At 46.9% G+C, this 144,179-nt stretch overlaps 1 protein-coding gene across 1 annotated transcript; it reads left to right on the forward strand.

Annotated features, from left to right (window-relative positions):
* The first annotated feature begins 7,816 nt into the window (after positions 1-7,816).
* On the forward strand, positions 7,817-119,431 carry LOC138527554 (acyl-coenzyme A thioesterase 1-like). Its single transcript, XM_069638809.1, has 3 exons — positions 7,817-8,488; positions 112,472-112,674; positions 117,984-119,431. Exons 1-3 carry the CDS (start codon positions 7,924-7,926, stop codon positions 118,602-118,604), a joined length of 1,389 nt encoding a protein of 462 aa, XP_069494910.1. The 5' UTR covers positions 7,817-7,923; the 3' UTR covers positions 118,605-119,431.
* The last annotated feature ends 24,748 nt before the right edge of the window (positions 119,432-144,179 follow it).

Genomic DNA, 144,179 nt, shown 5'->3' on the forward strand with positions numbered 1-144,179 from the left:
GAGATGTGGGCAGTGAAGGAAAGTGTGGAGTCAAAGATCACCCCGAGGTTCTTAGCTTTGTAGGTGGGGGGTAGGAGGAGGGCCAAAGGAGGCTGGCCAGAGAGTGAGGGGAAAGGATGGGGAACATCTATACCTTTGATCACAACAAAATCCCTCAAAAATCTTAGAGGAATGGGCACATGTGCTGGATGTGGTCCTTCTCCATATCATCCTACAGCTTTGCCCATTACTCCTTTTTAATAGGCCTAGGGCAGATCTGAAGGTTAACTAATTTAGAGGGAATGGCCCGAAAGGGGACTAAGGACAAGGAGTAGAGTAGTCCCACTGGTGAGCAACTTTGACTTACTGTTTCACTTCCCCTTTCCCCCATACTTAAGAGACATTCCACAGCAATAGTCAAAACAGTACGTGGATCCAACCTAATACTTAAAAGCATAGATTTGGCAACACAGCTTTACCAAATTGAGCTTCTCCAACCCAATCGAACCAGCATGCAGGGAGGTAATGTAGCAATTACAGAGGAAAAAGCCCAAATAGGCACTTTGCATACAAGGCTGACAGGGATGTACAGATCCGAGGTCCCCACCCCAAGCAAATGTATACATATTGTAGGTGGAAGAGTGTAGAGGCTAGGCCAGTGTAAAATGCACACAAAAATAAGCTCACCAGATGTCCCCAATTTTTGGTGACTGTCCCCTATTTTCACTTGTAGCCGATTACTGGTTCCCCAGTTTTGCAGTACTTCCTGGACACAATTATGCAGAAGCAAAGACTTAATACAATCAGGTCCTCACCCTGGAAATTCATGGACATCTGCCTTTACAAATTGCTAGAAGATGTAATGATAAGCTAACTCTAAAGAGCACTTTCAAAGCACAGGTAGGAAGGGTATGTCTGCCTTTTGAAAAGAAAACAAGACATTTTGATTCAAGACAAAAGTAGCCACGCAAGTTAATCAAAACCATTTCTGTTCCGGTATCAAAATATTTCAAACTAATAGACAAGCCTGGGCATAGGTTGATAAATGGAGTCCTTCTTTGCAAAAAATGAAACATGTCTATTTTTCACATTTAAATAGACCTAGCTTTCTACAGTGTTAGGAACTTTGGTGTCTTGTTGAGTTTCTGGTACAGCTGTGTTACACGATTCCAAGGATTATTTCTAGGTGGGACTGCACCATTTGGTGGTGGCCCGTGCAGCAATAGCAGCCCTCTGCTTGGACAGACAGACAGAAAGTGCTCCAGGACAGAGCACATTGGTTACTTACAAACTGTGACTCCACAATGGGTTTTTGTTTCTGTGGGTTTTCAGGGGACAATGTTTCTAATTATGGGAGGCATAAACATCTTTGTGTGATAACAATATCCATGAATAAGTCACATATATTTCTATATTCTGTAAAAGTCTGTGTTGTTACAAGTACTGAGGGACTATGTGGAATTTATGCACTCTCAAAAACCTGTATTTTTATGGAGCACTGGGGCTGACCATGTTTCAAGACATTGAGGTGACTGCGACCCAGAAACGCTGGCTTACTAGTGTCTTCGGACCAGATCCATGTGCTACCTGTCACGTTGACGTTCCCAGGACAACGGGGGCGGGAGGGACCAGGAGGAGGAAGGGAAGTGAAGCGGGAGGGCGGGGAAGGGAGTTCAGTTCACGTGTGAATTTAATAAAGCAAGAAGCAAGTTGGTAACGCTCCGTGTCCGTGTAATTATTTGTGCGCCACGAACCAGGCCTGGAGGGAGGACAGCACAATGGCGACGAGGATGGGATCCGGGACAGCCCGCTGCTCGGAGTAAGAGCGATGCGATCTGGCCCCCCCACCCCCCACGAATCCCTCAGAAGGAGGCAGAGCGCTCAAAGGCGCATGCACGGAAACCCGCCGCATGTCCTCAGGCCAAGGCAAGTGAAGCGCGCAGGGGGAACAAGGAGCCCCGCCCGAGCCCCACGCCTCGCCTGGGCTGCAGCGGTGAGACAGAGCGGAGAGCCCCGCCCGCAACAGTGATTATACCAGAGAGGCCCGAAGAGGAGCAAGGAGCCCCGCCTGCACGAGGAAGCCCAGAGAAAGGTATGGCTGCATCAGAGAGCATGTGTGTCACGAGGAAGGCACAGACATTGCCCAGACCCGCTGAGGGAGGGAATCCACACCCCAGCACCACAGGGAGAGGCACCAGTGACCCCAGGTGGCACCCCGGATCCACACAAACTGGGGGAAGGGAAGGGCAGAGAGGGTGTGCTCCCCAACTCACACCAAAGGACATAAGGCACAGCAGGTGATGCTGTAAACACCCCACAGAGGGAACGGAGAGGTGGATGGTGCTTGTGCCCTACCAGGCGGCCATCCAACACCTGTGAAGGAGGACATTTCAAACAAATTTGAACCCCTGAAACCGACACATTCCCATCAGCATGTCAAACCAGGATGGTGGGCAAGGAGTGCAAGCCCCAGGAAATGGGCCCCCAGGGCCAATCGCCCCCACACCCGATCACGTACCATATCAACTGCCGAACACCCTAGCAGCCCAAATGCCAGGTGCATTTGATGTAACGGACACGAGCAACATGGGTCCCAGATGGACCAAATAGATCAGGGATTTTGATCTCTACATGGGAGCCACAGGGCCAGTCGCAGACGCGAGACAAGTGTGCTTACTGAAATTGGCCGTCGGGTCTGCCACCCGCGACATCATCGATGAGATGCCCCAAGATTCCATAGACTCAATACAAGATCTCAAAGACGCCCTGGCGGCCTATTTCGCCCTGCACACCAACGTTGACTACGAAAGACACCTGTTCCACAGCAGGAAACAGGCAAAAGGGGAGACCATGGACACCTATGTGATGCAACTACGCACTAAACTGAAACACTGCGACTTCGCAAACTATTCAAACACGGAAGCCCTCAGGTCACAAATCATATCGGGGTGCGAGTCTCAAGTGTTCCGCAGGAAACTGCTACAGAAATCTCGCACACTCGAAGAAATCCTAGCACTGGCCAGGGTCGAAAGGGCTATTGACTCTCAAGTGGAGAGCTTCGGAAACACCACTGCCGAAGAGAACCTAAACAGACTGCAGCAAGAAAAGAGGTCAGAGGAACTCTTCTGTTACAAGTGCGGATTCGAGTATCCCCATGAAGGAACATGCCCCGTCGTGGGACAACGCTGCACATCGTGCGGCGAAAAAAGGTCACTTCAAGGCTGTGTGCAGGCTATTCCGGGACTGAGGGAGAGAGCGACCCAGAGACAGCACATCTCGCACCAAAAGTCGATATGGGGGGCCGGCCAACATCAACTCAGCCCCAAGCACCTCCAATGCACAGACTCAGCCCCCAGGTGAACAAAAGGACAGAGACTCGGGGGAAGATCGACAGAAAAGGAGAGACAGAAGGAGATTCGTGATGCGAGCGCGACCTGAACGGAGGTCAAGATGGCACGTACGCTATCTGGTAGAGCAATCCCCTACCTAGTCTGATCCCAGCTCGTCAGGGAGTAACCACAAAAAGAAGGCGTACGTCTATGCCCTGGGGAATCCCATGGTGACTGCTCACAGCCCAACCCTCATCATCAAGCTACAAGAACATCCAACAGAGTTCCTAATAGACACTGGTGCCACTGTCAATGTGGTAAGTGAAAAAATATACTCAGAACTAATCCAGAAGCCCAAACTCCAACCGGCGATGGTTGACATATACGCCTACGGAGCCAAGACCCCCCCCTGAAATGCCTAGGACAATTTAGTGGGCTTTGCAGATACAAGGGGCAGGAAATGAGGGTTCCGATACACGTTCTGGCCACCGAGACTGACAGCGGATGAGTTCTGAGCTTTAAGGCAGCCGCCGACATGGGCCTGATACACATACTTTACAATATAATGGTCCATAAGTACATAGACCCAGTGGAGATGATAAATAACCTCTACCCCAAGATATTTAAAGGAATTGGAAAGCTCAGGAACAGGCAAATCAAACTCCACATGGATAACTCCATACGCCCAGTAGCCCAGTCATACCGCAAAATACCCGTCCACATTCAGAAGAAGGTAGAGGACGAGCTACAAAAGCTACTAGAAGAAGGCATCATTGAGAAAGCCACTGGACCCACCACGTGGGTCCCTCCAATAGTCCAAGTCCCAAAGAAGGGTTCCGAGGCCATTAGACTATGCGTCGACATGAGACACCCATATCAAGCCATCAAAAGGGAGAGATACCCGGCACCCCGAATCACTGACATGATCCATCTACTGAACGGGGCGAAAGTCTTCTCCAAATTGGATCTGCAGAAGGGATACCATCAGCTGTACTACATCCCGAGAGTTGCAACATTACCACATTTGTAACTCATGTTGGCCTATTCAGGTACAAAAGACTAAGTTTCGGGGTGTCCTCGGCAGCGGAAACATTTCAAGCAGAAGTCCATAACATAATCCAACACATCCCGAACTGCCTCAATTATTCAGATGACATTCTAGTCTTCGGAACCGACGTGAACAAACACAATGAAACCCTCATGAAAGTTTGAAAGGCCCTACACGATGCCAACCTCACGTTAAATAAGGACAAATGAGAATTTCGGAGAAACACCCCGAATTTCTTCAGCCATGTCTTCACGGAATCAGGGATGATCCCTGACCCAGACAAAGTATCAGTCCTGAATGATACAGCGGCCCCAACCAACTTGTCCGAGCTACGGTCCTTTCTGGGCCTCACCAGTTACTGCAGCCGATATATCAGGGACTCTGCTTCAGTCAGCGAGCCGTTATGGAAACTAACCCATCAGGATGAAAAGTTTGAGTGGTCCAGTGACTGTCAGAAGGCCTTTGAAACTATAAGAGAGAGGGTCGCGAGTGCAGAGAACATGGCGTACTACGACCCCAACAGGAAGATGGAATTAACAGTTGACGCCAGCCCCGTAGGGCTGGGAGCCATCCTTGCTCAATACGATCCACAAGACCCCTCACTGAAGCACATAGTGGCCTACGCCAGCCGCAGCCTATCCACCACCGAACAGGCGTACTCCCAAACGGAGAAGGAGGGACTAGCCGTTGTATGGGCATGCAAGCATTTCCATCTGTTTCTGTACTGAAAACCATTCCAAGTCATCACAGACCATCAAGCATTGCTCTTCCTCTATGGCAACCCGCAAGCCAAAATGCCTCCGCGGATCGCCCGATGGGGGTTAAGACTCCAGGACTACGCCTTCGACATTATCCACAGACCAGGGAAAGGCGACAATCCTGCCGACTTCTTATCGAGAAGACCAAGAGGAGAGAGTACACCAGAACCATCAGTGGCTGACCGATACTTAAGGTATCTGGTCCATCAGACCACGCCGGAGGGGGTCAACTTGGAGGAACTCGCCAGAGAAATGGAAAACACCCCGGCCTGCCGCATCATATGTGAAGGACTAGAGTCTGAGCAGTGGCGAAGAGCCAGAGAAAGAGGGAGGGTGGCGGGAGGCCAAGTAAGGGAAAACGTAGAACGGCTCCTGTTGGTGAAGGAAGAACTGGCGGTGTCAGACGATCGCCTACTACTGAAAGACTGCAAGCTGGTGATCCCCGAGATCATGAGAGCGAAGGTTATCAAACTAGGCCATGAGGCTCATAGAGGCATAGTCTCAACTAAGCGCATGCTTCGACAAAAGGTGTGGTTTCCGAACATGGATGCCAGGGTAGAGGCAGCACTCAAAGCATGTCCCACCTGTTCCCTGATCACACCAAACCGACACCCGGAACCACTACGCATGTCAGAACTTCCGCAGAATGTTTGGGAGGCAGTTGCCACTGATTTCTTTGGACCCATCGAAGGTAGGAAGTATGTGTTAGCTGTGATGGACGAATACTCACGCTAACCTGATGTGCAGCTGATCTCTTCCATGGCCGCCCACCATGTCATCCCAGCCCTGGACCACATGTTCTCGGCCTATGGAGTACCCAAGGTGCTCAAGACTGACAATGAGGCCCCTTTCTGCAGGCATCAGTTTGCCCAGTTTGCGGAGTATTTAGGATTTCATCACAGGAAGATTACTGCGTTGTGGCCCCAAGCCAATGGGATGATCGAACGGTTTATGGCCAACCTCCAGCGGGCCCTGCAAGTTGCTCGCCTAACAGAACAACCATATGAACAAGTGCTGAATCAACTGTTGAGGGACTATCGGGGGACGCCTCATAGCACGACGGGTAGGACCCCAGCTGAACTCATGTTCGGACGAAACACTCAAACACATTCCTCAAGCTGAAGGGCTCAACCCGCGGACAGCGATGGACATGGAGGTCCGTGAGCGAGACGGGGCCGCCAAGGCTCAGATGAAAGAATATGCAGATAGCCGACGGAGGGCCCAACCGTCCCCGATCGCAGTGGGTGATGTGGTAGCAGTTTGTCAACCAATGACACACAAACACACCGCAGCCTTCAGCGAAGAGCCCCTTCTTGTCACGCAAAGGAAAGGGTCAATGATCACAGCGCAAGGACCAGCTGGTTCAGTCACTCGAAACCCGTCTCATTTCAAGGAACTTCCCCCAACTGAGACGCGACGTCTGAGTGGAAGAGTGCAAGTCCCCTTGGAATATGAGTCCGATGACCAATGCGCAGGTGACTTGTGGGACCAGGCTGAGTCTGAATCTGGGGAGAACAAGGAGATGCCGAAGGTGGAACCTCGCTGAGACCAGGACCGACACGACCGCAGCGAGCCTGGAACAGACCTCATCGGTGGATCGAGGAAATGGACTAGAGGCTCACCAGACCGCCGCCTGTTGCAAAATGTTTGGTAACTGTTTAAAAAGGGGGGAGATGTCACGTTGACGTTCCCAGGACAACGGGGCGGGAGGGACCAGGAGGAGGAGGAGGAGGAAGGGAAGTGATGCGGGAGGGCGGGGAAGGGAGTTCAGTTCACGTGTGAATTTAATAAAGCAAGAAGCAAGTTGGTAACGCTCCGTGTCCGTGTAATTATTTGTGCACCACGAACCAGGCCTGGAGGGAGGACAGCACACTACCCAAAGGGGATTCAGAGTTACAGAGACCCCACCATTAGTCCATACCCCCATATACAGAAAGCCAGAAGAACCGCACCCCCGTCATAGCATTACCCTCCTCCCCCTGACTCCAGTATGCCAGTTGTATAGGGAGTTGGTGGCAGATGCATGTCAGCAACCAGGGAAAATGACACCCGCCACAAACGACAGCACCATTTTGTGGCACACTCTAGGAAGATCACCGCTGGTGGTAGCCTATTACAGGAGTGTAAACACCAAGAAACCTTGCAGATGTTTAACTTTACTCTGTCAGGAAGATCCTAATTGTCCAGTGCGAGCATCGTGTTTCCCAATGTACAGCAGGGCCGCTGAGCCGCAGGAGCCCACGCATGAGTTTACTAGCAGAATGGAGTATGTGGTGCCGCCACAGACTAAAGCGGTAAACCAGGGCCCAATATGGGGTCCCATATGCCAGAGGGTACCTGAAAAAAGGTGCTTTAAATTGCGTTTCGGTTGTCACTTTAAAAAAATATGATATAGGTGTACGCCCATTTTAAATGTGCTTTGACTGTCATGCTACCATCACTTGCGCTCTCGTCCTAAGACTGGTGTCCCAGATATTCTAGATAAAAATAAGGTAACCTTAAAAAATTTGCAATGTTCATCTATAAAAAAAGAAAAAAGCATGATCCAAAAACAAGCAACACGCCCTTGTTACACTTAAAGACAGGAGTTCATGCATATTCTCAAAAACATCAAAAGAATTGCACAAAGCGAGCAAAGGTCTCATCCCCCAGTTGGGGGAGGTCTATGCTTTCTTTACGCCTGTTCTGGCAGAGAGCCTAGCTGGTGACCGTCATGTCCCAGCAGCAGCTCCACTCGTAACTGCCCCTTGATCCCGTCCCTCGGGCCGCCATTGCTTTTCCTGGGGTGGGGTGAGGTGCTGCGCACTTTATGGTTATGCTGCTGCTGCTGAGGGGACGTGCCGCCGCCGCCGCACGGTTCACTCCACGGGCGGCTCGTTTCTTGAGGAGGGCTCTGGCCCCTGCCCGTAGGGCCCACATGGCCTCCGTGAGCCTGGACATCGCCCCCTCCCCTAAGTGCCTGTTTGATGACCCTGTCCGCATCTCTGTCAGGGGTCTCTCCCCGCTGCAGGCGGTCACGCTCCGGGCTTCTCTCACTGATGAGACCGGGGTGCTTTTCCGATCCTCTGCTCAGTACACCGCAGAGAGCAGCGGGGAGCTGGACCTGACCCGCTCCCCGTCCCTGGGGGGCAGCTACACGGGGGTCGAGCCCATGGGACTGGTGTGGTCGCTGCTACCCGAGACCCCTTTCAGGCGGCTGGTGAAGAGGGACGTCTGCAGCCCGCTGTACCTGGACCTGGAGGTGCACGATGCCCATGGACCCCCTGGGCAGCCCCTGGCCAAGGCTACCAACGAGCGGGCCTTCATGGGAGAAGGGGTGCGGAGGATCCCGGTGCGGGAGGGCAAGCTCAAGGCTACCCTCTTTGTACCCCCGGGTGAGTCGCGTTTGCAAGAATGCGAACATGTCACATTCCCGGGCAATGTTCGCAGTTTCCGTGTCCGGCGAGTGGGGTTCATCAGTGCCCTTTTCTGTGGGGATTCTGGGACTTTTTGTAGTGCATTTATAGAATGGAAAGATAAAATGAAATGCACCATAATGCTAAACATTAAACCGTGCATGGATGGGCTAGTCACTCTTGATATGGGACATCTTGAGACCCGCGTTACATGATGATATTCACTCCTTCTAATTATTCCTGTTTGTGGAGGTCTGCTTAAATGTGTCTTTCAACGTTCAGATGTAAAACGTTAGTAGATTGACCCGACGACTCAGGATTCCAGACCCGTCCTTTTATTTAATACAGTTATTTATTGTGCCAATTATGGATACTGGGGTTTTCAACCAACCTAATTGGGAGTAATGTGTGGAGTACACTGGTTTGCAAAAAATGACTCGAATCTTGACTTGTACTTTGAGGGGAGCACACCCTGCCCATAGCGACTTTGTGTTGAGTGGCCAAGTTACCAATTTGGCCAGTCGTGTTCCCTTTTAGCCAGCCGCATTTGGCATCCGTGGGCTTGTATGGCCATGCAAAGAAGGGGGAGGGAGAAACTACACATCCTAGTATGCAGAGTGGTAATAGCTGCACAGAACGCACAGACCGGTGCATAAACAGGCAGAGGGGACATACAATGGCAACAATCTTCAATAAACGGTGCATTACCAAGTATCGAAGGCATACAACTATGCCAAAAAGCAGAGTAGGCATAACGTTGCTTTTAAAGGCGTGGAAAGCAAAGAAAGGTGATTATTAAGTGATGAGCTGTGCAAAAGACATAACGTGCACCAAGAGGCCTAAAAAGCACTCCAAGCCATAACCTATGCTATACACCCCTGGGATTGAAGACATGGAAAGGGTAACAAGGCATAGGGGGGGCATAGAAAGGTGTGGAAGACACATTTTAATGGTGCATTGAAGGCACAAGGGGAACAACGAGGTGCACTAAAAGGCATAACAAGGGTGCAGTTAAAAGTCATGGTAGGTATTAAGCGGCACAGAAGGCATTCTCATACTTAGAAGGAATTAAGTCTAGGAAAAATAAAAGTGCATTGGAACTGTAGGGCATGGCAAGCTCATTAACAGGAATGGGAAGCTTAAAACGGCAAATGGTGCATCGAAGACTTAAAGGCACACAATGCAAAGAAAGAGGTAGGTTAAGAAGTATGAGAGAGCTTGCATAAAGAAGCATGGGCAGCTTTAGAGGCTTAAAAAGGCATGGCACACAATAAAAGTACGGAAGACGGGCACAGCCAAGTCTCGCGCTCCCTTCCTGATCTCACGCAAGGCCAAGATACTCGGATGACTCTGGTTTTGGCACTAGGCTGCATCCCTTATCTTAAGCTGTGTAGTATTTGCACTGCTCCTTGCAAGCTACTAACTAGCCATCAAGTCACTCAAAATGTTTACTATTCGCATACACACAGCACGCCATTTTTTCCTCACCAAGAGTCAATTCTCATTAGCTTATGGCAGGGATTGGAATTGAGATTTGATAAGCAGGCGCTAAAAGCATCTCCTGGGTATCCAGCATTAATCAGTCATCAGGAGCTACCAATGGGGTACCACAAGGTAGTATGTGGCGTTCTGCAAATCGAACTGCCACATAAGAGGGAATGCTATTACTTTGTCAATTATTTATGACCCCTTCTGCTTTAAATGTCATATCAAAGGGTCCTATTGTTTATCAATTGCCAGTAATGCGCAGAGTTAAAGTCACATAGGCGTGTTTGTTCAGCATCCGTTGGCCTGGGGCGCCAATAGTAGCTCATGGTATCAAGCTAACAGGCTCTTCTAGGCTACAAGCAGGAGCTAAATTGCCCCCAGCTCCACCGCTATTTCGAACCCTGTAATGGTTAGTGGTAAATGCACCTTTTGAACCCTAGCCAATCGCTATGATAGCTGTATTGTAACCAGACTTTAGTCTGCAGATGGGAACGAAGGAGGCTTGGGGACTGAGATGGTGGGAAATGGGGTTTAGACAATGAATGTCACATTTGGGTGTGGAAAAAAAACTCAGAATCAGGGGAAGAGAATTTGGTTGAGGTAGTGTGGATGGATGCTTTTTTATCTGTGTTATATCAGCCATTGTGAGAGAACATTTCTATGATTTCCAGCTAGGTTTAAAGCACGGCTTTACATTGAAGGAAATATCTAGACTGGACAGTGCTAGATGTGATGGCTTGATGGACTTTGGAGCTTCTCAAGCGGGCCCTAGTGGCAGGCTGATGATGCCGTATTCATGAATCGGTCTTCTCTGGCATTGAAACTAGTGGAGTGTTAAACACCTTTTATGAATAACCAGGGACTGACCCTGAATACTGTAACCTCCAATGTTATGCACTTGGCTGTAAGACCATTGTCGAGCATCACAATTGTCTGGAGGCAAACCGCTACTAAAGTATATATAACCCCTATGATTAGCCAGATGTACTTGCCCTGGAAACACAATATTCAGCTCAAAATTATACAGGCAGTGGGAGGAGTTATATGCTCTGCTACCAGTCTAAAATATTATCTTGTCAATCGGATGCTAAGGATATAAAAAAGCAAGTTTATGTGTATGGTTAATTATGGCACAGGCAAAATAGGGAGATTGGACGCCAACGGATGCCCTGAAAGTAGTCGAAAATTACTTTTCTAGAAAAATTCTGCGTATTTCTCACTCAACGTCACCTTTTATTAGATGCACATGAAATTAAATTAGCTGACACTCTACCAAATAATTACACATCTAGCATTTAATTACACCTCAAGAAATGTGGGTAAATATCTGCTCCATTAAACAAGGTTAAAAATTAAAGAATTGATGAGCAGGCAACAAAACCAGGTCCTGGGTGTTGTGCATCACACCGCTAGTTAGTGGCTACCACTGGGAAGCAATAAGCAAGTACACGGTGCATCGCAAATCAACTTCCACATGAGATGCAAACTTCAACCTTTTGCCTGTTATGTAATGTATTCTGGATGTCTCTCAATTCTTTATACACAGTTAATGTCACACAGGCATGTTTGTAAAGCACCAGTTGGCCTGTGGAGCTAAATGTAGCTCCTGGTTCCGGTTCGTGTCAAACTAAGACCGCTTTCTTAGGCTAGATCCAGGCACTGAATAGCTCAAAGTTCAGAGCACATTTTTAACCCTGAACAATCACTCAATAGGCCAGTTTGATTGACATAAGAGAATTGGCCATTGCTACAGAAATACCATGGCTTTATTATATGTATCCTCAATTTTAAAGACTGGATTTTAGACTTTGTATACTGACCCAGGGAGTATGCCAAAAATGCAAAGTACATAATTAAACCCTAGCGAAAGTGGGTATGGATCTCGGAGCAGCAATGGTGGAGAGTAAAGAAAGGTAAGGCCCTACTCTTCCTGTCCGTCATACAATACTGTACCTTTTCATTTGCTTTGAGTAGTGAACCATAAGCACAGAGTAGTGTTTAATCGCCTTGGCAAATTACCGCCTAGGTTTTTATGAGCTTGCGTCCACAAGAGAATGCAGGGGATGAAAGCGTCCCTTCTAACCCTACATTGGAACTGTTGCGACTGGCATTACACCCTGAATGTACCCAAGCTACGGGGAATTAAATTGCAAATTGTTGAGCAGCTCCTATTTTTAAAGCATCGCCCAGTTATGGTAAGCTAAGCAACCATAACTCGCGCCACCACCGTGCACTGCTAAGACTAACACCAAGGACATCAAAGTAAGCTGTCTTCCTCCACCTCATCGTCCTTAACAAATACTGTAACTACACAGCCTGATGTCTACGGTCATTGGGGTGTTATAAATAAATAAATAGGGTTACGGGCCATTATCATCCATTGCAGCCCCTGAAATGGCGAATAAAGGCCATTAGCACCCTAAAGCGGGAACCCATGGTGTAAAACATAGATTTTTCTTCCTATAGCGGGACACCTGCGGCGTCCCGCTGTAAGAAGGTAGGAAAATCCTTTTCTAAGACAGCCAACATGGAAAGAGAAGGCGGGGCTCCATACACAGCCCCTCTTCCCTTGCCATGGCAGCCGCAAAACCCTATGAACATATTACCACAAGCACTTTCAAACCTATCCTGCCTTCGAATAACTTTACCAACTTAGAGAAATACAAAATATAGAGAAACATAGAACTTAGAGAAACATAGAGAAACACAGTCTTACGCCCCTTCAATCAGCACTGGGAGACCCTGGCCCTCATAAGATAGCTGTTGCCAGCCCCGCTCAGAGGACAGCGCTGCAGGGTGCCGACAGAGCATCAGGTTCCGTACACTCGCTCTTGCGCGAACCAAGTCCACGGATCGATCTCCCACCTGATCCATGTGGGCATGCATTTTTGTAATCTCGTGCTGTCAGTCCATGACGCACAGTTCCAGAACTTTCCCTGTGCAAAAAATAGGCTTGCTCATGGAAAAACCCAACTCTCTCTGAGATGCTCCCTGCTCGCTCCTACTCCTCCCTTGGAGCCCTCTCTGCGAAAGCACTGGAATGTCCTTATCAGCGTGTGGGCAAGGCCGTACCAGGCCTTCTCAGGGAAACAGGATTTGTTTACGAAGCAATGCAGGGCTACAGTTAGAAAGGCAGAATATTCTAAGAGAAGCCGAGATGAATTAACCCGATGTGAGCAAGCTCTAAAAGGCATGCACTCATAGCTTAGTGTTCATAGCGCTTAAGATTGGCTATCTAAGCGCTATATATGTGCCATAATGCTCCAAACACTCCAATAATGTCTCTATCAGCTACAGAACTGGGGCCTTCGCCCTGCCTGTCTATCTACAATGCATAATGTGACCTACCACCCCTACTAGGCCTGCATATTCCTTGTAGCTCACTACTGCGTGATGGAGGTGGTACAACAGACTATTGTCAGAATTTAGCACATGCTTTGAATAAACTATGGCTTTCAGCGGCTAATGCTGTCATCTAAAGCCCTGATTGGCAAATTTGCATTTTGTGTATCACAACATTCCACCCCTATTCAAAGTGTGGGCGACAATGCTGGCTAATACCCATCAACATAGTATGTAGTGCAGTGATAAATGAGGTGGTGAAAGACCTTGGGGCTTTGCAAGAGGTTTAAGCAAACTATCTTCTAGCGGTTAGTCAGCGTGGCATGCAAGGTTAGTAAAAACACTACCTAAACAAAAATACCTACACAAAGTGAACATGGACATTTACTCTAGCCAAAACCTGGCCTACACATAAATACCTAAATAATTATCGTATAACTGATTGTCAGTTAAAAAGCAACATGCAGTTAGAATATCAAGGCAATCCGGTGTGGTCTAATCTACAATGCACTATTGCATTTATGTATGGTTACCAATTCTAAACCTGGCAGCCTTTCACTCTAAGGGCCTACCCTCGCCCTGATCCCAGGGCATTCAAACGTGACTATGGGCTGTGTGATTAGACACTTCCCCCATGTATGTGGAACCCAACCAGAAACCATCTAATTTCATGAGCAAGGTGAACCCATGGGCACCAGGTTATCTAAATAAAAACAATTCTACTAATTTGCATCAAAGCATGGCATGTGTTATTCATGCAATCAAAAGCAAGCGGTTTAATCCATATGTTTGCTGGTAGCTGTAGCTCTGTGTGCCAGTGGGTTGAGGATGGTCGCCCCCACTCGGAGCGAAAAGCCAACACCTGTGAAAACAGAAAAATAATATGAGGCCGGGAAGCCCAAAAAGAAACACACCAACACAGGTAACAAAGAAACATACAAGTGCTTTATTTCAAGCTGCAACAGTTACCAAGTCAATTGACAAACGGATAGCTATTCGGCTCTCAGTATAACATAACGAACTTCAACGAGGGTTCGATGTGTTAGTGAGAGAGAGCGCATATTGGAATACCCGGGCCTTTTATACAATTTGTCCAGCCCTTGGCCAACCCTCTTGCGGGTTAACCATTCTGCGAAATATTTAATTCTGGTCTTAGGGTTCCTTGCCAGGTCAATCCTTTAATATATGCATTTCGATTAGTTTCGCTGAATAAGCAGTAAATTTACATATAGGTCAACGGTACGACAAGGTCTCAGTTTGCGACCCCGACAAGTGGCCTGCAGGCATATTCATTATTCAGTTGTACGGAGGTCACAACGGCCAGAATCTTACTCAGAATGTCATTTGGCCTCCATTTTGATGTTCAGGGTGATTTCTACTTAACAAGAGAACCTAAAATGGCGGCTCAATCCAAGATGGCGGCTTACATTGGTTTCTCTAAGGTCAAGACCTTGCCGTGGAGTTTGTTCGCACATGATGTTTAGACAACTTGGCATAGGCCAATACACATACAATTGTTACAATAGGAGGCATAATATTGTTTCTATTCCGACAAACCCTCCTTTTGGCCTATGCCAAGTGCTAATACCATTTCTCATGTCTTTGTAAATAACTCCATACATTGTCGTCCATACATCCTGAATCGTTATCTGTAATATCTATAGCCATTAAGTCGTTCACCAGAACCTCTTGCAACACAAACTCTTTAGATGTTGTATCTGGTGCATACATTTTGTGCCCTATCGTGCTCACTGCCTGAGCACAACATCCCCCTAGCATTGCACATATACTAGGTAGACATCGGATACAGCAACAAAGGAGTAGCAGGATTCCCAAAATAACCAGCATGACAGAAAGCACCTTCCAACCCCAGGACCGTAGAGAATCCCAGAACCAAGCATTAATACTCCAATTGTCAGTAGCGCTCTTGCCCTCGTAGTGAAGCCGAGGAGTTCTTCTCGCCAATCTACCGAACTATTCAGTACAATCAACAAACAGAACAGTTAATTGGCGGAAAGATGGAATGTCAACGAAGAGTCCAGAACCCGATGGAATCAGGATACCGGAGCAGGTTCTCTTCTCAAGGAGTACAGGCAAGACCCCCAGACAAGTGCACTTCGAGCAAATATCACATAGATGCCATGTATGCATATAAATGCAGAAAACAGAATAGAATCCACCACTAACCTGAGTAGTTCTTCAGAAACTCCCAAGGAGGAATAAGAAGGAAGGTAGAATCCAACCCAAGATCCAGGTACAAGGCAAAGTAAGCAGCAGGAGAAAATCCACTCTGACTGTCCCAAGAGCACAACCTAACCCGACGGCACGAGGACGCCTACAAGGTACAACAAGGCAGTCTCTAGTCCATGTACCAAAGATGACGAGTTCCAATGCAGGTGGACAATCCTAGCAGGTTAGGATCGTGGACGATCCGAGGTCGAAGAACAGGGCTGGCAGCAAAAGTACAAAGGAGTAGCAAAAGCAGGTCCGTGGGCGATCCGAGGTCGAAGAACAGGAAGACAAGGCAAGAGAGGACAAGATTCTGGAATTACAAGAAAAGGCAAGCCGCTAGAATACAAGATTCAGAAGCGCCGGCAAAACGAACAGGCGTGGCTTATATAACAGTCACATGATCATTAGACGTATACTTAACGTGTAGAGGGAAAAAGGACCGACGTGAGAGGACGCCATCGTCTCCATGCCAACTTCCAAGATCCCGGCAGACGAGAACTTAAAGGGACCGTAACCACCGTTCGTTGGCGAATACGAGAGCCACACGTATTAGTTCTCGTGGAAGCCGGATAACTAAGGCGACCCAACACAGATGATCTCTGCCGATTCTTGACAGTTTCCTTCCCCAAAGAGGCCCCCACACGCCTTGATCTCCAGAAACGGGACAACAAAACCGGGGCATGTACGTTTTCGCATGGCTCCCAGGTGCGATCCTCTGGACCATAGCCCTTCCAGTCAACATAGTAGAGTCTCCTACCGTTCCGAACCTTGGTGTCCAAGATGGCCGACACCTCATACTCCACAGCACCCTGAACCCTGAGAGGCGGAGGATGGGAGGGAAGACGGGTGTTAGGACGGCACGGTTTAATCAAAGACACGTGGAATACTGGGTGTATTTTCCACGACTGGGGAAGAACCAGACGCACCACTGCCGGGTTGATGACATGCGAGATGACATATGGCCCAACAAAACGTGGGAGCAACTTCCTCTGACCAGGCAGGCGTAAATTGCGAGTAGACAACCAGACGTTCATGCCTGGGAGATACACTGGAGCAGGGGTACGATGCCGGTCTGCATATAACTTGGTCCTGTTCTGAGCCTCCAACAATTGTCTCATAACCTGGACATGGGTGCCGGAAATGTCCCTAACACAGGCAAGGGCAGCAGGATTGTGAGCCGGCAGGTCAGGTGCGAGAGGCAAGGAACGCGGATGCTGCCCATACAGGGCAAAGAAAGGAGAAACCTGTGTAGCAGTGTGGAGTGAATTATTGTAGGCAAATTCGGCCATAGACAGTACCGAGAGCCAATCGTCCTGACGCTGAAAGATGAGACATCTTATGTATTGTTCCATAGTGGCATTCAGACGTTCGGTCTGGCCATCCGTCTGCGGATGATAAGCACTCGAAAATCGAGCTTCGATACCTAGTGCAGCCGACAAAGCCCTCCAAAAGCGTGAAGTAAACTGAGGACCGCGGTCGGAGATGATTATAGAAGGAAGACCAAACAACCGAAAGACGTTCCGTAGAAAAAGATCCGCCAGTTTGGGAGCAGTAGGGATCCCTTGACAAGGTACGAATAGTGCCATTTTGGTGAAATAGTCGACTACCACCCAAACAGTATCAAAACCGTCCACCGGAGGTAGTTCCACAACGAAATCCATGGAAATGGAGGACCAAGGATGGTCTGGACGAGGCATAGGTTGGAGCAAACCCACGGGTTTGCCATGTGATGACTTACACTGAGCGCAAACTGAACAAGTATTTACGTAATCAGTAACATCCTGTGATAAAGACGGCCACCAACACCATCTTTTCAGTAGCTCCACCGACTTCCTAATACCGGGATGAGCAGCCAGAGAGGAGTCATGACACCATTGTATAGCAGTACGTCGCGTCTCTGGAGTAGGCAGGAATATCTTACCCTGGTAGTAGGGCAAGGAATTTATGTTCTCCAGCTTGTATTTTGTTACTTCCGACGGATCGTTTCTAAGCCATTCCTGTATACAAGACTTAAGTGACGGACGTAAAGAACAACCACAGACTACCTGTGTAGGTAACAGAGGTACACCAGTGGCGTGAGAGGATTTGGCGGGTCCATGTAGACGAGAGAGAGCATCTGCCTTAGAATTCTGAGAACCAGGACGATAGGAAATAGTGAAATCAAACATGGAAAAGAATTCATGCCAACGGGCATGTCGTGCAGTAGTGCATTTCACTGACTGAAGGGCCAAGAGATTCCTATGATCCGTGAACACCTGAACCGGCATTTGGGAACCCAGCAAATGATGCCTCCAAACCAAGAACGCGTCCCTGATAGCCAGCAATTCGCGCTCCGTGATAGTATAGTTCCTTTCATAAGGTGTTAATTTTCTGGAATGAAAGGCTACTGGATGCAAACCCGCATCGTCTGGGCAGGGTTGGGACAGGATAGCCCCCAAGGCCATATCCGAAGCATCAGCCTCGACAATGAATGGTAGGGTTGGTTCTGGATGCTGGAGCACAGGTGCCGAGGTAAAGGCGGACTTCAGAGAGTCAAACGCATGTTGAGCCTCCCCATCCCAACGGAAAGATCTCTTGGAGCTAGTCAGAGCCGTAATGGGACAGACAATGGTTGAAAAGTCTTGAACGAAACGCCGATAAAAGTTCGCAAAACCTAAAAAGGATTGCAACGCCTTAAGATTGTTGGGAACCGGCCAATCCAGTATAGCAGAGACTTTAGATCTGCTCATCTTGACTCCTTTGTTGGTGATGTTAAAGCCAAGAAACTCGACCTCTTGTACGTGGAAGAGACACTTTTCCAGTTTGGCGTATAAATGGTTGTCCCGCAAACGTTGTAGGACTCTACTGACCTGGACAACATGGGTTTCATGGTTGGGGGAGTATATCAAAATGTCGTCGAGATACACGATCAGAAATTGATCCAACATGTCATGAAAGACTTCGTTTATGAAGAACTGGAAAGTGGCGGGGGCGTTACTCAGGCCAAAAGGCATTACCGTGTATTCATATAGACCGTATTTGGTTTTGAAGGCGGTCTTCCATTCATCCCCTTCTCGTATGCCTACAAGGTTGTACGCCCCACGTAAGTCTAACTTGGAGAAGACCTTGGCTGCGCCGAGCTGATCAAGCAAGACTGATATCAGAGGAATCGGGTATTGGTTTCTGACCGTAACAGCATTCAGGGCCCGATAGTCGATACAGGGGCGAAGGTCCCCCTCCTTCTTTGGAACAAAAAACAGAGGGGAAGCTGCCGGAGAACGCGAATGCCGAATGAAGCCGGATTTTAAGGATTTATCAATGTATTCCTTGAGGATGACATCCTCCTTGGGTGTTAACGAATAAATCCTGCCAGATGGTATCTTGGCCCCAGGAATCAATTCTATAGGACAATCAAAAGGCCTGTGGGGTGGAAGGATCTCTGCTCCACCTGCGTCAAAGACATCCCGATAGTCTCGATACTCTGAGGGCAATTGCGTGTTAAGAACCGCTCCTATCGTAGAGGCGGCATCCATGAGAGCATGGCTTGGGCTGGGGTTTTTCTGAACTGAAGTAAAACAGAACTGGTCACAATGTTCTGAGAGGAAGTTCACTTCCCCCGACTGCCAATCCACCAATGGGTTGTGCAGTCTCAACCAAGGAAGTCCCAGGATGACTTTAAACTGTGGGGCGGCAATCAGGTCGAAGGTGATCTCTTCAGAATGCCCACATTCCGTCCTCATGACCAAAGTAGCAGTACGTTCAGTCACTAGACCAGAAACCAAGGTTGAGCCATCAACCGCATTCACGACCTCGGGGTAGTCTTTGGAAACGATCTGTATACCCAACTCTCGGGCATAGTCACCATCAATATAGTTCCCCGTAGCTCCTGAATCCAAGACTACTGGAACCACCCGTCTACCGAGGGAGGTGGAATAGAGAGTGACGGATAAACAATAAGGTGTGGACATGAGGGGGTTGCGGTAAGAACCACCCGGCAACTGTACCCCTTCTATTGCCGGGCTTTCGCGTTTCCCTGTTTCTTAGCAGGTTTCTTAGTACATGATCGTAGTAAATGATCTGATGACCCACAATAGAAACAAAGGCCGTTCTTTCTTCGGTGTTCTCTGGTTTCTGCTGACAACGGTCCCCGCAATGCTCCGATTTGCATAGGTTCTGAGGACCCGGTGGCAGGACTTGACGTGGCGGTCGTGAGAGGAGGAAGCGGTCGCCGTTCCCCCCTTCTCTCTGCTTGCCTAGAGTCAATTTGAAGGACCAAATCAACCAATTCAGAGAATGCTGTAGGGATTACCGGTACCGTAGATAGGGTATCTTTAAGGGAGTCAGACAACCCTTTGTAAAACAAGGAGGCCTTCTTCTCCTGTGGCCAGTTAGTTTCGGCAACCAATTGATTAAACTTGGCTAAGTAAGCCAAAAGGGTAGATGTACCCTGCTGTAAGGCCAATAACTGTAAGTCGGTGGCTTGCGTAGCATAGCGGGTATCAAAAACCCGACTCATAGCCTCAATCAAGGCGTCACAGTCGTACAAGAGGTGACTGCCCTCTTCCAATAGTGGATTGGCCCATGCAGCCGCTGTACCACCCAGGTGTGACAAAAGGAAGGCTGCTTTAGTGGTTGGATCCGGAAACTGTGCTGGCCTACATAGGAAATGCAACCTACACTGGTTAAGGAAGGTTCGATAGGTCTTAGGGTCACCTAGAAACCGCTCTGGTGGAGCCAAGGGAAACTGAGCAGTCATGTACACTGGTCCCGTATCAGAACGGGCGCGAGATAGCCCAGAACCCGAGGCCGCAGTGGGTGAAGACGCCCCAGCACCGGTGGGTTGCAAGCCAACCTGCAGCTCATCAATGCGCCTTTCGGTGACAGCATGGGCATGAGCCATTTCACTGCGTAAATCCGCCACCAATTGCATTATGGCCGACAAAGACTCGTTGGCATCCATTTATATAGAAGGCTTCTGAATATGTCAGTAGCGCTCTTGCCCTCGTAGTGAAGCCGAGGAGTTCTTCTCGCCAATCTACCGAACTATTCAGTACAATCAACAAACAGAACAGTTAATTGGCGGAAAGATGGAATGTCAACGAAGAGTCCAGAACCCGATGGAATCAGGATACCGGAGCAGGTTCTCTTCTCAAGGAGTACAGGCAAGACCCCCAGACAAGTGCACTTCGAGCAAATATCACATAGATGCCATGTATGCATATAAATGCAGAAAACAGAATAGAATCCACCACTAACCTGAGTAGTTCTTCAGAAACTCCCAAGGAGGAATAAGAAGGAAGGTAGAATCCAACCCAAGATCCAGGTACAAGGCAAAGTAAGCAGCAGGAGAAAATCCACTCTGACTGTCCCAAGAGCACAACCTAACCCGACGGCACGAGGACGCCTACAAGGTACAACAAGGCAGTCTCTAGTCCATGTACCAAAGATGACGAGTTCCAATGCAGGTGGAAAATCCTAGCAGGTTAGGATCGTGGACGATCCGAGGTCGAAGAACAGGGCTGGCAGCAAAAGTACAAAGGAGTAGCAAAAGCAGGTCTGTGGGCGATCCGAGGTCGAAGAACAGGAAGACAAGGCAAGAGAGGACAAGATTCTGGAATTACAAGAAAAGGCAAGCCGCTAGAATACAAGATTCAGAAGCGCCGGCAAAACGAACAGGCGTGGCTTATATAACAGTCACATGATCATTAGACGTATACTTAACGTGTAGAGGGAAAAAGGACCGACGTGAGAGGACGCCATCGTCTCCATGCCAACTTCCAAGATCCCGGCAGACGAGAACTTAAAGGGACCGTAACCACCGTTCGTTGGCGAATACGAGAGCCACACGTATTAGTTCTCGTGGAAGCCGGATAACTAAGGCGACTCCACACAGATGATCTCTGCCGATTCTTGACACCAATCTCCCACGGGAACATGCACTTCTGAACCAAGGACGTGCAAGTTCTGTATTGCTTTGAAAATTGTCGGTGAGGAATCTGGTACGAAAACACAACAAGCGGACCCCACTAATTTACATACTCCACCACGTTCTGCCATAATGACATCTAATGCCATCCGGTTTTGGAGCGCTACCAATCTTATTGCTTTCTGTTGCAGTGTCATACTGTAGAGTATATCCATGGTCCGGTTGATGGTTCTCTCCAGTACTCTTGCTAGCCCTCTAATATTTTCAGAATTTGCTATCTGTCCCCAAAATGGCACAACTGATTTCGTTATATCTCCCAACATTTGCCCTGGGGTATCTCCATTCTCGTCCCGTCGTGGGCGAGCCTTAGAAACTTCCAATGTACTAGCTATGAATACCCCAGGTAACAGGATTCCTAAATAACAGGTTCCCTGCCAATCCTTGGGCAACCAGGGAAACGCTGTACTACCGCAAACGAAATAGACAGGCCCCCCTACATACAGAGGCCTGTTCTCTCTGGTCAAATTTACAATGTTCACACAACCTTCAAAATCTCCCATTGACCGAGTGCCATTTCTTTGTACACAGAAGGGGACTGAATTGGGGCTATGGTTAATGGAGTAGGAAGGAGGCACAGCGTCCTTATTGCCTATCGGAGCCATTTTAAAGGAAATTAGAGTTTGGAAAGGAAGAGACAGTTTATCAGATGGCCTAATAGAAGCAACATTAGGCTTACTTCTATTTGCAAAAAGCGAGCATCCCAGGGGAGTCAATTCACGTTTCTCAAAATTATTTAAATTAGTTCCATCAAAGTTCCCTGAGATGCTGTCATTCCAACGGCCAAAGAATAATGCTCTAAGAGAGGCATAGCAAGCAGTCGTTAAAGGTAAAGGGTGAATATACCATCCTAGCCCCTTGTTCTGATGTTGCGGTAAATGGGTGCAGATCCAGCGATTACTCTTATTAAAAATGGCATGCGTTGAATTCATTATTATCATTAAAGTGTTATTATGGTACTTTCGTCTATGCTGGGAGTCCCTAGGTGACAGAGTATGAAGGTGTACAGAGGGAGTCAAAGCAGTAGGTACAATTTCAATTGGCAGAAGAGGCTCTAGAGGATACATTTCTTCAAAGTACCAGAGTCCCACGGCAGTAACTATACAAATTACTATTATCACAACACAGCAATACGTTTTCGGGGCCCAGGCACATTGTTCATTGTCCGAGTTGGTCACCCCTTTATTTACAAGTCCAATGCAAGCAGCAGCGGTGGAGGTGGCAGGCATCGTAGTTTCTCAATCGACGACCCCAATGTTCGTTGCTGGCGACACTACGGTCGCGCGACTTCTTAGTCCTTCCCCAACCCTAGCCAGCAGAATCCCTTTCTTTTCAAAAACTTTCTTTTGCAAGAACAAACTCTCAATGACTCTTTTCTTTTCCAGATGCGCAGGCAAAACCCATGCCGCAGTTCTATTTTCTTCATCGAAGGTCGTACCTGGTGATTCCCAGTACTGTTTGATCCGGAAATAAGGTAACGTCACTTCCTCAGGGAGGCAACGTATCAGAGGCGACGGAAGTCGCAGAACTTGAAACAACGTTTTCCGGAAGTGACCTTTCCAAAGAGTGTGGAGACAAAATGGACTGTTCCCCAAGCTCCACGGGCTCAGAGAGATTCTCCGACACACTCAGCGCTATTTGCTACTCCAGGATCTGAGATTGTAGCATCAGCGAGGGGTTCTGCTTCTTCTGTAACGTGTGGCGTCGGGTGAGGAAGTTTCTTGACATGCGTCGCGTGGATCCAATGCTTCTTTCCAGCCACCCGCACTGCTGTCTGGGTGACCAACAGCACCTGGTAGGGTCCCCGCCAGCGAGGCACGAGGCAGGAAGACCTTTCGTAGGCCTTCACCAGGACCCAACTTCCAGGCTGAATATTGTGTCCTGGGCCCGTAAACCGTACAGGTAAAGCTGATTGAACCTGATGATATATGAGATACAGATTTTTAGTCAACTGGTTACAGTAGTACAAGCAATACATTCTCAACCTCCCTCAATGCTTTAGGCTTCGGAAGACCCCAAATATTAGCAGGTCTCCCCATCACTACCTCAAATGGAGAGAGCCCAGTCTTAGTTTGAGGTGTGGCACGCATGGCTAACAATACAATAGGTAAAGCGTCCAGCCATTTAGTTTGGTGCCGGCGCATGTTTTAGCAAGCTTATTCTTTAGGATACTGTTATGTCTCTCTACCAACCCAACACTTTGAGGATGTCTAGCCGAGTGAAATCGCTTTTCAATGTGTAACGCTGTGCATATCTGCAAAATTACTGCTGCAACAAAATGGGGATCGTTGTCTGACCAAATTACTCTTGGCAGCCCAAATCGTGGAAAGAATTCCTTTACCATAGTCTTCGCAGTGGTCATGGCAGTAGCATCCTTAACGGGGAAAGCCTCAACCCATTTACTAAAAGCACAAATGATCACAAGGACATATTTTAGATTGTTACACCGTTCCATCTCAATAAAATCAAAGTGGATGACCTCGAAGGGAACAGAAGGAGGCCCAAAACTACCCCTTGGAGTTACTGTCCCCTTCTCCACATTGTGCTGTAAACATATGCAATTCTGGACATAGCGCTGCGTGATCTTCAAAATTTTATCATTTACCCAGACTTGTTTTAACATTTTCGTGATCTGCTGAGCACACACATGCGTAGGACCATGTGCCATTGTAACCATCGCCAGCACATATGAATCAGGGAGCAACCATTTCCCTTCAGATGTATCCACCCAACACCCATCTTCATCTAGTTTCCCCATCCCTTCGGCCCACTTTTTAGTCTCTTCTATCGTGGCATCAGCTTGGATATCTCGTACAGACCCAATACCCTCATCCATTACATAGGCATCTTTTGTTTCTCTTAGAGCATACATGTCTGCGCTAAAGTCTGTGGCCGTTTGCCTGGCTATCTGGTCAGCAAAAGTGTTCCCTTTTCCCACATCATCTATGACCTTACGATGCGCTGCACATTTCATGATCGCTAACTGACTAGGGAGCGCGAGTGCCGAGAGCAATTGCACTATCAGGGGGCCATGCTGAATCTTGGTCCCATGTGAGGTTAGGAACCCTCTTTCCGACCAGAGCCTCCCAAAGTTGTGAGCCACCCCAAAGGCGTACTGGCTATCAGTATATATGTTTACTGTATGCCCTTCGGAGAGTTCACAAGCTCGGGTCAATGCTATAATCTCTGCGGCCTGCGCGGAGTTATGCGGAATTCTCTTAGTTTCAACAACCGTACTCAATGTAGTAACTGCATAGGCAGCTGTAGATGTACCATCCGGGAGTTTGAAGCAGGAGCCATCACAAAACAGCTCCCCTTCCGCATTGCCCAAAGGAGTATCTACAAGGTCTATCCTGCCCTTTGTTTCCTGTTCAGTAGTATACAGGCAGTCATGTGATTCTTCGTCACCGCAAACAGTATTTTGAGGGAAAGGTAGGAGTTCAGCCGGATTAAGAACACAACACCTCTTAATTTGAATGTGAGGGGCAAACAAAGTTAATTCATACCTCGTCAGCCTTGCAGAGGTGAGGTGCTGTGTTTGGGTTTTATTCAATAGGATATCTACAGAGTGAGGTACCATCAGGGTTAAATCATGGCCTAGGACCATTCCCTCACTCTGTTTTACAGACGCGGCAGCAGCAGCGACAGCTCGCAAACATCTTGGCAAAGCGCATGCGACAGGATCAAGGGCGGAAGAGTAGTAGCCGCACGGTCTATTCTTCCCTCAGTGTTCCTGTGTTAACACAGCCAAAGCACATCCATCACATTCATGCACAAACAACATAAAGGCCTTATTGTAATTTGGAGTACCCAGAACCGGTGCAGAGCATAACGCGGCTTTGAGAAGCTCAAATGATCGTTGATGTTCCGACTTCCATGGCAGCGGCGAAGAAATGCCCTTCTTCGTCAAGGCCAACATCGGTTTTATCACTAGTGAGAAGTTCGGGATCCACAGCCTACAGTAAGAAGCCATACCTATTAAGGCTCTGACTTCCTTCTGTGTATTTGTAACAGACATGCCAGAAATGTGTTTTATTCTTTCAGGTGTCAATCTTCTCCCCTCCTTTGACAGGTGATAGCCTAAATAGGCGACCTCCTGACAACAATATTGAAATTTCTTAAGCGAAGCTTTATGACCATGTTCAGCCAAATGAATAAGCAACAATACATTGCCTTCTTTACAAGCACTTTCAGAATCTGCAGCTAAAAGTAAGTCATCGACATACTGAAGCAGTGTACAAGTAGATGGCAATTCAAGGTTGTCAAGCTGCTCTTTCAAAGCCCTACTTTAAATGCTTGGACTTTCAGTATAACCTTGAGGTGCACGAGTAAATGTGAACGAACGTCCTCCCAAGGTGAACGCGAACAAATATCTACTATCCTTGTGTATAGGAATACTGAAGAAAGCATTCTTCAGATCCACAACACTAAAGTGAGTAGCTGTAGCAGGGATCATCGTTAGTATCGTTGTCACATCAGGCACAATTGGAAATTGTGGGGCGACAACTTTATTAATAGCGCATAGATCAATTATGAAACAGAATGGGATTGCATTGTCGCCTTTCTTGTACACGGGTAAAATCGGGCTGTTACATAAACTACCTGCAATCTCTTCGATCACTCCTCGATGCACAAAATCAGAGACAATGCACTTCAAAGCACGCTCACCCTCAACTGATATTTTATATTGCGGAATGCGTGGTAGTTTAACTCCATGTTTCAAAACTATTTTAACGGGTTCAACCTGTAGTACCCCGACATCATTGTCGTCAACCGCCCACAAACATTCCGGGACAATGCTAAACTCAGGAGGCAATGGTCGAGTCAAAAACTGAGAACTGGGAAGTTGCTGTGGTGAAACCGTCAGTCGCACTCCGTCAGAGGAACAATGAATTACTGCATTTAGTTTCTTCAACAGATTTAACCCCAGCAAATTCTCTCCACAGTTTGAAGTCAAGAGGAATGGACAATGGTCCGTAAAGGGACCCAAAGAAACAGGCACCGGCGAAGAAACCGGACAAGCAACTGATATGCCAGAAAACCCTACAGAAACATTAGTTTGCCCTGACAGTGGAATGTTTGGAACCCGAGAATGATCAATGGAGCACTTCTGTGCTCCAGTGTCTATCAAAAACTGATGTTTCCTATTCCCCACTAACAATTCAACGTAGGGACCTTTTTGACTAACGGGAATAGGTGAAGGTTCCAAACCCTGCTTCGGGCAATCCTAACGAAATAAAATGTCATCAGAAGGAAGCTCTTCAGAAAGGTAGGCAGCAGAAGGGTGATCAAATATGTTTCTCGTGTCCACACTCGAAGTCTGATTATCCCGTGAAAAAGGTTGCTGAGGATCTTGCGAGAACTGACTTCTATCAGGGCCCCCCATTCTGGGGCAACCTCTAGGTCATCTACCCATACACCCAAATGTGTTGTTTGACCTCTGTCGAAGGACGGGGCACTGTGCACGCCAATTACCTTCCTGGCGGCAACAGGCACATTGATTAATATTCACAGGACCCAAGGGGACGTTCCCTTTCGGAACATACTGACCTCTGGTCTGTGAATTACCTCCTCTAGGATTTCTAACAATTTGCTGTAACAATACTTTAGTCTTCAAATCTCCTTTCCTCTTCTCTATTCTCTCTTTTTCATTATTAACACAGTTCTCATAATACTGTACCATGTGCAAAACTTCAGATTGGTATTTCGCCTGCCAAGCGCTCTCAGAGGACATAATCTGTGACTGGATGTCAGGCAGCAATCCACGTACAAATTTGTCCACAAACAACCTTTTCCCAGACTCTGTGCCCAAGTCCTGTCCACTGAAGTCAGAGAATACCTGTTCGAATCGATTAAAGAATTTGGTGGCACCTTCAGATTTTCCTTGAACACAGGCCGTAAACTTGTCCCAAATAATTATTTTCTCAGGAATTATGGTTTTCAATTTTGCGACAATTCTATCAGGCAAAGTGAGTATTACCTGAGGTGGTTTCTCACCAGCTGGTCTTTCCCCATCAAACCTAGTTATGTTAGCTCACGTATCTCCCAACCCTGGCACATCGTCTATTGTTCGAACCTGCTTCCATAAATCTACGGCCAGGAGTACAGGGAATAGCAAGTCAATATCACTTAGGGTAAACACAGAGGACTGTAAAACAGACTCTATCTCTTTGTAGAATCCTGTCGGATTTTTCCTAATATCAGGAATTGATTGTCTAATAGTGTTCACTTCCTGTCGCGAAAACGGAACGTGAACAAATTGTGATACATAATGTGCAGGGATGTCCACAGCGGGTGCACCTGTCCCAACGTTAGCGGGAATCTCAACCTTTGGGACAAATGTCGGCGGAACCTCTCTCATTGGCAACTGAGATATAGGTAATTCTGATCGCTTACTAAGCAACAGAGCCAGGTCGAGCGCTAAGGCAGCCGAAGAAGTGTCGGGCGAAAAAGCCCTCTTACAAATACCCAATAACTCTATAGGACAACTAACCTTCCTTACACATTCATCCTGCAGGTACTGTACCATTACCTGAATCACCTTCCTCTGCATTTCTACTGTATACTGACTATACGTGTCATATACTTCATCTGGCGGTATCGATGAATCCGAGATCCATCGAATCGTATCTTTGGTACAAATTCGTACTTCCTCAGATGCCGATTTACGACACGGAAGGAACCGTATCTGTACATATATACTGTCGTCTTCACCATCCTCATCCCGTAATCTTTCTAAGTCCCTCCTATACTCAAATAACCTCTCAACATGACCATGTACTTTCTCCTCAGTGTCCCTCGAAAGCGCTAAAGTATTTAGATCCCTCAACCCTTGTGGGAGATCCGTATTATGTAATCTACCCCACATTACACATAAATGAGTCCCCAAACCTTCAATAAAAACATTTTTCTTGGGAAAATTTCCCATATTTGATAATGTGGAGAAAACGTCAGCTTGATCACCTCTCTCCATACAATGCTTAGCCCATGCAAATAATTCCCGTTTCTTTTCTGCAGAGACAGTATTTTGAGTAACAATCTTTGACCCCGCACCCTGATCAACTTCAGTCAGTACAGAACCACTCGGGAGCGGAGGTGTGGGCAAATTCAATGGAGGTGCGACTATCGGCGCAAGGGGAAGGGGTGGTAGAGTAGGTGGAGGAACAGCAGCTAGAGGAATAGGAACAATACGTTGTACAGGGGGAACAGTACTAACAGCAGGAATAACAGCAGGAATGGGCAGAGCACCAGGGAGAGGATCATACGGAGGTGGCGCAGAGGCACCAGGCCTGCGTTCGTTTAACAATTTATCAATAAATTCTTCGGAAACATGAAAATCTTTAGAGGGATAGATTTTCTGGATACCGAGTGAGAAAGCCCTATCCATATTCTTGACTGACTCTGAAAGTTTTTCCTTATCATATAACAACGCCTTTTCGGCATTCGTTTTATGACGGCGTGCATGTTTATCCCTACTTTTAAGCTGCTGCAACACTTCTTTTTTCCAATTCTGCAAAACATCAAATGCTGCAGGTCTGGCCTTCTTCTTTAGCAAGACCGATTCTAGGTATTCAATACGGGGGATCTCGAAACTACCATTGATTGGCCACTGACATTCGGAGGCATGTCTGGTTTGTCTGTGCCAAATATCATTAAATACTATACTTCCAATGCCATGCTTACAGTACATAGAACATGCCGGCGACCCCTCCTGTGGTGCCGGGCGGCTAAATTCCAAAGATTGTCGATCGCTGAGCAGAGCCCTAAAGCAGCTAGACAATTTCCCAGGCATTTCACAAAAAATTGGTGTTACCTGGTCAATAATTGTGTCTGCAGATACAATACACCAAATTCAAATTGTCAGAGTTAAATTAAGAGTCGGGTCACGACTACACCTGACCAAACCTAAGGAGGACCGTACGGTTTACCAAAGAACTTACCTAACGAATTTTACCTTGTGTTTGGTGGTTTCGACAAATCTGCCCGCCTCAAAAATGGACCCTCGTCAAGATGCCGTGTCAGACCACACGACTATCGTCCAAGGATCGGATTGTGCAGCGCTGCCGAGGTATCGCGTCTCGTTCGGTCGGGCCCACAGTATCACACCGTCCGATCCCGGTTCGATAGTCTGCGTCAATCCTTCAATGATCCGGCATCAATCTTGAGGGTCCCTATTTGGGCGCCAACTGTGAAAACAGAAAAATAATATGAGGCCGGGAAGCCCAAAAAGAAACACACCAACACAGGTTACAAAGAAACATACAAGTGCTTTATTTCAAGCTACAACAGTTACCAAGTCAATTGACAAACGGATAGCTATTCGGCTCTCAGTATAACATAACGAACTTCAACGGGGGTTCGATGTGTTAGTGACAGAGAGCGCATATTGGAATACCCGGGCCTTTTATACAATTTGTCCAGCCCTTGGCTAACCCTCTTGCGGGTTTACCATTCTGCACAATATTTATTTCTGGTCTTAGGGTTCCTTGCCAGGTCAATCCTTTAATATATGCATTTCGATTAGTTTCGCTGATATAAGTAGTACATTTACATATAGGTCAACGGTAGGACAAGGTCTCAGTTCACGACCCCGACAAGTGGCCTGCAGGCATATTAATTATTCAGTTGTACGGAGGTCACAACGGCCAGAATCTTACTCAGAATGTCATTTGGCCTCCATTTTGATGTTCAGGGTGATTTCTACATAACAAGAGAACCTAAAATGGCGGCTCAATCCAAGATGGCGGCTTACATTGGTTTCTCTAAGGTCAAGACCTTGCCGTGGAGTTTGTTTGCACATGATGTTTAGACAACTTGGCATAGGCCAATACACATACAATTGTTACAATAGGAGGCATAATATTGTTTCTATTCCGACACACCTGCTGATTTAACAATGTTCACCATAAAATGCATCGTGTGTATTTAGCAGTCTTGTTGACCTGCCCTATGGCAGAAAAAATGTATTCATAACTAAAGTTTTACCATCTGCAGTGGTGGCCAATACTTGTAGCAGTGTTGGGCATATCAATGGGCCCCACTAGGCCAGAAGTTTTATAGCAGAGCTGGCATCAGAACCCATAGTGGCTAGCTTATTGTGCACAGTTTCTGTGTCAAAATCATTTAAAGCTCCTGTTACCCCCTGCTGCTCACGCAATTAATGAATCTAGCTCCCTAGCTATGCGCACTTTGGTGATGGGCCATAGAAATTGACTCCATTTGTAGCAGCTTGGTAGTACTAAGGAAACATTGCCTCGTGATAAATCTATGTCTAAGTGTATCACTGTAATAATAGAGGTGTGCATTACCAGCCTACAATTTAAATGTTGCCTTACTACTGGAAAATCTAACATGTTCACAGTTTCTACCTTGTGTGACTTGGAGAATACCCTTCTCCAAGTGGGATGCCTACCATATACAATATTAGATTTAGCTACAAACACCATACTACCATCCGGCAGTGGCTGTTTCATTGTACCATTGTGTGAAATGCATTTAGTCAAATTATAGTCCATAAAATCTTGGCGAGAACACTCGCTGCAGTTCTTGGTCAGAAAAACATAAAACATCAAACAAATTATTGGATCCATTCACTGAAACATTTGGGCCTAGGATTTCATAAGCACCAGTCATATGAGTCAGTGACAAAAAATGCCCGACAATGTGCCAGGCCAGTATGTTAGCAATTCCATGTGGATACTCATTTGTAGCGCTTTTCTAATGAATTACTCTAAATGTCTACAATGAAAATGTGACTCCTTGCATCAGTGTGCTGGAGACAGCCGTCCCCACAGAAACATGAAACTTGTTGGTTTAAAAAAAAAACGTGTCACACACTGTGTCATAAAATCAAGTATGGCGTGTCTTGGTTTCCTTTACCCGCCTTAAGGCTGGCTGTAAAAGTATCCAGTGTTTCAAAGGTTACCATCTCAAATTAGAGCTCACACACTTGGCAGCATTACTACAAATAAGAACCTTAACCTACGCACAGCTAACTTTGGTGTGCGCACTCATTTTATCTCAAAATATATTACGCTCCTGCTTGCATAATCCTGCTGCCCCAACAATTCATAAATCATTTTCCTGCCTACGTGCAACGTAGTAGTTTAAAAAAAAAAAAAAAAAAAAAAGCATCTCTGGTTAAAGCAATTCAGTTGGAAGAGCAAAACTTTTCGTTTTTTCAGATTCATCTCAAAAATGCATTTAAAAACCATTTTTCAATGTGTTAGCATTCAAGTGCTGTGTCACACAGCTGTTTGTGGTGCATGATGTCACAGTCCACAACCCATTGTCCACAGTCCTTTAAACAAGAAAGGCAAAACATATCAACCAGGTTATTTCCAGCAACTGAATCATTTGAATGTGCAGCATCAAATGTTTGATAACTAGCCAAGTCTGCACCGTGCCCGTTCAGCAAAAGTTATTACTCTGTTGGACACTTCTTGCAGGTTGCAGAATAAATGTCCTCATACGTCATGCATGTTAGCAGCATTGAGTGCGGTGCAGGACAGGTTCAAAGTTCACATATCATCTCGCAGTGACCTGCTTTCTCTGAGAATGCGTCTACTTGCCTGATCAGTGTCACCCGCAAATTGCACACATCTACCCCAATCATGGCACGCAACTGTCTTGGTTTTTTTGCCTAGGCAAAATACAAACAGAAATGTTAGGATTTCATCAAAAGTACAATGTCAGTGTTCTCCACGTTAGGATGTCATCATAACTACAATATCTGCGTTATCCACCCGTTCCCTTAACACCACCCCCACCTTCAGAATTCTCATCAGGTAACTACACACTTTATCATTTCTACCACAATTATTGGTCACCCTTATTTGTGTTACTGGGGGATTATTTACACTCAACCATACGGGGTGTAACTGCCTAATCACAAACTCATTTGTGCAATGCGATCATAGTTGGTCAATGGTACTTCAGACTGATCTGTGATTTTACAAATGCCATATAATAAATACCCAGGTCGCACTTCTCAATGGATCAATGCTTTTCTTTGTCACCAAAGCGATCACGAATGCCAGGCGCCAGGCGCCAACTTGCAGCCAGTGTTTCATGATCTTGATTTAGGTTGCCCTGCTGGCATCACTCCATTTTTCAAAGGTAAAGTCTTTCAGTCCCATACCGCCTGCAGTTGCACAAGCAGCTTTGTTTATTTTTCTCCATACAGCTAGTGTCTTTCAAGCCTCTGGTTTTCCACTTGTCATTTTCCCAAAGGGTGTCTGCCGATTTCTTGGGCCACCCCTTTGAGTGCGATAGTCTAAGTCAGTTTCTTTATTTGCTTCAACAAATCATTCATTCTTGCACTAAGCCGTGAGGCTTCTGGATCATGGCTAATGTGCAGTGTTCATGTTATACTCCAAAGCCCCGCTCTGCATGTTGTCTCTTGCAAAACGGCTACCTTTGTCAGTTTTGCTTCCATCTGGAACGCCATAATGTCTTTGTCAGTTACTCCAGCCCTGGCAATGTAGCTTGCATTTTGCCAGCTGTGTATTTTCACTTCTCAAAGCGCCTAGAGGTTTCTTCTCCAGTGCACAGCGCTTTACTTCAGTTCACATCACATGGAGTACTGGGATGCAGTTTACACGGCAATGTCTCTTCACTTCACATCACATGGGGCATGGGGATGCAGCTTGCACGGCAATGTCTCTTGAAATGGGCGGCTGTCTTTTCTTAGCCCATTCACAGATGCACAGGTTCCCCAAATGTTCAGATGCGTGATGCGCCCAGTCTGCCATCTGCATGCAGCATTTATTTTCCTTCCAGTGTTGATACTGGGCAAATTCTTTACTTCTGATCAGCTCTGTTATTGCATGCCAGTATCAGAAAGCATGCGTACATCAGCATGTGTAAGGTAGATTGCGTTCCTTTTCATCTTCTCACTCACGGCAATTATTGATTAGTTTTGTTTCAGCATTCTGTCTTTGCCCCCCCTCCTCTGTCTTTGCTCACACTGACGGTGTCTCTCACAGGGGATGGAATGCAGGAATGTCATTGTTTATCTTTCCTGTGCACATGGCAGCGCCATACACACGCAGCAAGCTTGTCTCTTTGCTCTTAGGCCTATAACTCTTAAGGTGGGGCGGCCTCAATGGAAGGCACTCGTTTCAGACAGTTCATCCAGATTAACTGTTTTCTGCACTGCTCCAGCAACTCAGAAAAACTCCCATATCTGCCAGCTTCTATAAACACCATTTTACTGAACAGGAGCGCAGCATTCTGCTTTTCTGCCTTCCTCCAACAGTTTTTTTTTTTTCTCGCGCACCTCGCCCAAGACAGTGCAAGTTATCTTCAAGGCACAAGCTCTGCACAGCAAGACTCTTATTTTCAAAAGAGGCATCAGATTCAACTCCATGTCATTTTGCAAATCGGCAAAGCGTCTTTTAGCCTGTTTTAAAACAGGCCACTGATCAATGTCCCATTTAAAATCATGTTTCTTTCTGGTGACATTGTAGTTTGGCTTCACAAACTCACTCCAATGCACTGTGCGATCTTTAAAAAGAACCCGCAACCCACTAAATCTTTGTGCTGTCTTATCACACACAGATTTTTCATTCTGTTGTACCATTGCCAGAATATAACCACTTATTTCAGTGCATTTAAAACATGTCATGTGTAGTGCAGCTCCCTGCACGTTTTCTGCAAGAGCAACCCACACTCTATATTGCTTGTGGGCTGTAAATGTGTCAACAACATTTTTCACCATGTACCGCAGTCAACAGGTCACTATTTCCAAAACATACATCACTTAATAGCAACAGTACTTTAATTCATGGCATAACGTGGGAACAGTCACATACTCTAGGGGCAGTTTAGAAAATATAAATTGTCTTTTCCCCCAAACCATTGCAAACTGATTCTGCAATTTCAAATCAATACACAAAAATCGAAAATTCACATGCCATTCACTCACTTTCTTTTTTAAGTGAGTCTCTCACCCATTGTAAGCATGGCACAGCTAAAATTCAATGTAGCCATTTTAGTGTGTTTCTTTAAATAGAATGCACCACCAGCACATGGAATTTACAGTTGCCAAAAAACAAACCCTTTAGGCTCTCAACACAGATATTACTCTTTCTCCTAAACACGGCTCATTCCCACGTTATCTTCAGGAATGTGAACACTTCAAAAGCATAAATTTATAAAGCGAACCTTCGCCTCCTTACATTACAGCCCCCCACTCGCTAGCACACTGGGGCTGGATCTCAATGTTTAAATCACTATTCACAATTTGCATGTCAAATCCTCGCAACTATTTTCCTGCCCTCATGACAGAATAGAGTAAGAACTCCGTCTCACTTTGCATTCCAAATTACAACATTAACTGGGGGAAACCGCATGAAAAAAATCTTTCCTAATTGAACATAAATCTTTCTTCACCATTCATCGGAGCGCTTTAAACATAGCCATTTTCCCGCTTGTTTATCGCCTTGTGCTCCCTGGCTCCGTTCCCAAGCAGTAAGTCAGCCACGACTGATTTACTGAAGGGGAAAGTCTTAACTACACAAGCTATCGGCCACGGCAAGCCGATACCAAAAATGCTGTCTATTTGATGTCTCAGAGCTGCAGTGAGACCACCAAGAAAATGCGACAGCCTGCTCCTCACTCTGCACTGTGTTCTCTCATACAATTTGTCATTTCACAGCAAGGCACTGCTCTGCACAAATCCCCAAGCTGCCACCAAATGTCTTGAAATTGGGAAAATCTTCCTCGGGACCAGCCCTTGAGAGCAAAAATTACCCAAATCAGCCCAAAATACAGGTTCTGTTGTGCCGAGCAGTGAACTCATACTAGTGACAAATGACACCTTCAAAATGTTTACCATTTATTAGAAAAAGCATAAACAGTAAAATTTAGCAGCATCTTGGGATTCAAGTTAGAGAAGATTACAAAACACAACACTTAGAGAAATACAAAATATAGAGAAACATAGAACTTAGAGAAACATAGAGAAACACAGTCTTACGCTCCTTCAATCAGCACTGGGAGACCCTGGCCCTCATAAGCTAGCTGTTGCCAGCCCCACTCAGAGGCCAGCGCTGGAGGGTGCCGACAGAGCATCAGGTTCCGGACACTCGATCTTGCTCGAACCAAGTCCATGGATCGATCTCCCACCTGATCCATGTGGGCATGCATTTTTTTAATCTCGTGCTGTCAGTCCATGACACACAGTTCCAGAACTTTCCCTGTGCAAAAAATAGGCTTGCTCATGGAAAAAGCCAACTCTCTCTGAGATGCTCCCTGCTCGCTCCTACCCCTCCCTTGGAGCCCTCTCTGCGAAAGCACTGGAATGTCCTTATCAGCGTGTGGGCAAGGCCGTACCAGGCCTCCTCAGGGAAACAGGATTTGTTTACGAAGCAATGCAGGGCTACAGTTAGAAAGGCAGAATATTCTAAGAGAAGCCGAGATGAATTAACCCGATGTGAGCAAGCTCTAAAAGGCATGCACTCATAGCTTAGTGTTCATAGCGCTTAAGATTGGCTATCTAAGCGCTATATAGGTGCCATAATGCTCCAAACACTCCAATAATGTCTCTATTAGCTACAGAACTGGGGCCTTCGCCCTGCCTGTCTATCTACAATGCATAATGTGACCTACCACCCCTACTAGGCCTGCATATTCCTTGTAGCTCACTACTGCGTAATGGAGGTGCTACAACAGACTACTGTCAGCATTTAGCACATACTTTGAATAAACTATTGGCTTTCAGCGGCTAATGCTGTCATCTAAAGCCCTGATTGGCAAATTTGCATTTTGTGTATCACGACACCGGTCCCAGGTAGACATAGCCACTTGAACACCATTTTCCGTCCCTACCGGCCATGGCCAGTAGCCAGATAGTCCGTGTCATAACCGTATGCCATGACCCAGACAATCTGTCTACTGCCCACGGCCACAGGCTATACCTCAGTCATCAAAGCGATATGACTATTTTTTGTACCTACATTAATACACTTGTCAAAAAATAAAACACGGCACTTTTGCAAAACCATGCTTTAATGTCCTTGCCAATGCTCCTCACGAGTTTGCTCGAAATCCGCCCACGTTTTATTTTTTAAAAAGTGTCAAAATGTATGTACATACAATAGTCATATAACTTAGCCCCCACTCGACAAAATCCATTCAGTCTTTACACAAACATTGAAGGAAGGTTTGGTCTATAATCTTTCTCAAAACTTTTGTCCACATTCGTCAAATAGCAACAAAGTTATAAGCCATCTAAAAATGTTGAGACCCCCCTCTAATTTCACCCCCTCTTGAGAAAATCCCACCAAACTTTAGAAAACCATTTATATCTAGATCCAAAATCGTTTTGCCAAATGTTGTGCAGATTCGTCAAATGACACCACATTTATATGCCTTTACAATATTTTGGGACCCCCCCTCTAATTTTGCCCCCTCTTGACAGAATCCCAAAATATTTTGCAAAACCATTTAGGATTAGTTCTAGAATAAAATTGCAAAATTACATGCAGTTTCATTGAGTGGCGCAAAGTTATAAGCCATCCAAAAACTGCTTTTCCCCAACCCTGTAATGCAGAAATAGGTACAGATGTCCCAGGACATCTGAAGTGTCCGCGAACACCACAGGACTGCCCCCACACCACAGGACTGCCCCCAGGAGATCCAGAGTGTTCGCAGACTTTCAGGGGTGAACAACCCATTTTTTGGCTTTTTATGTCCATATCCAATCCAATCCTCATCCCCCCACATCCCCAGAGATTGTTTGTCGAGTTTGACAAGGGAAATGCTGCTTTTTAAAAAAAAAGTTTTCACTGCGCTGTTCGCGGACCCCAAAAAAAGTCAGCGACGCAAGATGGTGGGCGTTTCAGGAAAACAGACGCATTTCACGTTTTCTCACCATCCAATCAGCGGCCGCGTCCCGGTGTCCGCGGACCACGCAAAAATCCGGGAATTTTTCTGACCAATCAGAGGCCAGTCCGCGGACAGTGCAGCCAATCAGAGGCCAGTCCACGGACCGAACAGGGAAGTGAGTCCGCGGAGCGGACATAGATATCACTAATTTTTTTGCTTTACATTTTGGTCATTTAAAAAGAAACTACTGGACGGATTTACATCAAATAAAAAAAAACACGCTTTCGGGACCAAGCTGCCGCTCCTGCCGGTGTAAATCCGTCCAGCGGTTTGGGCTGTAGGCGTGAGCAAAGTTTTTTCCCATTATGTCTATGGGAAAAAAAGAAATTTTGGGACCCCCCCTATAACTTTGCCCCCCCAGGACCAAACTTCACCAAACTTTGCAAAACAATTCAGAGTGGGCCATATACATATTTTGCAAAGGTTGGTGAGGATTCGTCCAGGGGGAGCGAAGTTATAAGCCGCCCAAAAAGTGCTCTTCCTATGGAAACCGCAACTTAACCAAAACTACACAGCCACTGTTACGCTCACCTGGCTTCCACAGAGGCGTCGATCGGAACTGGACAGCTGCGGTCTCCACCAATGTGACACGTAGGGCCGAGATGACGGACTGGACTGGCCCACCTAGCTTTGTTTGCTTGGCCCGTAGGAATATTCTTCTGCAAATGGAGAAAGGGAATTAACCACCCGTGGAGTTGAGCGTAAATCCCCCCACCCCCGCTGTTCTCCCCACAGATCGCCTTTGATGTCCCCTCTTATAGTCTCACCTGATGGTTTGAAAAGATGAGCTCTCCATCCTGCATTGAGCACAGGGGCGCGTTGATAACCAGTTGCTTCACTGGCTCGAAGGAATTGGTGAGTTCCAGAACAATATTGACTCCGAGATTCCCGGCAAGACACTGTAAGTATAAAGTTCGTAAGAGTTCAAATGCCTGACTTTCACTCTTGTCCGATTCCTTGCAGGTCGCAGCTTGACCCTAATGAAGAGTTTCTCGTGGCAACCGGTAGTATTCTGGTAAGGATTTGTATTTTCCAACACAGTTCGATAAAATAATGTCAATATGTAACCTGTTGCTTTCTCCCTTATTCAGGCGCTGAGAGAAAGTATGAAGTCTTGGGGAATAAAACCTCCGGCGGTAAAATCAGGAAAGTCTATTGTGGTGAGGAGGGTTCCCCTTGTTAGTCCCTTTATTTCACCTTGCTGTCCTTTTGTTTCCCCTTAGGGGGCGGGGTTCGGCAAAGATGCAGTGGAAGCTGCGCCAACCTGTGAAGAGGAATAGTACCCCCGGTGGTAAAATCAGGTGAGTCTATGGGGGGGTAACTAATATTCCTCTGTGTATTCCCTTGGCTCACCTTGCTGTTCTCGTCTTCTCCTTAGGTGCCGAAGTGCGGCGGGAACATGCAGGAGGATGCGGTGGAATATGATGATGCTGCGAAGGCCGGTGAGTTCAGTGCGGCGCTGCAGCAGGCGAGGCAACGCGCTTAAAATAACTTCTTTGTTCCAGCTCGAAGGCACGATGGATCGGTAATTTAGGTAAGGATTAAAGGTATTAACCTTTTCTCCTTCTTTCTCCCTTTTTCTAGGAGCTCCAAACTCGAGGCGGGCGTGGCAGAAGGCTGGATGCAGACTTGCAGGCACGGTGAGCGTTACGCTGCTGGATGCAGAATAACGCGAAGCGCGTGCTGCTCTTCGGGCATGGTTTAAATAGCCTCCAAAGTAGTCCCAGGTAAGTATGCCTCCCCAGCTCCGCCCGAGTAAAAAATAGTCCCTAAGTAAAGTAGTCCCTTCCAAGCCTCTTTTGCCTTGGAGCTCTTGCAGCATGGTCTGCATCAGGTAAGTTTGCAGCATGATCTGCATCAGGTAAGTTTTAATCTAGGAGCCTGGCACCTATGGTGCCAGGACTGACTCTCCATATGAGCCTGGCGCCATAGGCGCCAGGACTGGACCCAAATAGCCCCTAGCAGGGGTTGTTGGGCTTGCTTAGGATAACTTGATGCCTGCTTCCGGGGTTGCTGGCCCTGGTCTGGGTCCCCGGGGGTAGGCATCATGACAGCACTCCTCCCCCCCCCCCCAAGGACCCTCCTAAAGTCGTTCTTCCCTGTGGTTTCGGTTTGTCTGGGAAATTTTTGTGGAATTTTTTCACCAATCGGGGTGCATGAACATGGTCACTAGGTTCCCATGACCTTTCCTGTGGTCCGTAACCTTTCCAGTCGATTAAATAAAAGAGTTTTGACTTTATCAGCTTGGAGTCCAGGATGTTCTTAACTTCAAATTCGGGTTCTCCGTCTACAAGGATAGGGTCTGGTGGCTTGGTTAGTCTTGTCCCTGGTTGCACTGGCTTCAAAAGTGACACATGAAAGACGGGGTGAATTTGCATATTAGCAGGTAAGTCCAACTTGACAGCCACCGGGTTGATAATGGCCTTAATAAAGTAAGGTCCCAAATATCTGGGGTTAAAGGTCCGTGTTCCCTTTAGCAGCATATGTCTTGTGGCTAACCATACTTGGTCCCCTATCTGGTATTGTGGAGTATCACTTCTATGCCGATCAGCATCTTTCTTGTATTTTTCTTTCGCCTGTTTTAAATGTGTAGTTGCTTCCTTAAAGGCTTGTGTAATCATAGCGTGCAGATGGTCCACTGAGGGCATTTCTAAGTGTTGGGGTGAGTCAAGGTCTGAGGTTCGAGGATGGTGCCCATATAAGATATAAAAGGGGCTTTGTCCAGTTCCACAGTGTACTGAATTATTGTATGCATATTCGTCGATCCAAAGAATGTCTTTCCAATTACTCTCAGTCTGATGTAACATACAACGCAGGTATTGTTCGAGAGTCTGGTTGGTCCTCTCCGTTTGATCATCGGTCTGGGGTGGTGACTGGTCGATAACCTCACATCGCTTTGCGCCAATTGACAGCATTTTTTCCAAAAATGTGAAATGAATTGTCTGCCCCGGTCAGAGACCAATATGGACGGAAATCTGTGTATGCGAACAATGTTTTCGAGGAACTCCTTGGCCAGGATTGAAGCTGAAGGTAATCCCTTTAAAGGAATAAAGTGGGCCATCTTGGAAAAAAGATCCACAATAACTAGAATGGTGTTAAATCCATTGCATGGGGGTAGATCAGTAATAAAGTCTAACAATAAGGTGTGCCATGGTGTAGGCGGAATGTCTAAAGGTTGTAAGAGTCTAGCTGGTTTTTTCTTTTGACTTTTGTTTTGGGCGCAAATGCCACAAGACATCACAAATGATTTAATATCCTTTCGCCAGGTGGGCCACCAGAATTGTCTTTTAATTTTAGCTTCAGTTTTTGCAATACCTGTGCGCCCCTCCATTAGGGTATCATGATAACGGGAAATGACTAGCTCTTGTAGTTCCTTGTGTGGCAGAAATAGCCTCCCTTGGTAATAAGGCAGATCATTGGTGACAGAGTAGTCCGGGCCCTGCAGGGCTGTAGGATCAAAGAGTTGCTGGATCTTTACCTGAATGTCCTCTAGTGTCTGTAGAGTAGTCATGCCAAGAATTCTTTGTTCGGAAATTATAGGTACTGATTCTGGGTTCACTTCTGCCTCTCCCATCCCTATTCGGGATAAGGCGTCTGCTTTACCATTCTTACAACCTGGTCGATAGGTTATTACGAAATCAAACTCGGCAAAGAACAATGCCCATCGGAGTTGACGTGACGATTGGGCCTTGGCTGTCTTTAAATACTGTAAGTTCCGGTGATTGATGATCACAGTAATGGTATGCCTGGCACCGAGAAGATAGTGCCGCCAAGCCTTGAAGGCGGATTTAATGGCTAATAACTCCTTGTCGGTAACCGCATAGTTTAACTCGGGTGACGAGAACTTTCTGGACCAAAATGCTACTGGATGAAGCTGGCCAGTTTCAGGGTCCTTTTGAGACAGGACAGCTCCCATGGCTAGACTGGATGCATCGGTTTCCACTATGTATGCAATTTCAGGGCGCGGGTGCTTTAATACAGGTGCAGACGTGAATTTAGCTTTCAGCTCTTGGAAGGCATTTTCAGCTTCTTCAGTCCACATAAAGCGTTTATTTTTTCGCAAGAGTGCTGTGATGGGATGTACAACATGTGAAAAATCCAGGATGAATCTGCGGTAGAAATTGGCAAAGCCGAGCATGCTTTGTACTCCTTTAACTGAACTTGGTGATGGCCACTTAAGGATTGCGTCCACCTTTTGTGAGTCCATTCGGACTCCCTTTGGGGTCAGGATAAACCCAAGGAATTCAACTTCTGTGGCATGAAAAACACATTTTTCCAGTTTTGCATATAGTTTGTGCTGGCGCAATTTCTCAAGGACTGCTTGGACGTGCTTCACATGCTCAGATTCTGAAGAGGAGTATACTAGAATATCATCGATATATACGACAACACAAACGTCAATGAGTTCACGAAGGACATCGTTCATGAAGAATTGGAAGGCTGCTGGTGCATTGCACAACCCGAAAGGCATCACCTGGTATTCGAATAACCCATACTTAGTGCGGAAAGCAGTCTTCCATTCGTCGCCTTCTTTTACACGTACCAGATGGTATGCCCCCGGAGATCTAATTTAGTGTATATACATGCGTCCTTCACTTGGTCTAGTAGTTCAGGGATCAGAGTCAATGGGTATTGGTTCTTAACAGTTATCTGGTTCAATGCACGGTAGTCTATGCACGTTCTGAGGTCACCTTCCTTTTTGGGCACGAAGAACAAAGCTGAAGATGCAGGGGACTTGGATGGGGGAATAAAGCCATTGGCAAGGTACTGGTCTAAGTATTGTCGTAGGTGAAGGTTCTCAGGTTCCGTAAGGGCATAGATCCTGCGACAAGGGGGTTGTGCACCGGGTATGAGATCGATTTGACAATCGTACGATCTGTGAGGAGGTAAGGTGTTTCCCTGTTCTTTTTGGAAGACATCCTGGAATTCTTGGTATTCTGGAGGTAGTTGCATGACTGCTGTGGTTACTGTGGCCAGGCCTGCGTTCTGACTTTTCTTTGGGCAACAGGTGTGTGCACAATCCGGGAAGGTAATTCTCTTCTCTCGCCAATCAATACAAGGATTATGTGTTTCCAACCAAGGTATCCCCAGTATTATTTGGAACTGTGGGGCTTTGATTAGATCAAACACAATAGTCTCTCGATGCCCATCCTGACCCAATAGTGTCATCTCTGCGGTGGAATGAGTTACAGGCCCAGAGGCAATTTCAGTTCCATCGACTGTGGTGATGACATCTGAGGTGGTTTTTCGGCAGAGAGGTAGATTCATCCTGGAAGCCAATTCATAGTCCACATAGTTTCCTATGACCCCGCTATCAATGTATGCCCTTACTGCGTGCATACGCGATGGCTGCCCTGGATCTACGAGGACCATTGGTATGATGAAATGCGAGGTCTGAGTATCCTTCTTCAAGCTCGGCAAGCGGACCTCTACGCTTGTCGGGCGTAGTCGTTTCCCAAGTCTGACTCCATATGGCTTTTATCAGCAGCTCCTACCACCTTCTTGTGTGGTTTTACAGTGCAATCCCGTAGAAAATGCCCAGAAGTTCCACAATATGGACACAATGGCATTTGCCGTCTCCTTTCTCTTTCCTTCTGGGTTAAGGATCCTTTAACCCCTCCGATTTGCATGGGTTCTGAAGCATCTGCTCCTTTGGGGTTAGTGTGGGCTTTGACCAACACCCGATTCTCAAACTTGGCTCGATCAGCCTTTCTGTTCTGAAGTCTGTGATCTAACTGGACCACTAAGTCTATATATTCAGCGCAGTCTTGAGGTGGGTTCACGACTTGAGCCAAGACATCCTTGAGTTCTCCTCGAAGCCCTCGATGAAATAACGTGATTCGTTTTACCTCAGGCCATCCAGTTTCCACTATCAACCTATTAAAGGTTGCGATGTAGGATAGAAGGTCCTGGTTACCCTGTCGTAGGGACAAAAATTCGTTAACCAGGGCCTGTCCTTGGGAGTGCCGGGCAAATAGTCTTTCCATGCTCGTTTGAAAGCCCTGAAAAACCCGAAGAATTGCGTCATCCTGAGTAACTAGTGGAATTGACCAATCAGCTGCACTGCCGCTGAGATATGACAATACAAAGGCTACCTTGGCTTGATCGTTTGGGAAGGCTCCAGGTCTGCATAAAAAGTGCAAGCGGCATTGGTTCATAAACACGGCGAACCTTTTGGGATCTCCGGCAAAGCGTTCTGTTACGCTCACCTGGCTCCCACAGAGGCGTTGATCAGAACTGGACAGCTGCGGTCTCCATCAATGTGACGCGTAGGGCCGAGATGACGGACTGGACTGGCCCACCTAGCTTAGTTTGCTTGGTCCATAGGAATATTCTTCTGCAAATGGAGAAAGGGAATTAACCACCCATGGATTTGAGCGTAAATCCCCCCACCCCCGCTGTTCTCCCCACAGATCGCCTTTGATGTCCCCTCTTATAGTCTCACCTGATGATTTGAAAAGATGAGCTCTCCATCCTGCATTGAGCGCAATGGCGCGTTGATAACCAGTTGTTTCACTGGCTCTAAGGAATTGGTGAGTTCCAGAACAATATTGACTCCGAGATTCCCGGCAAGACGCCGTAATTATAAAGTTCGTAAGAGTCAAATGTCTGACTTTCACTCTTGTCCGATTCCTTGCAGGTTGCAGCTTGACCCTAATGAAGAGTTTCTCGTGGCAACCGGTAGTATTCTGGTAAGGATTTGTATTTTCCAACACAGTTCGATAAAATAATGTCACTATGTAACCTGTTGCTTTCTCCCTTATTCAGGCGCTGAGAGAAAGTATGAAGTCTTGGGGAATAATACCTCCGGCGGTAAAATCAGGTAAGTCTATTGTGGTGAGGAGGGTTCCCCTTGTTAGTCCCTTTGTTTCACCTTGCTGTCCTTTTGTTTCCCCTTAGGGGCCGGGGTTCGGCAAAGATGCTGTGGAAGCTGCGCCGACCTGTGAAGAGGAATAGTGCCCCCGGTGGTAAAATCAGGTGAGTCTATGGGGGGGTAAATAATATTCCTCTGTGTATTCCCTTGGCTCACCTTGCTGTTCTTGTCTTCTCCTTAGGTGCCGAAGTGCGGCGGGAACATGCAGGAGGATGCGGTGGAATATGATGATGCTGCGAAGGCCGGTGAGTTCAGCGCGGCGCTGCAGCAGGCGAGGCGACGCGCATAAAATAACTTCTTTCTTCCAGCTCGAAGGCGCGATGGATCGGGAATTCAGGTAAGGATTAAAGGTATTGCTCTTGTTCTAACCTTTTCTCCTTCTTTCTCCCTTTTTCTAGGAGCTCCAAACTCGAGGCGGGCGTGGCAGAAGGCTGGATGCAGACTTGCAGGCATGGTGAGCGTTACGCTGCTGGATGCAGAATAACGCAAAGCTGTGCTGCTTTTCGGCCGTGGTTTAAATAGCCTCCAAAGTAGTCCCAGGTAAGTATTCCTCCCCAGCTCCTCCCGAGTAAAAAATAGTCCCTAAGTAAAGTAGTCCCTTCCAAGCCTCTTTTGGCTTGGAGCTCTTGCAGCATGGTCTGCATCAGGTAAGTTTGCAGCATGGTCTGCATCAGGTAAGTTTTAATCTAGGAGCCTGGCGCCTATGGCGCCAGGACTGACTCTCCATATGAGCCTGGCGCTATAGGCGCCAGGACTCGACCCAAATAGCCCCTAGCAGGGGTTGTTGGGCTTGCTTAGGATAACTTGATGCCTGCCTCTGGGATTGCTGGACGTGGTCTGGGTCCCCGGGGGTAGGCATCATGACAGCCACTACTGTGGCTGTGTAATATATATCTCTATCCCATTGTGCTTTAAATATCATGTAGATCGTTCCTAATATTCATTTAGCTCTGTTTGAATTGGAATGTGTGCAACGTGGCATAGGTAGGTTTTAGGCCTAATTTGGCCTGGAGAGGAGTCAAAGTGAGCTCAAGTTAGCTGTGGGCCCTCATGCTAACGAGAATATTCTAGGCTGCAAGCAGGAGCTACATCGCTCCCAGCAATTGCAATCCTTGCAATTGTCCTTTGTCTGTGGTTGGAAATAGTGCAAGTGCTGTGATCTCCTCTGGAAAGACTGTTGAGCATTCCCGAATCAAAGACCCATTTGCAACAGTGGGCCCCATTTTCAGCACCAGGTACCATCCTCGCAGGACCCCCATGTGAGTCTAGCTAGGCGAGGGTCCACCCCCCTCCCCCCAGCTGGGCAACAAAGCCCTCTCCGGAATGGCCTGGACCACCAGCCATGTGCCATGCGCATGATGATCATGCTGCTGCAGGGGCATACTGCACACTGCACTAGGGGAAAGATGTAAGTATGGGTTTTAAACAAACACGTAGCGTAGAAACAAGGGACTGTGCCTGGCATCTGCTACCCAAATGTGCCAGCAAACCTTGTGCGTGGCCAGTTATATTATGCACAGTAATGCCATAAGGTAACTTATTCATGCTGGCTCTCCCTTTTTCTTCCAGAGCCGCGAGAGTGCCAGGAGACCACTCCGGTGGTGATAGTGCGCGGTACAAATATCCTTTAACATTAACATATCTACATGTTTGAACATTTTCTTGTTGGCTTTTCTCTTAATGCCAGTAAAAAATCTCCTGCCACAGGAAGAAAAAGTATTATTGAGGCCTGCTCAAATGCTTGCCCAATTCCCTCATCACCATGTAAGAATACTCTTCATGTTGACTTTGCTCTCAATGCAAGTAAAACATGCAATGCTACAGTAAGGATGCTGGCGGCACAAGTGCACCTACCCTCCTCACTTAATAACAAGGATCATATTGGCCTTGCACCTTTATGTGAGTAAAAATCCATGCCACAGAAATAAAGTCCAGTCTGCCTGCACCATTGTGCTACCCCCCCCCCCAAGCCTCCTCCAAGTAATAACATTCATCAAGTTGGCTTGCTCAAAAATGCCACTAAAACAAGAAAACATCCAGACTCCAGTGTCACCTTGCCCGGGCCCCAGCCTTCGATGTATACATTCTCTCATCCATTGGCGGCTGATGATTTTTCTTTCTTAAATGTATTTTCATTTTAAATGGAAGGCATAATCATTTCCCACAAACATGACAGAGCCGACTAACCTAAATGGATTCGGGAGGGTGGAGTGGAGGGACCTGGAAGAGTGGGAGGCTTCCCCCAGAGATACAGTTTTGAATACTGGGTTGCAATGGTGCATTATACAGCACGCTAGACCTTTTGCAATTGCTTTGTAGGGTAATTTTGTTTTGAGCATAATTCCAGTAATGCTTTTAGAAAACATGCACATTTACATACTGGCTCTGCCAATATATGTAAGAACATAATCCTTTTGGCTTTGCCATTAAAAATGCCATGGCACAGTAGGAAAACATGTCCAAATTGGCTGCACCAAATTAGGCCTGCTTAGACACAAAACCACACCGTTCTTGCTTTACCCTTCATGACCAGTAAAAAAAAGTTATGCCTCAGTAAGAAATGGCTAGATTGGTTGCACCGAAATCCCAGCCACTTAACCCAAATCATGCTTGCTTGATCATGGATGCCCAATGAAAATGCTGTCGGGGAGCTTCCTGGTTCCTGACATGCTCAGTGAAACCAGAGCAAAGCCATCTCATGCTGGAACTGAAATAAATCCATTCTGAAGTCTGAGCCCTCCACCTACAGGATATGTGGCTCCGGGGTCCCCGCTACACCAGTGCTACCATCCTGCATCAGGAACAGCACCCTGCTCATCCACCCAGGAAATGGTCTTCCATGGATGGCAGTAGGGAAACTGACCAAGTGCTGTTCGAACCAGGCAGGCCCCACTCCCAAGGCACCCTTTGGGTACACACTGCTGAACTTTGCATCTGAATGTTGCAGCTGACCCACCCCCAGGTTTGCTGTTAATCTAAAAAATAAGGCCAAGTCCCACAACACTTTTGCGACAACACTGAACTGCGCCATCCACCTGCACAAAGACATCCACTCACCCTCCTCAAGCTATAAAGAGTACCCTTACAGCAACCTCTAGCGAAAGTAATACCATGCCACCCCAAACTCACATGTTTACCTCTGCCCTCTCAAGAGTCAAATATGATTGCTTGACCACAGTCAGCCCCAGGTGAGCCAGGGACTTGCAAAGGAAACCTGTTTGTACAAAATTAGAACTGTGCACTGAACACAGAGATGGGAGAAATGTCTCCTAACATCTGGGAGTGATCCACAAAGCACAAAAATCTCCTACTAAAGAGGAGTCTATTCTGTTCTTGCACACTCTCAAGAGCTCTTCTAATGGTGAAGCTTTGAAGTAAATGACACAGTGGAATTGGGTAACTTCAAAACTTATAATTATACATATAAATGCTCTTGTAAGCGTGGAATATGCATACTTCAAGCCCTGCTCTCCTAGTGGCTCCAACTGTCCTCCTCCTGCGACCGTGCTGTGGGCTTGACACTCTGCATCGCTCCATGACGCGATGCAATCTCACTACTAAACATCCCATGTCTTTCACAGAGATGCTGTTATTTCCACTAATCTGCATAGTCGTCCAGGTAACGTGGTCTCCGATACCTCCTTCCCCATCTAGATGTGGACAGTGATATATCTGATGTATCTGACAAGGAGAACGTTCCACTTCTCTCAATATTCCTTTCCCCACCAACCTCACCACCCACATCAACATTCATTCTCCCCATCTCTTCAACCTTTCTCGACTCCACCACAATCACCCTTTCCATATTCCACACCCTGCCATCTTTTGTCCTCAATGCGTGCTTGAACACCTCAACCATCTCAATAGGCACAGACCACCGACAACCATCACCACTCAAAGGTTAACTTGATCCTGACCCAGCCCCCTCCCCCACATGGGGAACACTGCGTCTCCTAAACAGTCTGCTGTCTTGGACAGCCTTGTCCTTCATATGACTCCCTCTAATCCTCTTCCACACCAACAAACCTCACCTCCATGCCTGACACATATCCCATCCAACCGGAAAGAGCCTTGTTGTACCCTTTCTTTCACTAGTGTATTCAAACAGAAACATTCCTGTGGTACAGTGTGAGGTAGATCTATGGGCAACAATTGTTCTCTTTACTACCTCCTTCCACTCCTTTCCATTGGACCATGCCCATCTGATGGCATCCTTAATTTTCCTGTTATCTATTTCCACGATTCAATTAGTTTGTGGATGATATATGGCACTTGTCTTCTTTCGAAGTACTTTTCCATTTCTTTTGATTTAAATTGTGAACCATTATCAGTAAGGACCACACTTGGGTAACCCTCACGCTTACATAGTTCTTCCAGAAATTCACTTATACTTTTTGTGGTGGCATGAGGTGTCATCTCTACCTCCACCCACCTTGTCAAAACATCCACAACCACTATGCAGTATGTCTGACATCCATCACTCCATATTGGCCGAAGCACATCAATCGCCACTTTCTCCCATGGTCTTCTCGGTATGTCAGTTAGGCCATGGGACTTTTGTCAATCACACTAGTCACTATTAGTACAAAGGATATAATCCCTAACTCTCTTCTCGGTCTGGGCATCACATGCTGGCCATCAATAACTGTTCCTTATAACAGGCTTTGTCTTCACAATCCCTTGATGACTTTCATGATCAAGGCGTATTATCTTCTCCTTCAATCCCTCCAGAGGTACCAGTTTGTCTCCCCTCATGAAAATACCATCACATACATGGAGTTCATTCCTCAGGTTCCATAATCCTTCAACACCTGCTTCTCTCGTAGTGTCTTTATTCGGTTCCCCTTCCAACTAATCTTTAATAATAATCTGCATTTTTGTCATCTTTTTCCATTTCTCCATATCATTCCTGTTTAGAAATTGTTGGTTCCCATACTTCACAAATTGCATTCTTCTCCTCATTGTCATTTCCAGGTTCCACACTATTGGTCATGTGTGACAATCGGCCGCGTAGTTCTTCACTCCTGGGATATATAGGATTGTAAAGTCGAACTCCTGAAATCTGGACACCCACCACCTTATTCTGCCAGAGACTTTATCCAATCCCTTAGTAGAGAAAATCTCGATCAATTGTTTGTGATCTGTATGCAGTTCAAATATGGTACCTCAGACGTAACTTCTGAACTTTTCAGTGGTCCACTTAACTGCTAGAGCTTCTTTTTCAATGGTCGCATAGGCTTTCTCTGACCCCTTGAACAGGCGTGATGCAAATGCAACTACATACTCCTTCTTGTCTTCAATTTTGGAGAGCACAGCACTTGACACTGCATTACTTGCATCTGTGGTAATCACAGTCTGATGGCCCCTTTTATAATTACCTAACTCCGGTGCTGCTGCCCAAGCATGCTTCATGTACCGGAATCCTTCCTCACAACTCCTATTCCATGAGAATTGCACATTTGATCTTGATATACTTCTTAGAGAACGTGTATGATCAGCGAATCCCTTGACAGACTTTGAATAATATTTGGCCATTCCTAAAAATGTTCTCACATGATCTTTCCAATTATTCATTTTTTAAATTTATAAAGCGCATAACAGCCCGCTGGCATCGTGGCGCTGTTACCAGAAGGCAACTTAGTTACATTGCACTTATAAGGTGTTATCCATGCAGATTACATACAGTTGGGTATTTGATCAAATGGCATTTTTATATGGTATAGTGTGCGTAGCTAACAGCTGTTGATTTCAAACAAATAGCAGTGTTTTGTTAGCTTTACGGAAAACTAGGTGGGAAGTTTTCGCTCTGAGGTGAGGCAGGGAGTTCCATGACTTTGGGCACTGTGAGGAGTTGGAGTAAGGTGTTCTAGTTGGTCTGCAGGATGCTGATTGTTTATTCTCTGTGTTAGGTAGTTAGGGGCTGAGTGATTGATGCATTTATGGGTGATGGCCAGAGTTTTAAAGAGGACACATTCTTGGATGGGTAGCCAATGGGTCTGTCTCCTGGCAGCAGAGATGTGTTCTCTTCTGGGAATGCCAATGGCTCAGTGGATCGCATTGTTTTGGATAGATTGGAGTTTCTCCAATTTTGGTTACTGATGTGCCAGCAAAGAGAACGTTGCAGTAGTCCAGACAGGATCCTATTATGGCTCTGGCAGTGGTGATGCAGTTTTCCTTTGACAGGAAGGGTCTGGCTGCATTGAGAAGCTTGGAGTGGTAAGCTGCGGAAGATGCAATGACGTTGACTTGCCTAGACATGGAGAGGTTGGAGTCTAGGTAGACTCCAAGTTGTTTTAACTGCCTGGGATACTGTGATTCGAGTGTTGTCGATCGTGAAGTTAAGGTATTGGCTGTCCAACTTCTTTAAGGTTTCAGTGGAGCCAATCAGGAGTAGTTAGGTTTTGTCCCCATTTAGGCACAACCCATTTTCTGCCATCCAGGCTTGGATGGTAGAGTAGACAGCGTTGAGAGACTTGGTGTCAGACTCATAATCACCAGATAGGGGGAGGAGGACTGGTGTGTCATCCACGTAGTTCGTGTATGTGATACCCAGCAAGACCAGAATGTTGAAAAGTGGTCTCGTGAAGATATTATATAGAGTAGGGGATATGCATGAGCCCTGTGGAACTCTGCATTGGGTGTTGTCTGGTTTAGCAGAGGCTTGGTTAGAGAAAACTCTCATGGCTCTGCCTTGCAGGAATTATGTGATCCAGGATGTGGCGATGGTGGAGAAGTGCGCTGTGTAAGAGAAGCTGTGGCAGGGGATGTTATGGTCTACCAAGTCAAAAGCCACTGACAGGTCCAAGAGGAGGAGTAGGGCAGGTGTACCGGAATCGTGTATGTCGTCCATTTGATTTTTTTAAATCAAGTAAGGCTTTTTCGGTTCTGTGGCGGGGGCGAAAGCCAGACTGACTGAGTCCGAGGAGGCTGTTAGCTTCGAGGAACTGTTGGACTTGTAGGTAAGCTGCATTGTCCCGAATTTTTGGGAAGAATGGCACAGTGGTTATGGGTCTGTAGTTACCAGGGGAGGGTACCAGGGGAGGTGGGGTTGAGTGATGTTTTCTTTAAAAGGGGACAAACACAAGCTTCTTTGAGGCTGGTCGGAACAGATCCTTTTATTCTAGAATCATTTCGAGGCCGAAAGGCGGTTGCACGAATAATGGTGGAATCGCACGCATTGCAGACAGTGAATATTACAGCATTCATTTAAGATAAGGGGAAGAATTAATTTCTTGTGTGCTCAATTTAATTGATAGACGTTTGGTTTCGGGACCGGAAAATACCAGCTCGACTCTTTTACCCTGATAGATGGGAGTTGTTTCAGCTCTATTGGGGTGTCCTCCTATTTTTGAAAACTTCAGTTTCAGCAGAAAACCAGAAGAAATCTGACCGCACATATTCAGTGCGAGTCTCCAGCCCTGAAGAAAGTGGTTACATTTATCACTATACCACTGAAACCGGTCGGCTTGTTGTGTGAACTGAGTAGACCAATATGGATCAGGAAGATCCCTACATCAGAAAACCACCCCCCCCTTTTTTGATCCCAACACCAAAAAGGGATTTTTTATGGATAGGGTAACGGAGCTCACGAATATATAATTAAAAGTAGATCTCCAAAATCCTCCCCCTAAACAAATAGGAGTTACCTCTGTCTATTAGCCAGCTTTGACTGGCTTTAGCCTAGGTCTAACACTCTACAATTTTAATTAGTTGTAAAATCCAGAAAACACGAATAAAAAAGTTATTGTTTATTTGGAAAACAACGTTGAAAATAAACCTTAAATTGTGTGGAACTTTGAAGGCAAGATCCGGAAAAATATGTTTTTAATAATAAAGTTATAACTCAGAAGAGAAGCAATAAATAGAATAAATGTAACTCGAATTTGAGTGTGGTGCAGTGAAATGAGGGCTGACATTGTTAGATTTGGGTACATCCACAACATTAAGCATGCAGTGAAAGCTGGCACCAGAATTTGGTACATCCACAACAATAGGCAGCAAATGCGGGCTGGCATCTGAATTGGGAGCATCCACAACAATGGGCAACAAATGCGGTCTGGCATCAGAATTGGGTATATCCGCTACAATGGGAAACAAATGTGGGCTGGCATCAGAATTGGGAGCATCCACAACAATGGGCAACAAATGCGGGCTGGCTTCAGAATTGGGTATATACACAATGTTAGGGACTGTGTGAGGGTTGGCAGCAGTGGTCCTGCAGGAATACATTGTTGACAAATGTGTGCCTAGGAATAGGAGAAACACTAGTGACATTGGCCATAGCCATGGTTTAATCAAGAACGTGAGGTAGCTTAGTGGTGGATGCAGCATTGTGCAGCCACAGGGTACAGGTTGTATGGGGAAGGAGCAAGGTTATAACATCAACAGGCCTAGAGGTGGTGCATATCGTATCTCGGCATGCAGGAACGGTCACCAATTTGGGTCCCCAGATAGTCAGCATCAAGTGTCATTGTGGTGCCTGTAAGGCTGCAAGGCCTTACTGCGTGGAGCGTTGCAGTAGTTCTGGTGGTAGCATGGGTCAACGTTGCGATGGGACTGTTGATCTGGGTGATTGTAGTTAGGTTAGGAGAGGCTGGTGAGCATCTGAGGCTGCTAGAGGATTTGGGTCCAGGGGTGGAAGTTGTGGTCCTCCAACCTAGCCGTTTATTGCTGGTGAAAGTGTTTGCGGGTGTAGATAAGACGGCCTTTGGGTTTGTGCGTGCGCGTAGGTGGGCACATCTGGTGGCTTGTGTAGGACAGGTTGTGGCTGGGTCTCCATGGCCCAGGAGGTGTGTGCAAGTGGCCACAGCAGGAGAGGAGTCACGACATGAGCCGGAGCCTCTTGGGACAGCTGGTGGCTTACCTTTGGGTTGCATCTGGTGTAGACTGCTGAACTCAGCAGGGCATCGTAGCTGCGAGCAGAGGAGAGCTTTAGAGAGCAGCATAGGCCTTTCCATTAGGCCTTCCCAGCATGGCTTCGAGATCATTTGTTCAATTGTACTTACTAAGTCCTTTTTTGGTGAAATCCCTTCCTTGGAAATCACATTGCCCAAGTACTCTATTTCTTTCCTATGCATTATTGACTTTTCCTTATTGAGTCATTCCTACATCACGCAACATTTTGAGAACTCTCTCCAGCCTTCTCTCATGCTCCTCTTTGACTTTAGCATAGATTAAGACGTCGTCCACGAAAATGATCATACCTTTATCTCCACATAATATTTTGTACATAATCTTTTGAAAAATTGAGGAGGCTGAAATGAGGCCAAATAGCATCAAGCGATATTGAAATAATCCTTCTGGAGTAATAAACACTGTAAAATGACGAGATTCTTTATGAAGTATATTCTGATGGTATGCTGAGGTTGCGTCAAGTGTTGAAAAGAACTTTGCAGGGCCCATCATGGAGACCAGCACTTGAATATTAGGCAGCAGATGCCTTTCAGGTATCACAGATTTGTTAAATTGTTGGAGATCCACACATACTCTGACTTTGCCTGAAGCCTTCCTCACTACCACCACGGGTGTCCCCCATTCTGAGGCATCAATGCTCTCCATAGTGCCTTGTTCCTTTTAGTTTTTTCAGTTCTGGCTTTACTTCTTCTCTCATGGACAGCAGTATGGGGCATAGTTTTAGTGCAACTGGTGTGCATCCTTCTTTTAGTAGAATGCGATGTGTGAACCCCTTCAAGCATCCAACTCCTTCCTTAAACACTTAATTTCCACCGTAACCCTTGTACGGTTTCAAGTCTTCAACCGCAAACACCTCTTCTTCAGCATTTGGATGAAGTCGTACCTTCAGAAGCCTCTAATGGGTCCAACTTAGAAGAGAGGATGCCCCCTTTTACGATACGTATACGCGCCCTTTAGCACGCCTTCCTTTAAAATTTAGAGCCGCTTTGAACCATCCAATCTGGTCAATCTTTACTGCACCATAATCTCTAGGATTTACGTGCACCTCATGCAGGTATTTGGGGCCCACTCATCTTCATTCCACGTCTGGGATGAGGGTGTATTTGACCGCAGAGTCAACCATCATACTGATCGGAGCACCATTTACCTGAATGATAGTCTTCGGGATGTCTGTGACTTCTTCCTCATCCCCAATGTCAGAAATACATTCCTCACCTTAATCATTCCCTTCATCCCCAATCCAATTAGTGGAGTCCTTGTTTCTACAACATTTCGCTACATTTTCTCTCCCCCTGCATATCATCCTCAGCGCTGGACATATTGGACTGTTGGCAAGATGGACGGGACTGTCACACCTGTAGCAGGTCCTGGACATCCTTTGTTCCCTTGTGTTTTGACCTCGGCCACACATAGCCAACATCCTTCCGCTGCCCCTACCCATAGTTTCTCTGCCTTCACTGTTGTACATGAGTTCTCATCATTGCTCCATTTTTCCACCCACCTTGGTTGCTTATCAATGTTATAGATTCACCACGTCTGCGATGCAGACTTGACCGAAATTTCTTTTAATCTGTCTTCCAAAGTCCTTGCACACTTCTCTGTATACTCAATTTCTTTGGCCACCCGTAGCACAGTCTCTAACATTGGTTCATCCTCTGCCCACAGCCTTTCTCTCACTTTGCTGCTCCTACACTCCAACATAAATTGGTCTCTTGAGTCTCTCGTCAAGCTGCTGATTAAATCTGCAGGTCCTTGCTAGTTTGCATAGTGCAGTAATGTATTCTTTGACACTTTCTCCCTCCTCTTGCATGCGTTTACCAAACTTGTACCGTTCGAGAATTGTGCTATGCTTATCATGTTTGCTTATCTTTTTTATCGCCTTTTCATATTCATTCATATCTTCACTCTCATCCGCGGTTAGGTCTGGCAAATCTTCATGTTATTTCTGGCCAGACGGTCCTAAACAATGTAAAAATAGTGACTTTTTTGCGGTCCACGCTGTAATTTGTGCCACAACCCACATTGGCGTAGTGTTCAAAGCCCTCAAGCGCCCTTTTCAACAAAAACAAAACAAAAATTCCATGGCAGGGATGGCTCTCCAGCCTCAGGTAAAAACATAGTAGGCGGAGGGACACTGTGCACAGCACTGTTTCCGCCACCGAGGATAGCTCAGGGGCAACGTGATTGCCTTGGGAGCAAGATGACACAGAGCAACACAGGTTCAATCCCCGGGTCAGCGCTTCGACACTTCTGGGTATTATATCATACCTCTGTGGGTAGGTATGGTAGTATGTTTCTTATGTAGTTATTGGTGCGCTGTTGCGCACTTTATTCTACTGATGCTTTCAAATGAACTTGTAAACTTGTACACACAAATTGGGTTAAAATTGTATTGAAATAGTATTTCCCACAAAATGTACTCTTTTTCTCAATTTGCTAATTCTTTGAAAACATTTATTTACTGGAACGAGGATGAGCACTTCTATAGAATGCAGCTCATCATGTTGCTGCCCGACCCTTGTAGATGGCTGCCCGTCACGTGATCACATCACATGTTGGTATGTGGTTTCTTCTAATGTCCCCAACTAAAGTTTCTGGCACTCGGCAGGAATTATAACGGAGTAATGGAGCCGTTCCTAACGATGCCCGCTCACCTTGCTCATGTAACAGCAGATGTTGATTTTGCTTGGCAATTCTCTGTATCACCAAGGCGGGGTTCACACAGCTCCTCGCCACTTGAATTGAAAGATACGGCGGGAAGCCAGTGGAATTGGGTGTCTTATTAACGTATAATTGTACATATAAATACCTTGGTAAGCGTGGAATATGAAAACTACGAGCCCCTCTCTCCTAGCGGCTCCAACCGTCCTTCCTCCGCCTCCCGTGACCATTCTTTGGGCTCGACACTGCATTGCGTCATGTAACGCACGCAATGCAATCCCAAAACTACAAGCTGTGACCAATCTCTTTGAAAAACCTACCGACCAGAGGTACCAAACGCCAGCAATCCTTCTCTTGAACGCTCAGGTGCAGCAGAATCGCAAGCCCTTGAGGATCCCCCTCTACCAAACGCCAGCAATCCTTCTCTTGAACGTTCAGGTGCAGCAGAACCGCAAGCCCTTGAGGATCCCCCTCTACCAAACGCCAGCAATCCTTCTCTTGAACGTTCAGGTGCAGCAGAATCGCAAGCCCTTGAGGATCCCACTCTACCAAACGCCAGCAATCCTTCTCTTGAACGTTCAGGTGCAGCAGAATCGCAAGCCCTTGAGGATCCCCCTCCTTTCACAAAAGTCTGGCTGAGCATTTTGCGAATTTGGTTCAAAGAGTGGAAAGCATTGACAGCACTAGACACGTCCGATCGAAGGCCTGTGGCTGATACCGAATCAAAGAACAAGATACAACACAGAATAAATACAAAAATAACTTTGTAATTCCTTTCCCTTGCTTCACATTCACCACAGCTCACGGTACTGAAGCTGCAACTTAAACTTAATGGGCAGCTAGACTATAGCCCAGCTCCAGCAGGCAAGCCCTTCAGTCATTGTGGCGGAGAGAGATTTAGTGAGGCCTAGCTTTGCAGCCAATGTGAGGGGAGAGACCCATAGAGGTCAGCTGTACAGCATAGGCACTGGCAGATGACAAGTGAGGCTACGCTTTATGTTTGTATTTTATTGATATTTATAAAGTGCTTTTGCCAAAGCGCTATACGTTAGTGAAGAAACGCTACAGTTCATAGTTGCAATGGAGGAAGAATAAAACACAGAGAGATTATCGAGTAGAGAGGAAATGGGCTTTAAATCGATTTTGGAAAATGTGGAGGGTTGAGGAAGCAAAGAAAAAGAACAGAACCGGGAGGCAACGCGGGGGAGTTTAGGAACAGTGAGAAGAAACTGAAAGCAAAGGGACCGAGAGGGAGAGTAGAATGAAAGTAGGGGAAATGAGTAAGGAAATACAAGACCATGTAGGTCTTTAAAAGTAATTAAGATGAAGCAGCGATCGAAGTGAGCGGGAACGGTCAAGAGCGGTGTTCCACTACTTTTATTTTTCTCGGTGTACCATGCCTCTACTTTTCATTACCATATTCACTATTCTATAAAGAGGATTTGTCCATTCATGTTCCTGTACAAGTGTAAAGTTGTAATAGGAGCCTTAATTGCTAGTCACTTAAGCTACTGCAATGCCTGGCCGCAACAACTTGTCACATGTTGCACTATGCTTCTGCCTACCCTCTCCCCTGCCAAGACCACTGTTCCACTACCTTTTCCTGTACACTTCTACCACTGAGAGGAAGTGAAAGGATGGACGAAGGTCGAATGGTAGAAGAGTGATGGAGTTACGAAAGGAGAATGACAGGAACCAACTCTGGTCATTTCATACAACTTGAAAGAGATGAAGAGAGGGCTGGAAACATAGCACGTGTGCCCGGGGAAGTCTGGTGAGGGAAGCTCTCCAGCCAGTATGACAGAGGGGGTGACTTCGGCAGTTTGAGAAGGGAAAAAACTCAGACAGGCCAACTTGTATGATCAGTGTGACTGGGGGCATCATGTGAGGTGAAGCTTGCATATCCGTGTGCGACTGAAGAGACCAAAGGAGGCCAGCTACGCTTTCCAGTAGGCTTGACATGGGGCTGACTCTGCTTTACCTAAGCTACATTTCTGTAATGACAAACTCACGGGATATCCACAAGTGCAGTCCATAGCTCAGCCGCCCTTTCACCCACTGGAAGGTCCAGAGAAATATAACTATTGTTGAGACTTGGCCAGCGTTGGCAACCTAGAACAGAGTGTCCTACTTATCCCGTTTACTGTGCATGTGTTTTGCAAGCTCCAGTCTCTTCTGCCAACGTGTTACCTGGATATAGACCAGTAAGTTGGGGACTGCAGATAATGGGTTACAAAGTTCACAGTATTGTAGAATTCTCAGAAACGCTCTTTGTGCCGAAATAGAAATGTGACTTCTCTGCCAGTGCCATCCTCTGGTGGACTTGATGTTGGCAAAAGGAATTACTAAACCGTAAGCTCTATTCAGTGACTATATATACTCCAGATTGGTCATGGGTGAATCTCTTGTTCAGTGGTTTGCAGAGACAAGAGAATGTCTGCTGAGAACTTCAGGGATATGCTGATCTCCGAAACCAATCGAAAGCTCAATTCTTCCTAGAAAGATCTCCATACTTTTCTTCTAGGAACTCAATCAGTTCCTCAGTCACCTGCCCAACAGTCTGAAGCGAAAGCCCTCTCAGGCTCCAGAAATAAATAAATGGACCTAGCCTGACGGATCGTACACCTTCATGTATTGCCAGTGTTTCCTATAGTACTAAACCTATTCCCTTTTGGCCGCGTAATAGCACTTTTGTAAATAATGCAATGTGGTGAATGTAAAGTTCTGTGTAAGCTAAAGGGTGTCCTGTACAGAATCAATCAGTGGAGGCTCTTCAGCTGGGGGCAGCCTGTTTAAAAAAAATCTGGGTTAATTGAATCTCATTTGCTATGCTTGGTCACTCGTGCATATTTGTGAAAAAATGTGTGCTCCTCCAATGAGACAAGTCGCCAGCCGCCACAGTGATCCTATACATTTACTCAAGAGTGCATGAGTCTTTCTAGGGGTTACTATGAAAATAATTGGTTCAGTAGTTCAAATCTGGCTCCTCTGAGGTAGCGTGTGAGGTCTGAGAGTAATCTGGCGTGGGTTTGTTTGAGTTTGTGGTGGTGGTACTGCAGGCATCACACGTTGGGGCACATGCAATAATGAGTCCTGGCTTAACATGTTCATGTGCACTGCATCTCATGCTCTCTGGCGAGTTGAAGGATTGTTTAAAAAAATTCAGTGCCTAGGAATTCTCGAAAGGGAAGGTCTTCTTGAATGCGCTGGACTGCAGGTGTTTCACACTCTCTGACCCTGCACGTCAAGCGAGTTGGCTTAGTGATGCATCTGACATTTTCAACTTCTCCTGACGCATAGTCTGTGAATTAGCAGAACTCAAGGGCCTTAGTCAATAGTTCTGTGTCCTCACCATTACAAGACATAGGCAAGTGTTAACAAATTGTACCGAATTAACCTGTTCCACATTTCTGGAGGAAGATTGTGATTCAAGGTAACAATTCTTAAGAAAACGGTTTTCGGACGCGACTTCAAGGGCTCTGGGAAAGGGGGGAAGGCGTGGAGAAGAGTCTGAAGATGGTGGAGAGGAAGAGACAGCCAGGCAGGTAGTTGAGAACAATGCAAGGCCTCCAATGTGTGCTCCTTCTCAGACGTCAGACCACTGAGGCAATTTCTGGATATTCTCTTAGTTGCATGTCCCAAACCAGGCATGAAAGCTTCATGTTCTTAACCTAGCAGATGACCGTTTCATTAACCCTGATCCAAGCAAGGGGGCTATAGTAACGCCAGGCTCTATAACAAGTCCCTGCAATAGGATTGCTTGAATGACAGACTTTAGGGTTACCACCCTCATGCCGCTCCGAGATTGATGATTTAGCACAGGGTTGTCCAACTTCAGGCCTCGAGGGCCGGAAACATGTTGGATTTTCAGGATACCCCTCATTAATATTCACGAGATAAATGTACTTAAAATTATTCTAAATGTATGCATGTTTGTTTTCATGAATATTAATGAAGGATAACCTGAAAACCCATAAGTATTCTGGCCCTCGAGGCCTGCAATTGGACAAACCTGATTTAGCACCTTGGGTGGGTGCGTTCGCCAATTAGATTGCTTCCAACCCAGGCTGATTCTAACGATGTAGCCCAGGTTCCGAGCAAGCTGTTGCATCCGCCCTCATCTTCCCTCCCTGTACCTGCTGCTTCTTCCATCTGCTTTGCTCCTCTCTGTCCTCCCTGGCCCACACTTACCTCCCCTTACAGTCTTGCTCTGCTACTGCACCGCACCACCTGCCATGGCCTTGATGGAAATGGAAGATCGGCTTTGCACGGAGCCTTTCCTCCATTTCCATGGAAGCCTTATTAGGCAAGGATTTCTTTTGTGTGAACGAAAATAAATCTAGAACTCATTGCTTTCTGCTGCCAGTTGGACACCTGGGTTGCTCTCTTCCTTTGGCTTTAAATGCTGGCATTGGCGCCAGGGCCCTTTTTATGTTCTGGCTTGTAACTTGGGCCCTGGGCAGTTACCAGCTGCCGACGCCCATAGAACCGGTTATTGATGCTACAGGAGCATTCTGCACATGAAGCGTGGCATGCTGCAAAACTAACCCAATGGCAAAAAACCTGCAAGCTTAAATTCCAGCAAGATCAGTAGCATAGTTTGCCCACTGAAAAGCTCTGTGTATAACCTGCAGCTCAGAGGTTGAAGATGAGGTTAGCTAATTATATCCTTGTTGGTGGAATTAACATTTCTCCAGCATGGGGTCTGTCATGGATTCACATGCTCATGAATATTCCTCATTGTCAGGCTGGGAATCCTTGGTAAAAGAAAAAACAGTTTCACTTTCACTTATAAACTGTATTTTTCCTCTAAACCAATTACTGTTCCCCCCCATCCAAAGACAGTCCTTTCCCTAAGCCCCTCCTCTGGCATCTATCTTCAGATTTTGACCAGATGCTTCAGTATTGGGAGTCCTCGAGTGTGCTCTCTGAGCTATTTGTATGTTTTTTTTTCGTGTTTTTGACGGAAAAAGTTCAATTTTTGTTTAAAAAAAAGCCCATGTGCTTTTTCCTTCATCTGCCGACAGCAGGGACCCGTTGTTGGTGAAGTTCCACGCCCCTCAAGGGTGAAGATCTTTGAAGATTCTATAAAGGCTTTTGGCTCATTTCGCACCCTCCGACCATGAAGGAGGGAAGTTCCCTCTTCAGGCCCTGCACCAGATGCGGGCTATGGAATGTGTTTGTGGAGGACAAACACTTACAATGTCTCTGCTGCCTGCACCCTGACCAGTGCGAGATTTGCCTTGGATTTTCGAAATAAACATCGATGGACAGGCACAGTAGGCTGTCGGCATGGCTTAACGCCAAGGCCTCTGAACCATGCTCCATGCAGGGTCATGCCTCACCCAGGACCAGTCGGTACGAGGATCAGTCTTCTAAGTCCTTTGAGGGCGCCTCATCCGTGGGGCCCTAAGACGAGTCCACCGGGTTTGCAGCGGAAGCGGGTCCCAGTGGATAGGGTGCGATCAACATTACCTTTTGTCTCCATGGCCAGCCTATCATCAAGCTCCTCTTCAAAGAGGAAGTCATCTACCCCGGCTAAAGTACGTGAGAAATCTGAGAAGCTGCAGACAGGAGAAAAAGGCTGAACAACCCAAGCAGGTCCAACCGGCAAAAGACTAAGACCTCGTTGATGACTGCTACTGCCATGGCAGCTAAGGGCGCTGATCCTGTAAAGGTAGCTCCCACGGCTCAGAAGGTGTCCCTACCCCCAAGGCGCGACACCGCTGCAGTGACTTTGGCAAAGTCTGCAGGCACGCCAGAAGGTGTTAAACCGGCGCAGGCCCCAGTTCAAGACCCTCAGGGGGGGATGAGGGCGGCAAGGAGGCCCCGGGACAACCCTCCAAGGACGTCGCCCAAGCCATTGAGGTCTTGTCTACAGACGACGAGCATCATGAGTCCTTACACACGGCCCACGAGGACGTTGAAGAGGAGGAGGACGACAGCACAGGGCCTAATTTTCCCGGTCTGCCTGCTCAGCCAAGGGACATTTGTTGGATATTCTGTCAACTCTACACACCTTGGTGTCAGAGATCCAGATGAGAATGCCTCTGGCTCCAGTACCTGTGGTCCCCCAGTGCCCCGATCAGCCTCCGGCGAACACGAGGAAACGTCACCTAATGCCCCCCTTTCAACCTCCGCAACCACGTCGGGTTGCTTCTCCCCCACCAGACCCAGATACGAATACAGGGATGGATAAGGCCACGACGACAGATTCGGAAGAGAATATCATCACAGTGGATGGTGAATCTGAGCATTTGCATGCTTCACAAAGGGTGTCCCCACCGGATGAGGTGGGATCGGTCCACTCCAGGGTATCCAGAGGCCCCAAGCTATTCCAGCTGGTGCCCGAGGAAACCAAGAAAGAGGGCTTCATGTACCAGAGGCGCGAGGCCAAGAGGAAGACTATCATGGTGGTGCCCCTTCTTGATGATGTTTGGGAGAGGGCCTGGCCTTCATGAAGAACCCTTAACAAACAGGATAGGCTGGAGAAGAAATATAGGGTGCCGTACTCCGCAACCAGTGCCTGAGGTTGCAGCCATTGCCGGATTCGGTGACATCGGCGGACGCAAGAAAACGGTCGGCCATCCCGTCGTCTTCGACCCCTCCGGACAGCGAGGGGAAGAGGATGGACGCCGTAGGAAAGAAGGTGATTTACACTACAGCGTCCCCTATCAAGGGGGCCAATGCACTGGCGATCCTGGCCAGGTACGACAGGGAGTTGTGGTACAAGCTGGGGCCTAATATGGCATTCCTCCCCGACAATAAGAAGATGGGGGCAATCGCTCCCTTCCAGGAAGGGGAAGTGGCTTCTGATCACACCATCACAGTGACATTGGATGTCTTGGACAAAGGGTTCTGGCAAATGGGGAACGGTGTCTGCTTTCGTCGCCAAGGCTGGATGAAAGCCACAAATTTCAGACAGGAAGTCCAGGCAAAGGTGTTGTACATGCCCTTTGACGGAGAGATCCTATTTGGGAAGGTCGTCGACGAGTCTCTCCAGGCCATCAACACGGATACAGAGGCGGTCCATTCCCTGGGCACTCTCCAGCAGCACCGCTCTTCCTTTCGCTCTCCCAGGGGAAAGTCGAGCGGGTCTGCAAAAGGCTTCTCCACATCGTACCGTCAATCTTCCAGATCCTCAACTCTGGAAACCTACATCTCCTGGAAGAGGTACGGGCCATGCTGCGAAAATTGGTGATGGAGCTAGTTCCCCAACGGCTCTGGGGCTCAGGAGTCTATGCAAGATACTTTCTGGTCAGAAAGAAGACTGGCTGGGGAAGGGGGCCGGAGGCCCCTCCTAGACCTACAACGTCTTAACAAATATCTAAGTCCCAAAAGTTCAGGATGGTCACGTTGCAACACATGCTAGGCTTGCTCTGGAAAAAGGAGACTTCTTGACGTCATTGGACCTGGAAAATGCCTATTTCCATGTCCCCATTCACAGCACTACCAGTTCAAGTGTCTACCTTTCGGGTTTAAGTCGGCCGCCAGGGTGTTCACAAAGTGCCTGTCTCCGGTGGCGGCCCATCTGCATCTTCAGGGCATACACGTATACTCATACCTGGACGACTGGTTGATCATACACTTATACTCGTACCAGGACGACTGGTTGATTTGTGCCCGCTCAATGGAGCTGGCCGACGGGCACATGGAGAGGACAGTCTGGTTACTGATGGATCCGGGATTCTCCGTCAACTTTCCAAAGTCCTGCTTAACAGCATCGCAGACCGCTCTGTTCCTAGGCGCCAGGCTGAATACATTCTCGTGTCTGGCGTCACCCTCGAAGGAGAAGATATCAGCCATTCGAGGGAAGGTGCAACGGCTGTTGTTGATGAAAATGGCCACATTGTGGGCCATCAAGTCATTACTGGGCTTGATTTTGTCCTGCATATACCTCGTCTGGCTCTGCAGGTTGCAAATGCGACCCCTACAGGAATTCCTTGGTACGCACTGGATTCAGGTGTCCGGAGGCTTCACAGTCAAGATCCCTCTCGACGATGCGTTTTGTCGGGCGATAGGATGGTGGGGCATCTGCTCCAACATCGTTCAGGGCACAGGATTCCAAAAAAAACCATACCAGGAGACAGTCACCACGGACTCTTCCCTGGAGGGCGGGGGAGCCCACACCGGACATCTACACTCCAGAGGCCTGTGGCTGCTGGAGAAGGATCTCCATATCAACATCATGGAGCTACAGGCAGTGTTCTGGGCTCTCAAGTCTTTCCTTCAGTCTCTGAAGGGCAAGGTGGTGAGGATCTTCACAGACGACACCAACATGTTTTACATCAAGAAACAAGGGGGCACTCGATCCCCAGCGCTCTCCAAGGAAGCGCAGGACTTGTGGCACTGGGCCATCGGCCAAGGGATGTTGCCCATCCCTCTTCACCTTGTGTGAGTCAAGAACACCATTGCAGACTCCCGCAGCAGGGAACTGCGCTTCTGCCATGAGTGGGGACTTTGGCAGGAACAGGTGGACTGCCTCTTCGTCAAGTGGGGCAGGCCACAGATCGATCTATTTACGACGACTGCAAACTCCAAATGCCAGACGTTTGCCAGCAGATTCCACTAACCGAGGAGCCTGGGGGGATGCGTTCTCCTTCCAGTGTGAAGGGTTGTTTCTGAACACATTTCCTCCTTCCCTCTCCTGCTACGAGTCATCGACACACTCGAACAGTGTCAATCCAGGATGATATGGGGTGGGCGAGGCAGATTTGGTACCCGGACCTTCTCAGCCTGTCAGCATCACCTCTGAACAAGCTGCCAGTGGTTCCGGATCTTCTCACCAGAGAAGGAGGTGCAATCCTTCATCACGACCCAGGATCGCTGAACCTGAGGGCTTGGCTCCTGCAGCCCTAGAGTTTGGAGGGTAGGAGTTGCCAGCAGACTGCAGGGAGGTCCTCACCAAAGCCAGGGCGTCGTCGATGTACTACATTCACAAGTGGAAGCGTTTCGCTACGTGGTGCCGGTCACAGAAGATTACCCCTTTGAGGGTCATGGCCCCACAGTTCCTGCCATACTTGCTATCCTTGGCCAAGGCTGGACTGGCAAACACCTCCATCAAGGTAAATCTGGCAGCCATCTCTCACTGCACCAGGTCACCAGGAAGATCTTCACTTTCGTCCCACCGACTCGTCAAGGAGTTTCTCAAAGGACTTTTCAGATCTTTCCCACCAGTGAAGACTCTTGTCCCGGCGTGGGAAATCAAAGTGGTTCTGACAAGGCTCATGGGGGGGGGCTCCCTTCGAGTCTCTGCATCACGCCTTGCTCAAGATTCTCTCGTGGAAAACGGCTTTCCTTGTGGCCATCACCTCTGTCAGAAGGGTAGGTGAGATCCAGGCCTATTCTGCAAGCCACCATACCTGACTTTCCACAAATCAAAGGTGGTGCTATGTACGTACCCCTCTTTCATGCCGAAGGTTCAGTTGGAATTTCACCTCAGCGAGCCTTTGGTGTTACCTGTTTTGTTTCCCAAAACCTTCGTCACCCCCGGAAATGGCTTTGCACTCGCTGGACGTTGCTCGTGACCTGAAGTTCTACATGACACGCACAAAGTTTTTAGAAGACTTCACAGCTGTTTGTGAACTTTGGTCCTGTGAACCATTTAAAGATACCTCTCCGGCTGCATCATGCACTGTCACCGGTTGGCCAACTGACCGCTGCCCGTCTGCCCGAGAGCCCACTCCATCAGAGTGATCGCTGCGACGACTGCATTTCTGTCTGGTGTGCCCCTGCTCGACCTCTGCCGGGATGATACGTGGAGGTCCACTCACCTTCATGAAATTTTACTGCGTCAACAGGGATTCCATGGAGGAGTCCAGAGTCGGCCAAGCAGTGCCATGCAACTTGTTTGCTTCAGGTGAGTCTGTTCCAGGGGTAAGTGTAATTGCTTCTGTTGAGCCTTGCCACCTCCCGTGGTTGTGTAATGTTGTACTGCTATGTATTCGTTATTCATGAGCATGTGAATCCACGCCAGACCCCATGCTGGAGAAGGTTTAAGTTACTTACCAATAACTATCGTTTCCAGCATGGATCTGGCATGGATTCACATACAAACCCTCCCTCTGACCCCTCTGCAGCTACTCTTGGTCATACTGCTACTTTGCATGCTTACCAAATCTGAAGATGGCTGCCAGAGGAGGGGCTTAGAGAGAGGACTGTCATTGGATGGGTGCCGTATGACCCAGAGGACAGTGATTGGTTTAGAGGAGAAATACAGTTTATATGTGAACTATTTTTTCTTTTACCGAGGATTCCTAGCCTGACGATGGGGAATATGCATGAGCATGTGAATCCTTGCCAGACCCATGCTGGAGTACAATAGTTAGAGGTAAGTAATTTAAACCATTTCAAACATGTTAGGAAGTGTTCAATGTGAAGATTTTGCTACCTTGATGCAACATGAATGGTTCGGGTTCGGTCAAGAACTAGAGTACAGACCAGATGCAAGTAATCTCTGCTTTTGAAGCCAGCTCTGTAATTGACACATTGATTCCAGCTTCCACTTCAGTAGTTGACAAAAGTTGTTTTTGACATATTGTTGGTACAGGTTGAGTTTCCGTCGACATGTTATATCGGTGCTAAGGTAAAGATATTTCGTTTATTATCAGCACAAAAATGCCTTTTGTGCAGATCTAGAAACTGGCGACAGATTTTGGACTGAAATTTATGACATAGAACCAGATTTTCACATGACCCTCAGAAAAAGAATTGCAAACTATGAATTTATTTTCCTTCTTTTTAACCCGTTCACTCAGGCCTATGTGCTTCCAGCCTCTTGGATGTTCTGAATTGCAGACAATGGCATAAACCAAACGCTGGAGTCCACCTGGTTGCCACATTAAGTAGCCCTTGTGCAACCAGATCAATGGACTTCTCACACTCAGCCTAGGCTTCTTCTTTGCAGTCTGTGTATGGTAAATGCAAATGGCAGCGCTATCAATCCCAATGATGTAACGTAACATGATCTCAGTTCAATCTCCCAAATACCCACCATCACATCCCAAATTGCAATCCTTATTAACACCCCACTGCCCCCTCTCCCTTCACAGTGAGTCAGGGTCAAAGATTTGAGCCTTCTCACTTGCTGTTTCAGTGCCACGGAACATCCTTTTGACCTGCAGTTTTAAAACCTTTTTACAAACTTCTCGCAGGATCAACTTATTCCTGAAATTCCATTGCTGCACCTACTGCCTTCTGATATGTATCCGAACCAATCCCTGCAGCAACCCTTCATTGTGTGTAATGATTACCCTTTATTCTGAAAATGAACAACAAACAAGGTCTTCCAGGTTCCTTTTTCTGCCAGTAGATCAGGGGCTTCGACCTTTGGTTCTCCTGATGTTTTGTGTTTCAAATCCAGTAAGTGTCACGCCTCTTCGGAGACGTTGGTCTTTGTGGCATCATTGGTCCCATGGATGATGAATTTCGGCCATTTTTCCTTCCAAGATGGCTGCCACAACGGACGGTGTGGGTCTAGACAATGCACAACCCAGCATCAGGAAAGCTCCACCCTCCTACTCGAGATTCAGTTTATCTGTCCCTGCTGACAACGCACGGATGCGTTGCTACTCTTCACAGACAACGCTACGTAAGTTCGTATCTAGGGATACCTTTCCAATACGTCTTTCCTGCATCTAAAACTTTATAGCACCTAAATCTGTCCCTCGTTCTTTCCGACTTTCCGACTCTGCATTTCTACTCGACTCCTCTCCGACCACAGAGACTCCAACTCCTTCTCGCTCACACCTAATCAGGAATCTGGGGAGCAGACTGTTAGGGTTCATCGGTATGAAGGATAGATGTAAACAGACACCCCCTGGTTCAAACAGTAACCCTTAGTTGACACATTTCTTTCCCTTATTCAATATCTACGGATTCCGAGTTCAGTCTTCAGACCCATTCGTTCAACACCTGCTATTGCTGTTGTACACCCAAGCTCCTCTCCCACAACTTGCCAGGTAAAGACCCCTTACTTTACACTTCTTGCTCTCTCTATACTCCGTACTGTGCTAACGAATTTCCGTGCTTCATCAGGTGGTTACCAGAAGTCTCCTCTTCCAGCGTGATACACCTCCAAATCCTTTTTAAGGGTACCCTGAGAAATACTTACCTCAAATTTCTATCACTCACTTACCCTCATATACTTACCAAACTCTCTTCTTCTTTCTCCGTCAAGACTGCTTTCCACCAGTCTTCACCTGAATCTTCGCTGCACAGACAACATCGATCCTGCAGTCACGGACACAGGGTTTTCTTCCCCAGAGGGTTTCCCTGAGACCTTTTCTCTCCTCTAGTCTTCTAGAGGTAGGGAAAGGGGTTTAGGGAGGCTTTCATACTCATCCCCCTGTTGGAAGATATCCGATCCAGAGAGAGGGAGAGAAAGAGAGAGAAAGGAGAGGAAGAGGAGTATCGGTGAGTCATTGAGATAACCTGTCAGTTACCTAACTTGTTCTGAATCCGCAATTATTACAGTAAGCCCTAGCCAGCATAGAGCTCAACCCTAACCAGTGTAGAGCTTAGCCCTAGCCAGCATACAGCTCTTTCCTAGCCAGCATACAGCTCCCGATGTTATGGACTTTGTTAAGATGGATTTCTAAACTCTGACCCCATGGGCAGAAGTTTAGGAGGCCACCCTAGTTTCGTGGAACTGGGGAACCTTCTGGACAAACCAGACCAATCTACGGTAGCTTGGCAGGCGGTCACGACTAAGTCTCAGGAGGGATGAGAGGGATCAGAAGCTCACAATGAGCACACACACTGAAACTCCACAGATTACCCTTGGACAGATGTATATCAAAAATACATTTATTATAGGCCTTTATAACAAAACATGATTAAAACAACAGTTCGCAAGAAAACTGTTACCACACACGCTTATTCACTATGTAACATATATAAAAAATGCATTTAGCCTAATGCTGATGAAAGGAGAGAAAATAACCATAACCTGCAACAGAAAGGGGCACGTTCAATACAGATATAGCATTAGGCAATTCTTTGTAGTCAATCCCTTCCTTATGTAGTCCAGCCCAAAGAAGTGAGAAGCCTTGTGCTCAAAGTACAGCACTTCGTTAACAACGTGTGGTCGTGTGTAAAGCAAAAAGCAGGTTCTCTTCATGGGGCTGTAGCTTCTCAGGCAGGGGCTTGAGGCGATGAAGAATAATGTCCTACTGTTAGAGGAGGTTCTACACTTTTAGATAGTGACTTTCGGAGTTCGGGAATATCTGGGGAGCGCATGCTAGCCCAGCCAAGGGGAGTATCTTTTAAGGGATTCTTATGCGTAAAAACAGATGGATGTGGCAGGGGGCCACCGGTAAGTGATGAAAGTACTCATCGACCCTCGACACAGTCCGGCCAATCTAGTCTACTCTGCTATTAGGTTTCAACCCTGCAGTTACAGTACACTCCGGCTCTCAGTGGCTGTGGGACGGGACGATCGTCCATGGCGGAACAGTAGCCTTTTCTCAGCTCTCGAAGAAAGGACAAGGATAGTTCCGGTGCAACATGACTCAGGACACAGTGGGGCAGGTCTGCAGGCATTTGCAGTGGCAGTCACCATAGCGGGGTGACACACAGACCGCAAATGCTCGCGGTGTGGCGCACTCTCATTAATCGCGACCCAGAGGAGATAGGACAATGAGTTTTGGTGGGAGAGTGCCCAGGACCATAAGTAAGCGTTTACCAAAGTGTCAAAGCTCAACTCAGTACGGCAGCGGTCCTGTGCAGGACCCTGGGTTTGAGCTGGACAGTTCACTTGATGCCCCAGGAACACTTCAGAAGGGGCTCTTTGCGAGGGTGAGCAGGAGGTGCAGAGAGTAGTTCTCACTTGGGTTGAGGCGCCCTTTCAGGCCTTATTTATTTGTTCATTTGTATAGCGCACCAAACCCTCAAGTATCTGGGCTCTTTGCAAGGCTTACATTTCAGGACGTTGACATTAAATTTCAGGTCATTATAATAAGTTGCAATTCACATGAGTTATTTTTGGCAATACATTTCATACGATTACAGTATACAGTCAATTAATGTGCATATACAGTCAATTAATATGAATATCTTTTCAGAGCTAACTTCAAGATTAGCTAGTGGTTCAGATGTTAGACCTCATGTATGTAGAACCTGGTTTTCACCTTTTTTTCTGAAGTTCCAAAATGAAGGTTCAGCTCTGATAGTTAAGGGCATGGAGTTCCAGAGTTTGGCCGCTAGAACTGGGAAACTTTTACCCCCCTACTTTCTGTAGTTAGTATCTGAGAAACTTTAGGAGATGTGCATTTGAGGAGCGTGTGGGTCTATTGGTTTGGGTTTTTCTGAATTTTTTTCACCAGGTATTTACGGACCGTGCTCGAAAGGCATGTATGCGTCATAGATAGAGTTTTAAAGGCTATTCTGTATTGGATTGGGAGCCAATGGTCAGATTGCCTCGCTGGCGTGATGTGTTTGGTTCTTGGTATGTTAAGTGCTCCTCCTTAAGGCATTATTCTGGAGAACTTGTAATTTTTCTAAGTTATGGCTGGTAGTGCTTAGGTACAGAGAATTGCAACTGTCCTGTCTCGACAATATCAGAGCTCTGACTAAAGTAATGCTGTCTGTTATAAATGGTTTACAGGCATTAATTCGTTTTGCTGTGTAGGCTGTTGCAGATGCTGTGGCGTTGACGTGTCTCGTCAGGGTAAGGGATGAGTCTAGGTAAACCCCTAAAGTTTTGACTTCTTTGGCCGCTATAATGGTACTATTGTCGATGATGAATGAGTTGTACTGGTTGCCAAGTCTATTCAACCTATTTTGGGATCCTATAAGAAGAAGCTCAGTTTTGTCGTCATTGACACATAGACCATGTCTGGAATTTTCATTCAGTAGTTTCAAGTCTCAGTCACATGAGCCAGTGATCGGGATGAGGATTTGGGTGTTGTCTGCATAGTTGGTGTAGGAGACACCCAGTTTATCCATGTGGTCGAAGAATGGCTTGCTAAATATATTGTACAATGTAGGTGATACGCAGGATCCCTGCGGGACACCACAGAAAACTGGCGCTAGTCCAGCCGATGTAGTGTGTGCGAAAACCCTCATCGTCCTATTGGATAGGAAGGACTCTATATCCATAGTACAGCCTTAGGGGCAATTTCGGTTGCTGTAGTAAAGTGTTTGCCAAGGACTTATGGTTTACCAAATCGAAAGCCGCTGATAGGTCGAGTAGTTGGAGGAGCGCTAGCCTTCTTGGTACAATGCAAAAGCAGGTGTCTAACGAGAAAACAGCGGGGTCAGGGTGCCAAATCTTCCTAGCACATCACCGGTGGTCCCTCAAGTCTGCTCTTTTGTTAACGATACTTGGCTCCTTCTGTAGTTCAGTGTGAACTTCAGTTAATCAACCTGGAATGGATGCAGAGCCCCTTCTCTTATCTAAGATTCGTTTCACGATCAAAGCTCAGTTAGCCAATGGAAGATCTGCTCTCTTGTGTGGTGCAATTGTGGCCCATGGAGGTTCCAGTCATTCAGGCATACTGGCACCAGTACTGTGGATTGGGACCATGCAGTTCCAACCCTCTTCCTGGGCACGACCAGGCAGTCCCAACCCTCTTCCTGGGCACTAGCACATGCGGCATGCAGGAGCCCGTGAAAGATGCAGTTTTTGTGGGAGGCTGCATGCCCAAATAAGAAAAACTTGGGTCTCTCGACCTTGGTGAAGGCAAAAGGACAAAATGGCCAAAGGACAGAACAAAAGACTTTATGGCAGAGCCATTTTGAGCACTGGCCACAGTCTGGGGCGTAACGCGGTATGGCCCATAAAAACAAAGTACAAAATACGTTAAAAATAAACTGCTGCCACCAGTTCATCCTAGGCAAACTTGTACAAACATAAAGAAATCCTCAGAGGGTGGCTAGAGCCATAAAACAAAAGGACCCCTATGCGCGGCAATGGAAGGTACTTGGCACATAGATAGAAAGTTACCAAGAAATGGCACCATAGTCCAAGACTAGGGGAATCATAGTTTCTCCGTACTGACAGCCTGAAGGACGTATCCGTTTCCCCATAACAAATTAGCAAAAGCCCAGAGGAGTGCAGCTGAAGGCTGTGCTCCACTGGATAAAGTCAGGTCAGGTGAGCCAAACAAAAGCAAAATGTTTGGGGGTTCACAAATGGAGGAAAATTGTACCTAAGGGGAATTATGTCCTAAGACTTCAAATCCAATAAGCCCCAGTTCAGCCAGCATAGTTAATGGTGATGTATCATGCAAATCCAAGCCCAAAACCCCTAGAGAGCTGCTGGTTGCAGACCCCCGAAGTAAAGATTAACGCAGGCATCCTGCAAGGGTCTGCTTTTTCATGGCTTTCACTCTTAGGATCATCTAGACCTTTCCGCGCTCTTCAGAAAGCTAGCTCCATGGTATCATCCCCTCTTCCTCTAACTATTCTTTGCTACGTCAGTATCCCAGTGTTTCCTGACCTAATTTATTCACACATACCTCTGCTGAGAGTATTGTCAAGCCCTCAAACCCCATTGCTGTGAATAACGGGTCCACGGTATCGGACTGAGGAGACACAGCACCAAAAGTCTCTATGGTTGTTGCGCTTGCTCAAGTAGGGCTGCTACCTAATGTGACCTTGGTTTTAACTAGATCAAGACTACCTTCCAGCTTTCGTGTTGACTGTGCACTTTTTAGTTTGGACTATTAGGTGGTGCTTAAGACAAATGCGGTACCAGTAAAAATACAGATACCAAAGAGAATCCTGGAAGCAAGGGTCCCATTGAGAAAACCTTACCTGCATACGAGAAAGTATGATTGCCATTTGAATGAAATCCCGGAAGAAGCAGAGCAAGTGAATGGCAAAGATGAATGGTGACGTCATACAGAGTTGAGCTGACGTACATAGAAGAGATGCAGAGACAAGAGAATGCAAATATTCTACAAGGCATCAAGAAAGTATCAAGAATAAGTGACATCTTGGGACCAAGGTGAAAAACCTTATGCCCCAGAACTGATGAAGAAATCAAGTCAGTTTACACGTGTACAGATGCAGAGGAAACGCAAGCAGACTAAATATTCTTGAGGCTAGCTTTATAGTGAATAAATTGCGGCATGCGCCAATATATACATATATGCATAAGTGAGTGAAGATTGGATGTTTCCACTACGAACAATAGCAGAGCTGGGCTGGAAAAGAAAGGCCTTTTTTCCAGTGTGTCGCAGTAAGGAAACAAATTAATTATCAAGTAAATCTCAGAAAGGCGAGGCTGGATGAGCCATGAAACCAAGCCAAGAAGCCAAGGTCTTATCAGGCTGGAGTGAGCAGATATTGGATACAAAACTCCTGTTCAGAAGGCATGAACCAAACAGGGAAGACGTCGGAGGTCTATTAGAAAATAGTATTTTTAATGCACAAGAGGCTATATTGTTGTGGTCTTCAGTCACGTGGAAGTATGAAGTTGGACGGACGAGATGGTCACACCTACGCATGAGGGCAGAGTGTGCCTTCACTCCCTGAATTTTCCAGAGCTAAGAAACACTCCCAAGGACAGGTTCAAAGCCCTAATTGTCAGCAGACCACTGAGGTGATGATAGATGCATATGCTAATTGGTGGGAAGCTATGTTCAAGACGAGCTCACCAGCACCTGAGAGCCCTGCCTGTGTGCTGCTAACGTAGGTGGAAAAGTACTGACGAAAGCCAGAGTGTCAACCAATTTTAGGGGACCATGTAATCGAGGGTTCTATAGTTTGTGTAGCCAATAGGATGTTGTGTATATAGTGACGTTCATAGTGACCTGTTTAAGGGGCGGGCTAAGTTGCCCCACCTGATTTTAAGCAACCAATTACTTTCTTTTACTGTCCCATTCTAGTATAGAACGTATACTTAGACATTCCCTTAGTTCCAATCACTTCCTCCAGTAAGTTTATGTAGTTTACCACGTAGGATGACGTTAGTAATACTTGGATTAGTGTCACCTATGAAGATTTTTTGTTATAAAACGCTTTTTTTCTAAGATGCATTGAGAGAATTTGCGCTGAGACGTCCGTTGATGTCCGTTGTACTCCCTGTTTTATATAAATGATATTAAAAAGTTATCCTTTTTGCCAACTACCTGAGTCGTTTCTATTATCGATGTATGAATAAAGTCTGCAACCCCATCCATCTCAAGGGTACTGCTTCTCATCTCTGGAAGTCACCCAGTTCACGTGGTAACAGAGAGAGGATGGTTAGATAACCATTGAAATAAGTAAGCTTTGGGGTTCCGGCAATATCGCACAACCTCTGCCATTTGGCTGAAAGGACGTGGAGCTCCCTGTAGATAGTGTTAGATAAAAACTTTAGGCTTGCAAGCTAGTGTATGATGGGTCCCCCAGTTTCTACAGTATCCCCTCCCGGCGTCTACAGGAAGCTGATCGAACGAAAAGTTGAAGAGGCGATAATGAGGCGGACAATCCCGAGAGTCGGAAGTTGAACATACGAATGGTGAGTAAAACTGAGTGAGGTGGCAAAATTGTGTATGCGCAGTGAGTGGAGAAAGTGATAAGGGGAAAAGGAGTAAACGGAGGGAGGCTGGGGTAAAGCAATTTAAGAGTGATACATTTTAAATATTGAGTAAATTGACTTGAGGAGAGGCCAAGAAATGAAGAGTGTTGTGAGGAGAGTCCACGATGGCGAGTATGCCTAGTTTACCTGCGTTTTAAAGAACGTAACAGAAGGAACAGCACCTAAAATCCCATAGCGGATTACGTAGGAGACGAACCCGGTTAAAGATGAGTTTATTATTATTACTTGGAAGAAGCAAGCATTAATGAATCATTTTCCGTGGTGTAGATTTTGTGATGGTAATTGCTGTATAGAAAATCTAAAACATCCATGTATTGTAGCAAATTTGAAGCCTTGAGATATGCTCTTATTGGTCCTAATGTGCTGGGCATGACTCTAGAATCCAGAGAATGGTGTTGGAGCAAATTTATGTGGGGTTACTCATTTAAAATGATTGTTTTATTGTGCAGATTTCTTGAGAAAATGGTTGTTGAATTGGAGCAGAAAGAATCACACTCCACATCAAACAACCAGGCTTCAAAATTGATGGAATGAAAAACTGTATAAGGTTTTTAAGCATATTTTAATTGTTGTAAATTGGATTCTGAATGTCATTATTTAGTATGTTACGCAAAATGATTTATGAACTATGATGAAGAATTTTTTTGTAACTGTTGTAAAAAAGTTTGTTAATCAAACTAATAAACAACTTTTAAATAAGAAAAAAAAAAGATGGGTTTAAGGAGGGCAGGAGAAGTCTTGAGGATAAAGGGTAAGATATATGTGGCCGGCCGAGTATGTTTGTCTGTTTTGTTTTATGTGATTGTGTAATGATGACGAAATAATAGACGAGATTGATACGCATAAAGAGGAGAAACGCAATAGTTAAAGAATTAAGCGTGTATTTAATGAACTTGAATTGATGGTAATTTTAGCACATTAAAGTAAAAAACATGATTATGAGGGTTTGGACCCTGCACTGATTGGTGCATGCTCATATTGTTTTGTTTTTCTTGAAAAGTATTATTGAAATCTGCAAAGAGTAAAGGTGAGTGTTGACGATCAAAGACTGATGTGTCAAAATGGAGGATATTACTACGCCTATACACCTTTGCAAGCAATTGCCAAAGCATGCACCTAAGCTTAGACAGTACAGTGCAGAATGGGTTAAAGGAACCGCAGATAAAATGTTCATGCCATGGCCACAAGGGGGATCACTATCTAAGACAGTTCTGCAGCATATGATGACATATTTGCATGGTTCTTCGAGAATCGATCAAAATGATGGATAAAGATATACAGGTGCTTCTGTTGTGAAGCACATGGCCAATGGGGAGTTTCAGGTGTTGGTAAGCGCACAGCTACTGTCTCACTTTTCAGTACAGGCTGCAGAATTAGTGGCACTGATTGTCACGCTCAAGAAACACGCGGATCAGGAAGTAACGGTGTATAGTGACTCCACCTATGTGACGTTAACAGTGCACTCAGGGCTAGCACTGGAAAAGGAGGGGCTACCTCCGAGCGGACAGCACTCCAGTGCAACATGCAGCCGTATTGACAGGCTTATTAAAGCACTACAACTCCCAGTAGGCATCGCAGTCATTAAATGTGCAGCTCACACTAAAAGGGCAGATTTTATCTCACATGGAAATCAGAAAACAGACGAGGAAGCCAAACGTGTTGCATATTTAGATGACATTATGTCTTTTGAAATACTGAATGTGAATGAAAGCATGGTGGTGATGATGAGAGTGTTATAATAACCTGTCTAGGACACAATTGATAGAGATCCAGGGGAAGCACCCCAAGATGAGAAGGGCTTGTGGACGCGGAGAGGGCGTTCTTTAAACCCCCCTGAAGTGATGTGCGACAAGACAGTACTTGTAAACCAGTGATGTCTGTAGCCTTATTAAGGGTGGTTTAGGAACAGCTACACTACCCTGCGCACACAACTAAAGAGAACCTTGCTGCAACTATTGCAGAGGAGTGGTTAGTTCCAAATTTAATAGAACACATTGCATTTTATGTAGTAAATTGTATCGTATGTCAAATGTTTACTGCTGGGCACACATTGCACACAATTAGGTTATTCCTAGACCTAGTGGTTCCTTTCAGCATTTGCATATCGACTATTTCGACATGCTGCAAGTATGTAATGGATATAGATATATGATTGTAGTGGTATGTCCTTTCTCGAGGTGGATTGAGGCTGGACAGTGTACACACTCAGACTCCACCTGTGTACCAAAATTTCTAGTACGAGAAGTGTTTCCCAGATGGGGAATATGTGAAATATTGAGATCAGATAATATTGAGATCAGATAATGGCCCTCATTTTGTCAACACAGTCTTTGAGCAAATAAGCTTGTTGCTTGGCATAAAGCACAAGTTTTCATCGGCTTATCACCTGCAAGCAAATGGTATCTTTGAGACTGAACGGCTTGCTTAAGGAAAGAATAGCCAAATTGAAGCTTATTTTGAAGACAGGATGGTTGCATTGCCTACCACTGGCATTGTATGCATTGAGAAATCAGCCAGGTTCAGACTACCATCTTACTGCACACGAAATAGTGACATGGAGGCGAATGACGACACCTCTCACACTTTTGGCTAGGGTTAGAAGTGATGCCCAGTCAACTGCAGAACTGTTAGGAAAGAGCTAGGTGATTACCTGTAGTATCGGGGATGGTAAGAAAGACATCTGGATTCAGGTAAGGCACAGGAGACCAGTATATATAAAAGGAGTAAGTTTATTTATAAGTTACAGAGTTACAGGGCTAGTTATATAGAAAGGGGCAGGGAGCTAAACAGATGACATCCTTTCAGTAAGGTTCTCCCATCCTGTGTTCCCAACTGTAGTTCTTGGAACCTTCAGGTCCCATCACATTCCATATGACATAGCTGTGTTCTACCATCAGCAGCACTGTGTGCACCCAGTGCAAATAGATAAGTACAACACTACACATCTCCCTCTCTTCAATTGAACACCAAACAAAGTATCACAAACCAAGCATTAAAAGAGGCTATCAAAATTACACACTCCTGCAAATCCGTAAAACCATTACAACATTCACAACCCAGAAAGCGTATCCACATTCACGTAACTAACAATCAAAACAATCAAATACACAAATCACCACCTGCCCGGGACTGCCACTCCCGGGCCTCACAACTGCCACTTGCGAGCACATACGTTCCTTGCCACACTCTCAACCATAAAAGCCTATCTCCTCCCACTCCACCTGCCACATGGAGACAAGGGTCTGCCACACCCAGCACAACCGTGTACTCACGCGACCATCAGGAACTATCTAACATTCATATGAACCTCTTATATTTTATCCTTATCAACATTACATTTGCCTCACAACCATAACTGCATAACTACATACACCACCATTCCTCTCCGAAACACCTGTGGTTTGCGCCATCACATATTCACATACACACCCTGCCATAAGAAGCAATGAAAAGTGGGAAAATGCAGAAAAGAAACTCACAAAACAAAGATCACATTAAAACAACGCAGCTGGAAAAGAACAGCGCGAGACGAGAATACGCTGCGACAGAGACTGATCAGATCTGAGTCCAAGTGCAAAAGATCTTTGAAAACAAAATTGTTTTGAATGCAGCCAAAAATTGAAAGCATCCAAAGTTTAAAAAAAACATGTTAGGCCAAGGAATCTAAACCGGTAAAATATTCATATGCATGCCATAAGTAATATGCCCAAAAATGTGTATGCATACCACGCAACATCTGTGTCACATTTAACCATAGGGCTCTCTCATTTAACATGAAAATCACTCATTATTTTCACTTATGTATTAAATGACATCAGAACGATGCTGTGCCAAAATATTATACTATAACATGGCATCAGAACGATGCTGTGCCACTTAAATTATACTTATTACAATCCACATCATGGATAATATATCATTAATGAACATATTTCCCCTTTGGATTGATACACATTTAAGATTATCAATATGCATTGCAAATATATATGAATTGCAGCATTTGGAGACCTGAAAATCCTATAATATTGTTAAACACTACACGCAGGAAAAAAAACATTTTCTTTTTCTTTGTGTTGTTTGTTGGTTAGGTTGTTGGTGTGATATAGTGTTATGCATAAACACACACAACCACTCTCCCTCATAAAGTGAATGCAATCACCAATTGCACTCTATCACTCTTTTAAATATTGGCATATGCATCAATATACGGTAACATATACTACCATGGCACATACCCTAAACATTCAGATTATGGCAACACTGACAGGTTCCTATTAGTTGCAAGCATTATAAAATTTCATTACTGTTAAACATTTAAATAGATTGAAGTGCATAAAATACACATGAAACATCAGCACGAAACATTTCTGTACTTAAAAGTAAAATGTCCATGAATTACACGTGGAATAAACACTGCTTTCATTAGCGTGGAAGGCATTGCTAATGCCCCCTTCATTTCGTACCATAAATAAGTTCTGGCAGGTTAATGGCGAAGGAAATCATTAACCTTTAACCTTGACTCGGCAGCGCTGCGGTTTATAAAAACACAGTACCTGTCAATTTGTCCATTTCTCCATGAAGTACTGCCATGTCCCATTGTCTTTCAGCAATTCACATCACAGGGATCACCATAGTTTTATTATTGTTGAGAACAGGAGCAAATAATTTAAAACCCATTTCATTTTGCTCCAGATGCAGCGCCGCTGTTGCACTGGGAGTCATCTGCTTTCCTTTTAAAATTGACAGGAAACATCTCCATCGTAACGCGGTTAACATTGATACGAGACGGTGAACACCCAAACAGAAAGCAGTCCTTCCCATGTACGTCATCACGTTGAGACCACGCAGGAGAGACCTTTCTTCTAATTTTTCCATTGTAAATAACAATTCGGAACTCCATGGAAGGCCGCACTATTACGAGCAGCTTTAGAATGCCTGGAAATGCAGCATTTGCATTCTTTTCCCTACGTGACTTCGCCATACTCTGCCACAATGATGCATACGTCATCATTTGCCTTACAGCAGCAGAACCACACAGAGCTGCGGATCGTGACCTTTCCAACGGTCGAAGCTGGCAGTAACCATCACTCATGGAGAAAGCAGACACTTGTAATGAAAACCGAAGCCTCCGCTTAAAACTTGCATCAGCCTGAGTGCCCCATATCATTTCTCCTGCCCAAACATTGCACAGCCATTTCACAGTACCTTTATCCTTTATGAAAACAGGCATTTTATCATTACTTCTCTGGCTGCCTGCAAGGGAGAAAGTGTCTTCCCATCCCCAACAGGACTTATGCCACGTCGGCAGCCGCAATGGGCACCCTAGCCCTTAATTAAACGCTGCTGCAACTCCCCAGCCATGCCGCACAGTACCTTAATTGATATGGATGCTCCTCAATTGATTGCGTGCCGGCTGCCTGCCATATAGATACAAAAATAGCAGGACTTATACCTTGTGTAGGCTGATGTATGAAGTCATCTCACTGGAAGCAGGCGCTGGGCTGTGCCACTGCTGGGCTCATCATGGACCTCTGCCAAGAGCATTTTTATGATGCCAGGAGTCATCAGAATTTCCATCAGTGGGTCCTTTTATCTTGGGATCAACAGGCAAAAATATATCAGTCCAACTGGAACCAGCAACCGCCTGTTAATCCCATCCTCGTCGCCATTTGTAGTATCGGGGATGGTAAGAAAGACATCTGGATTCAGGTAAGGCACAGGAGACCAGTATATATAAAAGGAGTAAGTTTATTTATAAGTTACAGAGTTACAGGGCTAGTTATATAGAAAGGGGCAGGGAGCTAAACAGATGACATCCTTTCAGTAAGGTTCTCCCATCCTGTGTTCCCAACTGTAGTTCTTGGAACCTTCAGGTCCCATCACATTCCATATGACATAGCTGTGTTCTACCATCAGCAGCACTGTGTGCACCCAGTGCAAATAGATAAGTACAACACTACATTACCTTATTTGTATGACTTCAAGTATCTGTCATTTCAGCTCAAGCGAAAAGGGTGTGGGGCCGTGCAGAACACAGATGGAGATGCTTCAACAAGTGGAATAAAAGAATTTTGTCATCCCTAACTTTTCCCCGGAGAGGCGATCTTTATAAGGAATTTCATCAGAAAGTGGCACGAGCCATGCTTCGAAGGCCCTTATATAGTGGAGGATGTCACGCCGTCTGCAGTCAAGGGGCAAGGCAGACGTGCTTGGATTTTTCTTGGTGACGTAAATGTCTATGCTGGAGACATCCCCACACCCCCATCGGATGCCAGTATCAGGGAAGAACCACAGCACGTGCAGACTAGATCTATGGTGAGGAAGGACGAAGAAGCTGTTGAATAAAGATGAAGAGTTCAGTGAACTGTGACTTATTTCAGGACACTCTTTTCAGTTATTTAAAAAGGAGTTAAGGGTAGCTATTTCTTCTTGAGCCACAGGAGTTGTTGACATTGGGCTGAGGCATGCTTAAGCCTTGATTGAAAAAAAAAAACATGTGCCAAATCTGGAGTTCCTTTTTGACAACTGGGAGAGGGAACAGTATCCAGATTCATTACTCACTGAGTACCTGTTTGGAGGTACGCATGGTGGTACCTAATGACAACGTTTCACGGGTCATCCTTGCAGTTTTCATGTTCATACTGCGCGCATACCCTGCGCTTGTGGGGAGAACTAATAGTATTCATGTTTTCTTGCAAGATCCTTAGAATGGTCTGATCGTGAGTAGATTGCTCATAGCCATTGTTGAGCAGATTCTCCACCTTCCTGAGTTCAGTGAGGAAAACGCAAATACCCCTGTGACCATATAATGCACACAGCCTGTTCAGCCTAGTATTCTATTACCTGATTGAGGAGTGCCTGCATCTTGTTGGAAGGCAAACTGAAGTCTGAACATTCCTGAGAGACCCGAGGAACAATGCAGCGCTTAATGAAATTTTGATAGACATAACACAAGTAAACGGGTATTCTGTAAGAACATTAAGAACTCAATGAAACTTTCGTTCGAGGGTCAGATCCGAGGTCCACTGGTTAATGAACATTTTGTTTCATACTGAGAAAGAATCATCATGTCATCTGGTGAAAGGCCAATTCGTGGCATTCATTTGGAGTTCGTATTCATCATCCATTAAGCACTCTGCTGATCGAGGAGAGTTGCAGAGCCTATTCAGCAGCTTCAAGAAGTAGTGCATAATGTTGCACCATTAAAAAATTGTTTTTTCCTTGCTTAAAAAAGAAAAATGGGCAGCATTAGTAGCAATATTGTCATGCCAGATCCTGAGAGACGTCTGTACTATATAAAAAGCCATTGCTGTAAATGGACATACCTTTGCATGTTTATGTTTGCATTTTGGTCATAGTGATATTGCTCACAGTATGCACATCTTACTGTATAGATGTAAATGGAGCAAGGACTGCTGTGAGTCTTCCTGAAGGAGAGTGGGAAGGAAATGGAAACAGACAGGTGACTATCGTACTAGGCCGGTCAACATTTCAGATAGTGCTGGGGGGAAGAGTAAGGGGAGGTGGGACGAGACAGACGAGGTTGCTATCATACTAGGTCCAGGGACAATTCTGATAGAGTAAGTGCATCGAAGAAAGTAAGGGGAGGAGGGGAAGAGATAGGAAAAGGGAGAAAGGGAGAGGTGGAGAGAACAGAGTAAACTGTCAAAAAGAGTGGAGAAGCAAGAGGTGTGAGCGAATACAATTGCAGAAGTCAGTAGTAAGACATAATGTTGCAAGCCAGGATACAAGATGAAGATGGGAACAGCATGATTAAGGGCCACCATGAGTACAAGATGCAAAGGAAGTCCATCATGAGAGTTGAGAAAGGGTGACACACCCTGAATCAATGAAGTCCATAAAAGCCAAATCCAGCATTAGCCATAAGACGGTGATGGTGAAACCAGAATGTATCATGACAGACTCCTGCAGAATGGAGGGGGGAGGGGAAGCAGGGTAGACGAATCAAGCAAAATAGGCAACACCTGTGTGCGAGAAGGGGGACACAAGGGAACATCACAGGGGGACCAGAGGGGGTGGGGATGGCCTGTGGGGACAGAGGGTGTAAACACATGTTGGTGCATGCTTACCTGCTGTCTGAGCAGGGGGTTGGGCCCTCGGTCCTCCTGGTCCGAACAGGTCCAAACAGGAATTGCCCCTTTCTTTGCCCTTCATTTCGGATGCCCAGGCGAGAGATACCCTTGATGTAAGAGTTAAGAGCAGGAAGGAAGTGGCAGGGCTAAGAAGGTGGGTGGTGCTTAGGCCAGGTGACCTAGATCCACTTGCACCTGCTCCCCAGCTGCAAAGGAAAAGAGGCTGGAGGGCTCCTTAAGTAGGGAAAAGAGGGGCAAGCAGGAAGGCACCAGGTGGTAGCATGAGGAAATCTAAAATCTTCATAGCTATTGAAATAGACGTCTAGACAGCACATTATCACTCATAGCACTCTGCCGTACAAGAGGCCAGTTCATGGGTCGAGATGTCTATCTCAAATGGGCAACTGAATGGACAGATCCAGATGAAGTTGACTATGTCCAGGACACGAAGACAAGAGACAGAGCTCATACTAAGAATCATGTGATCAGATATGAGAAGCCTGGAGTAAAAGGAGCTGAAATCAGATGATAAGTAAACAGAAGACTTGAGAGTCCAGGAAATTCTGCAGAATAAGTTCGTTGATGGGAAAAACAGAGGCCAAATGCAGATTTGGGGATCGGTGCTATCACCTGATGGATGGGAAGGAGGAGTGGTTATCTGCAGAGCCTGGATGGTTATTGATTGTTATAAATCAGCCATTGACATAGTGCAAAATGGATGCAAGCCACTATGGCTGAGACTTGCTAAATTACTGACATGGGTCGAGGACAGAGAAGGACCCTTGCAGATAGTGCCTTTCGAAAGTGCAAAGCTGTGCTTCAGAAATAATGGCACAAGAAAAGTCGGAGAGAATCAGAACTGTGGTCGAATCTTTGATGTACCAGGAATGAAACTTGGAACAGCAGTGCTCATGGATCACTATTGGGCTTGTGGATCCAGAGCATATATGAAGCTACCCAAAGGTTGGGTAGGACGATGTTCACTGGTGAATGTTCATGTTCCAGCATTGGTGATTCCTAAAAGTGACCTCAATCTTGACAGTTTCCCGAAAGCAGATGCACATCTGAGGAAGAAGAGATCTGTGGAGCTGATAAGAAGAAAAAAGAGGGAAAATTACTTTTCTGCCAAGTAAATAGAAGCTTTTGACTCTATCCCATATGAACACAGATTGGTCAGTCAGTCTTCACATTAATCTTTATGTCGAGAATCAAGGTTGGAGCAAATACCAAATGGCTGCAGATTACCAGATGGGAATTGCTGCAAACGATCAATACAACCATAAAGGGATTCAATGCTATCAGAGCGGAGATGAGAGCCATACGATTGATGACTCTCCAACAGATACATCTTGGACATGATCACAGCTATGGATGGAGGTGTTTCTGCAAAAATCGGAGCATCATATTGCACATTCATACCTGCTCATGATGACGAGAGTGGAACATTGATTGAGGCCATAGAGATGCTGACGAAATTACACGTTCAGATGCTAGACACAGTAGAAGATATTGCTGATGACAGTCCATTTGGATCACTCTTTTCTTGGGTTCCACATTGGATGGCAGGCATGTTTAAGTTCCTTGGAGCCCTGATCATGTTGGTGCTGCTTAGATTCTGTGTGATTAAGATAATAATCACACGATGCAAGAAGACAGCAAAGAAAGCCAAAGGGATGAAAATCATGATTGATGTTGAATCGGGATGGAAGGCCAGAGACTTGACAGATGAAGAAATAAGAGACTTTGTGAAGGCCAGTATACATGCACCTGAGGGAACGAAGTTCCTGTATCCAAAGAACCATAAGAAGTATGTGGGAAGATGGATCTATTGCAGCCCAAGTGGATAGTGCATGCTCATGACGTGGAACAAGGATGAGCTTGTGAAATCAGCTGGATGCTTGAAGGGAGTTATAAAGATATCAATCCCGAAGAAGCATTTCTTCAGACAAGGATGTCTAGGTGTGAAGGATGATGGGAGATTGGTCGATGAATCGCCCAGAGAAGGGAGTGTAGAGAAGGACCCAAGTACCCCCACCTCAACCTCTTCACCCATATTGCCTATATGTTGGGAACCAGAGAGTGAGACACGTGCGGTACCAGTAAAAATAGCGATACCAAAGAGAATCCTGGAAGCAAGGTTCCCATTGAGAAAACCATACCTGCATACGAGAAAGTATAATGGCCATTTGAATGAAATCCCAGAAGAAGCAGAGCAAGTGAATGGCCAAGATGAATGCTGACATCATACAGAGTCGAGCTGACGTACATAGAAGAGATGCAGAGACAAGAGGATGCACATTTTCTATAAGGTATCAAGAAATGATCAAGGAAAAGTGACATCTTGGGAACAAGGTGAAAAAGCTTATGCCACAGAACTGTTGAAGATATCAAACCAGTTTACACATGTACAGATGTAGAGAAAAGCTAGCTTTGTAGTGAATAAATTGCGGATTGTGCCAATATATACATATATGCATAAGTGAGTGAAGATTGGATGTTTCTACTACAAACTATAGCGGAGCTGGGTTGGAAAAGAAAGTCCTCTTTTCCAGTGTGTCGCAGTAACAAAACAAATGAATTACCAAGTGAATTTCATAAAGGCGAGGCTGGATGAGCCATGAAGCCAAGCCAAGAGGCAAGCCAAGGACTTATCAGGCTGCAATGAGTTGATATTGAATACAAATTGTGTGAAAGAACAAAACGCCTGTTCAGAAGGCATGAACCAAACAAGGAAGACATCAGAGGTCTATTAGTAAATAGGATTTTTAATATTTTTAATACACGAGAGGCTTGATTTTGTGGTCTTCAGTCACGTGGAAGGATGAAGTTGCACGGACAAGATGGTCACTCCTACGCATGAGGACAGAGCGTGCCTTCACTCCTTGAATTTTCCAGAGCTAAGAAACCCTCCCAAGGACAAGTTCAAAGCCCTAATTGTCAGCAGACCACTGAGGTGATGATAGATGCAATGCTAATTGGTGGGAAGCTATAGTCAAGACAAGCTCCCCAGCACCTGGAAGCCCAGCCTGCGTGCTGCTAACATAGGTGGAAAAGTACTGATGAAGGGTAGAGTGCCAACCAATTGCAGGGGACCATGTAATCCTGGGTCCTATAGTTTGTGTAGCCAATAGGACGTCATGTATTTAGTGATGTTCATAGTGTCCTGTTTAAGGGGAGGGCTGTCACGCTCACCTGATTCCCACGGAGGCGCAGGTCTGGCTTTGAGTGCTGGTGCTTCTTCAATGGTGAAGCGCAGGACCCTGAAAATGGACAGGAAGGGCCCCTCTACTCAGGCTTCTCTGGCTCGCAGGAATATTCCCCTGTGCGTGAAAAGGGAGTATTACCTACTGACTGAGTTATGCTCAAGCCTCCCACTCTCCTCCAACCCTCCACGATACCCTTCCACAATTCCCCGTGAAGTCTCACCTTAGGGTCAGGAAGGATGAGCTCTCCATCCTGCTTCTGATGCAGGGGCACGTTGAAACCCAGTTACTTCACTGGATTGAGGATTGATGGGAGTTCAGGTAAGCTTGACTATTCAGGTAAGGCGCTGTAAAAGTTCTGCTGCAAGTTCAAAAGTCCAAGCTTAATAATAATGTTCATTGTCTTGTTGCAGCAAGCGCTAATGCTTATGTCTTTTTCCCCTTAGGGGCCGGGGTTCAGAATGCCGGAGATATGGCGCCGACCCGAAGTGAAACGTGCAGTTCCAGTAAATGACAGGTAAGTTCTGGATGAGCGCTCGGGTAATGTCTTTGCATTCGCTCATTCAATGTCTTTGTCTTTTTTCCCCATAGGGGCCGGGGTCCGGAAACTGCCTGGAAGCGGCAAGACCCGAAATGAAATGGGAATGACCCAACAGGTAAGTCTTAGAAGGAAACTGAGCTTTTCCTATTCCTTTCCTTCTCTCACCTTGTTCTTGTCTTTTTCTCTCTAGGCTCAGGGAAGTGGCTGTGGATCCGGATGATCGCTGCTGAAGATGGAGGCGTCCAGGATAGGTGAGTGAAATGAAATGCAGCGCTGCAGCGATCGTAGCGAAATGCTTTTAAAAATGATGTCTTCCTTTTCAGGATCTTCGGTGTGATGTCTCCGTGGTGCTGATTTAGCAGGTAAGGTCTTTTGTCTCCCTTTGCAGGTGACCCAGGATACTGACAGGCGTGGCTGAGGTCCAGATGCAGGAGCTGACACGGTGAGCGTCCAGCTGCGAGGAGCAGAACAACGCGAAGCGTGAGTTGCTGATCGGGTGTGGTTTAAATAGCTTTGGGAGAAGTTCCCAGTGTGTATCCTTCCACCGATCAGGTATGTATCCTTCCCCGACCACACCCGGGTGGAAAGTAGTCCCACAGGTAAAGTAGTTCCATTCAGGCCTCAAGAGGGCCTGGATGTAGCAGCATGGTCTGCATCAGGTAAGTGCACATTAAAACACTTGAACACATGTCTAGCTTTATGAGCCTGGCGCCTAAGGCGCCAGGACAGGGGTCCAACATGAGCCTGGCGTCTAAGGCGCCAGGACTGTGTCCAAAGGGCCCCAGCTTGGGCCCGCTGGCACTCCCCTGGGGGAAATGATGCCTGCCTCTGGTGTTGCTGGGTCGGACCTGGCTCCTTGGAGGTAGGCATCATGACAGTACCCCCCCTCAAGGCCCCTCCCAATGTTCTTTCCTCCGGGGGTTTTGGCTTGTTCGGAAATCTCCGGTGAAACCTTTGTACTAATCGAGGTGCGTGGACATGGTTACTAGGCTCCCACGATCTCTCCTGAGGTCCATATCCCTTCCAGTCAACAAGATAGAAGAGTTTCAACTTTACCACCTTGGAGTCTAAAATGTCTTTAACTTCGAATTATAATTCCCCTTCAATTTGAACTGGATCTGGAGGCTTGGACAATCGGGTTCCTGGTTGTACTGGCTTCAAAAGTGATGCATGAAAAACTGGATGAATACGCATGTTGGACGGTAGATCCAGTTTAAAGGCCACTGGGTTGATTATAGCCTTGATGGGGTAAGGTCCTATGAATCTGGGATTGAAGGTTCGCGGGCCCTTGAGGGGTAAATGTTTAGTTGCTAGCCATACCTGGTCTCCTACTTGGTAAGGAGGAGTTTTACTTCGGTGCAAATCAGCGTTTTCTTTATACTTTTTCTTGGCTTGCTGTAAATGACTTGCAGCTTCTTTGAAGGCTCGGTTTATTGTGGAATGCAGATGATTTACTGTGGGCATTTCCAGGGTCAGAGGTGGATCTAGGACAGAGGTCCGAGGATGGTGACCATACAAAGTATAAAAAGGGGTTTGTCCGGTTCCAGAATGCACTGAGTTGTTGTATGCATATTCTGCGATCCAAAGAATGTCTTTCCAATTCAACTCAGATTGGTGTAACATGCACCGAAGATATTGCTCGAGAGTCTGATTGGTTCTCTCGGTTTGTCCGTCGGTCTGGGGGTGGTGGCTGGTGGATAACCGCACATCTATTTGTGCTAATCGGCAACACTTCTTCCAAAAATGGGAGATAAATTGACTTCCACGATCCGAGACTAATACGGAAGGGAAACCATGTATGCGAACTATATTCTCCAGGAATTCCTTGGCCAAGGTGGAAGCTGAAGGCAAACTTTTTAAAGGGATAAAGTGGGCCATTTTGGAGAATAGGTCCACAATTACAAGGATTGTGTTGTACCCAGCACAAGGAGGCAGGTCGGGTATAAAGTCCATTGACAGGGTGTGCCATGGTGCCGGTGGAATATCCAAGGGTTGAAGTAGGCCGGCTGGCCTTTTCTTTTGAGCTTTGTTTTGGGCGCAAATTCCGCAAGACAGAACAAAAGACTTTATGTCTTTTCTCCAAGAAGGCCACCAGAAGTGGCGTTTGATTTTTTCCTCCGTTTTAGCGATACCAGGGTGTCCTTCCATTAAAGATTCATGATGATGGGCAATAACAAGTTCTTGCAATTCTTTACTTGCCAGAAACAACCGCTCCTGGAAGTGGGGTAAGTCATCCTTAACGGTGTAATGAGGACCCTTTTGACTCCATTTCAGTAAGGTTGAAGAGTCTAGAAGTTGTTTTACTTGCGTTTGGATGTCCTCAATAGTTTGCAATGAAGTTAAGCCTAAGATTCTTTGCTCAGGTATGATGGGCACAGGTTCTAAGCTCGAATTAGGTTCTTCCATGCCAATCCGGGATAAGGCGTCCGGTTTTCCATTCTTGCAGCCAGGGCGATAGGTAATTACAAAATCAAATTCCGCGAAGAATAGTGCCCATCGGAGTTGTCGTGAAGATTGAGCTTTGGCCGTCTTTAAATACTGTAAGTTTCTGTGGTCCGTAATTACGGTGATGGTGTGTCTTGCCCCGAGAAGGTAGTGACGCCAAGCCTTGAAAGCAGATTTGATGGCCAGTAACTCTTTATCGGTAATTGCGTAGTTGATTTCAGGAGGAGAAAATTTTCTGGACCAAAAGGCCACTGGGTGTAGTTGGTTAGTGTTTGGGTCTCTTTGCGACAGAACAGCTCCCATGACCGAACTGGATGCGTCGGTTTCCACAATGTACGGGAGATCTGGGTGCGGGTGCTTCAATACAGGTGCAGAGGTGAATTTGGTTGTCAGGTCCTGAAAGGCTTGTTCGGCCTCAAGAGTCCATTTGAAGCGTTTGTTTTTCTTTAGGAGAGCTGTGATGGGTTGGACTGTTCGGGAAAATTCCGGGATGAATCTTCGATAGAAATTGGCAAAGCCGAGCATGCTCTGAACTCCCTTCACCGAGCTAGGAGATGGCCATTTGAGGATGGCGTCCACCTTTCGCGAGTCCATTCGGATTCTTTGAGGTGTCAGGATGAATCCGAGAAACTCAACTTCTGTGGTATGAAAAACGCATTTTTCGAGTTTTGCAAATAGTCTGTGCTGGCGCAATTTCTCAAGAACTGCCCTAACATGTTTTCTGTGATCCGATTCTGAAGAAGAGTACACCAGGATGTCGTCAATGTAAACAATGACACAGACATCGATAAGTTCCCGAAGAACATCATTCATAAAGTACTGAAAGGCGGCAGGTGCATTGCACAAACCGAAGGGCATCACCTGATATTCGAAGAGCCCAAACTTGGTGCGGAATGCAGTCTTCCATTCGTCGCCTTCTTTTATACGCACCAGGTGATAAGCTCCTCGGAGATCTAACTTGGTGTACACACAAGCGTCTTTCACCTGGTCGATAAGCTCAGGGATCAAGGGCAGAGGATAACGATTCTTAATCGTTGTTTGATTTAGGGCGCGATAGTCTATACATGTTCTAAGGTCGCCCTCTTTTTTCGGCACGAAGAACAGAGCTGAAGAGACAGCAGACTTGGACGGGCGAATAAAACCATTGGCTAGGTACTGATCTAAATACTGACGCAAATGCAGGTTCTCAGGTTACGTAAGAGCATAAATCCTACTACAGGGTAGTTGAGCATTGGGTACCAGATCGATTTGGCAATCCTAAGACCGATGGGGAGGTAACGTGTTAGCCTGTTCTTTCTGAAAAACGTCTTGGACTTCTTGGTATTCTGACGGTAACTGTACAGGGGTGGAAGTTGCTGAGGCTAGACCCATAGCTGGATTTCTTGGATAACAAGTTGGTTCACAATCAGGAAAACTTATCTTCTTTACTCGCCAGTCAATTCTGGGATTATGTGTTTCTAACCAAAGAATTCCAAGAAGTACTTGAAATTGTGGGGCCTTGATCACATCAAACACGATTGCTTCCCGATGTCCGTCCTGACCCACCAGTGTCACTTCAACAGTGAAATGCGTTACAGGCCCTGAGGCTATTTCGGTTCCATCTACTGTAGTAATGACATCTTGGGTTACTTTCGGATGGAGAGGAAGCTTAATCCTGGAAGCCAATTCACGGTCTATGTAATTTCCAATAGCTCCACTGTCGATGTATGCTTTTATAGCATGCAACTGCTGAGGCTGTTTTGGGTCCACGAGCACCATTGGCATGACAAAATGCGAGGTCAAAGAGTTAGTTTTCAAGCTCGGCAAGCGGACCCCTACGCTTGTCGGGCTAGGTCGTTTCCCGAATCAGGTGTCCATAATTCGTTATCAGTAGCTCCAACCACCTTCTTAGGTGGTTTAACTGGACAACTTTGAAGAAAGTGACCGGAAGTCCCGCAATACAGACAAAGTTGCATTTGCCGCCTTCTCTCTCGTTCTTTCTGCGTTAATGGTCCTTTAACACCACCGATTTGCATAGGTTCGGATACGTCGGTACTCTTGGAGTTAGCGTGGGTTTTGATCGGTATTCGGGTTTCGTACTTGAACCGATCTGCTTTTCTGTTTTGAAGTCTGTGATCAAGTTGAACCACAAAGTCTATGTAGTCTGCGCAGACCTGGGGTGGGTTTACTATCTGAGCTAGAACATCCTTAAGCTCTCCGCGCAGGCCTCGATGAAACAATGTGATCCTTTTGTTTTCTGGCCATCCAGTTTCCACAACCAGTCTGTTAAAGGTGGCAATGTAGGGCAGAAGATCCTGATTACCTTGTCGTAAGGATAGCAGTTCGTTATCAATGGCCTGTCCTTGAGAGTGTCGAGCGAACAATCTTTCCATGCTGGCCTGGAAGCCCTGAAAATTCTGGAGAATGGGATCATCCTGATTTATCAATGGAATAGACCAATTGGCAGCACTGCCACTGAGGTAAGATAGTATAAAGGCTACCTTGGTCTGGTCGTTAGGGAAGGCTCCGGGTCTGCATAGAAAGTGTAAACGACATTGGTTCATAAAGACGGCATATTTCTTGGGATCCCCCGCAAAACGTTCAGGCGGGGCCAAAGGCATGTGTCCAGGTAGATTGATTTTTACCGGGTTATTCAAACCCATTGATGTGGAAATGTCTCCGGAATTAGGTAAAGGAGTGTGCCCTGCCTGGGCCTGTAATAACCTTTTGGCTAGGTCATCTGTTCTTTCCTTGGATAGGATCAGTTCTCTTTTAAGAGCGTTAGTCTCCTGGCGGGCTGAGTGCACCTCTGCCCGCAATTCCCCCAAAAGCTGGGCCAGCTGGTCAGTCTCGGAAGGCTCCATAGCGCCCGGGTGGGAAATTGTGGGTAGTCTTCGCGTTCTGTAACGCTCACCTGATTCCCACAGAGGTGCAGGTCTGGCTTTGAGTGCTGGTGCTTCTTCAATGGTGAAGCGCAGGACCCTGTAGATGGACAGGAAGGGCCCCTCTACTCAGGCTTCTCTGGCTCGCAGGAATATTCCCCTGTGCGTGAAAAGGGAGTATTACCTACTGACTGAGTTATGCTCAAGCCTCCCACTCTCCTCCAACCCTCCACGATACCCTTCCACGATTCCCCGTGAAGTCTCACCTTAGGGTCAGGAAGGATGAGCTCTCCATCCTGCTTCTGATGCAGGGGCGCGTTGAAACCCAGTTACTTCACTGGATTGAGGATTGATGGGAGTTCAGGTAAGCTTGACTATTCAGGTAAGGCGCTGTAAAAGTTCTGCTGCAAGTTCAAAAGTCCAAGCTTAATAATAATGTTCATTGTCTTGTTGCAGCAAGCGCTAATGCTTATGTCTTTTTCCCCTTAGGGGCCGGGGTTCGGAATGCCGGAGATATGGCGCCGACCCGAAGTGAAATGTGCAGTTCCAGTAAATGACAGTTAAGTTCTGGATGAGCGCTCGGGTAATGTCTTTGCATTCGCTCATTCAATGTCTTTGTCTTTTTTCCCCATAGGGGCCGGGGTCCGGAAAATGCCTGGAAGCGGCAAGACCCGAAATGAAATGGGAATGACCCAACAGGTAAGTCTTAGAAGGAAACTGAGCTTTTCCTATTCCTTTCCTTCTCTCACCTTGTTCTTGTCTTTTTCTCTCTAGGCTCAGGGAAGTGGCTGTGGATCCGGATGATCGCTGCTGAAGATGGAGGCGTCCAGGATAGGTGAGTGAAATGAAATGCAGCGCTGCAGCAATCGTAGCGAAATGCTTTTAAAAATGATGTCTTCCTTTTCAGGATCGTCGGTGTGATGTCTCCGTGGTGCTGATTTGGCAGGTAAGGTCTTTTGTCTCCCTTTGCAGGTGACCCAGGATACTGACAGGCGTGGCTGAGGTCCAGATGCAGGAGCTGACACGGTGAGCGTCCAGCTGCGAGGAGCAGAACAACGCGAAGCGTGAGTTGCTGATCGGGTGTGGTTTAAATAGCTTTGGGAGAAGTTCCCAGTGTGTATCCTTCCACCGATCAGGTATGTATCCTTCCCCGACCACACCCGGGTGGAAAGTAGTCCCACAGGTAAAGTAGTTCCATTCAGGCCTCAAGAGGGCCTGGATGTAGCAGCACGGTCTGCATCAGGTAAGTGCACATTTAAACACTTGAACACATGTCTAGCTTTATGAGCCTGGCGCCTAAGGCGCCAGGACAGGGGTCCAACATGAGCCTGGTGCCTAAGGCGCCAGGACTGCGTCCAAAGGGCCCCAGCTTGGGCCCGCTGGCACTCCCCTGGGGGAAATGATGCCTGCCTCTGGGGTTGCTGGGTCGGACCTGGCTCCTTGGAGGTAGGCATCATGACAAGGGCTTGATTGCCCCATCTGATGTTAAGGAACCAATTACTTTCTTTTACTGTCCCATGTTAGTATAGAACATATACTTAGACATTCCCTTAGATCCAATCACTTTCTCCAATAGGTTTTTGTAGTTTGTCACGTAGGATGACGTTAGTAATACGTGGGTTAATGTCACCTATGACGATTTATTGTTATAAAAGAACGCTTTTTTTAAAGATGCATTGAAAGAATTTGCGCTGAGACGTCCGTTGTACTCCCTGTTTTAGATAATTGATATTAAAACAGTTATCCTTTTTGCCAACTACCTGAGTCATTTTGATTATTGATGTATGAATAAAGTCTGCATCCCCATCCAATTCAAGGGTACTGCTACTCACCTTAAAGGGGTGGAAGTCGCCCAGTTCACCAATCTTTAGCCTGTCATTATTTCAGCAGTCTGCTTGGAGTTAATGGTTTACTTACAGCTGCAAATGGCAGATGGAGTAATGAAAATGTTTTAACCAAGCGTGCCTTCAGCCACTTAATGTATATCGCCTTCCATGCGCTGAAGTACTGTTGAAAAAGAGCAACGACAAAGCCAACGGTTTTGGCTTGAGGTATTAGATGGGCATTTGCCAGGTACTACCATCATATCCTCAGATAATCGCAATATTTTATAGCTAATGCCATTTTATGGCCAGGTAGCGCCATTAGGCCAGTGCCAAGCAAATGCCTACACAAAAGCCCAAACTGTTGACTTTGGTGCTTGTTTCATTTTATTGCTATCTGCTTGTAAACGTGTACTAATAATTTGTAATTAATGAGCATACTAACTCATTGTGGGCAAGGAGGGTACCATCCAAAGCGTAAAACATGATGCACCAATGCTGCAAACAAAACCAGCACATTTACAAACTACAATACTGAAATATTTAATCTGGGTCGGAAAAAAATGTAATCGGCAAGAAAATGATTACCCATGATTGATTTTACGACAATGTTTGCGTCGTATTTGAGGTGGTGTTTTGTGTGATTATTTGTGGCAAATTCTTCAGTGGCCTGGTACCATTGATCATTTTTTTAAAAAAATATGTTTATTTTTGAAATAAGGCAGGGTGGCAACAATACAGAATTTTTATCAAAGCATGTTATGCATCATAATAAAGACATTTCTTTTCACCTCCCCCCCTTCCTTGTGATTTTTAGGCCTTTCTAAGGCCGAGCTCTTTATTCCTGTTCCTGTGGAGTATCCCCATTGTCCAGGACCCTCTGGGCCTGCTGGGGTTTATAGGTCAGGGCTGGGAAGTCTCGGTCAAAGTCAAGAATTGGGCTCCAATTCTACCAAAAGAGTTGAAGGAGACTTGCCCTGGCTGCCATCACCTTTTCTACGATTAGTACATCCCATATTTTCACCCACCAGAGGGGTAAGAGAGGACCCTCCACACATTTCCATGACCGGGCCACCACAATTCTACCCACCAGTAGGCATTGGGACAGCAATTCGGCTCCGGATCTTGGGTAGATCCCAGGGACTGGAGCGCCCAAGAGAATGGGTTCGGGGTCTAGGGGAAGCCTTGTCTGAGTGATTTCTGCGATGGTCGCTAAGCACTGCTTCCAAAAACTTTGGACTTTTGGGCAGGTCCACAACATGTGGAAGAAGGACCCTATTTGACCGCATTGTCTCCAGCAGGCTGGGTCGAGTGTATGGTTCATTTGGTGGAGTCTTAGGGGGGATAGTACCAACGCAGTAGAATTTTGTATGCACATTCTCTGTTCGTGATGCATGCAGATGACGATTGGGCGCGGGTCCAAATGTCCACCCAAGATTAGACCTAAATAGAGTCGCCCAGATCTGCCTCCCATTGTGCCATGGATCGGGTTTTGGAGGTAAGAAAACCCTTCTGGAGGTGTTTGTATAGAGTGGAGATCTTGCCCCGGATCGGGAGCTCCTTAAGAGTCAGTTCTATAGCTGTGAGGGGCGGGGGGGGGGCGAGTAGCTGCTTGGCGGGTCTGTGGCTGGGAGCACCGGTGACGTAGCTGGATGTATGTAAATCTATCTTTTTCCTGAAGCTGGAAGATTTCTTTACATCGTTCAAAGGTACAAGGTTGACCTCCTTCAAAGAGCTGCCCCAAGGTCTCTAGTCCCCCTGTAATCCAGGCTTTGAAGTTTTGGGGGGTTGCCCCGGGTGAGAAGGCTGGGTCCAAGAACACTGGGGATGAGGGGCAGAGTCCTCTTGGAATCCCCTTTTGTTTTAGGGTTCTATCCCAGATGGAAATGGTGTGTTTGGTAGTCAATAGTAGTCTCTGCCATTGCCGCCGCATCGGTGGTGGGATGTGCCGGAGAAAGCGTAGAGGGAGGGATAAGCGTGATTGTTCCAGGTCCACCCACCTTGGGCGATTAGTAAGAGTTTGCCACGCCTGGATGCATGCCAACTGAGCTGCCATCTGGTATCTCTGTAGGTCTGGGACCCCTAGGCCACCAAGCTTTGCGTTACCCAGCATCGTTTCTTTAGGAATCCTGGCTTTTTTCCCCCCCTCCAAATGAATTGTAGCATTTTCCTCTGCAAGTTTCGGAGGGCTGGTGTTGGGATCGCAACCGGGAGGGATGAGCATGTGTATAGAAATCTTGGAAGCAGATTCATTTTGCAGCAGTAATCTGGCCCATTAATGATATTTCTTGGGTGGCCCAGCGTTTCAGGTCAATTTCCAGTTCTTTGGAAAGTGGGGGAAAATGTGCATGGTAAATGTCTTTAGGGTTGGCCGGAACCTGAACCCCTAGATAGTTAATAGCCTTTAGCCTTCCATTGGATTGGGCACATTGGAATCCAGACTTCTCGCTCCTTTGGGGGTATCCCTATCCCCAGTGCCGCTGATTTGTTAAAGTTGATAGAGAATCCAGTGACCCTTCCATAGCTGTTTATTTCAGCTAAAGCGTGTGTCAAGGAGGAGCGGGGCTCTGTGATAGTCAGCAGGATGTCGTCTGCATAGAGAGCCAGTTTGTGGTATGAGGTACCAGTGCAGGGGGCCCTTGATCAAGGTATTCAGCCTAATCCGTTGGGCAAACGGCTCCATGATCAGTGCGAATAGCAGTGGGGACAGTGGACATCCCTGTCTGGTTCCACAAGACAAGGAGATAGGAGCGGAGAGGGTGCCATTGATTCTGAGAAAGGTTTTGGGTGATTTATAGTTAGCCAGGACCATGGTGCGAAATTACGGCCCAAACCCAAATGCCTCCAGGGTGAGCCTCATGAAGGTCCAGTCCACCTTATCAAATGTTTTGGTCGCGTCAAGCGGCATGAGTACTAGTCCTTGGGAATCCCGGGAAGCCAGGTCCACTAGGTTCAACGCTCTACGGATGTTGTCGGCCATGGACCGGTTCTTGAGAAACCCGCTCTGATCGGGATGAATTATGTCCGGCAGGATATGGGATAGGCGTGTCGCTAGGATCTTAGAATAAATGTTGGCGTCAATGTTAAGCAAGGCGATCGGTCTGTAGGAGGCAGGATTTCTTGGATCCCCTGCAGGCTTAGGTAGGAGGACTGTAATTGATTCTTGCATGGAGGGGGTTATGACTCCTGTGTCTCTGAAAGAATTGAATAGTTGCATTAATGGCGCAAGTAGCTGGGGCTTAAAGATCTTATAGAATCTGGTTGAATAGCCATCAGGACCAGGGGCTCGGGATTTGAGGGACTTTATGGCCTCGTCTACCTCCTCGCTTGAGATTGGAGCGTCCAAGATGTCTTGGGTTGAGTCTTGCCGTCGGGGAAGTGCTGCTTTCTGTAAATATTCCGTTTGCTCCTCCAGGTCTTGTATTGGGGCGGTCATCACCTGTGCCAGATGATCTGCTGCCATGCGTTGTTTGTCCTGATCGGCGTATTGCATTCTGCCTTGCGAGTCCCGCAGTCCAATGATTGTATTGTTTCTTTTCGCTTTAGCGAGTTTGGCTACCAGTAGTCTATTCGCTTTATTATTCTTTGCATAATAAAATTGCTTGGCTTTCGGCAGCTGGTGTGCTGTGTTTCGTTGTAGTGGGCTTCAATCTTTTTCTGCGCCATGCGAATAGCTCGTTGTGTTTTTGGGGACCAACCTTTTTCTTTGTGTGTCTTTTCCGCTTTCCGGAGTTCATCCTCGAGGATCAGGCGGGTCTCTCGCCTTTTCTTATGGAAGGCTACTCCCTGGGCTATTAGCTCCCCACGTATTAGTGCTTTCATAGCGTCCCAGGTGTTAGCGGGGGAAATATCTTTGTTGGGGTTTTCCTTAAAGAAGTTCTTAATTGCGTTCGCTATTGAGTCTCTGAGCGGCATCTCGTTGAGTATTGGATTGTACAGCATCCATCTGCTTTGCACAGTGGGGGATGGCTTGTGTACTCATATTTCCAGGGTCACCGGGGCGTAGTCAGACAGGATCCTTGAGCCTATGGTTACGTCGTTGGCGAATGCGATTATTTGCGGGGATACCAGGAGGAGGTCTATTCTGGAAAATGTCCTATGAACGTAGGAATAGAAAGAGAAATCTCTTTCTGAGGGGTGAAGTATCCTCCATGAGTCTACCTCCTGAATAGATGTAGGAGTGACAGTGCAGAGTAAAAGTCTCCGGAGGAAGGTGGATGTGATTTATCCTTTGTGGGGTCCGGAACTCCATTAAAGTCGCTGCAGATTACAAGCTGGCCCTCTAGAGAGGGGGAGAGAGTGGAGCTCAAAGTCTCATAGAAGGTAGCTTAGTCTGTATTCTGGGCGTATACTGAGATGAAAGAATATAGCTGTCTCAGCAGTAGGCACTTCACGACTGTAAATCGGCCATACGACAAAGTTTTGTGTCCTAAATCTGGGGGTTTAACCTTTTCCTGAAGAGGATTGCTGTGCCCCCTTTTTTGGTGTTTCCCGAGGCAAAGAGTTGCTTTGGAAAGTACTGGGAGCGTAGACGCCCAAAGTCTGCTGGCAAAAGGTGTGTTTCTTGAAGCATGGCCACCGCTGCATTTTCGTCTTGGAGCTTTTGCAGAATTGATATGCGTTTGGCAGGAGAGTTTAGTCCTTTAACATTCAGGGAGGCAAACCTCAAGGTGTGGTGTTCTGGAGTGGGATGTGAAGTTGCTGGCGGGTTCGGAAGGGGAGAGTGAGGTGTGGATGGATCAGTCAGCATTTCGCAGGGTCTGTAGCTGCTCATTAACCTGCCTCTGAAATTTTTGCTCAGACCTCCAACGGGAGGGGCAAGATTTAACTGAGGGGGGGCAATTTTGTGGAACTGGCACCACCCCTGGCCAACAGGGCCAAATAACTGTTTTTAGCCAACATGGCTAGAACTAAGAGCAAACTTAGTGGATCATTCCAAGGACTCATAACGCATAGATGGATTGTGCCTTGCAAATGGGCATAGGCCGGGGGGTAGGGCCCGCTGCTCCGGCTGTCTGGATCCATCTGCATGTTCGTAGGTGGCGACACTCCATTGGGTAAACCGAAAACGGTTCTGGAAATGTGGAGGAGGCGAGCTGGGTCGGGCTGGGTAAGAGTTGGGCCCAGCGTCCCAGAGGCCATGTTCCGGCTTCAGGCTGCTTGGAGTTTCGACATTTCGGTGAATCTGTTGCGTCTTTGTGTCCGATCATTTCTTTCTCCTAAACCTCGGGACCTTTGACCATGAGTTTTGCTTAGTTTTTGGGGAAGCTGTGAGGTCCGTGCCAGTGACGTTTTCCGAGGCCGGGGGTGACGGGCATTTAGGCGAGGCTGGGTGCATGATCTTCTTGGCGTCCTCCAGGTGGCTAATCCTCCTCAGGGTGCCCTTGTAGGAGAACTGTAGGGCTGTGGGGAAGAGCCATCCGTAGAGGATTTGTTGGTCCTGAAGGAAGATAGTTAGGGGTCGGAGGGATCATCTTTTCTGGAGGGTGAGGAGAGATGGGTCTTGATAAATCTGAAGGGGAGAGCCCTGAAAGGTTATTTCATCCCTGGTGCGGCTGATTGCTGAGATGGCTTCTTTTGTAGTCAAGAAGTGTACCCTTGTGATAACATCTGGTGGGCCGTCTGATTCCACCCCGCAGCTAGGGTGCAACCTGTGGGTGCGGTCTAGAAGGAGTTGTGGCTTTTCTAGTTGTGGAAGGAGGGATTGAAAAAAGTCACCCACATATTCCTCCAAGTCTTTGTCTGGGACTGAGGCTGGAACTCCTCGGATTCGGAGGTTATTACGTCAGGTCCTATTTTCCAAGTCTTCTTGTTTGAATTCTAAGATTTCGCATTTGTCTTGGAGGAGTCTGATTGAGCGTTGAACTTCCAGCAAGGTGGCTGTGTGATCTTGGGTCCGATCTTCGACCTCTGCCAGCCTTTGCTTGGCCTCAGTCACTCTTTGGTCAGTGCTTTCTAGTTTAGTGGTAAGTTCAGTCATGCAAGATCTGAATTCAAATTTGATGTCGGCCATGAATGCCCGGATGTCATCCTTAGTTGCGAAAGACCCCTTGTCATCTGAAGTTTCCTGTGGAGAGGAGGCAGGGGGATCCTGTTTCCTGGATTTTTCGGTTGACATCAACATTGCGGCAATGTCTGGATTCTTACCGGACTTTAATTGTTTGTCCATCGTGTCTTTTGTGGGTAGAGGGAGGGTCCCACGCCTTTTGGAGGAAAAGTGGTGAGCAAATCGACCCCTCGGTCACTGGTACAATAGTTTAGCTGCCACGCAGGTCCCCCCAGGTAGGTAAAGGCGTATTGCTGGTGTGAATGCTGAGGTTACTTGTGGGGAGGGGGGTTCTCCGTTCCCCCAGGAGGAAGGCGACAGCGGGAGGGTCCTCCCGAGCCCACAGGAGGGGGAGGAGGAGGTCGAGATGTGGGCCGGGGCACCCCAGGAAATGTTCAGGAGAGGGGCCAGAGGGACTGTGTAGGCAAAGCCAGGGGGAGATATCAATGCCAACTGGAGCTTCACCCCGTTCTTGTCACAGGCTAGGTGTTCCAGTGGGGGGTGTAGGGTCCCTTGATGGAGTTCAGGCTGGGTCCTTCCGTGGTGTGAGGAGCTCACTGGTTCCCTAAAGTGGAGCTTGTGCCAAGTTCGATGAACATGGATGGGAGGAGGGCTTTCCCTGCTCTCCTTCCGGTGCAACTTCCCAGCTCCCCCTCGCCAGGCCCAGTTGTTGAAGGGCTCCCACAGGCCACCAGGTTTGGTGAGACCATGAGGCCTTGTGCTGTGAGGTCCCTGGATGGAAGTGCGGGAGGGGGGAGGGCCGGCTGCCCCACCAGCAGTGGAATCGGGTCCAAGGGCGGCACCGGCTCCCACGGGTCCCCGGGTGGAGAGAGGGCAAGAGGTGGAGGATCCCTGCTTCAGCATCCCCCCCGAGGGGTCAGGAGTGGCCCCACAGATTGTTGCAGTGTCACCGGCAGGGTCTGGGCTGCCTTACTGTTGAGGGTTGTGTCTCTTTCCCAAGTGGAGATACGGCAGGAGCCAGCCGGGACTCTCGTGGATCCAGGGGGATTCTGAATAATTCCTCTATGGAACCGCGGAGGAGAGTAGCTGTTGGGGGTTGCTGGTATTAGGCCTCTCACGTTAGTGCTGGTCCCTCATTGTCTTCATTGCGCCGGCAGTCGTGCTCTTAATCAGGCAGGCTTTCCGCTTCAGTGCAGCGGGCTAGGGTGGAGATATTGTGAGCGAAGGCGGGGCTGGGTGGGCGGAGCGAGGGAGCTCCACGGCTCTTCCTCCAGGTGAGGGTTCAGTGCAGCTTGCCAGGCGGGGTATCAGCTGCCGTGTATGGGGACCCTCTGATGGTAGGGCGCCGCTGAGGGGCTCAGAGCGAGCGGGCACCCCTCATCTCTTCTCTCCTCCCCCAGTTGTCCTCGAGCCCTGCAGTCCTGTCCGCCATCTTGGAACCCTCGGGATGGCGGGCGGAGGAGCCGTGGAAGAATCTCGCCTGTATTTCGCCGTGTTCAGGTCAGACGCGCTTGAGAGCCGGTCAGCAGATGCCCCTAGGTTTCATGCATCATCATAGGGGTTTTCTTCGTGCGGCGCATTTAGTCATGGAAGCAGCGGGCATCCCACGGAGGCCATCAGAAGAAAGTCTGCATCATCGGTGCTCCAGGCCACGCCCCCGGTACCATTTTTAAAACGTCCATCTGCAAAGTCCACTAGGTAATTAAAGTGGCCCACGCGGACTGTTTTAGCATTGCCGTATCCTAACCTGCATTTGTGATAAAGGGCCACAAATATCACTACATTTTGCAGCTCCCAGAAGTGGCGTGCGTGCTGCTGGACCTCACCCACTGCTTCCTTAAGTCATCACCCCAGAGATGATTAATTCCCACTGTCAACAGCCACGTCTCATGAGACCAGCTTTGGGGACATGGCACTGGATCTTCCTTGTGGCAATAATGCCTGGATAACTTACCAGTAATCTTCATTACTCCTAGTCCTACTGTTTCTCGTCCCAGATTTCTGGCATTCAGCAGGTGAGCGAAGCGTGGCAAGAGACCCTCCTGGGCCCTATTGTGTAATTTTGGCTCTCGGCGCTGTTGGTTTCTCCTTCCCACCCCTCCCCAGCATTAATTTCTGTATTTCCTGATCCCTCCCGCCTCCCAGCCCTCCCTCCTCCTCTGATTGGTGTGTTTGTTGGTCATCACTGACCTTCCCAGGCAGTCCTCTGCCCGTGCAGCCCCCGCAGCTAAGGGCTCCAGGGCAAAGGGTGGCTCCAACAGAGGCGGCTCCAGCAGGGGTCTGCAGGTCTCAGCAGGGGAAGCCACAGGCCAGTCGTCAAGCAGCAGGGACTAGTAAGGTAGGAGTGGCCTGGGTGAGGAATAGAGCCATCACTCTACCCTGATAAACCCTGCCACATAGCAACCTTACCTACACTTGAGTAATACTGTGATTAATAGCCTGTGCCATGCTGGAAGAGCGCTGTGACATTTATGAACGTTTTTACAGGACTCTTAGACATAGGTGTGTTTTTCTGCAGCATTCAACTTGCATTGTGAACATTTTCAAATTGCATTGTAAAAGTATTTAAATTGCATGTGAAACCTTGACCTTTTTCCTCACTATGCGGGACTCTCGGACCTAGGTGTGTTGTCTCTGGTGTTTAAACTACATTGTGAAAGTAGTTCTGTTCTTTGGTTTTGCCTTCTTAGCAAAGCTTTCATCTGGCAAACTGTTCTACTATTGTCTGAGCTCCTTTTGTCTTGTTCAATTGTCTACTATTGTCTCATCTGCTTGTGCCTCTCCCTAGTGTTCTCCCCACCCCCTTCCTCTTCTCTCCTCTCCCTACCTACTCTATGGTGCTCTGTGTTTCTCCTATCTTTTCTAACTGCTTCTCTATCGACTATCCTGCTCTCCTCACTAAATCTGGTAGGAAGAAGTTTAAAAAGGACATCCTGGTCTCCAACCCAGGCCTCCCTATCGCTGAAACCTATACCAGTGCTTCCTCCAGGCAAACCCTCACAACATCCTCTCTGTCGCTCCCTCGCCAGACCTATGGACTCTCCATATGGTCTCTGTGCTTTCTCCTTGCCCTTCTTCTCCCATTAATGGCGGCACCCGGTTTGAGGCCCTCCTGGCCTCCTTCCTCTCTTCTAAGGTCATCATTAATGTTTACCTGAATGGTACCATCTTGGTCCAAGGCCCTCAGGCTAACCTTCTCTTTGATAGACGCCTCCCGCTTCTCATTAATTTCCTTTCTTCTCCTGTTTTCCCCTCTCTTCCCTCCACGGCTTCCTTGCTTCCCCCGACTGTCTACTCCTTGGCTACATTGCCCTCTCCTCTTTCCTCCTTTGCCCCCCCCCAGGCTTCTTCTACACCTCTGCAGGGCGTACCTCTGATTTTTACCCCTCAAGGACCGCAACCTCACTCCTCTGACATCTGACGCCTCCTTGAAGAACTTGACCTCGTCTCACTGAGGCATGGTTCATGGCTACCTCTGTCACGAGCTTTGACACTCTCCTCCCTGACGACCTCGTCTCTCTCTCTCTCTCTCTCTCTCTCTCTCTCTCTCTGTCTCTCGCGCTCTGTCTCTCTCTCTCTCTTCACTGTGGCTACCATCTATTGGCCAACTGGTCAGATCTCCTCCTTCCTCTCTGAGTGGGCGGACCTCTCCTCTTCCCTCCTGGTCTCAACCACGGAACTCCTTCTTCTTGGAGACTTTAACAACCACCTGGATGCTTCCTGTCCTTACTCTGGACTCTTTTGCGACTCTCTCTCACTCTCTAGCCTTCCCTCTGGCCCGACTCACTCTGCAGGCCACACTCTGGATGTTCTGATCTCTACAGACCTTCTCCTTTCTATCCCTCTTGCCACTCCTCTCTCCTGGAGTGATCACTTTCTCCTTTCCTCCCAGCTCACACTCTCCAACCCTCAGGCCAAGCCAACTTTAGCAATGCCATCTACCTTCTCGGTTATCCAACCCATGAAGCGTGTGTCAGTTGAGGCTTTCACTGCCACTTTCTCACGCCCCCTTCCTTCTCCAGCTGACTCACACCGTGACATGGCCATTTCTTTGCTCCACTCTGCTATATTTGATACTCTTGATGTTCTTGCCCCTGTCATGAGGATCCGCTTGAAGCCCAAAGCGAAGTGCAACTCCTCGTACAACTCAGACCTCGTCGGCCTTAAACGCAGGTGCAGGGTGGATGAGAGGGAATGGCGTACTTCCAGTGCACCCTCTGACAAACTGGCCTGCTCCAAAGGCAATACCGTCTCTCTGTCCACACCAAGAAGAGAGCCCTCAGCCAAGCCCGCGTCTCTTCAGCATTCCAACAACTCGGCCGAACTCTTTAAAATCTGCAAGGAGCTGGCCAATCCTGCTGGAGTCTCTACCTCTCCTGGCCCCTCCCATGCCCTCTGTACTCTGCCCTCTGTATGGCCATGGATTCTCATTTCATCTCTAAAACCAGGACATCCTGTCCTCTCTCTCTTCCTCTCCTCCTCCTCCCTTTTCACCCCTCTCTTCCTCTGGCCCTCCTGTGGCCACCTCTCCTCCCCCCTTCTCTGCCTTTCCCCTTTTCTCCCCAGACAAGGTTTCTAGACAAGTCCGATCTATGAAAGTCTCATCAAAAGAGGCTCTCCCCTGTTCCTCTAAAACCATCAAGGACCACATTAACACCCTGGCTCCTGCTTTGGCTGACTTCTGCAACCACTCCTTTGCCACTGGAGTCTTCCCTTCCCCCCTGAAGCACTCCCTTGTGTACCCTCTTCTTAAACCCTCAGCCGACCCCTCCTGCCCTGCTAACTACCGCCCAATCTCCATCACTCCTTTTCCTGGGCAAATCTTCACACTGAATTGGAGCCACTTTTATAATCAAGTTCTGTACCAGCTAGTTCTCCAGCAGGGAAACTAGCTGGCTGGAGGCATATGGGGCATCAAGTATAATCAAGTTAGTGTTCCTTCTCATGAATTACACCCGAGTCCCTTATGCTCCTGGCAGTATATCTGAACCCAGTATTTGGTTCTTTCAAAGGTACTTTGATTTTCACGATTATGCCCATCCTGGCTGCTCACACCTGAGTGCTCGGAGGGGTATGCAGGTAATGAACGACACTTAGAGTCAGCTGAATTATAGATTTAATGATGGGCAAAGCAATTGGAGGTTATTATGTCCACCGATAGTATTTCTATACATTATTTACAGCCAATGTTTGTTGAACACGCCACAGACACTACAAAGTATTGACATCATGGATGACCTTGGTTGTTCCTCTGAAGAATGTTCTCAATGACAAGAACAAGAACAGAAGCATGTTGGGTTGTACAGAAAGCAGTTAGAATTTGTTTCGATATACTGCTCTATGCAGCGGGGTCTTGATCCTTCTTACATTGACTAGTGTAGCGTCGGTTCTGGCACTGTGTCACTGGGTGAGGTGCTGGGTATTTGACTGGAATCATATAATTTTTATTTTGTATTGTGGTGGCTAATTATATAAGCTAAACATTTCTACAGAGTGTACAATAAAAGGAAATAACTTTCTCATGCAAGATAAGTAAGATATATATTGTTATACTTTCACAGATTGTAGGTGATTGATATTTACCATTGCTGCATGACATCATACCCCTTTGCAGATGCCCACGAATGAGGGGATCTTTTGTGTCTATATACAAGGATAGCCCTTCTGACATCCTTGGAGGCCCAGTGCTCTGCCTCCGGGGGGAGGGTGCGGTTTAGGACTAAATTACCGAAAAGAAATGGTCGCATATACCAAAAGTTCTACAAATGCTACCACCAAAGGTTCGAACACCAAAAGTTCTAACCTTTGGTGGTAGCATTGTAAAAAAAAAAAAAAACGCGGCTGCGGGGGTGTCCTTTGCATTGCCCCGCCCCCTATACTTTATGGTATAGTGAGGGGGGGATATGGGGGACACCCCTGCACCATTCCGTAATAAAAAAAAAAAGAAAAGAAAAGGACCCTGCAGCGCCAGTTCCCGATCACGGAAGTGAAAGGGAACTGGTGCTGCAGGAACCCAGCGTGAAGATGAAGGTAAGTGTTTTTATTTATGTTGGGGGTGTGGGTGGAGGGGTGTTATGGGTGTGTTGTGGGTGCGTGAGAATGTATGTGTGTTCGCATGAAAAAGGTGCGAACATTTGGTAGTTCGCACCTTTCTCATGCGAACGATTTGCCCGTGCTACTTTTATCCACGTGTAAATCACTTAGATTCGGAGGACGCGGGGAAGAAAGATGGAAGGACAATCTCTGGACACCATTTTAGGGAGAAAGTAGGGATGACACTTGAGGAACAGGGTTTCAGGGGAGACTACCAAGTAAGGGGCTTCACAGGAGAGGGCACCGATCTCACACAGCCGTCAGGCCGAGGTAAGCATCAAGAACATGATATGGATCTCTCCCAGAAGCTCAAAGGCGGGGGCGTACTGCAGTATCCTCATGACTAACTGGAGATCACAGGGGGGCAAACCAGAGGCAGAAACAGGCCTAGCCAGCGAGAACCTCTCATGGAGCTGCCCCACCAGATCCAGTAATTTGCATGACTCCACCTCAGGACCCCCAAAAGAGCTGATGGCAGCCTTCTGAGCCCACAGGGTGGAGACGGTGAGCCCCATAGAAAAACCATCCTGTAGAAACAAGGACCGGAGTCCCGGAATCCAAGGGAGAGGGGGACCCCTGCACTAGACACAAGTTCTTCCAGTGCTGTTCATAGGCCCTTAGGGTGGAGGGACCTCTGTCACATTGGATGGAGGATGCAACCTTATCCTTATCTGAGAGTACCTCAGGCGAACCCTTTCAGTTTCCAGGCCCCCAGACCCAGCGCTTCTGCCCCCCCCATCCCCTGAGGGCACTGCACAGGGTCCAGGCCAACAGTGAGGGGAGCAAGGTCCAGTAGGAGCATAAACAGTATCTCAGGGCCCAGAGAGGAACTGCCAGAATAACCTCTGACTGCGAGTTCTGGATCTTGAGCAAGACTCTGGATGAAGGGGAGGTGAGGAAATGCATACAGGAGTCTTATCGGCCAAAGAGTGGACATAGTGCCTATTCCCAATGCAACCTGGGAGGGTAACTGGGAGAAGAAACTGGGGACCTTCACTTTCAGGGGCGAGGCAAATGGGTCCTGAATTGGGGTAGCCAACACCCTGCAGATCTTCTGATATGCCACCTTGCGCAGGTCCCAGTCCGCCGATGAGAACACCCTGCTGAGTTTGTCCACCACTGTTTTGTCCTGACCCCTGATGTGGCAGGCTGACCAGACCAAGAGATGTGCTTACGCCCAGGCCCCAAACTGCAACGCCACGGACCGGGAGCAGGAGCTTCCCTGCCTGTTGATACAGGCCACTGTGGCAGTGTTGTCTGACCAAGATCGACTTCTCCTTAAACACTGGCCTTATGTGCCCTGAAGACTGCCACGAGTTCCAGTTGGACCTGGCTGCTTCTCGGCTGGATTGCAGCTTTTGGTGTGTCTCACCCAAGACTAATGCCCCCCAGCCCCTACCCGGTGTGGCTGGCGTCTGTGGTATCAGTAGTCGGTGACGGCTGCATTGGTCAGGTGAAGCCACCACTGAAGCTTCTCCGAAAGAGATGGACCCATAGAGACCAGGGCATCAAAGACCAATGAACCCTCTCTCCAGGGCCTATGTAGGTGGAGAAGCAGGGGCCTCAGATGCAGCTGGGCCCATGGGACAAGGAAGACACATGATGCCATGTACCCCTGCACCTGAAGGAAGTCCTTGGCCGGAGCCTGGCCCCGTGCCAGCAGAAGATCCAGACTGTCCCGTAACAGGTGTGCCCTGGGAGCAAGACCCGACCCCACGTCATCCAGAACTGTGCCCTGGTGAACTGCAAGTCCTGGGATGGCCGCAAGTGCGATTTTGATCAGTTGATGAGGAAGCCCATAGTCCTCAGCAGGGTGCACATGGACTTTACAGGCCTGATCAGCAGATTTTCTGATGGGTCCTTGAGACAATCATCCAAATACGGAAATGCCTGGGTTCAATTTGATTGAAGAGCGTTTACAATCGGTCCCATCACCTTGGTAAAGACCCATGGGGCTGACTTGAGGCCAAAGGGCAGTGCCCAGAGCTGGAGGTGGACCTTGCCCACCCCAAACTGTAGGAACTGTTGATGGCACGTCCAGATGGTGACATAGAAATATGCATCCTGTAGGTCTAGGGAAGCCAGGAAATCCTAGTCCCGCACAAACGGAATGGTCCACTGGAGACAATCCATCTTGAAGTGCTGAGTTGGAATAAAGCGGGTTAGGGCCTTCAAGTCTATAATGAGCATGTAGTTCCCTGATGGCTTGGACACCAAGAACACAATGGAGTATACCCCTAGACCCCGTTCTCACTGGGGACCCTCCATATGACTTTCTTGACCTTCAGATCCTGGAGAGCCTGCTGCATCGCTAACCTCTTGCAGGAACACCTGGGGGACCAGTGAATCAATGGTGCCTGAAGGAAGGGGCGGGGATGTAAACTCTATCCTGTAGCCCCGGTGCGCCAGGTGGTTGGCCCAAGGCATCACTAGAAAGCCAGGTCCACTTGGTCCAGATGTGTTTCAGGTGACCTGGCCTTGAATGGTATCTCAGAGGCTGTCAAACTGGGAGGGAGGACCAGGTTCTGGCATTTGGCTTCCTCCACAGGTGCCCTGCATGCTTGTCCATCTTAAAGACCTGGTGGACTTTATCTTCCAAGGAATCACCAAACCACATTCCGCCCTCAAAACAGATTTTCAACTCCATATTCTTCAGGCAGGAGTCCGTTCGCTAAACCCAGAGGTGCAGGTGCCTCTGCCCTGCATCACTGACATGGCTGCAACAATCACCCCGTCATAAGCAAGAACCGACATTAACTGCACTTGTGCCCTCACAGCCCGAAGCACTGGAATATGATCCGAACCATCTTCAACAGCTTTGATTGCCGACTTCAGGCCCCCTAAGGCCGTTTCTGCAGTGTAGGCGAAGTGGGTGGCCAAACCGAGGGCCAGATGCGCCATACCATAAGTTCTTTAGGGCAACATTCAACCTCTTCTCTGTGGGATTCTTGATGGCGTTCTCTGCGGCCATGGAAGACCTCCACACCAGGCTTGGGAGGATGTCGTCCACCTGGACGACCTGCGGCATGGCGGTCTCTCACCCCCTGAAAGGATACAGCTTCACCAAGAGCCTAGGTACCACTGTCTTGTCTGTCTTGGTCCATTCCCTTAAAATGTAATCTTAGATTTCCGTGAGAAGGGGAAGGCCTGTTTTCAGGGTGCGCTTAAACTGTGGCGGTGGAGTTCTTGAGATGGAGCACCGAAGGGGGCTCAGAGTAAAGCCCCATGTAGTGGACCACCTGTATAAGGACAGTGTTAGTAGCTTCCTTATCAAGGTATTTCCCCTTGAATTCCTCACACCAAGAAGGTGAGTCATCAAAGCTAGAGCAGGAGGACTCGATGTGAAGGGGGGGCACCATGGTGACCTCTGATACCCTTCTCCTGCAGGGCTATGAGTCCTCCTCCTCTTGGGTGGTTGAGGTGGAGAAGAGGAGGAGGTTGAGGGAGATCTAGGCTCCAGGGAGAGGAGGTGGAGGTTGAGGGAGACCTAGGCTCCTCATGGAGCTTTTTCTCAGCATGCTTCCCTATGGCAGCCCAGAACCAGCATGGGACACAGCACAGCAGGCAGGAGCCTTAACAAACAATGTGACCTGCAGGCCCTGGTGTAGTAGAAACAGAGATTCCTGCAGCCGCACCGGAGATCCACTCCATGGGCCTGGTGTGGCGGTGTCTATCCCTGACTAGGAGAGGTCTCCTCAACTACTGCCCGACTCTTTGCATGGGTGACAGAAGGTCCCTGGGCCGCAGGCTCCCCTGCTCAACCGAGAAATATTCTTGGCAGGAGATCCCAGGAGCCATGACCACGAGCAGACTGTCTGCCTCGGAGAGGTATTCCGGCTCTTGGATTGAAGGGTGCCTGCCCCCCAAAACCCTGCCCCTTCCATGTTCTGCTTGAGGAGGAGGAGGAGCAGTGGAACTCCACCCAAGGAGTCCTTGCCAAAGGCAGGAACTGAAAAGACTGATGTGTTGTGGGAGGAGGGTTGTTATGACCAGTGGGCGGGAGCCATAGGCTGGGCCGGAGGGGAAAAAAGAATGGAATGGGAAAAGGGTTACTTCACAAATTGATATTGATATTTTATTTCTATTGCGCTCGTACACAGGTGTTTCAGAGCGCGACAAGGCAAGGGAGGGGAACAGGGGAGAACAAAAACAATGATCTTACTAGGCCCAGTGACATTGAGAACGCGCAAGTGCATGGGAGAGGGGGAGATGAAAAGTGCATGGAAGGGAGGAGAAGTGGAAAGTTCGAAGCAAAGAAGGAACAGATAAATAATATTAAATAAATAATAAAGGCAACAAACTGTGGTAGTGCAGCCAGCAATTGGCTAGTGCTGGGTTTGAAGCAGCAGACAGGGTAGGTCTGATAAATGCATAAAGAAAAAGCGAGTGGGGGTGTATGGGTACAGATACAGACCCCAGTGCAAGGGGAGGCCCAGATGCAGTACAGGAGTGTGGCAGGGTAAGCAGGTACCTGGACCCAGAGGACAGGGGGTGGCTAGGTGCACGGTGCCAAGAGAGAACAGATCAGCAGGGAATCGGGGGAGCGAAGGCAGAAGCAAAGTGGAAGGTCTTGAGGTGCTTCCGGAACCGGAGATGGTTCTCCTCAAATTTTAGAGTGGCAGGGAGGCTGTTTCTGGGGGAGGCCCCAGTCGAAGTCAGAGATCTACCCCCAGCTTGTTTCTTTGAAGAACGACTGACCCTGAGGGAGTTAGAGGTAGAGGAGCGAAGTGCTTGAGAGGGAGGTATTTGCAGAGTATTAGTACTGGGATGAGTATGAGGAAGGGGGATGTGGAGGACCGAAACGGAGAGCAGGAGGCACAGGGCTTCTCATTTTCACAGCCACAATGAGATTCACAATGAGGCCATTAAAAAAGATATACAGAAATGCCTATTTCATCACCTGTAATATTATAGGAACTGGGGTATCCGTTTGAAATACAGTCGGTGGTAAGTACTCTATGATTACAGGTGGAATGCTGCCTGAACAACTGCCAGTGTTTACCTCCATCCAAGAGGCGGCAGTAAAAATGATAGGCCTTCCCCTGATAGTGTTGAAGCTTTAGTAAAAGAAAAATGCTAGAACTTTCCTTCACTACAGGAGAAAAACTCCTACCTGGGGTCCCTAAAGGGAGTGAAAAAGGAAGCAAATCTTATATCCACCTTCTTACACTCATTGCAATGCAGTGTAGAGATGGGTAAAAAAGGCCCTCTTTGCATTACTAAAAAAATGTGCAGTGGAGTTAAGATTGGCTAGAGTACAGAATCCACTTCCATCTTCAAAATAAGGATGGAAATAGTAGGCACAAAATATTTTTACACAATCCATGCACATTTATTGAAATACTGCAGATGTTATTTCAGTGAATTTGCATTGTTTACTGCCATAATGTTTTTTCTGTAATCTGCCGAGGCCCCCCAAGAATACTGTAGGTTGTAAACCTGGGGCTACAATATTCCAGTGTCTTCATGCCCTACGGTTTTAGGACAGATGGGTTGTTTCGCATTCTCTATTAATTACACCAAGGTTTGCTTGTGTTTATCTTGCATAGAATTAAGTAAAATTTAAACTGCTGGGGCAGTTAACCTAGGAATTAACAAACAACTTCCGAACCCTCCCCTCTCGGAGAGTCTGTGATCGTTGCCTGGCATGATATGATATGGCATTTATAACACGCCTGTACACAAGGGTTTCTAAGTGCGAAAAAAATGGCATCCAAAATGTTGTGTAATCATTAGTCCTGGCTCTACTTTTGTTCATCAAAAATAATTTCATAGTTACTTTTTTTTACTGTAATTTCATAAATAGCATGCATTTCCATGGATACAACAAACTTCTCTTGTTTATTTCTTTGAGTGGGAGGATTTCTTCTTAAGGTGGGGTCACTGCTGCGCCTCTTTCTGTGGCGCATGCCCAACGATGCGCGCAAGTGCAGTCGGCATGACCATCTGAAGTCCGGACTAATGTTCATTACTAAATGGAGGATTTTAGGCGACTTTATCGCCATCTCTCATTAGGGTGCAATATCTATAGTCTTGGTATATTCCTCAAAAAGAGCCCCCCATGACCACATGTTTGGTGTTTTATATAGCCCTGCATACCAGAATTTAAAATTTCAGGGGGCCTAATTTCAGTTCTGCAATGCAGGTCGTGTAAATTCTTGTACTCTCATTTTTTTTGGCAGTAACAGAATTGATTGCTGGAGGTAAATCCTCCACTTTCCCTTAACAAATTTACCACACGGAAATAACTCCAGCGGTACATATGCCATAAATCCCCATGATATGGAATATGCACTCCGAAAATGGTGATTTGCCACCACTTGTAATCCTGCAGCAACTCCACCTTACCACAAAATTCGTAGTGAGCCACAATGTTTAGTCACAGGTGTTAATTACCATTACTCACATTGTAATACTCCATTTATAACCACAGAAGAATGGAGGAAGTAGTCGGCCAGGAGGAGTATCGAACCCTTGTCGTAGCAGCCGTTCTTAATCGGATCCGTGCGTTGTGTGTAGTGCCACATAGCTGACTTCCACCTCAAAAGCAAACTTGAACTTTTTGTACATGTGATCCATTAAGCTGTAACCCTTCTGGTGCTAACGACGTGTAGGCCATGTCCTTAGGTTAGCACTGCTGCCAAATGTTTGTCTTGTATAAGGAGTTAAATGTCTTCCAGTGGGGTTCTAATGCTCATTTTATACATATTTAGGGTTAAAGCTGCATGGCTATGCTGGTACGACACCAGCTGGCCCGAGGCCCAGTTTAGCTTCTAGTAGCTGTTGGTTTCAAGTTTATAGTGCTCATTTATGATGCAAGCAGGAGCTAAATAGCTCCCACAGTTTTAATACCTGCCTAAATATCCAGGATCCTATAGAAAAACTGTTTATAGACAGTGGACTCTTAGGGGTATTGTAGCTGTGTATATTTTAGATGGATCTGGCCAAATATTTTATTACATATTTTCTGAAGATGCCAATGTCTTTCTCCTTCCACTTTCCAGGACCAGGTCCTTTTCCTGCAGTCATTGACTTGTACGGGACTGCTGGTGGTCTCCCAGAGTACAGGGCGAGCCTCTTCGCGAACAGAGGATTTATGACGTTGGCGCTGGCTTACTTTGGTTTCGAGGACCTCCCCCAAGGCCTAGATGCGCTACACCTGGACTATTTTGGAGCGGCTGTGGAATTTCTCCAGATGCAGCAGCAGGTACACATTCTTATGTTATTATCCATCTTCCGCTTTCCAAAGTGAAGCCCTGCGATCAAGATGGTTTTAAGTTTGTGCACATCCACCATAGACCGCACAGCAGACTGTTTACCTGTTGGGGGCTGGCACCTATAACCCTGCACTTGCGTTTTTGCCACGGGAGAAGGCCCACAGTGTCATGGCCACAGGTCCGGCAGTCTGTTGTGGGACTTGCCTTGTCCTTGATGTTTGTTGTGCTGAATCAGGCTGGTAGCCGTGATCCATTACGACGCTCTTCGTTCCTGTTTGTTTGTTTTATTTATTTCTATAGTGCACCTGACCTTGAGGTATCTGGGCGCGTTTGGACATAAGTAAGATAGTTACAGACATAAACAAAAATAGTCCAATTACAATTACATTTGTCGAAACCCATTGGGCAAACATACAGTTGATACAGACATGGGCATGTAGTAGAAAAACAGTTACACTTGTAAGGAAATGTAGGGTAAAACTCCTAATCTGAGTTCTTACTGATTAGCCAGTAAATGGCGTTTCTCCTGAAGTTAGTGAACAGCTGGGTCGTCTTGATGGCAGGTGGAAGGGTATTCCAAAATTGGGCCGCCATGACAGGGAAGCTGCTCTCGCCTAATTTTTAGCCGATCTAGTCACTTGTGTGGAAGATCTGATTTCCGTTAGGTAGGGTGGGACACACACACAAACCCTGAGGCACTCCACAAGTGATAGGTATGGGGTCAGCAGCTGCAGTCGGGGAGAAGACTTGCATGGGCCTGTTGTTTAGGAATGATTCGATCCAAATGATTGCCGTCTGGGAGAAATGGGCTGAGGTGGCAAGGTGATCAAAGAGTACTCTGTGGTCGGCCAGGTCAAAAGCAGCCGATAAGTCCAGAAGGAGCAATATTGGAAGTCTTCCTTTGTCTTTGAGTTCGTCAATCTGGCTTTTTAAGTCCACCAGGGCCATTTCGGTCCCATGTTGAGGTCTAAAGCCAGATTATTGGGTCCCCAAAAGCTGATTAGCCTCTAATTATTCTTTGATTTGCAAGTATGCAACCCTATCCAAGATCTTCAGCAGAAATGGGACCGTGGTGATTGGCCTGTAATTTGTGGGAATAGGGGGAAATAAGGATTGTATTTTAAGTAGTGGAAGTACCCGGGATTCCTTCAAGTTAGTAGGTACAATACCTGTTGAGAAGGAGACATTGATTAATTTGGTTATGAATGGGGCCGGTCTCTAGCAGCATCTTTGATAGTTTGTGCCGGACAGCTATCTCCTTGGCACCTAGACGATTTCAGGAAGGCAATGATTTTTTTGTACCTATGGTACCGATACTTTAGAGAATTTAAAGCCTTGGGAAGGTTGAATAAGAGGCTCTTGAGGCAGATGAGTCGAGGCTAGGTTGGTCAGGTTACGTCGTTTATCTGCTATTTTAGTTAGCAAGGTGCCGATTTTATTGGTGAGAGCATTCTGAATGTTCGTGCACCAAAGTTTGTCTTTTAGGCATGAGTCGGTAGGGAGGTTGGGCGTCTCCATTTCTCTCAAGATGATGAAGAGCTCTTTAGTGCTGGAGCTAGCTTGGTTAATTATATTGTTATAGGTGTCAAGTTTGGTACAGATAATCTCTTCTTTGTATTTAGCAGAGAGGTTGGCCAGGTTAGTTTTGTTCTCTAAGGATGGGGTATGTTTCCATAAGGTTTCGAGTTTTCTTTTTTCAGATCGTAACGTTTTTAACTCTGGGGTGAACCAGGAGTTCAAATGGGCTCTTGGTTTGCGTTTACGCATTTTGAGGGGTGCAACTAGTCTAAGGCTTTGGTCATTGAAGATTTGTAGGCGTCTACTAGTAAGTTAGGGTCGGTGGTATTCAGAAGAGAGTTTAAGGTAGTGATCACCAGAGGCATAATTGCGTCTGCAGTAATGTTTCATTTGTTTCTTGTTGGGCATGGCAGTGCTGTAGGGCTAGTTATTTAGGTGGATTATTAATGGCAAAATCAAAAGAAATAAGATGGTGATCGGTCCATGGTTGTGGTAGGATATCGGTAACTGTGATATTACAGTTTTGGTCTTCTACCCAATCAAGGGTCCTCCCTTTCTCATGAGTAGGCTGGGTAATTTTTTGCATGAATCCATGTTCGGTAAGGGTGTTGGCTAATGATAATGCTTGGAGGTCATTAGGGTCATTAAAACTTAAGTTGAAATCGCCTAGTATTAGAATTTGTAAAGAAGTTTTGATATTGTCAGTAGAGTCATCATGTCTTCCTCAAAAGAGCCTATAGGCTCTAGGGGTCTATAAATCAAATGAATTGTGATGGTACTTGTATGAGATATCGGCAGTTTGGCTGAGAGCAATTCGCAGGAAAAGAGTAACGGTGTAGTGGCTATTCTCATGTCTAAATTAGTTTTAAAGATGATGTCAATACCCCCTCCTCTGCCGTCAGGTCTGTCCACTCTAATGATGGAGTAGTTGTCTGGTACCGCTGGTTGAAGTGAAGGGCCAGCAGCAGCATGCAGCCAAGATTCTGTTACGGCTAGGATGTCCCGATTTTTGGCTAGGATGATGTCAGTTATGTCAGTGGCATGAGCTATCATGGACCTAGCATTTATTAGTGCACCCTTGATCATTGGTTTGGAGTCGTTGGAGATAGTGGCGCTAGGTTTAGACTTTTTTGGATTCTTATTTTGGCTATTTGAGATTTTATTTGCAGCTTAGATCCCCATCGGGGAATTTTTCTTGATGGTTGGAGTACTTTTATTATGGTTGACTTTGAGTAAAGGCTGGTTGTAAGTTGGAAGCCTGGAACACAGTCTGCAGTTTCTGTCATTAGTGTGGCACAGGAAGAAGAGGTCTTGTTGCATATGGTGTCAAGAGGTTACCAGTCAAATGGTCGAAAACATTTGGTCGACAGGACAATTGGTCGACACCATTTGGTCGAATGCCAAATGGTCGAATTTTTTTTTTTTTTTTGTAACCCATTTTTTGGTTTTTTTTGGGGGCCCCCCCCCAAGCCCCTTTTTTTTCTTTTTTTTCTTTTTTTTCTTTTTTTTTTTCCCCCACACGAAAACCCACAAAACACATGTATATAAAAAAAAAAAAATTCGACCATTTGGCATTCGACCAAATGGTGTCGACCAAATTGCAGTCGACCAGTTTGTTGTCGACCAGTTGACTGGACACCGTGTCAAGACATAACTTAGGAAGGAATGTGGTAGGCCTGATTGAAGAATTAAAAATGCTGAGTTTTAATGATGGTAGAAAGGGAGAGGCTCTGATCTCAGAGGCATGGACTTTAGTTGTGATCATATTTAGGCAGGGGTATCCCCACTCATAAGGTGTGGCGGTGGAGAGTTGCGGTGGGCTGTCCCGGTAAGATCTAACACGAATAACAATAGTGGAATTAAGGTGTGCATGTTGTGCACTTTTAGACCGTTGTAGTATCTAAATTAGCTAATGTAGGTGTAGATACCATGTGAAGGAAGACATCATGGTGGTTATGGGTATCATTGTCAGATTGCTCGGTTTACTGGTTGCCATGGTGATATGCACACTGACTTCCCGAAAGGGCTTCCACTGTTAAGCAGTGCGCCTCAACGCTCCAGTAGTCCCTGCCCTGTGCACTGACTCCTGTTGTTACTCCATTATCTTTTGTGCCCTGGTCTGCGTTTCTAACCAGCCTTCTTTTCTTTCTCTGTACTCATTCAGGCCCTTAGCTCCCTGATTTCCTTGCTCTCCTTTTTTGGCCCCTTTTTGAATTCTGCTCTTTCATCCTGTCCAGTTTCCCCTCACCCTGTCCAGTCTCCCCGTATCTGATTCTGTTGTTGTTCGCTGCTGCCTGCACATCGCCAGCATGTGTCCTGCACTTCGCCTACCTGTGTCTTGCATGTTGTCTGCCAGTGTCCATTTCTCATCACTGCTTGATTTGGCTCCCCTGTCAGTGCTTTGCACTGTCCTTGTACCATGTAAATCAGGGGAAGCCAGACTCGTGGTACTGGGAGGGGATTCCTGGGTTCCCATCCACTCGGGGATCTCCAGGGCTCTCTGTGCTATATCACACGACGACCGAACAAGACCAAGGGTAAACCAAGCAAACACAACGTAGTCCTTGACAGTTTGCTCAATTAGAAACAAATACCTTGCAGTAAAATGTTCTCTAACCCAAACATTGAGGCCCCCAGGACAGTACTTGGCACATAGAACTGAACTTTAGCAAATCAGGTGATTTCTGCCCATTTTGGTACCATCCAGAAGGGGTTTTAGTTGTCTATGTGGAACGCGTTGTGTTTGTGCAAGGTTGTCCAACTACAGGCCTCGAGGGTCAGAATCCTGACGGGTTTTCATGCTATCCCTCAATAATATTCATAAGAGAAAAATGTGCATACAGAGTCATGGTATGCAAATTTATCTCATGAATATTAATGAGTGGTATCCTGAAAATCCAACATTTTCGGCCCTTGAGGCGTGGAGTTGGATAACCCTGGTTTAGGGTGTGTAACAGAGTTCTGCAACAACTACAATTTCCATGAGCCCAAGCCAGCATAGACAATGGCGTTGCATAATTTGAGCTGTAATCCAAAACATATGGAGAGCCTCCAGCCCCTGGTGTAAAAGAATGATCTCCGTCATATGCTAGCATCACTGACTGCACTTAACGTGACATTTCTTGGGGTTTGTGGCAAAAACCAAAGATTCAATAGGAACATGAGCCTAGATGCCCCTGAGATGTAACAAGACGTTGTGGTAACGGTTTGTTTCAAAAATGTATGCTAAATATATTTACTGAGTTAATGAAGGCACATTTTCTAGTGCTGCTCGTCTATTTTTGCCCATCAAAATAATAATTCCTAGCTTGGAGGGGGACGAAAACGTGCATCGAAATATGTACTACCATAATAGGGCTGTAATTGCCCTGACCCCCACATTGTTAAAGCAAAATATTAGTATCTGGTAACCTAGAACATCTAGGACTTTAACGCATTGAATCCCTATTCAGAATCAGGGGTAAATACAAAGACTTTGTTCCACAAGTTGGTAATTGAGGGTAAAATCGGAGATTTGTACGAAAAGGATCCTGGGCATTTGACCCTGTGGAAAGTGTCAAAACAGAAGTGTACACACGAGGGAACATGACAAAAACAAAGGTTGGACTATAATCTGCCTAGCAATCATTAATGACTAAACAAGACTGAGCTTGGCATTGGCCCCTTTGTTAAACGAATCCAAATAGATCTGTGTTAACATTTATTTGATAAAAGTTTGTAATAAACTGTGCAATCAATTAGAAAAAAATTAACTATTTTATGTCTTTTCTTTCTCTGTTAGGCAAACGTTTCTGGGATTGGAGTTCTAGGTATCTCGAAGGGTGCTGATCTGGCTCTGTCCATGGCCACATTTCTTCCCGGCATCAAGGCAGCAGTCAGCATTTCTGGCTGTGGTGTGAATGTCTTGACTCCGTTGCACGGCAATGGATTCACCCTGTCTGGCCTTGAGTTAATCTTTGAGAAGATAGTGTTTACTGCTGACAATGCAGCAAATTCATTGGAAGCTCTAGGAGACCCCGCTGATCCAGTGAATGCGGGTTGTCATATTCCAGTAGAGAAATCCCCTGCCGCTTTCCTCTTCCTGTCCGGCCTGGATGACCAATTCATTAAAAGTGCCTTGTTCTGCGAGCTGCCCATTGCACGCCTACGGAAGCATGGGAGGGACGTGGAGGTTCACAATTATGATGGTGCAGGTCACCTCCTAGAGCCTCCATATTTACCGTTGTGTCGGGCTTCCTACCACAAGTTCATGGGGATGTCTACAGTGTGGGGCGGGCAGACAAAGAAGCACGCACGGGCTCAGGAAGATGCGTGGTTTAAGATCCAAAACTTCCTTTTTCGACATTTGTTGGACTCGAATGCGAAAAAGCCTACCCACTTGCATTCGCTATCCACTCTTTGAAACCAGAAAGGAATCTTGAAGTCACCCTGATGATTTTTGTTAAATAAGCATAATTAACTTGGTTGGAAAAGCTGTGATCTGTTTGTTGGCTATCAAACGCACAATGGTGATTTTGTACTATGACTTTTTACACAACCCTGACTTTTTAGAGGCAGATTAAATTTGTTTTTTAGTAATCCGTGACCGCAGTTGCTAGGTCCTATTATTCAGTGAACACAAGCCATTTCCATTTTTACGCTAACATTAGTGAAGCCGCTCACACTGAATCGAACAATGTTTGCTGTGGCTGAAGCCAGCTGATTATCTGTTTCTCTTGCACAACATCCATCGTCTAGCCATTGAAGCGCTATGCAGCATTCTCTAGAGAACTGATTCTTCCCCGATTAATTTGGGAGCCTAAAACAAAACTACTGCAGACTAGGAGGGATTGAAATCTAGAAAATATAAAATGAATTAACGAAGAGCTTTTAAAACCTCCCATATTAAAACGTGCATAAAGAATCAGACTTTGAGTGGGAAGTGCAAGGGGTCAATTAACTGCAGTGTATTGTAATTGTCATTTGTGTAGCGCCTTCCACCATTGGAATGGTCCCAACCTGCTGTTGGTTGAATGCCCTCGGGTGACCCGAGTGCAGGTATGGGAAATTCGTCTGAGGAGTTATTAGAATGCGTGTGTGCACTTTAGCCATTCCCGAAGGTAGGAAGGGGTGGCCAGTCCCAGCAACTATCCTTGTTGCACTGACATATTGATGGGTGCCGAGAGGCATTCAGGAGAGTGTGGGAGAGCAGGAGACTCATTATGCGTGTAGCAAGACTGCATTTTCTTGTCATGGGGGATAGCTGCATTCTAATGGCAGGTGTGCTGTGCGATGTGTCTTAGAATAGTGTATGATAACGGATGCGTGCGGGTGGGTGGACGTACCTTCGGCAATCTTCCATAAGCATAAAGTGCGAGTACCTGTGTGTCTTGGCTGGTTTGTTGGTTTACTGGATGCAGCGGAAATTAGGCACATGTAGCCACCGATTGCCTAATCTCTGATAGTCACCTAGATTTGATACTTTGGCTACACTTTGATATTCAACTTAATTCAGTACATTTACTACGCTTTGATATTCACCTAGATTCAGTATATTGGGTGCATTCTAATATTCATCTAGATTTAATTCATTGGATGTACTCTTAATTGCACTTAATTTTAATACATTGGCTGCCCTCTGAAAGTCATCAAAATTTAAAAAACTACATTTTAGCTGTAGTCTAAATGCACATAGTTATATTACTTGGCCTACAGTGCGTTAATAGTCTATTTTCAATGCATATGCTACACTCACAAATATTCACCTAGGTCCAGTATATCAGCTCCACCCTCTAGATACTGTACATTGGCTATATTCTAATAGCAATAAAGACAATACATAGGTTGCACCATAACTTGAGCCTAGATCCAGACATGGCAGTATTCTAAAAGTGCACCTAGATTTACTATGTTGGCTATATTTTAATATGCATTTATATTAAGAAACCTGGCAATACTGTAATAGAAAAGGCACCGAGATTCAATACACTTGCTACACTTTAATGTGCATCTAGATTCAAAGCTACATATTTAATTAAAATAAACAGAACACAGATTGAAATAGTCACAGGTTCAAACTTGAAATAATGGCACATAATAAACTACCAAGCATACAAAGAAGTCTGCCTGGGCTTTCTCAAATGGCATTTGTGAAATTGCACATCAAGTCTAACAAATAGGTTCATCCACTCGCTGCAGGAGACCTCACTGCACAATCGGACCAGGATAATGATGCAAACAAACCACAAGTAAGACAGTGATCTTATAACATATCAAAACAAGAGGCAGATCCAGCTCCTAGACTGGCTACCCAAGTACCCGTGTACTCTAGAACACAGACCAGACATCTTGTAAAAACTGTCAAGGTCTATTTAAGTCAGTCACCTTAGTCTCAATGACAAATATGTTGGAAAACACCACGTCTACGATCCTATGCCTTGACTGCACTCCTGCCTCTTCACTGGTTAACAAAAACTGGATAATGTCAACAATGCAGCGATATCAATCACCCTTTAAGCCAAGAACACCGACGTAAAAGACACTGTTCCCTGCAGTGGCATTCAAACTGTGGGGCCCAACAAATGTGCAGAGGGCTCCCATAGGCCATTTTGAATGAGAACATACCATGCGTTTAAAAGAAACTAGGCAGGTCTGACTTTTGGAAGGTCTGACAACAGCATTTTTGCTCAAGGTGGGAGCTCAGCATAAAATGTTTGGAAAAACCTACATGATTTTATTGCATCTATTACTGTAAATCCTATTCCATTGAATTTGTTTTTTTTTAAACTAATGTCACTGAAAATAAATGCGGGGGGAGATCCCTGCTGGTCCCCCACCTTAATTAATACCACAAATCAACCCTGCATCTATTTCTATCTGTGAAATTTGTAAATAAATGTGATTAAATCGGATTTTCAGTAATGGTCTGCAATGAAATGTATGTGTATCATTTCGAAATACTGGTGTATCCAACATAGTAAATTACATTATATGATATGATATATGGCATTTATAACGCGCCTATATACAAGTGTTTCACAAGCGATGCAAATATAATGGGAAAGGTTGAATGGCTGAGGCCAGGTGAGAATATGAAATCCTTTAAATACATACTCATTCAGGCAAATTAAATAAAATACGAGGACAAAACAAAAATAATTATTGTTTATCCTGGACATCAGTCAGGGGTGGACTGGCCTATCGGGAACTATGGAGATTTTCCAGTAGGCCTTTGCACCCTGGGCCTCTTTTGTGTGGTATTTCCAATTGTTCCGATAGGAAAAGCAGTGGGCTTGCTAAAAATGTGTAAAATGGGGCCACATAATATTTCCAGGGCCTCTTTTGGTTCCCAGTCCACCCCTGGCATCAATGTACTGCTGCCACCACAATCGAGTGAAGAAGCTTGCCCCATACTTCAAATGTGCTCACGGGGGGGGGTCTGCACTCTGGTCCTTCCAGAGACCCCTATGTCTTCTGGAATGCCACTAGCGGTGTTTTGTTCTAGTGCTGCTTGTGATTGCACCCCTGGAATATACTACACACTGGCCTTCATTTGACAGTATAGCAGTCGGCACTCTGGAAATTCAGAACAGACACTACTCGAAGGATATCACTAGTAGTAAGCTACTGAAAAAAAGGGCAGTGCCCCCTTTTGCTGCAAGCAATCTATGGATTGCTAATTGGAGCAAATAAGTAAAGTGAGGCTAAAGCTTAACTCTAGTGGGACAACTTAATTCTAATCAGTGGCGCAGCCAGGTCTTGATGCAGGGGGTGGGGGGCAAAGTGCTCCTAAGGTGGCACCGCACCGGTCGGGTCAGAGAGGGGTCAGGTCACTACCACTTCCTTACTTTTTACAGGTTTAACTAGGAACTGTTGATAGGGAGGCATACTTTTTTGTGCATTATGTCTGTTATGTTGCAGCATTTATTTGGTGTTCAATTCTAAATTAAAACAATTACTATAATGTATATGTTTCAACATTATTGTTCTCCTTCTCTGTCTGCAAACTGCTAATTGGAATGCTTAATATTCTAGCAAAACTGCCAGGTTTTTTTTACCCAATATCTATTTCATCGCTGGGTGGCGACTGTCCTGATTCTATAAAGACCTTATGCATTTGTTCTGCCTCGAATGTTCCTGTTATGACAAACTCAGACGCCTCCTAATTGTTAACTGAGCTGCTCTTTGCTATTTGTTTTGATAGCAATGCGCTTTGTGGCGTGTTAGTCATATACACACACAATCCTCTTAGATCAAAATCTGAATATGCACGCCCAGTTTGGTAGCCTGTTTTCCTCTAGTGCATACTACATTAAGTTGCTAGTGCAATTACGCCCTACTATCTCTCAGGCTAGCTGTGATACTGTGGCCAGAGCTATTGTATGTTCTAAAATGGATTATTTAGACTCAGACTTAGATTTAGACAAAATGCACTAAGTACAAAAGAATGTTTAAGTTCTTGGCCAAAGTAAGTAAACATTGATCAAATGTGTCGCTTTTGTAATCTTGCTAGAGAAACTTTAAAGCATTTGATTATGTCATGCCCGAGTTTTGAGAAAGAAAGAGGACGGATTTTTTCTCCACTCATTTATAATGTTAGTTCAAGGAGCTTGGAAGAATGGTGGGAAATGTTCTTCGAAGGCTCCAACAGAACAGTATTATTCAATCTGATAATTTTGCTCCAGGTCGTAAAAACTCGGCTGGATATGCAGGAACTAATTTAGGTGCCTAGAGCCGAATGAATCTCTGCAGTGCAAATGGCCTAGACACCCAGATTGATGCGATTGGTGAAAAATTGTGTGTAGAAGGGCGGGGAGGGAAATGGATACTAACAAAGGATAAGGATATGTTGTTGTTTGTGTTTTCTTTTCTTTTTAAAGGTTGAATAAACCAATTAAAAAAAATATGGATTATTTTAGTAGTCTACTAGTGAGTATGAATAAATCAGACTGTTCTAGACTCCAAATAATACAAATTAGTGCGATGAGGGTCGTTGCAGGCCTCAACAGGAGAGACAATGTATCAGATGCCAGACGTAGCCTGCACTGGCTCTCCATGGAGGCCAGGATTGAATTTAGTTTATTATTGATTACGCACAAGTGTCTGATTGGTTCTAGCCCCTCATATCTAAGTGAAGCCTCGTTCAGCAAAGCAAGTACGAGGACCCTCCGATCCAATAATACCAACCAGCTCAAGATCCCCTCCTGCAAGCTCACCCAGGCTACTAAATGTGTTTTTTCTGCGGCAGCACCTAAGGCCTGGAATGCAATGACGCCCGACTTGAGAGAACTGAGGTTGACGGCCATGTTTAGGAAAAAGCTGAAGACTGTTGTTTAGGTAAATCTGTTGGGTTCAGGATTACTGTTGTTCTCTTGCTGTTTTTGACCCATCAGCCTCAACTTTTTGGTCTTTTGTGTGTAAGTCGGCGCTCTTAAGCCTTCGGGTCATCTGGTGTGCATTACAAATATATTAAAGTAACGTAAAAGTACAATAATACCGACAGCATTAGAGATGGATGTATGTCTCCAGACTGATGGACCTTTGTCACACAGCATACGCAGTGCGGCAGTGACTTACTGCAGTGCGACTTATCTCTCTCGATGTAGGGTACTTAAAGTAACAAGTGTCTTTGCTAATAGCTCTAACCACTTATCCTTGGATGTATATCGCATATCCGGGGTAGTGAACTGAATCATGTCAAAAGGCCCCTCAAGCGCTGAGAAGCCCCTATCAGCACAAAGCCTTTTAAATCCCCAAGGTGGGCTTTAATGCAGCTTTCAATGGATTTTGGTTAAGAGGTACAAAAAAGCCAATATCCTGGATGTTGCAATTGGTAGCTATCTACCTAATTACATCTCTCTATCACAGCCAATCATGTTTGGTATTTGCAAAACGCAGAGTTTTCTGTTTAGAAACACCAAAGTTGCTTGCCAATGCAAACTTTGCACTGACAACGATTTCCGTGGTTGAAAGGAAGTTTGGTGGTAGCTTTTAAATGACAGACACGCCTTCAAGGTTGGAGTAGCTTCTGTGCTTGCTTAGGGGCAGCTAAAATACATCGGAGAATTGTTTGCTTTATGGCTCGTTTAGTATTATTGTTTACAGCTATGTCAGGAATCGTATCCAAATTCTCCATCCAAAGTAATAAGATCAAGAAAACCATTAAGTAACACTGGGGGATCTTCAAAAATGACATCAGGGTACAAAATTTGTTCAGTGAAGTACCGGTATTTGCTTATCAACGGAGTAGGAATCTCAGAGATGAATTGGTTCAAACTAAACCACCTCTTAAAAAACCAATGACTCAACGCACCGGAACATTCACTTGTCTCCATTGCGTCAATTGTAACTCAATCATGAAGGGTAACACTATCAATCACCCCAGAACAGGGAAGAAGATTCAGCTCAAAACATTTGGAACTTGCGACAGCACCAACATTTTCTATGGCATTAAATGCCCATGTGGCAAATTTTATGTTGGCCAATCGACAAGAACAGCCAAGACAAGGTGGAATGAACACCGATCTTGCATCCGCAATGCAAACACCAACTCGGCTGTAGCCCGTCATTGGGCTGAAAATGGACACAATGTGACACAAATTAGAATTGTTATTCTAGAAGTACTAACGAAAAACAGTCCACATGAAGATTTGGGTCAGCGGCTTAACCGCAGAGAAACCTTCTGGAAAGCTGGGCAGCTTAGTGCTTAATGGACTTAATGAGGAAATCAATTACCACTGGTTTCTGTAATTTTATGTTATCCCTATGTTTTGATTGGTATTCTCTTGGGTGACACTTAACATAGTGGGATCTGGGCCCATTGAATGTGAATTTTTTTCAGCTCAACTTCAGTGCCTAGATACGTAATCTGGGACCATTGGTACCAACATTAGATGTGACTAATCGCTATGACTATGTACATTGGTATGCATAATTGATATTATTCCCTACTCAAACGCTGCATATCCTGGACCTTGTGTCTAGGACCCAAGGTGCCGTCGATCAACGACACCAAAGGCAGCAAAGTTTATCACCACTAACATCTTTCTATCTGCTCTCATTCTTTCCTAATTTTGCATCCCACTCTATCGGCATTGTTTCTAACTCTAGTATTTCTTCTATTTCCATGTTTTCCTTTTTCGCGTTTTTATTTTTTCTTCATTCCAATATTCCACATTCTTCCTTGTGAGGTTTGATAATTGTTTGGATTTATTTATTTCAAGCCCACTGGCCTGATTACAACACTGGTTTTCAACAGCGCGCCTTCCTGGCCGCGTAGTGATCACGTGTTGCATTTAGGAAACGTTGCCTCGGCAACGCTCCAATGCGATGACGGGATTCTGCTTCTCGCAGACCACGGGAGAACTGCTCCGCTCCGGCTCTCAACACGGTAAGACTCCCTTCACCTTGCAATCAATTAGGACTGACGGGTTTCTCCTGTTTCCAACTACCGCATAGCATGCTGATATTCTGTGCTGATTTCTGTCAGGCAGTTCGATTGGGCCATAACTTGGCCGCCACTCTATAATGTGCTACACTCAAACTTTCCACCTACCTGCCACAGGTAACTGTTTTCTTGTCATATAACTGTTGGTTACATATACACATGATTTACGATATTGACTTATTGGCCTCCCTTATTTTTTCCTGCTCTCTCCTTTTCTACTCTTCTGCTACTGCATCCACGACTTGATGGTATGTTTTTCGAATTTTATCACAATTATTAATGTAATCATGTACCATTTTGTACTGCTTGTTTATTTATGAATGAATGTGTATTGATTATGATTAGACTGGCCCTGATAAAGGAAATTTATTTCCGAAATGCATTGGCAAATTTGGTCTTATTTATTAATCAACTGTGGCAAACTCTTCCTCACTAAGAAACTATTAGTGACTACTCATTTTTTGAGATTATTATTTTGGCAGATAAAAACTACTTTGGAAAACAACAGAATTGCATGCTTTTCTTGTACGTCTTGAGTGATTAAACCTTTTCCGCTTCCCCTCCACATACCTTTTCCCCCTCTTTCCTCTTGGGGCACTAGGAAGCGATTGTATTTGCAGAATGCACCTTATAAAACAACAACAAATATAAAATAAAATAAAACTCTGAACTTGCTTTCTACTGGAGCAGCACAGATGAGAATCCTGGAAATATCCATAGGCAGGCGCTTGAGGACCAGGACTAGCCGGGACATGTGGGTGAAAACTGGGAGGAGCCCATAGGATGCAATATAAGGATTGGTTATTTATATAGCGCCTTTGCCAAAGCACTGTACATGGAACATATTTACATACAATTATCACCCAACCAAAGATAGTACACATTTATGGACTTTGGAAGGATGAATGCTGAGTTGGCCTTGCACCTGGGACCTGCACATCACAAACAGTTTTCAGCAGCAAGCGCCCAACCTGCTGACCTACCTTACCAGCATAAGATAGGCTTTAAGAGGGAATGTAACAAGGGACTAAGAGAAGCAGGAATTAATCCCTGCTGAAAGCAGAGGCTGCGGGCAAGGGTGAGCGAGATTACTCCCAGGTGAGAAATGGACATGGGACTCCGGCCCAATGCCCCGGAAGCTCAGCAGCTCTTCTGCAGGTGCATTAGCAGCATTTTATCAAGCTCGCGGGTGGCCCTGGAAGTGGCACCTCGTGCACCAGGCCCCTCGTCTCCCTGTGACACCTCAAGAAGTAAGATGGCATGAACTTTAAACAAAGTGACATCGCTATGAGAGTACTTACGGCGGCAGGGGGCTGGCAGGGAGCAGTCTCAATGCTTTTCCAGAGTGTGCAGGCGTTGCCCAATATTGCTGCCAGTTGCTATGTGATGGCAGTGCTTACCACAATCAAAAACTTTATTTTGGAAATAGGAAATATTTCCATAAAGTACTATTATAAAACATCACGCTTCCAACCAATAATACAGTTTATTAACTTTATTTTCCTAATCGTATAGCAGTTTAGTAATAAGCATGTCTACTGTATTGAATGGAGGCGCTCAAGGAGCCTAGGTGCTGCCAGTAACACCAGAATGATGCCATCACATGCAAGGGGCTCCTGCCATCATAAGGGTATATTCTTTACAGCATAGAAAAAGCCATCATATATATTCCATGGAAGAAGCCAGCACACGCCAGTCGAGCAGTTATGCTGTGTTAGACGTGCAGTACACTCCAATCGCATATCCAGGATCTATTTAAAAAAAAACTGTTTTTGTTTTTCAACACAAAAACATAACACATAACAACTATAACACACAACACATTTCTGCTGCCACTTTCAAGTTAGAGTCTGCTTCTTCCCTATCTGCTCGGTACATGGTGAGGTTCTTCACTTTCTATCTGTAATGTCCATACGTTACTCAAGTGTATACCACCCTGGTACTTTTGGGCGTCCTTCTCCTCCTTGGCTCATTGACTCTTCCCAGCTCCGATCTCCTCTCGTCCAGTATCTCTGATTAATCTTCGATCAAGCTTCCTGACTCGTCCTGGCTGTCACTCTTATTGCTCCTAAACAGGTCCTGCACAAGCATGTTTCATGCCAGTATTTAAGCCCCTCCATCGCCCTCTTTCTTTCTGCCGCTCTCGTCCACACAATTGTTTTGGCCATCACCCATTTTTGCAGGTCCGCCCCCCACCCCTCTATCTGGGGGCTCGTGCTTGTGTTCCACACCATAGCAATGCAGCGTTTCGCCAGTATTGTCATCAAGTCTTTCATTTTTGACAAGTGTGTTCTCTGCCTCTCCCCTCTTGGGAACAGGCCCAGTAGATAAGGTGCTGGCAACCATGCTTACATTTGGATTCCCCCTTTTAGCACTCTTTCTCTGATGGTGTTCCAAAAGCTTGTTATTCTTGGGCATGACCAAATCCACTAGCTCCGCCTTGCAACGTGGGCAGCTTCGGGTCTGTCTGTTCCCCAGGCTAGACATTCTTTTTGGTGTTAGATATGCCCTATGTATGAGATAAAGCTCCATCTGTCTGAACCTTGCTTTCCTGGAGACTTTCTTTGCATATTGGAGGGCCCTGCTCTATTCTTCGTCCTTGAAGGGTTTCTGAAGCTCTTCTTCCCATTTAGTTCATGCTTGCAAATTCTCTCGTGTTGTTAGTTCCTAGCAATTGTTCATAAAGCCTGGACACTGTGTGTCCTTCCTCAGAGATATCGTACCACACGTCTAATGCCCCCTCTGTATCATCCGCTTCCGGTAGGGTCTTCCATCTTTTCTTTATTGCTCTGACCATGCTATTGTACAATAAGAATTGTCCTCTGTTTATGCCTTGCCCCTCTACCAGGGTCTGGAAGTCCACCCAGTGTCCGTCTTTCCACAGATCTCCTATTTGGGCTACTCCTCTATCTTCCCACTGTGTTGTGAACATTGTCAGGTTTGTTATCCGAATATCTACTAATCCTGCTAGTGGGATATGTCTGAAGCAGGGGTCATGTTCGCCTTGGATTTTCCACGCTCTTTTCCACAGGGCTCTGCCCAAATGCACCATTCTGGGGAGTGCTCTGTTCGAGGCTATATCTATCCACAGAAGCTCTCTCAAATAATATTGCTGCAGTGACGGTCTAAGTAGTATTGAATCTATGGATGTATCTTTGCCTAGCCACTGCACCACAAATTGAAGCTGAGTTGCCAGATAATATCGCTCAAAATCTGGGAGTCTAACGCCCCCCCACTCATAGCCCCTTTGCAGTGTAGTCAGTGCTACCCTATTCCTCCCTCCTCCCCACAGGAACTCCCTCGCCATGGTGTGTAACTGTTTAAAAAAGGACCCCTGGATGTTGTAAGGAATGTTAGTAAAGTAGTACAGTAGGCGGGGTAGGACCGTCATCTTCAGCAGGGCCGCCCTGCCCATCATCCCTAACGGTAGTGTCCTCCAAGATTGCATGGCCTTCCCTGTTTTCTCCAGGGCCACTTGCGTATTAATCTTATGTGTCTCTTTAGTATCGTGGTATATTTCCACTCCCAAATATCAGAAATTGAGCAGGGTCCATGTGAGGCCTAATTCCGGTAATCGGTCTGGTGTCACGCCTCTGAGACCCGCCAATGGGATCAGCAAGGATTTCTCTATGTTAATGGTAATTCCAGACAGCCTGCCGAATGCTCCTAGGGCTTCGAGCAGGTCTGTCAAGTGAGCCGTGGGTTCTGGACATACAGCAACCATGTCATCTACATATAGTGATATTTGGTGCACTTCTCCCTCTATCGCTATTCCAGCATCCCTATACTTGGCCCTCAAAAAGACTTAAAACGGTTTGAAGGCCAGGATATATAACATTAGGGACAATGGGTATCTCTGCTTCGTACCCCGCGATATGCTACATTCCTTTGAGACATGTCTACCCGTCTTGACCCTTGCCCTCAGATCTTTGTATAAAAGCCTGATCCACCGCAGGAACCCTTCTCCTACCCCAAAGTGGGCAAGCACTGCTAGGAGACAATCCCAGTTCACTGAGTCAAATGTCTTAAGGGTATCCAGGAAGGCCACTACGCTATCCTCTTTCCGATTTGTGTAGTCTATGACATGGTGGAGTCTACGGAGGTTCCACGTAGTATTCCTAGCAGGTACGTACCCTGTTTGGTCCGGGTGCACCAACATGGGTATGACCCTTTTAAGCCGGTTGGCCAGGGCCGCTGTGAACATTTTGGAGTCTTGGTTTCTTTTTTTTTAATAAAACATTTTATTGTTTTCCATGACATTAAACAAGACAGACACAGAACAAAAGAACAAAAACCAAAAACAAAGCGGCAGAACAAAAGCACTTCAGGACAGCGTCCACATCTTAAGTCAACAAACTATAATTTGCGTTACCAAACACCAAGAGTTCTTCCCCGAGCCCACTCTCCATCTGTACGTGCAGTAAGCATCGCTGACCAGGGCCTCAGGGCCCTGACTCGTCCCATTTCCCCCATATTTTAACTGCTTTGGTTGGGCAGCCTCTTGTGCCATAGATTTGGTGTTCCATCATAGCACATGAGTCCATGTCCAAAATCCACTGTTCCAGTGTAGGGGGGGTCTGGCACTCCCCATTTTTGTGCGATATTACGCTTCATTAGGGCCGTCGCAGTGTTGAATAGCAGTTTGTCCCATTTATTAAGGTCGGACGGCTCCGGCACACCGAGGATCAGGACCCTCGGGTTCAGTTCAATGGCGCAAGCGAGCACCCTGGAGAGCTCTCTACAGCAAGCATTCCAGAAGGTACGGATCCGGGGGCATAGCCACAGAGTGTGGAAGAAGGTACCCTTCTACTCACCACATCGGAGACAGTTCGAGTTTGTTGCCCTCTTCCAGCCATATAAAGAAGTTCTAGGGTAGTATATTCTATGCAGGACTTTATGTTGCACTAGCCTGAGCCTAGAGGAGATAGCCACCTCACGTGGATGCATAAGAACCTGGATCCAGTCCTCTGGGTTTATCTCCCCTACATCTCTCTCCCATTTAGCCTTTAATCCCGATAGCTCGGGAGTAGCAAAGGATGTAATGTGGTTGTAAAGGATGGATGTGCATTTGGTGGAGATGTAGACGGGGAACATATTTCGCTCTATCGGTGTGTAGTCGGGGACCGTGTCCTCTGGAGATATGTGAACTCTCATGGCGTGAGACAACTGCATAAAGTGATATCGTTCTGTGGTAGGCAGCTGAAATTTGCACTGCATGTCCTCGAACTAAGCTAGTTTCCTGTCCTTCAGGGTATCCTCCACCCTCAGAATTCCTGCTCTTACCCAGCGTGGCCATGCTTCAAGCTTCTCAATTTCCCTCAGGTTACCATTTTGCCATAGGGGCTGTGCTGCGGTTATCTTATTTCCCCACCCAAGAAACACGTGTGCCGGTCGCCAAGTGGTGGTGATGTGGGTTGTAGGTGTCTGCCGATGGGGCCGTTGTGGGGATTTATATAATATCTGTAGCGGGTCAAAGCCCTGCATGGCATCCAATTCGGCTCTGATGTGGGGCAGTGCCCGGTCCCCGTGGATCATGTCGTTGACCACCGTGAGCTGTGAGGCCCAGTAGTAGGTCTGGAGGTGGGTTACCCTTATCCCGCCCTCCCAGACCGATCTCTGCAAAGTGCTCAACGTAATACGTGCCTGGCCTCCCCCCCAGATAAGTTCCCTGAGAAGGGTGTCTACTCGGGTAAATTCAGAGGTAGTGATCATAAGTGGGGTGTTCTGCAGGATGTAGAGGAATCTAGGGAGTGCCATCATCTTAAAAAGCGCGGCTCTCCCCATGAAAGTCAGAGGAAGAAGCTTCCAGTGACGAACGTCATTGCTAAACCTTTCTATGATCGGTTGGAGGTTATACATCGTATATTTGGTTAGATCAGTGGTAACCCAAATTCCCAGGTATTTTTAGCCCTGCCTTTCAATCTGATACAGGCAGCTCGGTGGGCTGGCCTGCTCCCCTCCCTTCACCGGGAAGAGTGTTGACTTCTTCCAGTTGATTCGCAGTCCGCTAAATTCCCCGTAGCTGATGAGCTTCTGGGTCACTATGGGACAGGTCCGAACCGGGTCGGCCAGGTACAACAGGAGGTCGTCGGTGTACAGGGAAGTACGATCCTCATGGCCCTGGGGCCATCTGAAACCCGTCCACTTCCTGCACTGGCGAAGCCACAAGGCCAGCGGTTCAATCGCGAGGGCGAAGAGGAGGAGGGACAGGGGGCCCCCCTGTCTTGTGGCTCTGTCCAGGGGAAAGGATCGGGAAATCCACCCGTTCACCCTGACCTCTGCTTGGATGTTTGTATAAAGCAATTTTACCCATCCCAGGAAACCCGCTCCAAACCCCATACGGTCCATGATTTCCCAGAGGCTATCCCATCTGATTGAATCAAACGCCTTTTCAAAATCTATTGCTAAAAGGGATAATGGTGTGTCCAGAATAGGGGCACGGTCTAGCACCAGATGGAGTCGGTGTAGATTCATTCGGGTTGATTTATGTAGCATGAAGCCACATTGATCTGGATGTATCAAGGTGTTGACTGCTTGCTGGAGCCGGTTGGCCAGAAGTTTAGCCAGGACCTTTGCTTCCCCGTTAATTAACGAGATTGGCCTATATGAGGCACATTTCTCCTGTGGTTTATCCGGTTTGGGGATGACCACAATGGTGGCCTTGCACAGGTCTTGTGAAAGGGAACCTTGTTCCCGGGCTGTCAGCAGCATCTGATGCAGGGGGGGGGCTATGTTATTACTCCCTCGTTTCTGCCAGATTTCGGCTGGGAACCCATTGGGGCCCGGAGTTTTCCCTGGTTGCAATTGTGCCAGTGCATCTGCTATTTCAGCCTCGGAGATGTCGGCGTCCAGCAGCTCTCGCTGATGTTCTGAGAGGGTAGGGATTGCTATGCCATCAAGAAGGGTTGGGTCAAGCGGCACCGATGGGGCCCGACACAGCACAGCATAAAATTGGGCAAATGCCTCTGCTATCTCAGCGTCCGATCAGCATCTCTCCCCCTGCAGGGTGATGATTTCCCGACTGCAGCGCTGTCCCTCATCTCTCCTCTCTAACCACGCCAGCATTTTCCCCGCCTTGGCCCCAGCTCATATATCCTAGCTCTGGATTCTCAATGTGCCTGCTTGGCGTTATCCAGCATGAGATTACGGAAGTGTTCGGTGGCTCGTTTAAGGGATATGTGGGTCTGGGGGGTTAGATCGAGGGTATGTGCATTTTCCAGATGGGTTACCTCGGCTTTGGCTTCATTTATTTTCCGGAGCCTCTCCCTCCTCGTATTCGCCGTCCAGGAGATAATTTCCCCCCCGTAACACTGTCTTATAAGCCTCCCAGATCACCACCGGGTCGTTTTCACCTGTATCGTTAATCTCGAAGTACTCGGTGGAGGCCTCTGTGAGGTGACCCACCAATTCTGGGCAGTTCAGATAGTAACTGTTCAGCCTCCACGTTCTAGGTGGGGCCGTACCTTGTAGGCGTGATTCCACCATCAGGGGTGAGTGATCCGAGATTCCCCGGGGAAGTAATTCCGCCGAGAGTACTCTGAAAAGATCCGTGTGCGGGACGAATAGATAATCGAGCCTAGAGAGGGAGCCGTATGCACCTGAATGGAATGAGTAGCCCCTGGTTTCAGAGTGGAGTTCCCGCCACACATCACAGAGACCCAGGGCGGATACAAAGCTGGAAAGCCCCGTGGGGACAGTCTGGTTACGCTGTCTAAGATGGGAGTGGTCCACGGAGTTACACATGACGTCATTAAAGTCGCCTCCCAGGAACCAATTATTCGGGTTGGTGTTTACCCATAAGGGTGGTCAGTTCTTCTAAAAGCACCTGCCCCAGTCCCGGTGGGGAGTAGATTGAGACAAACCCATATGTTTCCCCCCAGAGTGTACCCAGGACCAACACATAGCGACCCCGGGGGTCCCGCTCCTGTTCCTGTAGTGCGAACGGGACGCGTTTGTGTATGAGAATGAGGGTGCCCCTGGATCCCATGGTATATCCCGCGTGGAAAGCTATCCTATAATTGGTCCGCTGGAAGAAATTACAGTGCGATCCCGCTAAGTGAGTTTCGGTAATCAGGGCCACATCGGGGGAGTGTCTAGAGAGTAGTTGCTTAATCAGGCGTCTCTTAATCGCGGAGCCCATCCCGTTCACATTCCAGGTGAGGATCTTAAGGGACTTGGGACGTGCAGTAAGTAGCCTTTGAGAATGGTCAGGTGTCATCTTGCAAGATTATTTGAGGGGTAGGCGGGTGGCCCACAGGGATATCATCTCGGTGCATGGTGGTGTAGTGTAAAATAAACAAAAATTGATGGTTGAGTCGCTGCCTGGGCATGCTATAAGCCCAACTAACCAGAAACACTGCTGTCCTTTGGGAGCTGGTCTTGAAACAACCTGGAACTCTTCCCAACAAAACCTTCCCTCCCCCTCCTCATACTCCACCCCAACACGAAGTACCTGTCGCCCCAACATGTGCTGACAATCAGAGAGAAAAGGAGTAGATTGTCAGCATATAACATCCCCTATAGAAGTTCAACTAGAACTGATGGGGGGGGGGAATAGGATACCCCAGGTGCGAGGGTAGCAGATCCCCGCTCACCGCATTGTAGGTGTGTGACACGCCTTGGCGTCCTTCTGAGGGCCTCTTGTGGTGGCCTACATGGTATGGTTGCCTAACGGCAGGAGGTTGAGCCCCCGAGGGGGGGTCAGGGCGGAGCCCCGACTCCTCCGAGCACCCGAGGGTCAGGGGGTGGTGGTTGCTCAGGTCTGGGTTGTTGTTCCGGGGGTGTTCTATGGTTTCTTTGCCTGTTTCCTCGGGGCCCCAACCAATCCCCCTCAATGTGCTGCTCCGCCCAGCGCCATGCTTCGCACGGGTCGTCGAAATGAACTGTAGTGCCTTTGTGATAAATTTTCAATTGTGCAGGGAAAAGCAGGCCATGCTTGACACCCAGAGATTGCAATTGTCTCTTAAGTTTTGCAAAGGATTGCCTCGCCTTCTGTACCCCCTTTGTATAATCAGGGAAAAAGGCCAGCCTGGACCCGTTGAAGGTTACCGTGCCCTTGGTCCTAGCCAGCTGTAGTGCGTCCCGGTCTCGATAGTTCAAGAACCGCGCTATCACAGTGCACGGAGGAGCGCCAGGCAACGGCCTTCCCGTGGGCATTCGGTGTGCTCTCTCTATGGAGAAGAATTTTGAGAAGGAGTGTGAGTCGAAGAGGTATGTTAGTAGTTGTTCCAGAAAATGTTCCATACATGGGCCCTCCTCTTTCTCGGGGATACCGAGTATACGAACATTGTTATGTCTGGACTTCCCTTCGCTTTCTTCGACCCTCGCCTCCAAGGTCTTGAGTGTGGCCGTGACTCCCTGGAGTTGGTGTTGCACGTTGTGTAGCCCATCCTCTGTATTCGAGATGCGCTGCTCCTTTTCTCCGGTACGCGTGGACAGTTTATGCAGGTCATGTCTGAGAAGGGACACATCCATACTTATCCGATCAATCTTCTGCTCCATGGACGCGCGTGAGTCGGCTATTGCGGCCATGACATCTTTGAGGGAGAGCGCGTCGGCGGGTTCCATGTCTCCAGATAGCTGCGGTTGAAGGTCGGTGGCCTGAGAGGAGGCGACCGTATATTGTTCAATCCTATTCTGCATGGCAGGCTTTTTCCTTTTTTCTTTGCCCATGGTTGCAACCCGGTCAGGCAGGCGTAATGTCGTGGTGGGGCTCCTGTCCCTCGGTCTCACGGAGTGCGGCCAGCTCGGTCGCGACACAATGATGAGGTGAGAGGCTGGGTTTTGCTGTTTATTGTTAGTTCACGTATGATTGCAGGCTCCGATGCCAAGCCACCGCACTCTGCTATGATGGCAGGTATTCCCACTAACCCAAAGTTTGTCTGGTTCTCAGGATGTTTATGCGTAATCGGTGGTTTTGAGGTATTGGGCGGTGAGAGTGGCCCAGTCATCCCGCCACCAGTAGCGGTCTGTTGGTCTTACTTAGTGTCGGGCCGCGAACGGGAACGTGTAGGGCCGTGGCGGGGCGGTGCTCCTTCACTCCCGACCGCCCGCCCAGCCTGGCACACTCACCAGTGGTATATGGCGGAGGAACCTCCTGGATGTATATGGGGGCACACCTCACTTATTCCAGGCCGCTCCGGGTCAGGCTGTGTGGGCCCCCTGCAGTCTCTCCGGCTAGGCTCGGCAGGCCCACCGCCTTCACCACCCCGTCGCCCCAGGGCCCAGGGGGGAGCCGGCTATATTGTCCTTTTCCATACGGGTGGTATACCGCTTTGTGCTGTTCTGCTTGGATGTTGTTTGTTCCGGTCAACGGAGGGCCCGAAAGTTCTTCTCTTGGCGATCCAGCATCGACCTGCGGTCCTGTAATTAATTGTCCACCCCGCCCCGGTGGGCTGTGGTGCCGTGGGTGGGCCGCCCTGACTCACCCACATACGTTGCTGTTGCGGTCCCCTGCGGGCACCCCTGGGCAGTGGGAATGGGAGTGGCACCGCCCCAGGGATCGGTCCGGCCCGGCAGCGTGTCACGGAGTGGGTGCCGCCCCTGCCCCACCCGATGTCGCTCCTCGGTTGCGTCCCATGCAGACTCAGGCTCGTCTGGGACCACCGCCAATCTCACCGTGGGCCCAGCCGCAGTCAGGTCTCCAGTCCCACCAGTAGGGCGTCACCAGCCCGGTCGGAGCCACGGATCTCCAGCAGCAGCCATCTTGTTTCGGGGAATCCGCTCCGGGCCTCGGACTTCGAATCGCTGGGGTTCAGTGCAGCCGCCTCACCAGTCACCACAACTTCTCAGACTTGTGCCGCGGGTGTCCCTCTTTCTTGCGGCCCTCCTGGAGCACGGCTAGCGGTCACATATCAGGCTGGTTTACCAGGATGTATCATGCGGCAGCGGGAGCCGCCCACATCGCCTCACAGTTGGCCACGCCCCGGAGTCTTGGTTAATTAGGGAGATTGGTCTATAGGACCCACGATCTAGGGGCGGTTTCCCTGGTTTCAATATAGGTACTATTATGGATTCCGACATACTACTCGGGAGCCTTCCACTCTCATACGTCTCTTCCAATGTCTCCAGTAGTCTCGGGGTCAGATTATCTCTGTATTCCTTGTAGAATTCCCCTGGAAGGCCATCTGGGCCTGTGGACTTCCCTGTCGGTAGCTGAGCTATGACCTTCAATAGTTCTTCCACTGTGAGAGGCATATCCAACATTTGGGCTTGTTCCTATGTTAGTTGGGGAAGTGTGATTTCTGCCAAAGCACTTGCTATATCTCCCTCCTCTGCCTCCTGGACCCGGGAGTATAGGTTCTCATAGAATCACAAAAAAAAATGTATTTATGCCTTCCTGGGTCCTAATCACCTCCCCCAGTTCATCTTTTATTGTGTTTATCGGTTCCCGCTTGCCCTCCTGTCTAGTTAGCCAGGATAGGAGTTTTACCGGGTTTGTCTCCCTCTGCATGCAGTCTCTGTATATACCTCCCGTAATCCACTGGATACGTGGACTCTCCTGTATGTGTGAACCCATGCCACCCCCACCGGGGCATGGTCAGACAATGTACGTACGTGGATGTGTGCCTCAGTGAATTCCCCCATTGTCTCTTTGCCCGTGAACAAACAATTCGAGTGAATGTCCCGTGTGGAGCGCTATAATGTGTATAATCTCCTTTTTCCCTCATGTACTTTTCTCCAGACGTCTTCCAGCTCAAGCTGTTCCAGTATCTTCCTTAGCGCCCTGGCCGGCGGCACTGGTTTCTAATGCTTGGCATTCTACCTGTCCAGCTCGGGGTCCAACGTGCAGTTAAACTCACCAGCCCAGATAATCGGTGCGTCCCTACTCGGAGCCAGCCGGGGTGTAAGCATCCTAAAGAACTCATTGCATCGTGGTTGGGAGCATACGTGTTCACCAAGCACACCTCCCGATTCTCCTGCATTCCCCTTATGGTCAGGACCCTGCCCTCCACGTCCTTTTCTTGTTGCACCAGCTGGAACGGGATCCCAGGAGCAATCCATGTCAACACTCCCCTTGCATAGTTAGTGTGTTGAACTGTACATCTGCCCTCCCCACTTCTTAGCTATTTAGACTTGCTTTTCAGCCGTCAGGTGTGTCTCCTGCAGCATTGCTATGTCGACCTTTGCTCTATTCAGCCAGGCACAGACCGTCAGTCTCTTAACGTATGTGGTAAGCCCTCTGACATTCCACGTGACTATGTTTATTACCTCCTGGCCCATGTGTTTACTGGATCTGGGGGCCCATCCGTTCCCATGGGCTCCTGTGATGCTTCCCCCTTTGGACGAAGCTCAAATCGATCACGCTCTTCACCTCTGCCGTGTCCTTGTCGTTCGATGTTTCCAACTGTGTTTGTGCCAACTCCTCACCAGACTAACCCAATAACTACTATTCTACTCATTCTACAACCAACCACTTGACTAACTATGACTATAACTGCCAAACCAACGCCCAGCCACCTTCCCCCTGCTCGGGCTCTGCTGCTTCTCTCGCTCCACCCACCGAGGTGGGACCGGCTTGCTGCACCGTGATGCCTTAAAACTGACATCTCAAACTCGTAAGAACACTTGAGGTTTCGTGTCTTGCCGACCGGTGCGGCTGCAGGCCTCATCGCCCCTCTAATGTCTTCTGAGCTGCTTAATTCCTTCAACCTGATGCCTCTGCTTGTGTAGGTTCCACTCATCTTCACCCGGGTAGGTTCCCTTCTTCATTGGCATTCCTGGGTCTCTGCTGGGCGATCAAACAGAAAAGAGAGTGGGCACCACCATGTATTCAAAAATGTTCAGAATATTCAAGTAAAAATCAAATATTTCAAAAAAGAATATACATCCAATTGAAAAGGAGCTGGCTGTGACAAGTCTGGAGACACCCGGACTTATAATTGCAACACACGCTGGAGACCAAGTAATAATACTGGGTCACACAACCGCTCTCATATGGGGCCCAAGATGGGCACGTATTTATATCTGATTCACGACAATATGTTCAAGTATCCATAATATACCATACTTCTTAGAGAAAGGAAGATGAGTCTTTCTGATTCATATCAAAAATGATTTATCCATAATAGTTCAAACAAAAAGCTATCACTAATAATCCTTAGTCAGGAAGCAGTTGCCACAATCCACATGTATTAAACTAAAAAAGCCAATGCATTTCGGAAATTATTTCCTTCATCAGGGCGAGTCTAATTATATAAGTTCAGCAAGCAAGTATATAACATAACAAATGCAAGTATGTGACATAAATTCATATAATGGTGACAATTCAAACGAAACATACATTGAAAAAAATGAAAGGAAACATACCAATTAGTAGATGTTACATCATGGGTAAATATCAATAGCAAAAAAGAAAAAGAAAAATGCCGTAAGTGGTTTATAAGGTAAATAAATGAAACCAAAGAATATTAGGTATGGATTTACCTCATTGGTGTGGTCAGTGGTGAAAAACAGAACGTCCTGCGTTCATGCCCACTCAGCAGTGGGTTGTAAATGACAATATGCACAAAGGCATGGAGAAAATCCACTCGTGCTTACAAGGAAACCAATCTGTGGATCATAAAAGATCCAATTAGATAGTGTTTTACACTCATACTTGGTCAAAGAGAAGGATTGTAATCAGATTCTTACCTTGTAATACACAGAGAGAAACAATCCTCCACTGTGCAGCTGCAGGGCAGTGACTCAGACTGCAGTGTGAAGCCGTTGTCTAGGCAACGGTTCTTTTGTTTAGCATGTGACCACCTCGTTTCTGTGAGATGCAGGTGGTCACAATTAATGATGTAAAATCGGCCAGGGCCCACAAAAATGACAAACCAAATATTTATGGGGCATCATCAATAGGTGCCCATAATTGTGATGATAAAATCCGAAAAAAATTAAACATTAGAATAATGAAGATAGAAAAAATACTGTCACAGGTCCTGTGGCTGTCTGGTCACAATACTGCTGTAAAGTCGGCCAGGGCCCCCAAAAATAAAAAATGAGGTATTTATAGGGCATCACAAATGGGTGCCCATAATTGTAATAACAAATTCCCAAATTAAAAAAATTTATGAAAAAACAAAGTAGTAGTGATAGATTTATGCAGGTGGTCACAAATAATGATGTAAAATAGGCCAGGGCCCACAGAGATGTCAAACCAAGTATTTATGGGGCATCATAAATAGGTGCCCATAATTGTGATGATAAAATCCGAAAAAAAATTAAACATTAGAATAATGAAGATAGAAAAAATACTTTCACAGGTCCTATGGCTATCTGGTCACGAATACTGTTGTAAAGTCGGCCAGGGCCCACAAAAATTAAAAAGTAAGTATTTATGGGGCATCACCAATGGGTGCCCATAATTGTAATGACAAAATTCCAAATAAATATATGAAGTAACAAAGTAGTAAAGATAGAAAAAATACTGTCACAGGTCTTTAAGCTGTCTGGACAGCAAGACATAACAAAATTAAGCTAAGGTAATAGTAAGACTATTCAAACGTAGATGAGCAGTTGAAGTACAGTCACAGTGCGTAAGGTGTCGCCCAGGGGCGGCACCTTGGGTCCCAGACATACGTCCGGGACTTGCACTAGGGCTGTTACTAGAATGCTCCAAACATAATTAGACAAAAGGCAACATATGCCAGACAATAATTAAGAATATAAAACAAAAAAGGCTACATGAGGTAGAGTGATTTGAACAAGTTAAGCTCAACGGCTGTCAACATGTGGAAATGTAAAAAGAGCAGTATCCAAATGTTCAGAACATCTTTCACAAATTACTCTGAGCATCATATAGAATAGCCAATGCAATCAAAAAGTAATAATTAGAGCACAGGGCAAAGAGACCCCTATGTATGAAAACATGTTAAAATATACAACTCAAGCACAGAAAGAACAGTAGAAACAGTAAAGTCACAAGAGGAACAGTAGAGACCCTTATGTGTGAAAACATGGCAAAGCATACACCTTTAACACAGGCAAAACAGTAGTATCACAATCAAATATAACAGTGGTAATTGATCTCCTCATTCAGACCGCTCGGGACCAAACTACAGAGTTTATCAATCCAAAATGTCTCTCTGCGATTGAGGCGCAGACCTAAATCTTCATGAGGATTATTTCTTCTGAGTACCTCCAGAATCAGAAACTTAATCTGTGAAAGATTGTGATTGTTCAAGGCCCAGTGGCGAGCTACAGCCGAATTAGGGTTGGAATTACGGATACATGACCGGTGTTCGTTCCATCTGATTTTGGCTGCTCTAGTTGACTGGCCGACATAGTATTTTCCGCAAGGACATTTAATGCCATATATGATGTTGGCAGTGTCGCATGTGCCAAATGTCTTGAGGATGATCTTCTTACCTGTGCGATCCCCTGCTGGTCCATCCATGTGTGTGCCTCCTCGGTTGACTCGAAGAAGCACGTCCTCTCCCGGTGTATCACTTTGAGTTTAGCAGGATATAGTAACATGTATCGCACACCTGTCGCCCTAAGGCGTTCCTTTGTGTGGCCAAACCGCGCTCTCTGCTTGTGGACCATGACCGTGTAGTCTGGGTATATGGTGATTTTGGAAGAATTCCTGGTGATCTCCCCCTTCCCTTGAAAATGTCAATATTTTCTCCCTATCTTTGAAGTTCATGATTTTAGCGATCATAGATCTTGGGGGGGGGGGCCTGGTGGGGGCTTCCTGGTCTGGGCTCTATGCTCCCTCTCCACCATAAAGACCTGGGACAGCACTCCTGCCCCAATCTCCTGGAGCAGCAAATTCACCACATACTCAGTAAGGTCCCTGACTTCCTCACCCTTCGGCAGTCCCACAATTCAGATGTTGTTTCGCCGGGCCCTCCCTTCCGCATCCTCCGCTCTGTGTTCCAGGATCTTGAGTCTCTGGATTACTACCAACATTTGCCTCTGCGTGACTGTGACATCAGTGGTGTTTTGTTGCACCTGCTGTTCTGTTTTCATCACCCTATCCGTCAAATTGGATACATCCTGGCGAAGGAGGCCCACATCTACCATGACAGCGTCCAACTTATTTTCTATGGATGCCTTCAGGGCACCTATCGATGTGTCTATTTTATTTTCTAGGGAAGTCTTCAGGGCAGCGATCGCCTCCAGCACTGGGCCTTCTCCTGCACTTCCCTCTTTGTTGTGCAGCACTTGTTGTAGCCATTGTCGTATTCGTCTGGCGCCCCTGTCCGTTGTCGGGGTTCCTGGCAAAAGTCCATGCTGATCTACTTACTTTTGTCCCGTTTATCCTGTTTGGCATCCTCCCTCGCATGGGCTGTTTGCTCTCCTTCTATTCACTGTGCCTCCTCTCAACCCTCCGGCGCTCTTGAGGAGTGTCTTGGCGCCTCGCTGCTCTAGTCCTGTCTGTTCCGACCTCGGTGTCAGGTTAGGCTCCGCTCTGACCTCTTGCTACCCTTGATTGGATAAATGTTTGTGGGCCAGTGAACTATGAACTTCTTGTTTCACTAGGTTCAGTGGTGGTAGCCCGCGCCCTCCCTCATCCCGTGGTCAAGCCACAACAGCCCGTCTTCCTTTTGGTGTCTGCCATCTACATCTGGTGCAGGTCTCTCGCTGCCTGCTAGATGTCGGGTGTCCCTGGCTTTCACGGCCTCTTCTTTACTCTCTCCCCATTGCTGGTCGGGCCTCTTTTCCCCCTCTCACATGAAGGGTTTGTTGAGTTGGCTCTGGCAGCCTCTCCGCCTCCAGGGGATGCTATTATGCAATATTCGGGGTCTTCTTCCCCTTTGTCCCTGCAATCTCTGCTCTCCTGCTCCCCAATCTCTCACAATGTGGACATATTGATTGTACTTGTACCCCCCTGGAGTGCTCTTCCGCTAGATTTGTCCCAAGACTTGTCCCTGCTAAATCTTGTAATAATGGCAAACTAAGCTGGCCCCTCGCGTGCACTCACTGCAGATTATTCCTTTCTATCCTTCTCCGTGAGCCTATGCAGATCTGGCTCCCTGGAGAACACCAGTTGATTCCTGTAAGCGAATGGTCTGTGTCCTCCCACGTATTGGAGGCATACACCCTGGTGCGGTCTCTTTGTGTGCCCCCAAGTCTGCCTTGCAATGGTTCCCCCGCCTCTGGGCTCCTGTTCTTTACCAGTTGTTTGTGTGTCGCCACTTGCCGCGTCCTCGTATTCTTGTTCGCCCAGCCTGGGTCGCTTCACCTCTCACTCGGGTCGCTGCTGCTCTTTTCGGTGTCAGCGGGGGTGCTCAGACCCGGCACAGTCAGTGCCCGCATCGCTCCTGCGTTTTCATTGGGGGATCCAGAGCCTGTCTTGGTACCTGAGAGCACGATCAACACGGGTGACCACTCACCCCGGGGAAGCCCTCACTTTGTGACCTGGTCTAGAGGCCACTGCCTCTCTTCCCCCGACAGCCGCGGACCATCAGGTCTCTTGCTCGTGTTCGTTCGGCGCCATTGGCTCCTCCACTGGCTCGCCTGCTGCTGCTCCGAACCTGCCGGACCTCCTCCCCCTCTGCCTTATTATCGGCGGGAGCGCTCTCCCCAGGAGCCACAATGCCCCAGGCTCAGGCCACTCTCCGTTTCCACTCCGCCTCTCGATCCAGTCACTAGGATTTCACAGCCTTCCCCAGGCGATTCCTCTCTTCTAACAGCTGGCGTCGGGCTCCCCTTCATTGCGCCTGCCATGTTGGACATGCCACGTTGGATCTAACTTCAGCAATAAAGTTCATTGGGCGCCGCAGTTCTTCCCATATGTTTCACTGGGTGTTCTCCATACCTTCCGACACCGTCATCAACCGGTTCCACCACTTTACCCTTTGTGAAAGGCCAGTTATTTCGAATCTTGGACAGGATCACTACGGAGCTTTTGAGATCAGCTTCCTCTCACATAGCCGACAAGCCACGCCCCATCTCCAGAATCCATTTATCCTATACTAGGGATGCTGCCATGTGCCAGGGGATGGTTCAAGGAGACTTAAGGCTTGCACTTATCTCATGTTGAACATGTGATGGGTGCAACTGTAATGTGATAGAGGTGCAGAAACCCTATGAGAGGGGTGCAGCAGTCATGTGATGGGTAGCAGTAGATTTAGGATAGGCTGCAACACCCATGACAGAGCTTCAGCAATCATAAGACACTGCATGCATACATAGCATACATATGGCTACGTGCCTGCCACCGCACTACTCACAGTCACTGACTCATCCAGCACGCACGCTCGCTCGTCTCTCACGGCTCACCTGGTCAGTCTGTGCTCAACTCACGACAAGTTAACTTCTTTCTCACTCGGTCAGTGAGTCACTCCGTCTTGCACTCCGAATCCGATGCAGGGGCAGGGGGCCACGGCACAAGAATGCACAGGCACACTATGGGCAGGCCAGCAGAGGGCAGTGGCATGTACAGTGAGGCAAGCAGGCATGGTCCGGCCAGCTAGGCAGCGAGTAAGGCATTGTGTTGCTGCTGTGGGCCTGTGGCGCTGGTGTGGTGGCTGGCAGCTCTCACTCTCAGGCTCTCTCTGACTGCGACTGACAGTAAGGGCCAGTGCCGCGGAATAAGGGCACCATATGGAGCTAAAGAGT

This window comes from Ambystoma mexicanum, chromosome 14, assembly GCF_040938575.1.
Source record: "Ambystoma mexicanum isolate Mex_15411 chromosome 14, UKY_AmexF1_1, whole genome shotgun sequence".
NCBI classification, from domain to species: Eukaryota; Metazoa; Chordata; class Amphibia; order Caudata; family Ambystomatidae; genus Ambystoma; species Ambystoma mexicanum.

What these genes read in the sequence shown, in the direction of transcription:
- LOC138527554 (XM_069638809.1), top strand. Translation starts at nt 7,924, where the DNA reads ATGGTTATGCTGCTGCTGCTGAGGGGACGTGCCGCCGCCGCCGCACGG. An exon ending in TACCCTCTTTGTACCCCCGG is followed by an intron (nt 8,489 to 112,471) that starts GTGAGTCGCGTT and finishes TCCACTTTCCAG; the next exon opens with GACCAGGTCCTTTTCCTGCA. An exon ending in TTCTCCAGATGCAGCAGCAG is followed by an intron (nt 112,675 to 117,983) that starts GTACACATTCTT and finishes TTTCTCTGTTAG; the next exon opens with GCAAACGTTTCTGGGATTGG.